The 128,442-nt window shown below is 52.9% G+C and overlaps 2 protein-coding genes and 2 long non-coding RNA genes across 7 annotated transcripts; 2 read left to right on the forward strand and 2 right to left on the reverse strand.

Moving 5' to 3' along the window:
• Positions 1–23,664: 23,664 nt before the first annotated feature.
• ARSI (arylsulfatase family member I) lies at positions 23,665–29,654 on the forward strand. Its single transcript, XM_029049989.2, has 2 exons — positions 23,665–24,411; positions 26,911–29,654. Exons 1-2 carry the CDS (start codon positions 24,086–24,088, stop codon positions 28,328–28,330), a joined length of 1,746 nt encoding a protein of 581 aa, XP_028905822.1. The 5' UTR covers positions 23,665–24,085; the 3' UTR covers positions 28,331–29,654.
• LOC114806356 lies at positions 29,407–42,478 on the reverse strand. Of its 2 annotated transcripts, none has more exons than XR_003754384.2 (2): positions 42,401–42,478; positions 29,407–29,969 (listed from the first exon to the last, which is right to left on the reverse strand). It is a non-coding gene; the product is annotated as an uncharacterized LOC114806356 (long non-coding RNA). The 2 variants fall into 2 exon arrangements; XR_003754385.1 differs by lacking the exon at positions 42,401–42,478 and adding an exon at positions 30,890–30,964.
• Positions 42,479–42,584: 106 nt separating this feature from the next.
• Positions 42,585–116,714, forward strand: CAMK2A (calcium/calmodulin dependent protein kinase II alpha). Of its 3 annotated transcripts, XM_029049990.2 has the most exons (19): positions 42,585–42,839; positions 55,972–56,066; positions 66,749–66,808; positions 73,925–73,979; positions 74,752–74,817; positions 75,270–75,342; positions 80,591–80,693; positions 81,855–81,938; positions 83,767–83,861; positions 84,653–84,775; positions 85,259–85,342; positions 86,931–86,973; positions 91,271–91,311; positions 96,006–96,038; positions 97,280–97,328; positions 104,087–104,162; positions 107,760–107,854; positions 110,212–110,440; positions 111,786–116,714. In XM_029049990.2, exons 1-19 carry the CDS (start codon positions 42,778–42,780, stop codon positions 111,787–111,789), a joined length of 1,470 nt encoding a protein of 489 aa, XP_028905823.1. In that variant the 5' UTR covers positions 42,585–42,777; the 3' UTR covers positions 111,790–116,714. The 3 variants fall into 3 exon arrangements, with proteins under 3 accessions (XP_028905823.1, XP_028905825.1, XP_028905824.1); XM_029049991.2 differs by lacking the exon at positions 96,006–96,038 and having other exon boundaries at positions 42,587–42,839; XM_029049992.2 differs by lacking the exons at positions 96,006–96,038; positions 111,786–116,714 and having other exon boundaries at positions 42,586–42,839; positions 110,212–110,444.
• LOC114806355 lies at positions 92,329–99,523 on the reverse strand. Its single transcript, XR_003754383.1, has 3 exons — positions 99,153–99,523; positions 98,505–98,635; positions 92,329–93,729 (listed from the first exon to the last, which is right to left on the reverse strand). It is a non-coding gene; the product is annotated as an uncharacterized LOC114806355 (long non-coding RNA).
• Positions 116,715–128,442: the final 11,728 nt, after the last annotated feature.

Genomic DNA, 128,442 nt, shown 5'->3' on the forward strand with positions numbered 1-128,442 from the left:
TTGGGACCCGTCATCTTTTCAATCTTCAGCCAGGTCAACTTCAAGACACACCGTCAAATGGCTTGAAAGGCCTTGGAGCCAGGACCCTGCTCTTCCCATGTAGCCGTTCTGGGCCTCAGTTTCCTCATCTGGGCCCTGGGAGTTACTCCCTCTGGCTCCCAGCAAGTGCTGCCAGAAAAGAGGTTGGGAGAGGACAGGGGAGGGTTGGATGGAAAGAGAGGCAGAAAGTGGGTCAGGCAGCTAAGAGACAGGGGTCAACAGAGAAATTTCTATTCCTTACAGTTAGGACCAGGAGGGCCTCAGAGGCAAACCCCAGATGGGACAGAGGGGTAGGAAATAAGCCCTCTGAGGAAAGAGATCGAGATCATTTCGAGTGAAAAGAAGGACAAAGAGGGATTTAGTGGCAGTCTTCAAAGATTTGAGAGGGTAGGTCCAGGAATGGCAGAACAGGAAGAAATGGGCTTATCCCACAGGGTGAGGGATTTAGATTAGACCAGAGGAAACATAAGGATGAGTCAAGTTATGCGGGAGACCACGTCTGGAGAGCTCTGCAAACAAGAGACACTCTACTTGGGATGGTTCCGGTTCCATCCGGCTCAGAGATGGGGGTGGGGGTGAATAAAATGAGCCGGAGCCAGGCCTGATAGAGTCACCTCGGCCACCGGTCCACTGGGTCCTCAGCTCTGCTGGTCTTCAGTGAGTCATCTCTCTCCTCTCGTGGCTGAGTTTGGTTGGGCGTTGGGGTGCAAGAGACCGGTCACCTTCTCCTCTGGAGAGTCTTCCAGGTCATCATCTCTCAGGGTTCCTCGGTAACAGAAAGCTGATCTTTAGCTGCAGGTTATCTCCCCACACTAGCCAGCTGCCAAGGCCGGCCCTGGGACCACCCAGGCAGACTTGTCGGTGGAGAGAAGAGGGAATTGTCTTAAAGCCGGGGACCCCAGGCCCAAGTGAGAGGGACTGCAGAGGAGAGGCAAGTGGTTGCTGCTGCAGGTTGCAAGGTCTGGAAAAGGCATATAAAGAATCCTAGGATCCCGAAAGATCTTCTGGTCCAGCCCCCTGCAGCCTACAAGGTGAACGTCCAAACATTCAAGTGCACGTCTGCTCGTTCTATTTTTAAAGTGGCAGGGGGACCCTATCACCTCCCTTGGGAGCTTAATTGGATGTTCAATCAGACTTTTGTTGAGGAAATTCTTTCTTGGGACTACCTGAACTCTCTCTTGCTGTTTTTATGTCCAATTTCTCTCATTCGGTCTTGTGGAATTTTTTTTTTATAGTATTTGTTACACTCTTACTAAGTGCGGGGATAGATACAAATTAATCAGGTTGGACACAAGTCCATGTCTCTCCTGGGACTCTTAGCCTTAATCCCCATTTTACAGATTAGGTACCTGAGGCACAGAGGAAATGAAATGACTTGCCCAAGTTCACACAGGAGACAAGTGGCGGAGCCAGAATTAGAACCCAGGTTCTTCTGATTCCCGGGTCCATACTCCATCTACTAGGAGGAGCCGGGATTAGAACCCAGGTCCTTCTGACTCCCAAACCCGAGCTCTGCCCACTAGGCCACGGCTGCTTGTCAAACGAAGAAAAATGGTCACCATCCTTCTCCTCGTAGAACCTCATTCTCTGCTATGAAGCACCTAATAACTGATCCCTCTACTTTCTCGAGTGCAGGCTCGATGACCCCCTTTGGAAGCGTGATGGTTTGAAGGTGGGGTTAATAATGCCCACTTAAAGATGAGGAAAGGGAGACCCAGAGAGGTTAAGAGACTTGCCCACGGTCATATAGCAGGTCAGTGGTGAAATGGGAACTAGAACCTAGATCCTCTGACTCCAAGGCCCAGTGATCTTTCCACTAATGAATGCAGAGCACTGTACTGAGGTCTTCCTGTCAGTGAAACAGTATCCTAGAGGCTTGGGGGCATGCAGTACCCGGAGAAGCACAGTCCCTTTCTCCAGGAACTTAGAATCTAATGGTTTCTCTGGACAGGGTCACCCAAGGACTGTCACCAACTCCCCACGTGACCTTGGAGAATTCAACCCCTTGGGCCTGCTTTGGTTTCCCCCTCCCCGGTGGTGGTTGGTGATGAGAGGAAATGTCTCCCAGAAGAGGATCAGCAGTATCTGGTATTCCCAAGCTCCAGGCAGACGAACCTTCTGGCTCCGGCCTGTTAAGCAGATGTGGTTCCTTTTTTCTGGGACCCTGCTCAGAAACGGGACCCTCAGCAGAAAATCTCAGAGGCTGGCTAGGCCCCCCGACTGCTGGAACAAGCAGCCCCTTTTGGTGCACGTGCCAGACAAGGGCCCCCGACAGCCAGCGGTGTTGTCCTTGCTGTAAATTGGGACTCAGGACCAGGGGTCCTGGGGCCGGTGGGGGGCACCCGGGCCATGGTGCGAGGGCTGGGAGGGCTGGGGAGGCAGCAGAGGGAGAGGGATCAGATGACAGACTGGCCGATCTCCATTAGGCCCTGCCCTGGGATACCTGCGTGAGAAAGGGCCCCTTGTGTCTCCGGCGGGGGGTGGGGCGTGGGGGACGGGGGCAGGGGTCCTCATTGCATGACTTGGCCCCTCCGGGAGCCGCAGAGACCTCGCTGGGCATCTGGTCTCCATCCGGATTCCACCCACGCCCTCCCCGCCTCAGGTCTCCTGCCAGGAATAACCTGCTATCCGCTGCCTCAGTCTGACCTGAACGGGAAGGGGGAAGCGGGGAGAGGCGAGGGGTTGGCAGAGGCGCAGGGTGCTGCTGAGCCAGCAGAATCATGTGGGCCCCCCCGCCCTGCACCCCCTGCTTTCTGCTGGCTGGCATGAGGCAAAGAGACTGCCAACAGGCGGCAGATGATTTGTGCCCAGCCCTGCCCGTGCCGGTTCCCATGTCTTCTCTGGCAGAAACTAGGGCTTTATCCAGGGTGGAGAGACAAGGGCTGGGGCAAAAAGCAAAGCGGAATCTGGCAGCCAGGGCCGTGGAAGCTGTCTCCGGTGGTGGTAACGTGAGCAGTTTGTTTAACCTCTGCTCTGCCCGGCCGGAGGACCTGCCAGCCCCTTGTAAGCGATACTTCAGAGCAGAGCTCTCCTAAGGCTGGGGAGGAGGAGAGATGAGGAGAGAAAGGCCATGAGGGCCAGACTAGTGCTGGAAAGCAAGTCTAGGGGGGAGGGTGGGGAGGTTGCATCCAGTTCAGGGGTCAGAGATTTATCCGGGAGTCAAAGAAATCTTCTGGGAGCAGGACTGAGCTGGACAGTAATGGCGAGTCAGATTCCTGACATCTGAATGCCAAATCTGTCCCCTGAAGGTGGGGTGCCCAGGGAGGGGCTGGGAAGGCACCACAGTGATCACATTCCACTAAGGTTCATACCAGTGTGTGGCCAAGGGGCAGAGACTATTTTTTTAATGGTATTTATTAAGAACTTATTAAGTGCCAGGCACTGCACTAAGAATTAGGGTGGATAAAAACAATGACAGCATTTATTACACACTCACTACATGTGAAGCACTTTTCTAAGCTCTGAGGTAGATATAAGGTGACCTGGTTGGACACAGTCCCCGTCCCACATGGGGGCAAGTAACTGAGGCATGGAAAAGTGAAGTGACCTGCCTAAGGTCTCACAACTGACAAGAGGTGGAACTGGGATTAGAACCCAGGTCCTCCGACCCCGGGCCCGTGGTCTTTCCACTAGGTCATGCTGCTTCTCTCGACTTCTTTCTCTTGGAAAAGAAGAGAAAAAGAGAAAAAGCTCCAATTTTCTCCTCTCCCACCTCACCTTCCAAAAAGCACGCCAGCCAGTGTCAGGGGAGTTAAGGGTTCCAGTGATGTGGTCACTTTCCCTGGGGGGAAGCGGCCAGGACCACCAACTCACTTCAGACGGACCACCAACGGCTCCAGCGGATTCCGTTGACCTTTGCTCGCCACCCGTCTTCAGCCTCTGCGGGAGGAAAACTCCACCTCCCGTAATGGATCCCGGAGCTGACGCATCCCCTCCACCCATCACCAAATTCTGCAAGGAGAGAAGTCGGCCCCACGGTGACTTCTTTTTCTTTCCTTCAAGAGAAGGCTGCTTCTCTTGCTTTCAAAGGAGGAGCCACGGGGATGGACAGAGGCAGGCTGTACTGGAGGCCCCAGCCCATATGGCCCCCAGGTTCGACCCCCCATCAATCGATCCATCAGTGTCACTTACTGAGCATGGACCGTGTGGGAGAGATCACCAGAAGCAAGTTCCACAGTCCTTGCCCTATAAGGATTTTCAATCGAACAGGAAAGGCAGGCCCAGTAGTGCCTTATAAATTGCTGGAGCCGCAGGAAGAAATATAAGAAGTAGCACGCAAATACATCAGGATCAATCAGCAGGATAAATCTCATGGATTTGGGGGGATCTGGGCACAAGAGAGGGGTCCACAGATGAGCCTCCTCAGAGGGAGATGCATCCCCGGGCTTATCAGAAAATGGGTGATGTGGAGGGATGTGGCAGGCTCTAGGGCACCTCTTTCCTTCCCTGGTCCTGTGGGTGGTCCAGTGAAAAGAGCCCAATGTTCTGGGAATCAGGAGACCTGGGTTCCAGTCCTGGGGCTGCCTGGAGCCGAAGAACGTGGGCAGAGATCACACAGCCCCCTCACAATGCGCTGCATCGCTGCCCTGCCCGCCTACTTGGTCGCAGGCCGAGCGCGAGTAGTACCGTGCGAGCCACTAGTTCTAGAATCAATTCTTGTGAACAGTTTCCTCATCTGTAAAATAAGGATGAGACACACACTGTCCCTCCCTCTTAGATTGTGAGCCCCACTAGGACAGGGACTGATTATTTTGGTTTTACTCCAGGACGTGGCACACAGAGGACACTATACAAATACTTTAAATGGGCAAGGGAGTGAAGGAGGGGAATTTAAGGCCTGGGTGAGCAGAGGCTTGTGGTCCTCACACCACTTGGCCTACCATGGATGTGCCCCACTTGCCAAGGGAGCTCAGAGATTTCAGTAACAAGATCAACAGTAGCCTGTGGTCCTAGGAGTTGGGATTTCATAAAAAGCCCAGAGACTTTTCTGACCAGATGAAAGTCTGCAGATTCTGCTCTAATTGTAGAGAACTTGAAGAAATGGCAACCCCCTTGGGATCCTGGACTGTGAGCTCATTGTGGGCAAGGACTATTTCTACCAACTCTATTGTATTGTACTCTCCCAAGCTCTTAGTATGGTGCTCTGCACACGGTAAGCACTCAATAAAAATGATTGATTCACTGATCGATTGACTGGATTATATTCTCTCCCTTTTCTTCCCTCTCCCCCTTCCCTCTTTGAAACCCTCAGCCCCGCTGAGGGCTGGGCCACAGACCTCTCCCTCTTCACCAGGTTTTCCCTCCCCTCCTATACTGGCTTTGTGGGGAGGGAGGGAGGAGAGGGAAAATGGAGAGAGGCAGTCAGGAATGCCAGCTTCCTACCGGACTCACACTAGCCTGGCAGTGGCCTGGGTATTTCTGCAGGGTCGTTGGTTCCTGTCCAACCAAAAATTTGTACTTGAGGATTACACTGGCAAATGCAGTGAGTGGTAAACATCACCTGCACACAGGAAGTTATGTGGGTAAAAAATAATAGTCAATCAATCAATCAATCCATCAATAATATTTAAGGAGAACTTACTCTGTTCAAAGCACATATCAAGTCCTTGGGGGAGTACAACAGAGTAAGTAGACACAATTCCTTTCTTTAAGGAATTCAAAAATCTAGCCAGGGAGGCAGACATGAAAACAAATTTGAGGAAGAGGTAGTAACAGAGTATAAAGATAAAGACCTAATTGATCCAAGAGGAGTTGGAATAAAGTCATGGACAAGAAATCAATAATGGGTTCTTGAACCATTAAGTCAGAAAAAAGGAGGACAACCCTCATATTATTTTCATTATTATTGTATTTGTCAAGCATTTACTTTGTATCAAGCGCTGGGGTAGATACAAGTTAATTGAGTTAGGCCCGGTCCTGATCCACATGGGGTTCACAGTCAAAGTAGGAGGGAGAACGGGTATCGAATCCTGATTTTAGAGGTGAGGAAACTGACGCCCAGAGAGGTGAAGTAACTTGCCCAAGGTCACACATAGGTAAGCATTGGAACTGGGAATAGAACTCGGCTCCACTGACTTCCCATGCCATATCCACTACACCACGCTGCTCGTAATACAGTTCCTCCTAGCATCCTGTCACCTCTGTTGGCGACAGAATCCCGAGCTGAATGCCACATTGATATGTTCCAGGAATGGCATTATGGGTCTATGTAAACCAGTCTCAGGAAATAGGATAAGCCGCGGTCTATTATCCATCCCATGGTTCATTCCAAATCCAGGTGAGGACATTGATAATTGTACTGTTCCCATCGTCCCCCTCTTCTCAGGTCCCAGTCCCATTACTTGGAGTTCAGGTTGGAATCAGATCAAGGGGCCGGGGTTGTGTGCCCAGGGTAAAGAGAGAGCAGAAGACGCCATGTGGAAAGCATCAAGTCCAGGAACTGGGAAGCTGAGCCAAAGCCACAGGCTACAGGCCAGCCTGCCATTTTTTTAAAATGGTATTTGTTAAGCACTTACTATGTAGCAGACCCTGTTCTAAGCCCTGGAGTATCCGATCTAATCATGTTGGACACAGCCCCAGTCCCACTTGGGGCTCACAGTCTTAATCCCCATTTTACAGATGAGGTAACTGAGGACCAGAGAAGTGAAGTGACTTTCCCAAGGTCACACAGCAGACAAGTGGGGGAACCAGGATTGGAACCCAGGTCATTCTGACTGCCAGGCCCATGCTCTATCCTCTAGGCCATGGCTTCTCAAGGGATTAAGTGATCAAGGGATTAAATAGAGAAGTGAAATCCGAGTCAGCAGTCATTAGAGGCGAAATAGAAAGAGAGAAGGCAAGGAAGAAGGGGCTCTTAGCTTCGGGTTTGTCCAAAAACCTGGAGAGAGGATGAGTCAAGGAGAGAAAAAAGAGGTAGGGGGAAGAAACAGAAATAGAGACACTTAGAAAGAAAAGGGGAAAACAGTCCCAAGATAGAAGAGCTGGAGCTGATGGAATGCAATCTGTGGAGCAGAGAGGAGGAGAAGAAAAAAGGAAACACAACTCAAGGCCCGAATATTTAGACATTGTTTCAGAAAAGCAATTTCCAGGGTAATTGAAATGCCTCATCGGTGACCAAACATGGAAGAAAAATTCCTTTGGTTGCTGAAAGGAAATAACTTTAATATTGTTATTTTGAAAATGAAATGGAAACACCCATGGACCTGGTTGGGGAAAGGGAATAGAGGGGTGGGATGGGGGAGGCTGAGCCTGGACAGTCCCTAAAGCACACTCCTTCACAAAGCTCAAGAAGAACAGGAGAGACGCTGAGTAGGGGTAGAGCCCAGGTTGGGGTTAGTCTATTCTAGGCCACCCCAACTAGACATCCAGCAAAGTCTGGTGTACTGATGGAACTCATCCATCTATCGATGGCATTTACTGAGCACTTACTGTATGCAGAGCACTGTACTGAGCGCTTGGGAGAGTCCAGTAAAATAGAGTTGGTAGACAGGATCCCTGCAGTGTGACTTGGTGGATACAGCACGGGCCTGGGAGTCAGAAGAACCTGGATTCTAATCCCAGCTCCGCCATATGTCTGCTGTGTGATCTTGGGCAAGTCACTTCTCTCTCTGTTCCTCAGGTACTTTATCTGTAAAATGGGGATAAGAGTGGCACAGGGCCTGTGTCCAACCTGATTAACTTGCATCTACCCCAGTGCTTAGAACAGTGCTTGGCACATAGTAAGCGCTTAACAAGTACTATTATTATTATTATTATTATTAAGGAGTTTACAATCTAGTGGGGCTATAAGTGAGGTGGATTTCTCAGAGCCTAGGGGATTTCTGTGCAATGACATTGCTAGAATGCAGTGAAAAAGATATGCAAAATAATGCCCAAATCGCACCTCTTCTTTTGGAATCAATGTCACAAGCACTTTAGTTATAAGACTTCAGACTCGGATTTTACCCCCTGACACCCCACTCTCTCCCACTGATACTCCAGCCAGTTCATCTGTTTAGCCCTGACCCACTGGCTAAAAAAAGCCTTTGTGATTCATTTGCCTATGCCTCTCCAGTGGACTGAAATCACTGCGTGTGATCACGACCAGATGTGTGGACAGAAAAGCACACAGCTTTGCAGAGCACACAATGACAGGCTACATACCAGCCGTAGGCAAAGCTGGCTCTACATCGCTACACCGGTGCCAAGGCTGGGGAGGGTTGAGATGGCAGGGAGATGGGACATCACAAGTGCTCTCGAACGATGCTTGTGCCGACTCTAGAGACCCAGCCGGTCTGGGGCCGGGCCCTGTCCTTGGAGGTTGGCAAAAAACCGCAGAGTCCCTCTAATAATAATAATAATAATGATAACTGTAGCATTAGTTAAGCGCTTACTGTGTGCCAAGTACCATACTAAGTACTGGGGTAGATACAAGCTAATCGGGTTGGATACACTCCCTGTCCCACATAGGGCTCACAGTCTTAATCCCCATTTTCCAGACGAGGGAACTGAAGCCCTGAGAGGGGAAGTGACTTGCCCAAGATCATACAGCAGAACCTGGATTAGAACCCAGGTCCTTCTGACTCCCAAGCCCGGGCTTTATCCACTAGGCCATGCTCTTTCTCTCTCTCTTTCACTCTCCTCCCCTCGCTAGCTTTCTCTTGCTCACTCTCTATCACTTGAATTGTCATAAATTCTTGGAAGAGACGCTAAAAAGTCATCTTATCCACCCACCTCTCTTTCTTTAAAATGGTATATATTAAACACTTACTAAATACCAAAGCACTGTGCTAAGCCCTGGGGACAATTGCATCCGGTCCCTGTCCCATATAGGGTTCACAATCTGAGTTTGGGAAAGGCAGGTATCTTAGGCCCATTTGACAGATGAGGAAACTGAATATAAACCGCTGGACAGCAAAATGTCTAGTTCTGTGATAATAATAATGTTGGTAATTGTTAAGCGCTTACTATGTGCAGAGCACTGTTCTGAGCGCTGGGGAAGATACAGGGGAATCAGGTTGTCCCACGTGAGGCTCACAGTCTTAATTCCCATTTTACAGATGAGGTAACTGAGGCACAGAGTAGTTAAGGGACTCACCCACAGTCACACAGCTGACAAGTAGCAGGGCCGGGATTCGAACCCGTGACCTCCGACTCCCAAGTCCGTGCTCGTTCCACTGAGCCACGCTGTGATCGGAAGGGGCAAGCCGGCTAAGAGTGTACAGCCGGGTAGGGAAGCAGTATGATCTAGCGGAAAAAGCAAGGGGCTTGGAAGTCAGAGGATCTGGGTTCTAATTTCGGCTCCTCCACTTGTTAGCCCTGTGATCTCGGTCAAGTCACTTCATTTCTTTGTGCCTCATTTCTCTCACCTATAAACTGGGGATTCAAGAGCTGCTCTCTCTCTCCTTCTTAGACTGTGAGCCCCATTTGGGTTCTGATTAACTTGTATCTACCCTAGCACTTAGTACAGTGCTTGGCACATAGTAAGCTCTTAACAGATAGATGAATGGCCATCCTACGAGGGGAGGGGAGGTTTACAAAGCAGACCTACCAGCTGCTGCAGTAGAGGGTCTCCTGGCCCTCCCTCCTTCCCGGACCCGGATGCCGGGGAGAGAGTCTTGTTTCCGTAGTCCCACACCGTTCTGGCTTGGTCCAGGGAGGGGGAAAGGTCAAGAGATGGAATTACTGCAGCGGGGGATAATTCTGCTTTTTAAAGTGGCTATTTTGGGGTCGTGAAACATTGGCTTCTCAGGGTTGCTGACACCTGCAGCGAACTGTTTGTGCTCACTTGCTTGTGCCCACCTCGTCCACCCCACCGCCTTTATCTTGGGGGACGATTCCGTTTAAATGGCATTTTAAAAAGTATTTTTTCCACTCCCTTGGCTTTAGGCCCTGGGTGTGTCTGCCACTGTCATCGCCCAATTACAGCTCTGTCTTCCCCACCCCCACCTTCCCCCCCACATCCCCTTTCTTTCTCCTCCCACTCCCTGCCTTTAAGAGTTTGCCCTTCACTCTCCCTTTCCTCTCGTTAGATTCTGCTCTTATTCCCAAAACCGATGCTGCTGTTTGATATTCTCCTAGTTGAAGCTGCAGGGAAATCTCCTGAGGCTGGAGAATTCTGTTTCTTCTCTCTTTCTTTGAACCATCTGCCTCACTGAAGAAGCAGTGATGTGGAAAATCGTTTGTAGGTAGAACATCGTTTTCTGGAAGCTTTGATGCTGCCTTTTCACTTTGGCGATTTCCTGGTTAAAGCTGGAATTCACTCCAGGAAGGTCTGACTCCTTCTGTCCAGAGAGCCGGGCAGATGCACATGATACTTATCGAACACTTGTTGTGTGCAGAGTACTGTGCTAAGCGCTCGGGAGAATGGACTATGATGGAATAGGTAGACTCATTCCCTGCCCACAACAAGCTCACCATCTAGAGGAATTATCTGTGGGGATGGCTAAAATGGAGTCATCAATAGAGCTCAGCCTCCAACTTCTGCCCCTCCTCTCTCCCTTTTTGTCTCCCAGAAAACGGAAGCTGCTCTGAAGTCCAGCAGGAAAATGCCCAAATTCCAGCTAATCCTGAATTTTAGGGAAAGGGGATGGGAAGATAGGGAGCCTGGGGACAACAAACCTCCCTAGGATCTCACCCATCCTATATCAGCACCCCACAAACAGCATGGCCCAGTGGAAAGATCCCAGGACCGGTAGCCGGGAGACCTGGGGTCTAAACCCAGCTCTGCCACTTGCCTGCTTTGGGACCTTGGGCAAGTGATTTAACTTCTCCGTGCCTCAATTTTGACATCTGTAAAGTGGGGAATTAAACGCCTGTTCTCCCTTCCCCTGAGAAGGAGAGTCCCACTAGGGACAAGAACGGTGTCTAATGCGATTGAATCGTATCTACCTCAATGCTCAGCACAGCGCTTGGCACCTAGTAAATGCTTACCGAGCACCACAATTACTATGGTTATGAAAACATTCCCAACCTCCAGAACTTGGAGAGTGCGCTCAGTGGCCTCCTCGATCTGTGCTGAAACAAGAGTGCCAGCCTTCTCATCTCGCGCTTGGGTTTCTCCAGACTCGCTTTGGCTCTTTCATCGAAAACACCCATTCGGGAAGGTGGAGGGGGGCGGAAATCTCCCACTGGCCAGAGAGGACGGAAGCCTTTAGACATCTAAGAGGCAACACCCTGAGCAGATGGGGGCGGCGAGCTGGACACCGCCCCTCCCCGTGTCCTTCCAGGTCAGAATTCCTCCTGCGGTGAAGAGAGGTGGGCAGCTTATTAAAAAAGTCCTTTCATGTTTTTCCCTTTGAGTTGGGCTCCTGGGTGGGGTAGGGGGCACAGGGACTAGGGCACTAGGAGGGAGAGGAGAGGGAGGGGAAGAAGAGGATTGGGCAAACAGATTGTGCAACCTCTTGCCCTTGCACAGTGCTTCCATTGTAGAGCCCCCGAGTTCTGCTCTCAATAATCCCGCTGTTAATAATGCCTCATTGAAGCCCCGGAGAAAGGCAGCATTGAACTGCATAGGGGCTGGGCCCCTGCAAAGGGTTAAAAACTAGGGAGCCTAATGTTCAGTGCTAAACACCCAGGTTTCTGGGAGACCCTATAAACCCATCCCAGGGAACCCACTGACGTTAGGAGATGGAAGTGTACTGGACAGCCCGGATATGTGGGAAGGGGGTGCTGGTCAGGTGAGAATGACCTCGTTGGTTCACCCACGGACTGCCCCAGCTGAAGGAACAAGTACCTGGCTTTCTAGGGATCCCTCTTTCCCCCGTCCCCCTCAGTGACTCGGCTCTGCCACGCGAGCTCAGGCCAGACACTTGTCGTCCCGGGGTCTCAATTTCCCTGTCTGGTAATTAGGAAAATAAGCATAGACTCAATGTAAAATGTGGGCAATTAATGAAGGCACAATCGATGAAAAAAACAAAAATAAAAATACCAAGGTTCTGGGTTGAATGGTCCACTTTTAAAACAATACTTATTTGTTCGGTGACTGGTTTCCTTTAAGCCTGCCTAGTTTCTTTCCAGTCCTGAGCCTGCTCATCTGGGCTAATTTTCATGGCTTATTGCCAGCCGGTTCCCTTAGCCCAGACTAACGGAATTTGTGTGGCAGAAAGGTCCCGTCCAACACCGGCGGGTGCCCCACTTCCACCCCCACCGCATCACTGGGATTCCCACCATCCCTTCCTTCGGCCGAGAGGCTGAGAAACAATGTCAGCACAGGGCGTACGCAACTTTCAGAACTTTGGGAAGGTTATAGGTGCCATTGGACGATTACAGTGGCCACGACTGTGACTGCTGAACTCTAAGCTGCGAGGATCCTCAAACTCTGTTCCTCTGGCCACAGGGCCCTACCTCTCTTGTATACCAATGGATGGTGTTTACTGAGCGCTTACTGTGTGCAGAGCACTGTACTAAACTCTTGGGAGAGATATTATAATAGAACTGGTAGCCCACCACGAGCTTCTAGTCTATATATCACCATCCTCGCCTCTCAGATTGTCTTTCTGCCTCCCGTCCCTTCTTCCCTCCCTCATTCTCAGATTGTGAGACCCTTGCCGGTCCGGGACCATGTCTAACAGCAGTGTGGCCTGTTGGAGAGATCATAGGCTTGGGAGTCAGAGGAGCAGCATTCTAATTCTGGCTTCGCCACTTGTCTGCTCTGTGACATTGAGCAACTCCATGCCTCAGTTCCCGCATCTGCAAAATCAAGATTCAGTAGGTGTTCTCCCACCTACTTAGACTGTGAGCCCCATATGAGACCTGATTTATCTTGTATCTACCCCAGCACCCAATTACAGTGCTCCGCACAAAGTAAGCCTTAACGAATACCCTACTGCTACTATTACTGCCAAGAATAGTAGTTAAACGTCAAAGATCGATCAATCGATCGCATTTATTGAGCGCTTGCCGTGTGCAGAGCACTGGGCCAAGCTCTTGGGAGAGTACAATTTAACAGAGTTGCTAAGTCAAGTCCTTGGCGGAAGCTCTAGGTGCTTCCCAGGCCAGGCTTGTCCTAGGGACAGCAGTCTGGTCTAGTGGATAGAGAGTGAAGAGTGAAGAGACTTGGGTTCTACTCCACTCTGCCACTTTTCTACAGTGTGACCTCGGACAAGTCACTTAACTTACCTGTTCCTCATTCATTCAATCGTATTTATTGAGCGCTTACTGTGTGCAAAGCGCCGTACTAAGTTCTTCCTGAGTTTCCTGAGTTTTCTCATCTGTAAAATGGGCCCCATTTGGGACAGAGACTACGTGCCCTCTGATTTCCCTGTAACTACTACAAGGATTGGTGCATAGTAGGTGCTTAAGAAATGCCCCTGAAATTATTATTCCCTGAGACAGGTGGGTGCCAGAGAAAGGCCCCAAGAAAAAGGGTGCTCTGGGGATCCAGTCTGCCCTGGATGAATAGCTCCTCGTCCCTCTTAACTCATCCCTCTTGCACTTTCTCAGATCTCTCCCCTAGTTCTGGGTCGGGAGTAGGCAGGGAGCGTGTCTGCTAACTCTGCTGTATTGTACTCTGCCAAGTGCTTAGTACGGTGTTGTGCACATAGTAAGCACTCAATAGATACCACCGATCGATCTTGGGATCTACGAACAGGTGTCAAAGACTCTAATGCTGCTTTTGTGACAGTTACACTTAGTGCGAAATTTGTCCTAAGGGAGGTGCCGGCCCACGGGATCAATCCCTTTCCCTGTTTCCGTCCTAACGAGCTGCCTCGGGGTCACCGGACTCCGGGAGCAGTGGGGTGGGAGGTGGGAATGGGGATGGGGAGGGGCAGGGGTCTAAAAATTTCTCCCCTTCCGGGCCCCTACTGCTGCCTCGGGCCAGGGCTTGCATTGTTCCTTCTCAGCTGGAGGAAAGCTGAGTTGTGTGAAGGGAGATAAGAATCCTTTGAAGAAACCCCGACAGGTAATCTTCCCTTTTACAGCTTCGAGGTTCCGGGCTGGCCCTGGGCCTGCCCTTCTCGCCGTTGGGGGGAGAGGAGTCTTGAAGGGCTACCGGATGGCAAGCGTAGGTACAGTCGTATTGGCCGGGTTAGGCCAGTCTCTCAGGAGCGTCTTTTCCCGGAGGGGGCTGGGCCCGCTAATTCTGAATCGTCTGGGGGCATTTGATATTCTCCCCACCCTCAACCCCCACAGAACTTATCCCGATAATAACTGTGGTATTTGTTAAGTGCTTACTGTGTGCCAGGCACTGTCCTAAGCGCTGGGGTGAACCCAGGCAAATCGGTTGGACACAGCCCCTGTCCCGCGTGGACCTCACAGTCTTCACCCCCATTTTACAGATGGGGTAACTGAAGCGCAAGGAAGTGAAGTGACTTGCCCAAGATCACACAGCAGACAAGTGGAAGAAATGGAATTAGAACCCGTGAGCTTCTGACCCCCAGGCCCGGGCTATACATATCTATAAGTTATATATCCCGACTCTGCCCCTTGTCAGCTGTGTGACTGTGGGCAAGTCACTTCACTTCTCTGTGCCTCAGTTCCCTCATCTGTAAAATGGGGGTGAAGACTGTGAGCCTCACGTGGGACCACCTCATTCCCCTGTATCTACCGCAGCGCTTAGAACAGTGCTCTGCACGTAGTAAGCGCTTAACAGATACCAACATTATTATTATTATTATATTTTAATAAATAGGATTCTATCAATTATTTATTGATATTAATGTCAGTTTCCCCCTCTAGACTGAAAGCTCACTGTGGGTAGGGAACACGTCTACCAACTCTGTTGTATTGTACTCTCCCAATGGCCTAGCGGATAGAGCCCCGGCCTGGGAGTTAGGACGGGGGTTCTAGTCCCAGTGCTGCCGCTCGTCTGCCGTGTGATCTTGGGCAAGTCACTTCATTTCTCTGTGCCTCAGTTCCCTCATCTGTAAAATGGGGATTAAGACTGCGAGCCCCATGTGGGACAGGGACAGTGTCCAAACTAATTATCTGCCTCCAGAGCTTAGAACAGTGCTTGATGCAGAGTAGACACTTAACAAGTGCCATAATTATTATTATGATTATTATCATTAGAAGTAGCAGTACAGTGCTCTGCACACAGTGAGCGCTCAATAAATACTGCTGAGGTTGGTGATGATAGGCCAAAGGAGAGATGGAGGGAGGAAGAGGGGTAGAGGGAGGGTGTGTCGTTAAGAGCCTTGTTGAGGCAGAGGAGCGAATTGAGCCTATCGGTCTAACTCCTCCTCCTCCACCTCTTCCCCCATTCTCTCTTCCTGCTCCTTCTCTTTCCTGCCCCACCCCTTGGAAAGGACACCAACATCCTGCCCTGCCCTTCCCCGGGTGCTTGCTCTAGTATGTCTAGTATGCCTTGAGAAGAAGCATGACCTAGTGGAAAGACCAAGGGCCTGGAAATAGGAGGACCTGGGTTCTAATCCCGGCTCTACCTCTGGTCTGCTGTGCGACCTTGGGTAAGTCACTTACCTTCTCTGGGCCTGTTACCTCATCTGTAAAATGGAGATTCAATCCCTGTTCTCCCTCCTACTTACAGTGTGAGCCCCACGTGGGACCTGATGATGTTGTATCTACCCCAGTTCTTAGTACAGTGCTTGGCACATAGTAAGCACCTAACAAATACAATGAAAATAATAATCATTATTATTATTATTATTTCTACAACCTTCCACAAGGCGGTCTTGCCGGACTGTTTGTCAGGTGAGTGGCTGAGTGCAGAGGGCAACTATTCCAGAGTTGGAATTATCACTGAGGCAGCTGGGCCTGTCACTCACAACAGACAAGTGATGGAGCTGGGATCTGTGGCATTGAGAAGCAGCATGGCCTAGTGGCAAGAGCACGGGGTTGGGAGTCAGAGGACGTGGGTCCTAATCCCAGCTCTGCCAGTTGTCTGCTGTGTGACCTTGGGCAAATCGCTTCACTTCTCTGTGCCTCCGTTACCTCATCTGTAAAACGGGGATTAAGACTGTGAGCCCCATGGGGGACAACCCGATTACCTTGTATCTACCCCAGTGCTTAGAACAGTGCTTGGCACATAGTAAGCGCTTAACAAATACCATAATTATTATTATTACCCTGGTCCATGACTCCCAAGCCTGAGCTGTTTTCCACACTGTTTCCCTGCATATAGTGCTAGACCCACAGCATTACGCATGTCACAAGCTTCATTTTGTGGAAGTCCAGCTGATTTCTTGTGATCAAAGAACTTGTCTCCAGGGGGCTCTGGAACCCCCAATTTTGCTCCAGAGGCAGTTACACTGCCCTCCTAGGACTGGATGTCATAGTTGTTTTGAAACATTATTGTTAATTAATTTTTATTTCAAAGGTTTCCTGAGGTGTTTCCCTAAACCAATTGGACTCAGGGGGAACATGAAAATGCACTTAAATTGAAAACTCCTCGAGTGCAGGATCTATATCTTTTACTCTAATTGTTTGTTCCCAAGTGCCTAGTACAGTGCTCGGTACGTAGTAGGCACTTAATAGGTACTAATGGATGAATGAACCTTTTCAGAATCTGCCCCTTCCTCTCCATCCAAAATGCCACACGCTGGTCCAGGCTTTTGTCATAACCCATCTCAGTAACTACATCAGACTCCTCGCTGATCTCCCTGTCTCCAGTCTCTCCTATCTCCAGTCCATACTTCACTCCGCTGCCCGGATCGTTTTTCTAAAACATTACTCTTTTCACCTTCCCTCAAAACCCTCCAATTCCTCTATTCCTCTGCTCAACAAGAGGAAACTACAGACCCCTGACTTTAAGACAATCAATCAGCTTCACCACCCCAACTCCCCCCATCTCTGCTTTCCTCCCCTCAAGCCAACCTACTAACCGAGCCTCATTTGTGTTTCCTTTCTGCCTGAACTCCCTCCCCCCTCACATCTGGTAGACCTTTGTTCTCCCCATCTTCAAAGCCCTTCTGAAATCACAGCACTTCCAGGAGTTCTTCCCTGATTGAGCTCTCATCTCCTCACTCTGTATCCCCCCCAAAATGACACTTCAACAGTTCGGCCGACTGAGGCCTAGAATATTCTGACTCTCACTGTAATTTACTTTTACTTATCGGCTTCTTGAGGGCATGGATCGTGACTATTAATTTATCGTACTCCCTCAAGGACTTCTCCTGTGCTCTGCAAACGATAGGTGTTCAATGAATACTATGTTCAATGAATACTATCGATTGATCCATCAGTGAATGAATTTTTTCATTCTCTGATAACCTGGGAAAACTTCACTAAATTTTTCTATGTTTTTATGGTATTTATTAAGAACTATGTGCCAGGCACTGTTCTAAGTGCTGAGGTAGTTACATTCATTCATTCAGTCAGTCAGTCAGTCGTATTTATTGAGTGCTTACTGGGCACAGAGCACTGTACTAATCGCTTGGGAAGTACAATTCAGCAACAAATAGAGACAATCCCTGACCACAAGGACTCACAGTCGAGAAGAGGGGGAGACAGACATCAAAACAAGTAAACAGGCATCAGTAGCATCGTTATAAATAAAAAGAATTATAGATATATACACATCATTAACAAAAATAAATAGAATTATAATTCTAAATATGTTCATTTATAAAAATAAATAGAATTATAATTATAAATATGTACATATATACACAAGTCCCGTGGGGCAGGGAGGGGGGGTAGAGCAAACTGAGTGAGTCAGGACAATCGGGAGGGGAGGGGGAGCAGGGGAAAAGGGAGGCTTAGTCTGGTAAGGTCTAAGTACAAGGTAATCATGTAGGACACAGTCCTTCTCATTCATTCATTCATTTAATCGTACTTATTGAGTGCTTACTGTGTGCAGAGCACTGAACTAAGTGGTTGGGAGAGTACAACAGTAAACAGACATATTCTCTGCCCATAACGAGTTTACAGCCTCAGGGCGCGGCGGGGAGGCAGACATCAATACAAATAAATATATTACAGATATATACGTGAACCTGTGGGTCTCACCCTCTTAATCCTCATTTTACAGATGCGGGAACTGAGGCACAGAGTAGTGAAGTGACTTGACCGAGGTCAAACGGCAGGTATGAATTCTCGCTATTTCTCTTTCCCTTACAGACCCAGGTTTCTCTTGCCTCTTAAAATCATCACCATCCAAACATTCTTGGGGGCAATAATTATCTTTGGATATGGTGGTTAATCAAAAAATAAACACATTCCCTACCCTCGTTGTGGATATTGTGGACTCTTGCGGACAGTGATATTCTCAACACAGAATAGCAAGAGGGAAGTAGTAATAGTGTTTCTTATAATGGTGTTATTTTTTGTTGGTATTTGTTAAGCGCTTCTTATGTACCAAGCACTGCTCTAAGCGCTGGGGTAGATACAAGGTAATCAGGTTGTCCCACGTGGGGCTCACAGTCTTCACTCCCATTTTACAGATGAGGGAACTGAGGCACAGAGAAATCGTGACTTGCCCGGGGTCACACAGCTGACAGGCGGCGGAGCCGGGATTAGAACCCATGACCTCTGACTCCCAAGTCCATACTCTTTCCACTAAGCCACACTGCTTCTCATGTTTATTTGAGTGTCCTTTGGGGGCAGTGCTCTTTCCTAAGCTCTTAGGCAAGTTAAACAGAAGCACAGGCCAGAGTATGCTCTGCTCACAAGGAGCTTATATTCTAAGAAGGAAGATAAACATAAAAATGCTAATAAATATGATCATTAGAATGAATGATTGAATAATTGACTATGCAATTGATGGCGTTTCCTAAGGATGGAGGGGTGGAAGGAAGGGAAGGGAATGGAAGGACCAGGTCGGGGGAAGGAGGAGGAGGAGCGGAGAGGAAGAGGAAGGGGGAGAAAGGGAGTAGAGAGGTAGGAGGGCAAGAGGGGAAAAGGAGAGGAGAGGTCGGGGGGACGGGGGAAGGAGTAGGTACAGGTCAGCAGAGCTCTGCCTGGAGGTAAATAAACTTGGCCAACTGTTGGATCCAAGACAACCGACCCCCAGACAGACTGATAATAATAGTGATGGTATTTGTTAAGTGCTTACTGTGTGCCAAGCACTGTAAACCCTACCGGCTAGGGGTTGGGCCAGCTGGCCATGGAACCAATGGAAGGGGGCTGGGGCTCCCGTTGTGGCCTTACAGCAGGCTGGAAGCTCCGGGGAACTCTTCCCCTCTCCCTTCCCTTTCCTTTCTCCATCTCTCTTCTTCTCCTTGAACCCCTTGCTATTCCTCTCCCCCTTCTCCCTTTCCTTTCATCTCCTCCTTCCCTTCCCCTCTCCCTTCCCTCCCCCTTACCATTCCTCTCTCTTTTCCCCTTTCCCACCTCATCCTCACCCTCTCCCCCCTCCTCTCTCTGCTCTCTGGGAGACAAGGAAGGTGAAGAGGAAGAGGGACCGAAGAAAGCCAGAGCGGCAGTCTTTTTTTTCCAAATATGCTTAGCGGATCACTCTAAAAAGAAAAATATTTCAATTTGCATTTCAATTACACGATCCCTTACCCCTTCATCCTTCTTCCTGCCCCACACTGAGGCTTCTCAGATTCTGCCCTCCCTCCACCCCAACACCCCAAGCCAAAATATCACCTGTAGTACCAGCGCTCAACCATATCTGCCTATGTAAAAATTATCATAATTACTGTAGAATTTGTCAAGTGTTTTTTATGTGGTGGGGTGGATATGAGATACTCTGATTGGACTCAGTTCCTGTTCCACCTGGGGTTCTCAGTAATGGGCAGGGAGAACAACTATTAAATCCCCGTTTTATAGATGAGGGAACAGAAGCACAGATAAGGGATTTGCCCAAGGTTTCACAGCAGACAAATGGCAGAGTCAGGATTAGAACCCAAGGCTGTTGTAATCTCTAGACCACATTGTTTCTCATAATAGTAATTAGAATGTTTATGTATTTATTTATTAAGTAGTATGTATTTATTATGTATTACTTATTATCAGTATTATGTACCAAGCACTGTGCTAAGTGCTGGGGTAGGTACAATACCCCTTCCCTGTCCCACATGAGACTCGTGATCTAATGGAGAGTGAGGACAGAGCAAGGACATAGCTACATATTTTACCGATGAGGGAACGGAGACACAGAAAAAGTGAGTAATTTGCCCAAGGTTACACAATAAGCCGGTGACAACATGAGGATTAGAACCCAGGTTGCCTGACTCATAATCTTGTGTTCATTCCACTAGGCCACACTGCTTCCCATGTTGGTTAAACAAACCCATACTGGAAAAGAGAAATCCTTGCCGGTGGAGCTTTCCTAGGGGTAGTTCAGCATCCAGCGGGCCGACTAATGCCTGTAGCCCTCAGCCTGCTTCCACTTGGAGGACCACAGTTCTCTTCTCTCCACGCAGATGGGACCCTCGCAACCAACACCCCTTCCCCCTTCTGTCCCTTTTCTTTCCCCACTTCCTTTTCTCCTCCCTTTTCCACTCTCCCTTTCATTTCCCACTTCCTCTCCTTTTTCCCTTTCCTTCCCCCACTTCCTCTCCCCGTTCCCTTTCTCTTCTCATCCCCTTTCTTGTACCTCTCCCCTTTCCCTTCTTCAGCAAATCAATCAATCGTATTTATTGAGCGTTTACTATGTACGAAGTACTCCTTTCCTTCTCTTCCCTTCTCCCTTCCCCTTCCTCTCTCCATCCCTCTTCTTCTCCTCGAACCCCTTGCTATTCCTTTCCCCCTTCTCCCTTTCCTTTCATCTCCTCCTTCCCTTTCCCTCTCCCTTCCCTCCCCCTTACCATTCCTCTCTCTTTTCCCCTTTTCCACCTCGTCCTCACCTCTCCCCCTTCCTGTCTTCCCCGCTGCCCGGGATCGGCTCGGAAACCTCAACCTCTAAGCGGACGGGGAATTCCAAGCTCCTGAGAGCCCCCTGGAGCCTATTCCCGAGCCCGGGGACCGGGGGGACGGGATCCGGGTGGCAGCTGGCTCCAGGCAGGGCCCCGCCGCAGAGAGACGGGAGATCTCAACTCCGACGCTCTCTTTACAGCATGGCTTAGTGGACAGAACACGGGCCTGGGAGTCAGGAGGTCATAAATTCTAATCCCGGTTCTGCCACTTGTCTGCTGTGTGACCTTGGGCAAGTCACTTCACTTCTCTGGGGCTCAGTTCCCTCATCTGAAAAATGGGGATGGAGACTGTGAGCCCCAAAGGGGACAGGGACTGTCCAACTCGATCTGCTTGTATCCACCCCAGCCTGGCACAGAGTAAAAGTGCTTAACCAATACCGTAATAATAATTATTATTACTATTGAGCCGTTGGCTATCTGGATGGACGTTCATTAACGGGCCTCTCTTCCCCAGGGACCTGGCATCACCTGGATGGGAGGGGGTTGACACGGACACCAGGGTGGTGACCGCCCAGGCAGAGGGGATCGAGGCAACTCTGTGAGGACAGGGAGAGCCAGGGAACGTCAGTCATTGTGTAGTCCCCAAGCCAAATGAGGATACCACCCTTTTCCCCCTCAAAGGCCAGGAGAGCAAATCTGGGGAAGGGCACGGTCGGACCCCTCTCCCAGACAGACTTGAGTTGGTCCCCACCTGCACGACAGAGCTGAAAACGGCTCAGCTGGCCCACCACCTCCTCGAAGAGCCAAGATCTCTCAATTTGTTCTATTTGCTCTCTTTCTCCTGATCCCCCACACCCCTTCCCCAAGCCCCTGGGAGTGTTCCAAACCTAGAAGGGTCCTTGCAGTATCCACACCCCTTACCCTCCAACAAAAACACAGTCATTTATGTATATAATCACACAGGCATATGCATACACACCACATACACGTACGGTCACGTGCACATACATACACCCACGTACACAGCCCACAGTCAGATTTGCACGCATATTCCTGGACCCATTCACGAGCACATACACACATGCAGGTTCCTAAGACCTTTTGGACCTCATAGACTACGGAAACCACTAGGCACACATGTGGGCAGAGGTGTCAAAAGCATGAAGGGGGCAAGATGGACCCTAGATTCAGGACCCCAGCTCTGCCCTGAGCCAGGACAGTGTTGTAGCTGCGAGCGAGGGCACTGTCAAAAGAAGTAATCATGGAAGCGGATCCTCCCTTTACCTTTGCAGAGCCTGGTTGGCTGGACCCTAAGAGGTTGTGATCGGCAGGGGGAAATTATATATGGTAAATTGTTTATATTAATGTCTTTCTCCCCCTCTAGACTTTAAGTTCATGGTGGGCAGGGAACGCGTCTACCAACTCTACTGTATTGTACTATCCCAAGTGCTTAGTAGCACTTGCGTATACAGGTACATATCTATAATTCTATTCATTTACATTAATGCCTATTTACTTGTTTTGATGTGTATATATCTATAATTCTATTTATTTACACTGATGCTGCTGATGCCCGTTTACTTGTTTTGATGTTTATCTCCCCGCTTCTAGACTGTGAGCCCGCCGTGGGAGGGATTGTCTCTATTGCTGAACTGTACTTTCCAAGCACTTAGTACAGTGTTCTGCACACAGTAAGTGCTCATTAAATGCCACGGGGCGGAGGGGGGGGACGCATGCAGACACATGCACCCAGACCCTTAAACACCCAGACTCCTGCCCCCACAAATACACACCCACCTACACAGGTACAAGCCCACGCGCTCCACACCACGGGGGCTCTAAAGTCTGGGTTCTGGGAGCCCCTCAGACAGGGGCCTCGAGGCCAGCTGGACCCTCACAGACCAGTCCCCGCACAAAACTCCGCAGGGATGCCGGCCAGGGGACAGGCCAGGGAAGCGGGGCCACCACCAGTCGAGAGCCTCCTCCTTCTCCTTTTCCTTCTCCTCACCTCTCTCCTCCTCTTCCTCCTCCTCCTTCTCTTTCCCTTCTCCTCTCCCTCCTTCTCCCCTTCTCTTCCTCCTTCTTCTCCTCCCCTTCTCTTCTTCCTCCTCTTCTTCCTCTCCTCCTCTTCCTCCTTCTCCTCCTCCCTTCTCTTTTCCTCCTCCCCCCTTCCTCCTCCTCCTTCTCCTCTCCCTCTTCCTTCTCCTCCTTTTCCTCCCCTCTTCCTTCTCCCCCTTCTCTTCGTCCTCCCCTCCTCATCCTCCTTCTCCTCTTCCCCTCCTCTTCCTCCTTCTCCCCTTTCTCCTCCCCTTCTCCTCTTCCTCCTCCTCCTCCTCCCCTCTCTTCTTCCTTCTCCTCTTTTCCTCCTCCCTACTTCCCTCTCCTCCCCCTTCCTCCTTCTCCTCCCTTTCCTCTTATCCCCTCCCCCTCTTCTTCCTCCTCCTCCTCCCCTTCTCTCCTTCCTTCTCCTTTTCCCCTGCTCTTTTCCTCCCCCCCTTCCTCCTCTTCCTCCTTCTCTTCCCTTTCCTCTTACCCTCCTCTCCCACCTCTCCTCCTTCCTCCTCCTCCACCAGCACCTGGCGGCTCAGGCCGGGGGCAGTCCGGACAGATGTTCCAACTTCACGCCGTTAAGTCTCGCCACGAGCTCTCTCCCTCCTCCTCCTCCTCCTCCTCCTCCGCCCCCTCCCCGCCCCCGCCCCGCTCCTCCCCTCCGCCCCCGGGGCCCTGCCCACATTAGGCCGCATTTGCGGGGCGTCGAAGCGGGGTCCGGATCGGAGGGACCGTCCGGGATCCGGAGCGGGGGAAGGGGCGGCGAGTGGACAGGCGAGAGACCCGGACGGGGGGGGGGGAAAGAGGAGCCGGAGAAAGCGGGCGGCGGGGGGCGACCGTGGGCGGCGGCCGGGGGGAGGGGCGCGAAGCGGGAAGGAGGGAAGGAGATGGGGAGCGGGACCTGTTGCAGGGGGGGAAAGCTTCGAAAGAGGTAAAGGGGAGGCTCTCCCCTCCTCCTTCCTTCCCCTCTTCTTTTCCCTCCTCTCCCCTTTCCCTCCCTTCCTCCTCCTCCTCCTCCTCTCCCTGGTCCTAACTTGGGACCTTGGCAGGGGAAAAATAAAATAATCCTAGAAAGAGGATCTCCTCTGTCCTTGCACTCCCCTCTCCTGGCTGCATCCTCTCGGCTCCCGCACTTTTTGGCAGAGCAGAAGAGGGTGGGCGGAGGGTACGAGGGACAGCGGCCTCGGGGTGGACTTGCCAGCCGAAGGACTGGCCGGCCCAAGTCTAGCCCCCACCCCCGAGCTCCCACCCCTCCACCGGACAATGCAGGGAGCGTAGCCTGGAAGGGAGAGTGCGTGCGGGGAGGTGTGACGGTCAGCATGGCCCTGCACGCCCTCACCGGCTTCTCCCTGGTCAGCCTCCTGACCTTCGGCTACCTCTCTTGGGACTGGGTCAAGCCCAGCCTGGTGGCAGAGAGCCCGATGGACGCGGCCGAAGAGAAGGCCTCCCCTCCGACGGCCTTCGCCGGGCCCCCCCACATCATTTTCATCCTGACCGATGACCAGGGCTACCACGACGTGGGCTACCATGGGTCGGACATCCAGACTCCCACCCTGGACCGGCTGGCGGCCGAGGGGGTGAAGCTGGAGAACTATTACATCCAGCCCATCTGCACCCCGTCCCGGAGCCAGTTGATCACGGGCAGGTAAGGGACCCCTCGCCCCGTCCCTCGGGTCCCTTGGCCCTTGGCCACTGGAAGGGGTGGGTGGGCTTTGGGGGCCAGTGGACCGGCTCTGGACTCCCCTGGTCGGTTTCCCAGCCGGGACGTCGGTTCCAGGCTTCGCTTCTCTCCCTAGCAGCGGCAGGGAGAAGTCGGCTGGTTCCAGAAAGAAGCAGGACGACCCTCCCTTTCCTCCCCACCCCTCCTTGACCTCGGGACGCAGCCCCCCAGCCTGGCAGACTCCCCAGATCCCAACCTCCAGCCGAACCTCCCTTCCAGGAGTCCAAACCGCCAGACTGTCCCGCTTGGGCAATCTCCTGTAGAGTTTGCACTAAGATGCCTATTGGTCTTTGCGGGAGAGATTGTACCACAACATATTTGATTCGCTACTCCTTCTACGGTGACGCGAGAGCTAGTTATTTCTACCGCAGTTTGGATTTTTAAAGCACTTTTACCAGCAACTCCTCTCGGGGACGGAAGAGAAAAAGGGCTCAGAGGGCAGCGGGGAGAGTTTAGGTTAGACCAATGGATGAACTACCCGGGCATGGTTTGTTGAGGAAAGTTGGGATCTCTCTTTCACGCACAAGCACACCCTCTCTCCTTGGAGATCTCTCTGTCTGAGGCAGTTTAGGAGAGCCTGGTGGTCCTCTACTCTTTTGGTCTCTCAATGGGAGCAGAGATTGTTCCCTTATTCCCAGGTGGGCGATCGGGAGGGCTCTGAAGGAATCGAGCCCTCCTCTCTCTTCCTTCCTGAGTGCACTTTGAAGGAGGGATCGAGTTAGATTGTTGCTGCTATGGCTGGGGAGGGTGAGGCAGAGGGGTGTTTGTGTATGACTCAAAGTCAGAGAGTGCAGGGAGGAGCCCAAGCGAGAGACAGAAGGTGGCTCATCCTGGCTCTGGATCCCAGTGTAGACCCAGAAATATCAAAGGTCTCCTCCAGCCTTCTCCAGTGTGCATCCATCCATCCATCCATCCATCCATCCATCCATCCATCCATCCATCCATCCATCCATCCATCCATCCATCCATCCATCCCACCCACAGGATCTGGGCTCAGCCCCCATCAGACCCCCTTCGCAGTCAGCTTCTTATAGAGCCCCCCAAATGGAGAAGCAGTATGGCTTAGCAGAGAGAGCACAGGCCTGGGAGTCAGAAGGATCTGGCTTCTAATCCCGCCTCCACCACGTGTCTGCTGGGTGACCTTGGGCAAGTCACTTAACTTCTATGTGCCTCAGTTATCTCAACTGTAAAATGGGGAAACTTGTTCTCCCTCCTGTTTAGACCGAGAGACCCATGCGGTACCGGGACGGTGTCCATCCTAATTAATTTGTATCAACCGCAACGCTTACAGCAGGGTTTGACGCCTAGTAAGCGCTTAGCAAATGCGATTTAAAAAAACGGCTGCCAGTTTAGGAGGAGGCAGAGAGCCAAAAGCAACAGGGGAAGGACCATCCCACGAGCCTGTGAGTGAAGGAAGACATTAGGGGTGTCGGTCTCCTGGAGGAGCCATCTGCTGCTGGGGTAAAGTGGGGAGGAGGCAGGTCAGCATCGCCTTCAATCGATCAATCAATCGTATTTACTGAGCGCTTACTTTGTGCAGCGCACTGTGCTAGGTGTTTGAGAGAGTACAGTATAACAGAGTTGCTGGACACGTTCCCTGCCCACAGTGAACCTCGGACAGCGTGGTCAGCGAGGCGGTGGGCTCCCCTAGGGGGTATGCTCACGGACGGTAGGGATGAGCCGGGCTAAAGGGGAGACGAGGCCCCGGTGCGCATCCCGGACTGTTACCCTCTTAGCCCTCTGAAGCCCTCCGTCCCAATGGCCATTTCCGCTTTCCTATTTGCCCTGTCTAAAGGCTGGAGAAAACAGATTCTTCCCGACCCCGCTTGCGGGGGCCTCGGAGCATGAAAAGGCTCCACCCTAGGGTTTGTGAGTGGTCCCAAGGGATCCAGGATGCTGCCACACAATTGAAGGGAGGGCAGGAAAGCCACTGGCAGGGAGGATCCCCTTCCCTCTAACACACCCCTACGCCCTCTGACCTCAAAACACTCCCATATGGGCCTCCCGGCCCCTCGCTTGCCCTGCTGAGTGGAGGAGTGGATAGGGCCCGGAAGACCCAATCACGCCCATTGGGACGAGCAAACTTCAGGCCCCGGTCCCCTCCAGAGTTGGAGTTGGCGATCGAGCTGGACCGGAACCACTGAGCTGCGTGGCCTAGTGGATAGGGCACGGCTCCGGGAATCAGAAGGTCGTGGCTTCTAAACCCGGCTCCGCCACTTGTCTGCCGTGTGACCTCGGGCAAGTCACGACACTCCTCTGTACCTCAGTTACCTCCTCTGTAAAATGGGGATTAAGATTGTGAGCCCGATGCGAAACAGGCACTGTGCCTGAACCGATTTGCTTGTATTCCCCCACTTGCCTGTATAGGCCCTGGCACATGGTAAGCGCTTAACGAATACCGCAATTATTATCATTCCCTGCCAGGTACCAGATCCACACAGGGCTCCAGCACTCCATCATCCGGCCCCGCCAGCCCAACTGCCTCCCTCTGGACCAGGTGACCCTGCCCCAGAAACTGCAGGAGGCGGGCTACTCCACCCACATGGTGGGCAAATGGCACCTGGGCTTCTACAAGAAGGAGTGCCTGCCCACCCGGCGGGGCTTCGACACCTTCCTGGGCTCGCTCACGGGCAACGTGGACTACTACACCTACGACAACTGCGACGGGCCCGGCGTCTGCGGCTACGACCTGCACGAGGGGGAGAACGTGGCCTGGGAGCAGAGCGGCAAGTACTCCACCCTGCTGTACGCCCAGCGGGCCGGCAAGATCCTGGCCAGCCACGACCCCCGCCGGCCCCTCTTCCTCTACGTGGCCTTCCAGGCGGTGCACACGCCCCTGCAGTCCCCCCGCGAGTACCTCTACCGCTACCGGGCCATGGGCAACGTGGCCCGGCGCAAGTACGCCGCCATGGTGACCTGCATGGACGAGGCCGTCCGCAACATCACCCGGGCCCTGAAGAAGTACGGTTACTATGACAACAGCGTGATCGTCTTCTCCACCGACAACGGCGGCCAGACCTTCTCCGGGGGCAGCAACTGGCCCCTCCGCGGCCGGAAGGGCACCTACTGGGAGGGCGGGGTGCGGGGCATAGGCTTCGTCCACAGCCCCCTGCTCAAGAGGAAGCGCAGGACCAGCCGGGCCCTGGTACACATCACGGACTGGTACCCGACCCTGGTCTCCCTGGCCGGGGGCAACGTGTCGGAAGCGGAGGGGCTGGACGGCTACGACGTGTGGCCGGCGATCAGCGAGGGGCGGGAGTCCCCGCGCACGGAGATCCTGCACAACATCGACCCGCTGTACAACCACGCCAAGCACGGCTCCCTGGAGGGCGGCTTCGGGATCTGGAACACGGCCGTGCAGGCCTCCATCCGGGTCGGCGAGTGGAAGCTGCTGACCGGGGACCCCGGCTACAGCGACTGGATCCCCCCGCAGACGCTGACCAACTTCCCGGGCAGCTGGTGGAACCTGGAGCGGCTGACGGACGGCGCGCGCCAGGCCGTGTGGCTCTTCAACATCAGCGCCGACCCCTACGAGCGCGAGGACCTGGCCGCCCGCCGGCCCGACGTGGTGCGTGCCCTTCTGGCCCGCCTGGCCTACTACAACCGGACCGCCATCCCCGTGCGCTACCCGGCCGAGAATCCCCGGGCCCACCCGGACTTCAATGGGGGTGCCTGGGGCCCCTGGGCCAGCGAGGAGGAGGAGGAGGAGGAGGAGGAGGGCGAGGGCGAGGGAGGGTGGAGGAGTCGGGGCCCGTCTCGGGGCCGGAAGAAGAAATGCAAGATCTGTAAACTGCGCTCCTTCTTCCGCAAACTCAACACCAGGCTGATGTCCAATCGGATCTGATGAGGAGAGAGGGAGGGAGGGACCTTGGTCCCACCCTCGCCGGTTCCCTCACGCCACCGGTATGGCCTCCCTGCTCCCCTCTGGCCCTGACCCACTGCCGGAGGACGCTGCTGCTGTGTCCTCCCCGGGGTCAGGCTGGAAGGGGACTGGGGCTTTCCCGGAACTACTGGGTGACTCCCCCATCTCTGCCCTTCCCCGCTCCCTGGGGGACTCCTGGGACCCAGAGCCCCTCATTTCCCTGCAGCCCGAGCAGCCCTCCGAGCGAGGGACTTTCAATTCTCCTCTCCCTTTGCCTGCTTTCCCAGTGGGCAGGGGTCCAGTTGGACCTGCCAGCTGGTGGGACTCCCTGCTCCTAGACTGGGGGTCCGGAGCCGGTCCCGAAGCGGAAGATCTGTGATGCCAGGGTGGCCTGCAGTGCCTCAGGAGACCGGTGACGGATACCCCTGCCCACCCAAACCCGAACCCCAGGGCTCCCCCATTCCCAGCTTCCGCCAGCCCTTCCGGGATTGAGGCCAACCTAGCCTCTGGTTCTGGGCCCCACGCCCCCTGGCTGGGCCTGCCTCTCCTGTTCAACAGGCTCGGAGAAGGGGTGATCCCGGAGGCAGGCCGCAGCCTCCTGGGACATCTCAGATGTCCTGGCTTCCCTAAGGAGAATCCCTGGCTTCCCGGAGAATCCTGGCTGCACCGAGCAGCCAGCAAAAGGCTGGGCCTCCAAGGAAGCGAATGGCAGCTTCCTGTCTGGAAATATGGATCAGGGCCTCGGAAGCCTCCAGCCCGGGGCTCGGAACTGCTCGAAATACCGGGTCGAATCATCCTGGGATGCCGTCGTCTGATCCAGAATAACTTGGGCCCTGAAAAGACACGGTCCAGACCCCTCCGGCCACCCTCTCTCCATCTCTCACCGCTGATACCTTCATGGTGTGGCTGGGCTTCCCTCCACTGAACTTCCCGGCCTCCTGTAGAGGAGGGCTGAGTGTGTACAGCTGCGTGTAAGAGGGGACTGGCCAACTGAATGCAAGCACCCAAGTTGCGCAAGTGTGCACAAATGTGTGAATACATACATAAAACGGTGCAAATATCTGTCAGGGTTTTTACAGGTGTCTGAGCATCTGTGCACAAATGTAAGGACCTCAGGGAGTCAGTGCCTTCCCCCATCGGTTTTAAAGTTCCTCACAGGTGCTTTCTTTTATATTCCCCAAGTGCCGGGCGCCGTGTTCAGCACACAGTTGGTGCTCAGTGAATACTGTTGATACTGATATATGTGTGAGGAGAAGTCTTCCAAGTGCAATGATGTGTACAAATATACCTTTCATACGTGAACATTTTTGCAAGTGCCCTAGTGTGCGTATATTCATATGGGTAAAGGGGTGGGTTGGAGGAAATATAAGTGAGTATGGATCCAGTGATTAGAGATGCTGCAGAGAGTGTGTGTGTGTGTGTGTGTGTGTGATCCAGGCTGGGAGCTTGTGTGTGTGTGTGTGTGTGTGTGTGTACATGGTGGACGGAGACACACCGAGTAGAGGGAAGGGGAACTGAATGTGAAAGTCTTTCTAACGTTCAGAACATTTCCACTTTGCACAACGCGTTCCACAGCTCTCCCTGCAGGTTCCACTCCGTGCGGGGCGTGTAGGCGAAGGCCCTGCGGAGAATTTTGAAAATAGTTATTTTTGTCTCTGGAAAGCGAGGCCCGTTAGGACTTGTCAGCTTGCGGATGAGCTATGCTGGGTTCTATTTTTTTTTTTTTTTTTGCTGTTGTTGTTGTCGTTGCAAAATAACATTCGTTTAAAATCTGTCACTGAAAGATGTGACAAGAGATGATCCCTCTGGGGCTGGGGGCTTTGGGGTGATGAGGAGACACGGACCCCGGGTGGGAAAGGGCCCGCCCCGTGCGCTTTGCTCCTGAGCTTCCTGCTGCTGCTCAGCGATGAATGACATTCCAATGGCCAGGGAAGGTTGGGTGGGGGGCAAGTCGCGGCAGGAGGGGGTGGGATGAGGGAGAGAGTGTTCTTGGAGCAGGGCATCCTCTAGCCCAGGGACCTGGGGCCTTGTCAGCCTGTTATCCAGTCTAGAATCATTGCTTGGAAGCCCTGTGGACTGTGAGCACAAGGTTGTGGAACTCCAGGAGGGTGGGGGCAGGGGAGCAAACCTGGTGTGACTCAGATACCTCTGGGGTTGAGGGCACGATAAGGGATTGGGACTGACTGAATCCAGGATCCCGAACAAGTCCAACACCAGCACCAAGGCTCCAGGAGAGGCCAAGCGTCACCCCAGCCCCAGATGGCCCTGAGGAAAGCTATGGCTCTGGGCGAGGACGGGCTCTGCCTGGAGAAACTCAGGAATGGTCTCTGAGCCACTGTCTCCCTCAGTCACTCAGCTCAGTCTCTGGCAGCTGCGGGGCTGGGTCTGAAGGCTCTGGGCAGGCCCGTGATGGGCCCGGGACGGAGGCAGCGGCTGCCCCTCCCGATCCAGAGTGCCTTGGCCTTACTTGCCCCTTCAGGGCCTGGTTTGAGTTTGACCCAGTGTGCTGCCCCAACTGACCCAAAAGAGACATCTACTCACTTTCTGCCACTCCACGTGACGGCCGGGAGGATGAGGCAGGGACATCTTGCCCCCGGCCCCTGCCGAGCCAGCCGGTGGACCTCTCCTTTACCTTCTCCAGGGCTCCTTCCTCTTCTGCCCATACTGCATCGGGCCTTGCCCAAGGCAAACAAACACCTGGGTGCCCTCTCCATCGCCTACCCCCTCTCTGGTCTGCCCCACGTGTTTCAGCCCCTGCCCCGGGGGGTGGCCTGGCCTGACTCCTGCTTGAGAGTGGGAGAGAGGTGACCGAGACCTGAGGTGGGTGACCGAGAACTGAGGTGAGGGAAGAAGGTTGCAGTTGGCAGGGTCTGGGTGGAGGGGTCCCCTCTCCTTTACTCACTAAGCAGGTCTCCCTAGAGACCAGATGTCTCACCGGGCCTCTCACCGGAGTGCCACAGCTCTGTTTGGTGACAAGAAATTCTCCCTCCCGACACTCTCTTTCTCACCAGCGCTCTGGCTTCTGGCTATTTCTACTCTTCCCCTTATTCTACCCCTGACACTCTCTTTCTCACCAGAATTCTGGCTTCTGGCTGTTCCTGCTTCCCCCTCTTCGACCCCTCGGGGACTGGAATGCAGAAGCAGAATGCAGAACCTTAACTTTAGCTCTAAAGAGAACCCTAACCCTAGACCTAGCCCTAGCCATACCTTAGCCATAACCCTAAATCTGAACCCAACCAAACCCTAACCCTTTCCTAAAACTCACCCTACCCCTACCCCTGATGCTAATATTAGCCCTTAATTTAGCCCTAATCTCCATTACAACCCTGACATTAGCCCCAACCCTCATACTCTAATGATAACCCTTACCCTGATATTAACACTAACCGAAAACTTAAACCCCAACCACAGTCCCAACACTAACCCTAACCCTAATCCACAGCCTAACTCTAACCCTAAAAAACAGGCTTGGGAGTTCGAAGACCTGGGTTCTAAACCCAGATCTGCCACATGATTGCCATGTGACCTTAGGCAAGTCACGGTAGCTTTTCTGGGCCTCAGTTTCCTTATCTGTAAAATGGAGATTAAATCCCCCTCCCTCCAATTTATACTGTGAGCCCCATATGGAACAGGGACCGTCTCCAGAGTGATTATCTTGCCTCTACCCCCGTGCTTAGTACAGTTCCTGGCAATTAGGAAGGGCCTAACAAGTGTCATTAAAATACCCCCAACCAAAAGAAAACCCGAACACTAACTCTAACCCTTACTTAGCCCTAAGGCTTACCCTAACCCTAACCAAAACGCTAGGCAGGAGGAGGTCACAGCGCAACAGATTTAGCGTTCCTTGCCCATAATGAGCTTACAGTCTAGGTGGGGAGCAGGGGAGGGACCCCCTTCTCTGTCTTCTTCAGGCTACCCAGGAGGTGGGGGTCTAGCCCCCACTTTCAGTATTAGAGCACTTTGGACCAAAGTGGGCCTTGGACCTTCTGACCCTGGTTGCCCAGCAGTCCACATCACCCTCTTCTGGTCCTTATTATGAACTGCATCACTTGGGGCTCTGGTCCTGCCCCTGAGAGCCTCCGTGAGTGGAATCCCACTCTCTTTTCAAAGGCCAGCGTCCTTCTGGACCTAGCAACCCTTCCTCACCCTCCCTCCTAAATCAAGCAATCACCCAATCAATCCACTCCTCCTCCCAACTTCCCCATCTCTGTCAACGAATCTGCCATCCTCCTGTACCACCCTTGGCTCCTCTCTGTCTCTTCGTTCTAGCGTGGAAAGAGCACGGGGCCTGGGAGTCGGAGGACCTGGGTTCTAATCCCGGCTCCGCCACTCATCTGCAGCGTGGCCTTGGACAGGTCGCTTAACTGCTCTGTTGCCTCAGTTTTCTCATCTGTAAAATGGGGGTTCAATCCCTATTCTGCCTTCTCCTTAGATTGGGAGCCCCATGTGGGACAGGGACCGTGTCCAACCTGTTAACCTGTAACTAACCCAGCACTCGGAACAACGCTTGTCACACAGTAAGTGCATTACGAATGCCACAAATATAATAATGATAGTAAGAATTATTATTGCTAAATTGTTCCAGTTCTTCAGGTACAACATTTCCTACATCCACCCAATTTCTCTTCACCCAGACTGGTACCAGGTTGGTCCAAACTCTGGTCATATCATTACTAGTCCGCTGTATCAGCCTACCCGTTGGTCTGCCTGCCTCCAGCCTCACACCGCTGCAGGGATCAACTTCTTGCAGGGTTGTTCAGCTCACATTTCCCCTCTTTTCAAAAACCTCCCCCTGGTCTTCCCATTTGCCTCCACCTCAAGTAAAAGTTCCCCGTGATTGGCTTCCAGACCGTCCACCAGCAGTCTGCGTTGTACTTAGCAGCCTTCTTCACTGGTGACTCCCCAGCTCCGTCTCTTCGTTCCTCCCAAGCCAAACTCCCAGCTCTTCCTCGTTCTCAGCTCTCCCACATCCATCCCCCTCACTCTCGACTTTAGAGTTCCCAGCGACCTACTCTTACTGACTTCAGCTCTCCCTACACTCAAATTCCTCATAAGATCCCACCTCCTCCAACAGACCTTGCTCAGTGAACTGAACTCTTAACATACTGAGTCAAATCGACCCATCAGTCACCCGCCCTATTTTTTACTTATTAATGTGGCTCGCACAGTTTTTTTACTCTCATTTCCTTATAATTACTGTTACATCTTTCTCCCCTCTAAGACTGTGGGCAGGGCAAGTATTTATGGTTTCTGTTTTACTTTCCCAAGGGTTTTGCACCCAGAGGGGACTTTACCACCTCTACTATTATGGTCTCTGAGGGGCAGCAGATGAGGGGAAAGGAGGGGTGTTTCAGGCAATAGAAGAACATAATAATAATAATAATAATGTTAAGCACATTTGTTATGTGCAGAGCACTGTTCTAAGCGCTGGGGTGGACACAGGGGAATCAGCTTGTCCCACGTGGGGCTCACAGTCTTTATCCCCAGTTTACAGATGAGGTAACTGAGGCACAGAGAAGTTAAGTGACTTGCCCACAGTCACACAGCCGACAAGTGGCAGAGCCGGGATTCGAGCTCATGACCTCTGACTCCAAAGCCCGTGCTCTTTCCACTGAGCCACGCTGCTTCACACATGACTCCCTGGCATGATTTAGGGGCCCGGCAGGAGTCATGGACCTTTTGGAAATAGCCAGAGTGGCTACATCAAGTGGTCTTTGGAAGGCCAGATGACTCGATTTAGATCAGCATATTTTGGACACATCATCAGGAGGACTAATTCTCTGAGCAAGACACTAACGTTAGGAAAAGTCCAGGGACATCGTACAAGAGGCAGACCGGCAGCTAGATGGAGAGAAACCATAACAACGAGACCGGGAGAACCGTTAGCAAGGTTATAGACTGGCAGAAGACAGGACGTTCTGGAGAAAATATATCGGTAGAGTCGCCGCGAATCAGAAACGACTCGAAGGCGCTCGATAATAATAATGAACGGCTACACAGGAGGATCAGCAGCTCGAAGTCCCCTGCAATGGGCTCCCTTCATCATATAGTGTCCGGCTCGGGGGAGTAGGACGGAGTTGTCAGTAGTCCATCGTGGATGCTCTGTTTCACCCCAATTCTAGGAGGAGTCTCTGAGAAAAACTCAGGCAACCACAGCAACTGAATGAGTTTCCCTGGTGCCTGGGGGATGGGTGTCCTTTTTATGGCATCTGTTAAGCTCTTACTATGTATGTATCAATCAATCAACTGTAGTTCCTGAACAGTGCAGAACACTGTGCCCGCATACAGAGCACATACCCCGCTTAGGAGAGTACAGTACAACAGAATTAGTAGTCACTCTCCCTGCCCATAAAGAGCTTACAGTCAAGCACCGCTCTAAGCTCTGGAGTAGACACCAGTTAATCAGGTCAGATACGACCCCTATCCCACAGGAGAGTGGCAGCCTAACCAGGAGGGAGAACGGGTATTTCAACACCGTTTACAGTTAAGGAAACCGAGGCACAGAGCAGTTAAGAGACTTCCGCAGAGTCATCTAGCCCACCCGTGACAGAGTCAGAATTAGTAGCCGGATCCTCTGAGGCCCAGGCTCTTTCCACGAGACCCCGCTGCTTGCCTGAATACCGTTGTCCTTGACCAAAGCTTCCCGTCGAGGCAGTCCGGGTCCAAGGTTCCCCTCTGGGTGGGAGAAAGCTTGCCACCAGATGGCAGAAGATCCTCGCTGGGCTTCTCCTTCACGGGTCCCCGGCCCCCTCTCATCTCCCCCTCCGCCCCCAGGAAGCAGAGGTTGGAGGAGACTGAGGCCCAGGCCCTCCTGACCAACCTAGCTCTGCGCGCTGCTTCCGGGCCTCAGTTGGACTGGCTATGCCAGAGCCACGTTTAGCCTGGAGTAGAGCCGGTACGGGGAAGCGTGGTCCCGTTGGCAAGGCTGTCTTCCCGCCCCTCAGTGCCCGAGTGGCTTCCTCCTCCTTCTCCTTCCCCCCACTCCCTGAAAAAAATCAACTTTGTTTTCCTAATCCCAGAATGCACCTCCCCACCGGCCAAGGAAGAGATGACGGGAATGGCAGCAGTGGGGAGAAGCACGAAGGGAACGGTCCCGGCAATCTGGGCTGATGGAACGGCAGATTTGACGCTACTGACCCTGGGCCTGGGGGCCGCCCCCGCTGTGGGCTAGACCTTGGGTTTGGAGGAGACAGGGCGTGGGGGCCGCATCTGGACAAAGCCCGGTCCCCACGCACTACCTCATGGCTCCGCCACGGGCTCACCCCTCTTGTGCTCACAGCTCTTCCCGCTCTCCCTCGGGGCGGGGAGAGCGGGGAGCCGGGGGAGCAGTGTTCCGACTGCACGGGGAGGGAGAAGAGGGGGAGGGAAGGGGACAGGGAGGGGAGCCGCAGGAGGAAAAAGAACGCCTTAGGCCCCGACCGGAGGGCCAGGCTCCTCTCTTCCACAGCAGTCTCTGCCCCATCCCACCCTGTTCCACCAAGCGTAACATCCTAGCCCCTTCCCACCTGAGAGGGCACGCCTGGGCTAGGGGAAGCAGCGTGACTCAGTGGGCTTCGGAGTCAGAGGTCGTGGGTTCGACTCCCGGCTCCGCCACTTGTCAGCTGGGTGACTGTGGGCCAGTCACTTGACTTCTCTGGGCCTCAGTTACTTCATCTGTAAAACGGGGATTAACTGCGAGCCTCACGGGGGACGACCCGATGACCCTGTATCTCCCCCAGCGCTTAGAACGGTGCTCTGCACGTAGTAAGCGCTTAACAAATACCAACATTATTATTCAGAGAATGGGGCAGGGTCGGGGTCAGGTGGTCGCCGAGGAGAGGTGGGCTGGGATACGGACATGAGTCCTTCCTGCCTTCCCCCTTGTTCTCCACGCGAAGGAGGGCAGCCTTTCAAAGCCGCTGCTGCCTCCTTCTTCCTCGACCCTGTCCCCGTTCCTCCTCCTCACGCTCCCTGTTCTGCCGATCCTACCCTGATCTCCCTCCACCGCTGCACTGTTGACTGTAATTAATTAATTAATTAAATCATCTTTCCTACAGTTCCTTCCGCGCAGCTATTATCTCCTCCATCGGCCACCCTTTTCCGCTGGGACTCAGTCTCGCACTAGGCCCACCAGCCCCTCCCCGCTTCCTGGACCGCTTCCCCCGACCCGGGCTGGAGGCCGCCCTATCCCTTGAAGGTCAGGGCCCGTCGGGAGCTGTCTCCGCTGCACGCGATTTTGTTATTGCTCACAGCCTGGAAAAGACTAATTCGGAGAAACCGTATGGCCTAGTGGTTAGACAACAAGCCCGGGAAGCAGAAGGACCCGGGTTCTAACTTCTCTGCTGTGTGACCTTAGGCAGATGACTTAACTTCTCTGTGTTTTAGTTACCTCATCAGGGAGCCACTCAGCCCCAAGTGGGACAAGGACTGTGTCCTACCTGATTAACTTATATCTACCCCAGCACTTAGTACAGTGGCTGGCACAGAGTAAGCACTTAACAAAACCATAAAAAAACCCCAAACAAGAACACACACCCAGAAGCCCGGTACATAGCGAGCAATTAACGAATGCCATAAAAAACCCCACGAAAGTATACCCGGAAGACTCCTGGGGCAAGAGCCTGGCCTATTCCTTTGGCACTGCCTGGCATGTGGACATATGAATGAGTTCGGTGGGAGTGAAAGTGGACCCACGATCTAAGGAGGTGGAGGGCGGTTTAGCAGATTTCCCCGACAATCTGGGAGATTTGCGCTCTTAAAGAAGCAGGCCGCTTAGAACACCCAACGTGTGTTCCAGCCACCTGCCGACGGCGGTCCACGTGTTTGTGCATGTGGCCCAGCCTGCCCCGGGGAGCCAGAAGTCCAGCAAGAACAATCTCCCTGATGCAATCATCCTTTCATTATATCGCCATTGTATAAACATCAGCCTCTCTCGGCAGCAGCCGACACATCCCCCCCAGCTCCGTTCCGCGGCTGACGGCAAGCGGCGCATTAGCCTTAATACGTCTCCGTGTGGGGCGGCAATTACTCGGAGAGGTGAGAGGGGCGAGTGGGAAAGTACCAGCCCCATCCACGCTATCCCCCAAAGCGAGGAAAATCGCTTCCTTTGAGCACTCGGCCTACCCGGTGGATGCCAAACGCCTCCCCGCTTCCTCCCCTCGCCGCTGGGGCCGGTGCCAGGGCCGGTGGTGCCGGGGCCGGGGCCGGGGCCAGGCTCGCCTCGCGTTCAGCCGGCCTGGGGCCTGGGAGCCCAGTGGGGGCCCGGGGTCGAGGGTCCTCTGGGTCAGAAGGGGCTGGGATTGGGATGGGTAGGTGGCGATTGAGGGTGAGTGTGAGGCTGATTTAGGAGACAGATGGGGTTGGGGAGAGTGGGGGGATGGTGGGAAGGAGGCAGGACTTAGCCAGCTGGAACTAATAGTCACCCAACCCCTCCACCATCATTCCTGTGCAGCCATTTCTGGGGTGGTGCCGGTCAGTAGAGGGAATGGAACAGAAGACAGAGAGCAGACAGAGTGATAGGAAGCTCTGGAGAAGAGGGAGGGGACTTAGCCCTTGGGGTTAAACCCAGCCTGAGGCGGGGAGGGACTATCAACCTCCTCCACAGCAGCTCAAACCCCATTCAATTAGAGCGACCTCCCTAAGGAAGCCAGAGAAAACAATCAGTGATATTTATTGAGCACTTACTATGTGCAGTACACTGTACTAAGCGTCTGGGAGAGACGCAGATGGGTTCGGGAAGGAAGGGGACAGATGTGGTGTGGTAAAGCTGAGCTGGGAAAATGAGCGTGATTTCCCATTAGTAATTAGACGCTTCTAATTCAGCGGAGTTAGAAGATACGCTCCCTGCCAATAAGGAGCTTAGTGTGGCCTGGAGAAAGAGCATGGGCCTGGGAATCAGAAGGACCTGGGTATTAATCCCGGCTTCCCCACTTGTCGGCTACGTGACCTCGGGCAAGTCACTTCACTTCTCTGTGTCTCCGTTACCTCAACTGTAAAATGGGGATTAAAAATTGTGAGCCCCACGCGGGACAGGGACTGTGTCCGACATAATTAGCCGTATCTACCCCAGTGCCTAGTACAGTGCCTGGAAGGTAAGAAGTGCTTAATAAATACCACGATTACTGTTATTATCCTTACTACATAGTGAGTGCTTAACAGGTACCGTTAAAAACAAATAAACAAAAAAAGCGAGTTCGCAGTCTAGAAGCAACCGGCAAGCCATGCTCGGCTTTGGATCCAGGCAGCCATCGCGGGAAATATTTAAGGTCCGGAGGAGAGGGGTTTAGATGAAATGAGCTCTGGAGGCATCTTCCTGTGGAACACTCAAGAATTCCCGGGAGGAATGTTAAGCTGGATGGGGAAAGAGAGAACTAAAGGACACGATCAGTCAGTCAGTCTGTCAATCGTCTTTATTTAATAATGTTGGTATTTGTTAAGCGCTTACTATGTGCCGAGCACTGTTCTAAGCGCTGGGGTAGACATAGGGGAATCAGGTTGTCCCACGTGGGGCTCACAGTCTTAATCCCCATTTTACGGATGAGGGAACTGAGGCACAGAGAAGTTAAGTGACTTGCCCACAGTCACACAGCCGACAAGTGGCAGAGCCGGGATTCGAACTCATGAGCCCTGACTCCAAAGCCCGTGCTCTTTCCACTGAGCCACGCTGCTTCTCCATTTAGTGTCTGCTATGTGCAGAGCACTGTACGAAACACTTGGGAGAGTGCGATACAACAATATAACGGATACGACCTCTGCCCGCAGTGAGTTTATAGGTCCTGTCCCTCTGCGGTCCAGATATTCAATGGGGCCTCTGGGGAAGGGCCAAGGGGTCAGAGTCCGCCGTCCCCACCGGAGCCCCGGGACCTCCACCCGAGGGGCGGTGGGGAACGACTGCCCAGTGGGGAACGACTCCCTTTCCTCAAGGATCGCAGGGACTGGGGCAGGGCACCGATGCTAAAGGGCCCCCCGGCGAAGCCCGGGCACACACGCTGCTCTCATTTGTGCTTCTGAATTGCAGCTAATCTGGCAGGTTGGTGGCAGAAGTGAAAGTGTATTGTGCTCGAACACAAAATGAAGTGGTTTTTCCGGAGGTGGTAATGGTGCAATTAATTGCAGAGCCATTACAACGCTCCCCGGCCCCCTCCGTTGCTCGTCGCTCTCTCTCTCTCTCTCCTCCTCCTCCTCCTCCCCTCCCTCTCCTTTCCCTTTTTCTTCTTTAAAGAAAAGCAGCTGAATTTTATAGTCCACTGCCATCCCCTACCCCTCCCCGTGGCTTCACCTCCTCTCTCCTTTGACTTTCCCCGGAGCAGCCTCCCTCCCTGCCTTCTTGCCACCCTGCCTCAGGTCCTGGGAAGAAGAGAGGCAGAGACCGAAGGGTGGATGACTCTCGATGCGTGGGCCCTCTCCTCTCTAAAGCCGGCCAGAAAGGTACCTGGCATAAAGTTCCCTGCTGGTCTAGTTTGGAATCCAGATTCCCGAGGCAGCGCTCCCAGAAAGGTCATCTTGGAAATGAGGAGGGCCGGGGGGGGGAGGAAGAGGAGGGAGTGAAATAAACAGAAGCCACGGGGACTTGAGAAACGCCAGGCGCAGGGAAGGGATCTAGACTGCAAGCTCATCCCCCTAGACTGTAAGCTCGTTGTGGGCAGGGAAAATGTATGCTTATTGTCGCGTTGTACTCTCCCAAGCACTTAGTACAGTGCTCTGCACACGGTAAGCGCTCAATAAATACGACCGAATGCGTGAATGAATCAGATGGCGAAGGTGGTATCTTCAAGTCCCGAAAGAAGTGCCTGGGAGTTAAGAGCAGGGCCTTCTTATCTGGGGCTCGCCGTGCCCGTTGCGGGCTTCATTTTGCCCAGGTATTCGGTGAGGAAATGACACTCATTTTCCCAGCTCGGCTTTACCACACCACATCTGTCCCCTTCCTTCCCGATTCCATCTGCGCTCTCCCCAGAAGCCACCTCCTCCAGGCTGATTGGCCCTGCTTCTTTTCCAGCCCCACCAGCTCCCTCAGCACTCCATCCCGGGAGAGCAGCAAGGCGTAGTTGATAGAACACTGGCCTGGGAGTCAGAAGGTCGTGGGTCCTAATCCTGGCTCTGCCACTTGTCTGCTGTGTGACTGTGGGCAAGTCACTTAACTTCTCTGTGCCTCAGTGACCTCATCTGTAAAATGGGGATTAACTGTGAGCCTCACGTGGGACAACCCGATGACCCTGTATCTCCCCCAGACCTTAGAACGGTGCTCTGCACATAGGAAGCGCTTAACAAATACCAACATTATTATTATTATTACTTCATTTCTCTGGGACTCGGTTATCTCATCTGTAAAATGGGGTTGGAGACGGTGAGCCTCACGTGGGACACAGACTGTTTCCAACCTGATTCGCTTGTATCCACTCCAGTGCTTTAATGTAGTGTCTGGCACTTAGTAAGCACTTGGAAAAATGGCATAATGAAATATGCCCTTACCATGTCCTTATTGTTTATTTATGCCCTTTATGCCTTTGTTGTTTGTTTACTGGTTATTCCTACATCCTACAAAAGGGTATAATTGGCATCTAGTGTCCCTCTCTCTTTGCTAGGGCGTAGTCATTATTTGATGCTTCTCGTTTCTCCCATTCGATTGGAAGCTACCCGTGGGCAGGAAGCACATCTTCAGGTTGTCGTCCCCCCCCCCCCCCCCCCCCCAAGCACTTAGAGCTCAGGCCATGCTGTTGCTGCTGCCGGGACTGATATCGAGAAAGGAAATTCTCGCCTCCAGATGATAATGACCTGCAACCCACCCAGGCCAGTGGCATCTTCAACAGAGTCCAACCAGAGTCTAGGATTAGAGATCACAGGGCTCCCACCCCACGGTGCTATAGTTTGATGCGGCAGCGGGCTGAGCAAGACTGGCGCCGGCGGGGTTGAGTTCTAATCCCGGTTCAGCTGCTCACTCGCTCTGTGACCTGGATAAGTCAGGAGCCTGCGCCTCCCTCTTCTCTCCGGAACAAGAGGGTGACAGATGGTGTCTCCGCTAGCAAATCCTAGATCCCAGAGGGGCAGGGGCAGCGGAAATCTGGAGCGAAAGTTTCTCGCCTGGATGCAGGAGGCAGCCGGGTGAATGAGCCAGGATAAAGGGGTGAGTGGGAAAACCAAGGGTGAGACTTCTGGGCTGCTCGGGGCCTGAAATCAGTCGATCATCAATCAGCGGTATTTTTTGAGCGCTTCCGTTACGTGCAGAGTACCGCAGTAAGCGCACAGAGGGTACAGTACGACAGAACGAGCAGACGCGGCTTGTCGGTCTGCGGGGTCAAATACCCCGGCCCCGGCCTCGATCCAGACAGACAGTCCCGCCCGTGTCCGTGGCTCCAGCCGTTTCCCCTTCTCCCTCCGCCCCGGTTGTTCGCACACCCCAGGCTTTCGCAGATCTGCGCTCGCCCCAGAAGTGGAAACCAGGGCAGGGACCCCACAGGGAACAGAGCTGAACGGTTCCTGTAGGCGAGGGGCTGGCGGATGGGGTGTGGAGTTGGAATCCGCCAGAGGATCAGGAAAGGGCCCAGCTTCGGAAGTTTCAAGATCGATCGCTCCTCCGTCACATTCCGACGGAGGGACGGGTTTTACTCTTTCCGGCCCCCTTCAGCTCACAGGCGTCGCCTCCTTGAAGGCCGAACGGCCCTCGAGGCGAACAGTACCTTCACAGAGTCGAAATCAAAAGAAAAGAAATGTGGGTCTGGTTGAATTAGACATCGTCTCCCTCTAAAATGGAACGATGCCGTCGCCGGGGCGACCGGGCGCTACCTGTCTTTCTGGAGGAAGAGCCGCGGTTGCCAGGGTAACGGCATCCTGTCTTTTTCAAGGACCGTCCCAGAATGGGGGAATTGTCATTGCCGTGGTAACTTCTATTGTCTCCCCCCCCCCCGACCGCCCCAACCCCCCTTTTTAATCCCCCAGTCCGCGCTAATAGCCGCAGATCGAGAGGAGGTGCGTGCGTGAGTGCGGCCGGCGGGGGAGGGGTGGGGAAGGGGCGGGTGTCATTTATTTCTTCTTTAGGACTCGAGTTCCCATCCTTCCCCTCCCCCCCTCCCCCGGCACCTCTCCTCGGGCAGAGTCCTCCTGCCTCCCCGCGGCCGGGGCTGCAGTGTCTCGAGCGGCAGAACCAGGGCGGCAGAGAGCGGGTTGCAGTGGAAGGCAGGTGTTTGGGAAGCGGTTGCCGGGGCAACGGAAACAGGGCGTTTCGGAGGTGGTTGCCATGGAGACCCGGATGCTGACGAAGGCTTGCGAGGCCGAGGAGACAGATTGCCCTCATCATTATCTCCCGGCTCGCCAATCAAAGCGATTCCCTTATTTACCTCTCCGAGGAGAAAGCCCGCCGGCTGCCCCGGAGGGACGGCAGAGCAGAGAGGGCCAGCCGTCACCCAGCCCGCTCCCGGCCGCTTGCCCCGTAGGGACGCCCCCCGCCGCTGCCCAGGATGGCCACGATCACCTGTACCCGCTTCACGGAGGAGTACCAGCTCTTCGAAGAACTGGGCAAGTGAGTGGACTCGGAGGGGGAGCCGGCCGGGGTCCGGAGGGAAAAGTGCCCGGGCACAGCTGGGCGGCCGGTTGGGGGCGAGGTACCCAGCCGGGAGGCGGAGGGAGCCTCGGGCTGAGGAGCCCAGGATGGGAAGCGGTGGAGGAGGAGGAGGAGGAGGAGGAGGAGATGAGGGCAGAAGCGGCCGAGAGAGAGAGAGGGACCGAGTTTCAGGCTGGGACTCTTTTCCCCCCCCCCCCCCCCCCGTCGCCCCCCTTCCCCATCCCACTCCCTCCGGCTCCCCGGGGCAGAGTTTCCAGCGAGGGGGGCTGGGGCGTCTCCTTGGTAGCGGGTAGGTACCCCCGGGCCGGGTTGGAAAGCCCCCCCCCCCCCCCCGAAGTCCAGCCACCGTGGTCTTGTCGGGGTCACCTCCGACTGGGGCTGTCCCGGCCTGGAGCCGGGGGCAGGGACGGGGCGGGACTGAGACAAGGGCATTTCTGGGGACGGGGCTGAGCCGGGGACAGGGCTGGACAAGCGCACAAGGAGCCCGCCCAGAGGACCGAACTGCCGAAGTTATGCCGGTCCTTGGGATTTCGCTGCTCTGGGAGGGAAGAGGGGGAGGACACGAGGCAGTCCTCGGTGGCATCTGCCCCGAGGGTCCGGACAATTCAAGGGACCCCCTCCCCCCCACCCCCACCAACCCCAAGCCCTCCGGAGGAAACCGCCCAGGTGGGTTGACCCTCGCCGGACTTGGGGAGGGTGGGTCGGCCGCAGAGGCGCTGGGGAGCGAGGACCGTTGGCCATCTCCCCGGCGAGGGTCCCGGAGAAAGGGAACCTCGCTTCGTACACGTTTGGGTGCTGATTCTGGGGCTAGGGGTCGACGGGCACCCGGGGGCCAGAAGCCCCTTCCAGCTGAGAGAACTGGAGGGCGGGGGGGGAGAGAGAGGGGAGAGCAAGTACGGACCTGGCGTGTCCAAATAAGTACGCGTGTCTTTGTATGTAACCTCTTCTGTGTGTGCGTGCGTGCTGGTTTTGGACCTGCATATGTGAGCGGCACCCGTGGGTGAACGAGTGGGCTTCATCTGTGTGTGTGAGCATGGGCTCCGTCAGGGCCGAGCGTACATATGTGTAAAGGAGGGCTCTGCCTGGCTATATGAGGAAGTGAAGGTCCGGTATGAAATGTAGGAGCGAGCCTCGTGCGGGCTTGGTGTGTGGGGGGGGGCAAGTGTGGGTAAGTGCAGGACGCGTGCAAAGGAGGGAAGGTGGAAAAGGTGGGGGGGGGGTGCACAGATAGCAGGATGGGCGTGCAAATGTATGAGAGGGGAGGCGTCTACATGCATGTGCTTGTGTGTGTGTGTGTGTGTGGCGGGTCCGGTTACGCCTGCAGATTCTGTGCCCGCTTGTGTTTCGCTGGGTGGGGGGGGTGGAGGAAGTCCCTCTCCGCATCCTGCTTGACTTTCATGCGTTCATTCATCCAATCGCATTCACTGAGAGCCACCTATGCTCAGAGCACTGTACTAAGCACTTGGAGAGTGCAATATGACAATAAACAGACACGTTCCCTGCCCGCGACGAGGGCAGCCCAGGAACGACGAGCCCGCTCTCGTCTCCGACTTGGACAGAGCTAGCCTCAAAGTCTTTCCTCAAAGTCTTCAGCTTGGAGGGAAGGGAAGGTGGTAGGAGGAAAGTAGATCCTTTACTGTCTATTAATAAACAGATGAAATAATACAGCTATTAATAAGCAAGTGCCTTTTGGGGTGCACTCCATATTTAATTTCCCTGAGTTTGATGGCTGCGTCATGGATAAATAGTGAAATGAAAACGGAGATGTGACTCAGTCACTCTAAGTGAAAGTAAAAGTGTTTGGCCCCAAGAGGAGATGGATATTATTTAATCCTGGGTGTCTGTGGGGGTGTTCCCGGAGGCTTCTAGAGGCTTCTTTTTTTCTGATCGCTGGCATCCGGGGGCGGGAGCCTGCCGCTGGCTCTTGGAGGTGTGGGAGCGACTGGGTGAAGGGGATGGCTGGGGAGCTGGGAATGCAGAGAGGACGGGTTTGGGGATGGGAAGAGCTGGACGGGGCTTCAGAGCAGGGTGTGAGCACAGGGAGGAGGCCAGAATGACCGGCGACAACTCAGGCTGGGGCAAGACTGGCAACGGATGGTCTGAGATGCTGGCCAGGACCCTGACTTCCCCGCTGGGTTTCTTCCCGAAGGGACACCCCAATCTCTTGGGTAAACAGGAGGGATTTCATAACCTTCTGCGCAGAACGCCAGAGGTTATTTTTCTGTTTGCTTTCAGCGGCATCCCCGACACCTCCCAAGAGACCGATTCCCTACGGCTAGCCAACCCTCACCCCGACTTTGTCCAAGCCCGCGTGAGGCAGAGGGTTTTAGGGGAAGGGTGGATGTGGCGGGGGGAGGGGGGGAGGGTGGTCGGAGGGTTAGCATGGAGGAGAGAACCTGGGTTTTCTTGGGAATTCCAGCAGACGTTTCAGAGAGGTGATTGGTTCCACGCTCCCAGGGAGGCCCAGTGAAGCCCAGCCTGCTTAGCTTGCCCAGCTCAGAAGGCATCGTTGGTATCTCTCTCTGTGATCCCCTTGCCTGGGTCTGAGCGAATCCCACCTACTGCCCTTCGACGCGGGAAGCAACAATCAAGGCCGGCCCTGGCGCCAATCCACTGGGGCTCCAGAGGATGAGGAAGTTCGGCCCCCGCCCCCGGCTGGGTTCGCGGGGGCTCCTGCCCTGGAAGGGGTGCTGCAGTACAGCCTCCGGGCACAGCTGACAGACGGAAGGTGACAGCCGCAATCGGCAAGAGCACCCACGCGGGGCTGGCCAAACCGTTGCGTTAGCCAGAAGCCACCTCTTGGTCCCTCAGAACGGCAGAGGGTGCTGCAGGGGCTGGAGGCGGGGAGGACCAAGCTGTCTGAGAGGACACCGCCCGTTAACCCCAATGGCTTAATCAGGAGATGCAGGTGGGGCAGCCCGGGGACAGAGAAATAGCCTGGTGGACTTGTCCAGGATTTCCGCACAGAATGGGGGAATGATCTGAGGGGGAAACTGAGGAAAGGCTGGTCACCCCCTCTCTTCCTGCCCGTCACTTGAACGCTAGTGATTCCCTAGGTGGCCAACGGTGGCACTCCAGAAAACCAGAGCCTTAGGCCCAGGCGAGGTCACATACACCGTGCCAGGGAGCAGCGTGATGCGATGATGTCACGTGGTGGCCATTTTGCGGAAGTCGGCTTGATCCGGCCCGAACCTAGAGCGTCTGTCCAGGTTGTCCTGAACACCCTCCCCACCACTTCCAATGCTCTAGAATACCAGGACCGCGTAGTCTGGCACAGGGCCTGAGACAAGGAACTTGAATGGCAGAGCGCGGCTCATTCCTCAAAGAAAATAATGGCATCGAACTGCCTGCGGTCCTATCAGACGTAGACACAGGACTGTCCAGCTCAAAACTGGACTGTCGAGGATAATAGGAGATGCTGCCAACCCAGTGATCCCCCTCAGCTCTCTTGCCACTGCCTCCATCTCTGGTTTCATAATTGAGCATGAGCTGTGGGCTGAGCATGATAGAAGCCTCTTGGAAACCTACAGCAGAAGTAAGAAGTTTCCGTCCTCATGGAACTTACGGTCTAATGGGCAAGAGGGTCCTGGGAAAGAGCCATTCCCCCGCCAATAGCCTCTAGATAAAGTCAGACTAGAGCAGTGCCAGCGGGAGGGGAGGGGAAAAACTAGAGCGAGGCCAGAGGCCAGGCCGTACCACCCACTCCCGGCCCAGTGGGTAGTGAGGCTTCCCCAGGGAAAGTGGATTCCTTGAGGGTGGAAGGAGGGAAGAACTAATCTTTCCCAATCTTGGGGCCTGCCTTTGGGCGGCTTCCCCTCCCCAGCCTGGAGCAGCACCCGCAGCCCGAGCTACTTTGGCCACCACTTCTCTCTTCCACTTCTCCTGCTCAAGTTCTTAGGGGACTGTCCATCCCGCACCGCCGGCCTGCAGACCTGCCGTCCTGCAGATGCTTCAAGGGCACGGCTAGGTTGGCTGGTGGAGCCGGGGAGGGGCTGGGGAGGAGCAGAGGGGAAAGAGGCGCAGTCAGGACAGGGTGGGGAAGGGGGTGGGGGCGGGGGCAGGGAAAGGACCGCAGTAGGAGGGCTGCTGGGAAGCTGGAAAATTAGAGTGAGATGGATGACAGGAACGCCTCCTTCTGGCTCCGAGATTCTCTGGGGCTCTCGAATCCACCCCCACGGCAGGTTAAGGGAGGGACGGAGGAAATTATCATGCAGTACTGTATAATCATCAGCGCTTCTCCAAAAGATCTTCAGAAGTGGATTTTATTTAAAAGAGAAAAAAAAATACAACCCACACTTTTCTCTCTAGAAACAAGAGATTCTTAAACCGACGGGGCGGAGGTGGGAAGGGGAGGGAGCATCTGCAGGGGCTGCCGTTGGCTGGGAAGGTGGGAAAGAGAAGCAGAAAACGTGGATTTCCTTATGGCGAGAGGCGGAGGGGAGGGGGTGTCTTTCCACTGTGAGGCTTGGTGCCAGCTCTCCTCCCCCAGCCTCAACATATTGGCATCCAGGATGCTCCTCCCCCGCCCGGGGACACTCAGTTTCTAACTTTCCAGCCCAGGTCAGTGGGTGGGAGGAGGATTGAGAGAAGAGCCTACCGATCTGGGAATTAGGAGACCTGGGTTGCGGGGACAGCCGAGTCTCCGACCTGCCGAGGGACCTTGAGCTCTCTCCGCCTCAATTTCCCCATCAAAATGGGAAGGATAAGCCCTGTGAAAATGGGACATTAGCACTTCAGAACCACATGCGGCACAACCTCGGGCAGAATTATCACCTTCCGGCTGCCAAGAGAAGATAGACAGATAGACTGAGCACAGGAGACCTGTCCAGTGTCTCTTGCCCGTTTGACTCTAAGCCAGTCTTCTTCCTGGGTTCCTTGTGGCTTGAGCTCCGGACCCTCGAGGAGAAAACTGACTTGGGTATGGGCAGGGTGGGAGGATAGGGGATGAGAGTCCTAGATGTGGGCTTCCGTTCCCGTTCCCAAATTATGGAGCCATGAAAGACCGGATCGCATTGATTCTCTTTTTGATGGGCTCTTGGGGAGGCTGCACAAATGGAGAGTCCCCAAAGATGCAATCAGTTAAGGCTGTGGGTATCTTGGCAGAGCCCAACAGCTGCCATTTTTACAGCTTGGGCTAATTCAACCTGACCCCGCAGGGGCTTAGACAGAACTAGGGTTTTTCTACTTCCTAAAAGGAAACAAATCCTGGTTTCCACTGGCCAAGAGCTAGGGTGGAAAGGAGAAGGGGCTGGGGCAAGGACGGAACTGCGGTCCTTTTGCCTGCTGACAGGAAACCAATCCACCGGTCAAGAGTATGGGCACTTTTTTCAACAATGGGCCTCGGGTTTGCAGAGCAGCAAAATGGATTAAGACTTTTTCTCCTCCTCCTCCTCCTCCTGTCCAGCCCAGGGGAACCTCAGTGACTTTTTTATGGTATTTGTTAAGTGCTTACTACGTTTCAGGTACTGTACTAAGCACTGGGGTAGATACGAGATAATTGGGTTGGACACGGTCCCCATCCCACGTGGGGCTCACAGTCTTCAGGAGCAACTTCTCCACTGGCTCTGGAGGTGGGCTTCCCGAGGGCTTGAATGGGTGAGTGGGGTTGGGAGTGTGTTGAATTGAGCTTACCTCTAGACCATTTGGCAGCCCAAGACTCTGGCCTGTCGTGGCCCCCACCCGATGCCCATGTGGTGGTGAGGAGCTGGGGAGGTTGAGGGCTGGTGGGAAAGGAAGAGGGAAATCGTTCCAAAGGGAAAAGACATGTTTCCTCTCAAGCTGTGCACATGTTCTGGTATGTGCATAAAGGCCCAGGACCCACTCAGCCTCCCACACACAGACTGAAACACACTGACACTCTGCAGATCCCCCGCAACACACACACACACACACACACACACACAATGGCACCACTGCCAACCCCCACTGCAATCTGGGACACCCTGGACCTCTCCCCCCGCTAGAAGCACACGCCTTTACCTCGCAGGGCATCTGGGAAGGGTATGCCCGGATGCACACACTCACACACGTGTGTACGCTCGGGACCTGTAAGCCCGTCAAACGGCAGGGACTGTCTCTATCTGTTGCCGACCTGTTCATCCCAAGCGCTTAGTACAGTGCTCTGCACATAGTAAGCGCTCGATAAATACTGTTGAATGAATGAATGACCACTGACGATCCGCACCAGAGGCAAACGGCCTTAACTCGGAGTCATCCCCACCCCTGACCCTCCTTGCTACAAGCAAGAAACACCACTCGCCAAACGCTACACGCACAGCCACAGAAACCCTCCCCTTGCACACCCGGTAAAGAGCCCCCCATCACCGTTGGTCCGTACAGCTCGTCCTGCGTAGAATTCAGCTGAGTGATATGGAATGCAACCCAGGTGGATGTTTAGGATCAGGGAGGAGAGATCCTGCATACAGTTGACTGTCTTTAAAACAGTGAGTGCAGTATTTGCCTCAGTAAATACATTTCGGGGGTAGCCAATGTCATTTCCTACGTGTGTGGTGTGCAGAGAAAAATGGTTTCATCACGCACACACACACACAACACAGACACAACACACCCCCCCCCAAGCCTTGACTCTCTGAATGTCATCTCTTTCCCTCGTTCTCATTCTCTGGTGAAAGATCTGTGTATTTTGGGCTTCCTGAGAGCTTTTATCGCTGGCTAAATGTCTTCCTTCCCCTGGGTCTCAGATTCCTCACCTGTCAGATGAGGTAAAGAATACCCTCCCAGATGGGGTTGAATTTGGATCTGGGCTCCGCCTGTTGGTCCAGAGGAAAGAGCATGGCTCTGGGATACCTAGGTTCTAGCCAGTCAGTCAATTGTATTTCTTGTGCGCTTACCGGGTACAGAGCACTGTAGTAAGCGCTTGGGAGAGTACACTATAACAATATAACAGACATATTCCCTGTCCACAAGAAGCTTTCAGCCTAGAGGAGGAGACAGACATTAATATAAATCAATACATTACAGATATTGTAATGTAAGTGCATTGGGGCTGGGAGGGGGCATGAATAAAGGGAACAAGTCAGGGTGACGCAGAGGGGAGTTGAAGAAGGGAAAATAGGCCTTAGACAAGGAAGGCCTCTTGGAGGAGATGGAGGACGGGGAGGAGGAGATAGTCCAGATTCTATCCTTTGCGGCTGTCAGTGGTGAAGGGGTCTGGCCCAAACCACAGAGGGTGTTGGGTGAGGGGGTCAGGACCAGCAGGAATTCCAAAAGATAACGGGCTAATGCAGATGGCACAGACCAGCGCGGCTTCACGGCAACTCCCGGCCCGGGCCGTGGCTCCCTGCCTTAGTATAGGCACTCTGCTTCGGCTGTGAGCCGGTCAAACACCTGAGAGTGCATTTTGTGATGTGTGCGCGGCACCTCGAGGGAAACGTAGGGCTAGAATGCCCATTTTCAATGGGCATTTGTCAGCATCTCTTAGCATCGTTTAGATCACTGATATGACATTTGGGGCTCACAGACATGGAGATAGAGAGCTATTTTCTCCCCCAAGGGACCCGTCCCCTTACCACAGAAATTCTGGACTCTGTGGCCATTGAGAAAAAGGATAAGCATTCATTAGGAAACAGGTTGAGATCTTATAATGACTTTTACCTTAGTAACCTATCCACTTTACCTCCTGCTTCTCCCTGAGCCCTTGCAATTTTTTTGCCCTTTTGCAAATTTTTTTTTTTAGTCTGTTCAAAGAAAACCAACGGCAGCCAAAATGTAGAATATGTTGAAGCTTCTGTTGGTTCAGTGTTCTTCCCAACAAAACAGAATATTCCGTCTTCCTGGCTTCTGCTTCAGCACCTCCTGTGTCCCCCTGCGCTTCTGTTGTTTTTGGCATTTGGGAGGCCTGGGGCTTCTGCAGTCACAGCCTACCTCATCCTAGGGGCTTCTCCCGCTGCTTCTGGAGCCCCAAGGCCGAGGCTGAAGTGGGGTCCTGGGGTGAGGGTGGGGCTAAGGTTATAACCTGAAAGATCAGCAAGAGGAGGCTTTGGAGACAAATCAAAGCCAAGTTTCAAATGTACAGTGCATTGCATGCCAGTGGGGACTCAGGAAATTCCATCCCCATTATTCGGGTGAAGGAAGATCCCGGACTCGTCCTCCACTTCTGGGGCGTGGATGGACCACGCTTGATCTGAAAGCTTCGCTGTCTTAGCCGAGTTGGGGGCAGGCCAGTGGGGAGAGTATGGAAATAGAGCAATGTGGCCCATGTTTCCAGGTGCTCGGGGAGGGGATGAGGGAGGCGAGGTCCGATGGGTGGTGGTCCGGTGAGTGGTGGCTAAGGTGTTCTATCCCTAGCCTGCGGAGGATGATGAGGAACATCATGTTCCTTTTTCCCAGTTGCCTGTCATCTCCCAGGCTCCAGGCTGCCCCTCTCCTCTGTGGCTCTCCGGCCACATCGTCTGTGCCATAGTCCCGTGGTGAGGGGCCTCCCACGCCGTCACTTCGATTAGTGTGACAGACCCTGGCCCTCTCCCTTCCTGCCCCGCCGCCCCCACCCCTCCCTTCCTGGTCTTAGTCCCTAGGGTGTGGACCCTCTCCGTCGCATCCCTTCTCCAAGCCCTTGCCTCCTCGTCTCCCAGGGAAACGTCAGTCATTCCCCTTCCATCTCAGAGTGATCACCACCGGGTGTTTTAGGGCAGGGGGAGATTGCACTGAATTGAGGGTTGGGGGGGTGAAAGTAGGGTGAACTTGGAGTGGGGGAGTTCCCTGCCCCAATAACTTGGTTGTAGAGGGGGCGGGAAGGAGACTAGACCCTGGGCAAGCATCCCAGACTGCCTGGGAGGTGAATTCAATAGAGCTTGTGTTGTCAGGCAGGGAGAACCACAGGGAGACCCTTGATGGGAGGAAGGATGGGTGGGAGAGATAGGTGGTGGAGCAGACTCCAAGATGCTCTGTGTGTGTGTGTGTGTGTGCACGCGTGCGCCCGCGCTGCCCTAATTTCATCATCGGGTTCTCTGCCCAATCAATAATAATAATAGTTGTGACATTTATTAAGCATTTTCTGTTTCAAGCACTGTGCTGAAATCAATCAGAAGCGTTTATTAGAGCGCTTGCTCTGTGCAGAGGAGAGTACTAAATGCTTGGAAAGTACAATAGACTTAGTAGACAGGATGCCCGCCCTCGAGGAGCTTACTCAAGCGGTGACAGAGAGCTGTGTCCAGGTTCCGAGTGTCAAGCCTGCCCACTGACTCCCTACCCATCCAGGAGCGTAGGGTGGGTCAAGCTGGTCTGAGCCGGGTCCCCTCATCCCAAACTGAAAACTGTGAGCCCCATGTGGAACAGGGTCCGGGTCTGATCCGATTCTCTCGTACCCACCCCAGTGCTTAGAACAGTGCTTGGCACAGAGTAAGCGGAGGCCAGTCTAGTTCTAGGTGATTATCCGCACGCACCGACTGGGTACAGATGCTGTCAGAGAAGTCCTCACTCACTCCAACCCCCTCCCTGATGGAGGGGAGAGAGGAAGCCAGCCCTGCCTTGATTCTACCCCTGGGCCTTTACTGTCCGAAGTCTCTCGTACCCCAGGCCGCTGGTGCTTGGCCACCTCAGCTGAAACCTCGTTGCAACTGGGCTTTCCAGTTCCTGCTGCCCCTCTGCCCTTCACCGAGGGTATGTATGGGGATGGGAGGGGACAGGCGTGTGCACACTACATACGTGCATGGGTTGGGAAGTGTTGGAGGGTCTCCAGGGGAGGTGCAGGACTTGAGCTGGGCAAGGTTAGGACAGCTGATAGATGTGTGTGTTGGGGGGGTTCCCGGTGACTTGCCTCTGCACAAGTGCAGATATTTGTCACATTTCACAGGCCATTAGCAGGGTCCCACCTTCTCGGCTTAATTACCTGCCATCTGTCTGGGCTCGGTCTTCTCTAGGGCAACTAGGGAAACCATCCCCATCCCCAGTGGATATGGAGGAAGGAGTGGAAACAGGGCATGGGGGACTTCGGGTCCAACAGAATCTGCAGGTGCCACACTGCAACAGGAACTTTCTCATTCTTTTTTCCTCACCTCCCTCTTCTCCTTTCATCCTCTCTCTTCCAGCCAGCCCCTCTGGCTCTCTATTCCCTGGCTCTCCACCCCCACCCCACATCCTCTACCTCTCCCTTTTCTCCTTCTCTCCCAAGCTCTTGATATAGTGCTCTGTACACTATAAACACTTAATCAATACCACTGATCGATTGATTGATTCTTTCCCCTTTTTGCCCAGTCCCCGCATGGATCGATTACCCCAAAACCAATGCAGCCTTCCCCGAAGTTTGCTTTCCCCCTTCTCTGAATCCCTCCCAGCCACATCATCTTCCAGTTTGACTCTTGGCAGTGAGACTGTCCCCGAAGGTGGCGCAGGCAGATACTTCCTCTCAGGAAAGGAAAACACCCACGCAAACTCAACCAGGCTGACCAGGCTAACTAGACGCTGACCTCCGACTTCCACAGTTACCCTCAGTTGTCCTCACCTCCCTAATAATTATAATAAGTGTGGTATTTGTTAAGCCTTTACTATGTGCCAAGCACTGTACTCAGTCCCGTGGTAGATATCCTATAGGTCAGACACAGTCCCTGTCCCACATGGAGGTCACAATCTAAAGGCAAGGGATGACAGGTATTGAACCCCCATTTTAAAGATGAGGAAGCAGAAGCACAGAGTTGTTAAGGGACTTCCCCGAGGCCACACGGCAGGCAAGTGGCAGAGCTGAGATTAGAACCCAAGTCTTCTGACTCCCAGTCCAATGCACTTTCCACTAGGCATGCTGTTTCCGGTGCTCCCTCCTCTGATTTCTAAACTCCCCCAGGTTTCATTCTGAGTCTTTGGCCCTTTCCTCCCTAGGACTTTTCTCTCTGGCCACCTTGTCAGCCGGGCCCAATCCCCACCCCCGCTCCTTCGCTTGATCCTGGGCTCCCGCGGGCCATCTGCTCCTCTGTCAGTGAGGAGGAGGGGGCTGAGTGTTCTGCTTTCCACGGCCTCCCTGCCGCAGACTCGGTTGCTCGGAGAAGAGGCAGTAAACATGCCTTTTTTTAAACAAAGAAGAAAAAAAGTGAGAACCTGAGAAGAAGGTTCCACGGGCTCCATTATTCTTGTATGAGAAGCATTGTATTTGCGCAGTTTTGTTTTTTACGCTCCGCCACGCAGCCCACCGCCTCCATCGGACAACTTTCTCAACTCCATCCACCCAGGCAAGCCATGACAGAGTCTGGGGAAGGAGCCAGGGCTCTCACTACCTTGAGGATTGGATTGCAAGCACCTGGAGAGCAGGGACCTTCTCAGTCCTGGGTGCCGTCTCCCTGCTTCCCTGTTAGACCTCAGCTCCTAGCCCAGGACCGGGCCTCCAGAAATACTCCCGAAAATATTCATTTTCAGGGGCGAGTACAGAGAGGGCAAGTCAGTCAGTCTGTCAATCATATTTACCGAGCTCTTACTGTGTGCGGAGCACTGTACCAGGTGGTTGGGAGAGTACAGTATAACAGTATAACAGACTCCTTCCCTGCCCACAGCGAGTTTACAGTCTAGAGGGGGAGAGAGACTTAAAGGGTGGGATCTAGACCTATTCCACTTGCTGGCAAAGCGCCTTGAGCTGGGATACTCTTGGGAATACTTGCCCTGGTGGAAACGACGATGTCTTGACCTCCATCTATAATGTGATTTCCTTTTTATTTTATTTTTATCTAACAGATAGGGAAGAAAATGTCAACAGTTTCCCCTTGTCTGCCTCCAGGGCCCTTTCCAGCTTTAACAATGTCCAAACCTCTCTGTTTTAGGTCCATGAGAATCATAAATGAGCTTAACCTGAGTCAAGCCCCGAAGTCCTGGTGGTAGCTAGTTAACTTCCAGGCGTCAACCGAATCGTGCATTCTGGGACTTGCTGTGGATTTCTGGAACTAGAGAGTCCACGAAGCTCCTAGGGATTTCTGCTTTGCTTTCACGAATGCCCAAGCTTCCCCGGAGACACTAGTTCCCTGAGGCTTGGAGGAGGTCTGAAGCAAGGGTCAAAATCACTGAATCCAGTCCTTGCCTCTGTATAATGTGGCAGCCAGAGTGAAAAAGTGTCCATCTCCTGAAGCTCTCCAGAGAGGGGGAATTCTACGGAGTCCCTTGAGAGCCCACATTGCAGCCACTATCTGAAAGTTCTTTGTCTAAACTAAATCCTTTCTGTTGCGGTTAGACCTATTTCCTCCTCCTCGTCCATTCCCATCGATGGAGAACGTACAGCGACCTTTGATACACTTACAGGCAGTTATACTAAAGTCTCCAGTCAACCCGCCAATAGCATTCATTAAGCGCCTTCTGAGTGCTGAGCACTGTACTGAATGCTTGGGGCTCTTCCTTTTCTCTAGGCTGAAATCATTCCAGTTCCTGCAACTTCTCCTCTCAAGTCTTATTTTCCCGTCCTTTAGTCATCTTCACTGGGAATTTTTCTGTGTCGCTTCTCAGTTCCCTCATACATTTTTCTCAGTAGTCTGCGAGTCCCATGTGGGATGGGGATGGGTCCGATCTGATTGTATTTTATCCACTCCTGCATTTAGTACAGTGCTTGATACTTAAGTACTTAAAAATACTACAGTTATTATTATTGTTATGGACGGACCTCTCAGTTGCTAAGAACAGGACCACCTTCTGATCTATTGCCTATCCACGGGCCTGGAAATCAGAAGGTCATGAGTCTAAGCCCCTCTGTCACTTGTCTGCTGTGTGACCTTGGATAAATCACTTCACTTTTCTGGTCCTCAGTTACCTCATCTGTAAAATGGGGATTGAGACCGTGAGTCCCACGTGAGACAGAGACTGTGTCCAACCTAATTTGTTTGTATCCACCCCAGTGCTTAGTACAGTGCCTGGCACATAGTAAGGGCTTAACAAATACCATGATTGTTATTATCGTTATACAGCCTTATGTCAGCTCATTCCCCCAGTAACACTTCCTTGATTCAGCTATTGCCTCTAGCATTTTTTCATGAGCCTTGGACTACTGAACCCCCTTGGACTACTAAACCCTTTCCCTTGCCTGGCCTTCCTAGACTCCCGGAGCTTCTTGAGCGGGTTTTGGCTCCTGGTCCTCTCACACCTCTCTGGGTTTTCTTCTCATTCTTAGGGGCGCCTTTTCCATCGTGCGCAGGTGCGTGAAGGTGCTGGCAGGGCAGGAATATGCTGCCAAGATCATCAACACCAAGAAGTTGTCTGCCAGAGGTGAGTGACCACCTTCCCACTCCACTTCATCCTGACTCCCTCTCTCTCCTTTCTCTTAGGATCTGCCCCTTCGTGGGCCTGCTGGGATTGGTCCAAGACAACGTCTGGGCAAGCAGAGGGGAGCTCAGGGGATGCTAAGGGAATGTATGGGGGTGGCTCTCCTTAGGCTTCCTGGATCCCTCTCTTCCTTCCTCTCAGAGTACCTCTGCAGGGGTTTGGGGAAAGAGGAGGGCTCCCCGCTAACCACAGCCTGCCACTGCCCGGGCCTCAGAGTTGCCCCCGAGCTGTGGGCAGGGTGGAAAAGGAAATGGAGTGTGGGAAGACCCGACAGAATCTCTTACGGTCACCGGGGCAACGGAGCTGCCGCTGCTCTCGGGAGCGCAGGGATGACCACCGAGGTCGGCATCAGCCGCCAGGCACAGACGCCATAGACTCTAGTGGCCGTAGCTCTGGCCCGAGACCTGGGAGTCACGGACCTTCTTCGTGGATGTGCCCCGAGGTTTTCAGACAGCCCGGGGCAGGCCGCGTCTCTGCCAGCCTCTGTGTACGCTCCTGTGCCGCTAGGGCCTGGCAGGGCCATGAGCTGGGCTGGAGGCCCCTTAGTGCGCTTATATAAAGTGCTGAGAGTCCGTCACACAATGTGTGGTTTCACACTAGCATTCAATAACCATGTTATGGTTTGAAAGAGCACGGGCCTGCGAGTCTGAAGGTCGTGGCTTCTAATGCCGCCTCCTCCATTTGCTTGCTGTGTGGCCTTGGGAAAGTCACTTCACCTCTCTGTGCCTCCGTTACTTCATCTTTAAAATGGGGGTTAAGATCGTGAGCACTATGCGGGACAGCGGCTGTTTCCAACCCTATTTGCTTGTATCCACTCCAGCGCTTAGTACGGTGCCTGGCACATAGTAAGCACCAGACAAACACCGTAATTATTATTATTATTATTCGGAGTGGACACATGCTGCATCCCAGAGAGGCTGGGCTTCGATTCTCATGGGCCAAGACAGTATTCGTGCTGGGCAGAATGGAAGGGTGGGCCAGGGTGGATCCGTCGATGGGTGGATGTGGACCTTGGCTGTATTCACCCACCTGGCCTCGGCCCATGTCTCTTGGTGCCCGAAAGACCCGAACGGCTCCGGTCTCCACAAGCAGGCTGCTGCAGCCCCGGGAAAGCCACCCACGCCTGCTCTGGCCATCCCTAGGCCAGTTCCTCTGCTGGCAGGGGAAGTGTTAACCTCTCCCACCCCCACTGCCCCGATTACGTCCATCCTGAAGGTCGAGCTCCCTGTCCGCGGCATGCCCGCCGCAGACAGACGAGGGTCCGCTTCCCCGTCCCTGAGGGAGTGACTGTCTCCACAGAGCGGTGGCTCTGCCCCTGGCCGTGCCCTCGGCTGTCTTTAGAGCCCCAGCCTGCCTTCCGGCCCGGTTGCTCAGTCGGACTCAAAGCTGTCAGGAGAGATACAGGTCCCAACCGGCTGCTGCTCGGGGGCTGTGTCTTCCCTGGGCAGGTGTGAAGCTCGGGCAAAGAATTTTCCTGTCAAAGTCCCATCTTGGTTCTAAATCTGCATGGAGTACTGCTGATAACAGCGGGGTTTTTCTGGATAGCTGCAGCTCAGTGGAGTCAGGATGCGGACATTGGCTCTTAGGCCTGACTGGACTGTGTCAGACCTCTCTATCCCCCGCTGCCGTGACCTCTCCCTTCCTTCCTCTGATGGTGTGCTGGAGGTAGCACTCTGGGCAACCCCCAGAGAATGGGTGGGCTGGTAACGAGGCAGCTTGAGAGGGTGGTCTGGAGCTTCTAGCACTCTGGCTAACACAGCTGCCAACTGAGCCAGTGAGGAGGTCAGTCCGTGTAGCATCCTTAACCCAATGCTCTGGCCTGCCCGGCCTGGATGGTGACGAAATATTGACATTCTGTTAGCTTCCTAACGAGAGTGATGTTTTTAGCCCACTGAAGTCCAGACACCATCGGTGACCTGGGTTCAACCCACGTCAACTGGCCCCACGCCAATGTGGACTGGGCTCACACTCTCCCCCCCACCTTTCCACGCCAGCTCGACCGCTTGTTTCCCCTGTGGTTTCCCTGAGTTCAACTCTCAGTTGTGGTTTGGCACTGGGCTCTCTGTCTTCATCAGGCTTCCTGATCTACAGATGTGGCTTTTTCTTGCCTCTGGACCCATTGCAGTATATGAGGGCATTCTATATTGAATCAACGCTTGCTAGGGTACGTCCTCCCCCGATCTCTGGTGGGGAGGAAAAGGGATAGACTTGGAGCCTTTAGATACCGGTGTTAAATGCTCACCACCAAGGTGGAAACACAGGTATTTGCTCCCTCGACTGGCTTGGGACAGCCTTGCATATAAGAGTAAATATTTACCAGCCAAGTCTCTCCACCTGAAGGATTAAATCCAAAATCACATCCATGTGCTCTATCACTATTTGTGTGGATGAAACTGTACTGGTCCTGAGCACCTGGGCATGAAAGGACATGTTCCCTCTAAAATCTCTAACGGAGCCAGATGGGACTCCTAGGGGTGGGAAAGGACCAGGTAGACTGAAACTTATTTTAAACAGCACCATGTGGGTGGTTCACAGATGCTGTCATCTGAGGATTTTGCTTCGTAGGAATGGAGGGGCCGGAAGCCCAGAGAGAAGTGAAATTAAGATCATGCTGGCTGGCTGGTTCCATCCATCTGAATGACAGTGGAACTGGGGTTCTGTCAACCCTTCTTTTCTCTTTAGGCATCCCAGACCTGCACCCTGCATGACAGCAGAAGCTTGCCCATCCCAGTTCCAAGACACGAATAGCAGCGTGGCTCAGTGGAAAGAGCACGGGCTTTGGAGTCAGGGCTCATGAGTTCGAATCCCGGCTCTGCCACTTGTCGGCTGTGTGACTGTGGGCAAGTCACTTAACTTCTCTGTGCCTCAGTTCCCTCATCTGTAAAATGGGGATTAAGACTGTGAGCCCCACGCGGGACAACCTGATTCCCCTAGGTCTACCCCAGCGCTTAGAACAGTGCTCGGCACATAGTAAGCGCTTAACAAATACCAACATTATTATTATTATTATTATATTAACTGTAGTATTCGTTAAGTGCTTACTCTGTGGCAAACACTGTGCTAACATATGATTCAACACAGAATCTGACTTCCAGGCCTGTGTTCTTTCCACAGGAGCGTGTGCTTTCTGGGCAAATCACTTCATTTTTTTACGCCTCAGTTTTGTCATCTGTAGAATGAGGACTCAATGTCTGTTCTTCCACCCCCTTAGATTGAGAGACCCTTGTGGGACAGGCACTGTGTCTGACTGACAGTATTGCCTAGTGGAAAGAACCTGAACCTGGGAGTCAGAGGATGTGGATTCTAATCCTGACTCTGCCACGAGTCTGCTATTTGACGTTAGACAAGTCACTTCACTTCTCTGTGCCTCAGTCCCCTCATCTGTACAATGGGGATCAAGACCGTGAGTCCCATGTGGGACAGGGACTGTGTCCAACCTGATTACCTTGTATCTATCCCAGTGCTTAGAATGGTGCTTGGCACATAGTAAGCACTTAACAACAACAACAACAACAACAATAATAATAATAAAAATGAGCTAGGCTACAGCATCAACATTGTCCTATGGACACGGGTTGAAAATGGTCTTGAACTAAAATTTAGAGTGCAAGCATCCCTGTGCAAACAACCCCCCAGCATCATCATCAACACCTTCACCATTAGAAGATCAGTTCCTCCAGTAGACCATAAGCTCCTTGAGGGCAGGGTACATGCCTCTTGCTTCTGTTGTAAGAGAATGTGTTCCCTTATACTGGGGAGGCAGGGTGGTATAATGGAAGGGTGCCAGTCTGGACCTGGGTTTGACTCTGAGCTCTGCCACCAGCCAGGTGAGTGATCTTGGACAAAATCACTCGACCTTGTTGAAAGTCAGTTTCCTCATCTGCAAAATGGGGGATAATATTACCTGCCTTTCCTATCTACCTCACGGGATTGTTGTGAGGGCAAAAATGGGATAATTAACACAAGAGCGCTTTGGGAATAAAAGCACTCTGCAAAAGCCAAGGCATCATTGTAGTTTTCCAACAGTGCGCCAATCCAATTGGAGCCCAATACCTACTATTAGTATTACTCTGATTCAGAGACTGAGCCAGAATCTCAATGCCTAAGAGGAACAGCTTGGCCTGGTGAATAGAGCACAGGCTTGGTAGTCAGAAGGACTTGGGTTCCCGTCCCGGCCCCGCCACTTGTCGTCTATGTGACTTTGAGCAAGTCACTTCTGTGTATCTTAGTTACCTTATCTGTAAAATGGGGATTAAGACTGTAAGCCCCACGTGGGACATGGAGTGTGTCCAAACTGATTAGCTTGTATCTACCCCGGTATTCAGTATAGTGCCTGGCACACAGTAAAACTCTTAACAGACACCTTAAAAAAAAGTCTGTCTCCATGCCTGGACTGAAGCTTACCGCCATCTGTGGCAGGAGACTCCATCTTCAAACTTGCCGGGTAGTCTTAAACTGTCAGTCTGTCGTCTCTGGGCCACAGTGCCCAATCTATGGCTCTGAGATCCCCAGGTGAGTAAGTCTTCACTAATGTGAAGGGTTGGAGCTTGCCGGGATCTCCGGCCCAAGAGGCTTGACGTGAGCCCTCCACTCAGGTGTTTCAGACCCAGCGGCTTCAGCTGCCGGGCCGCCTTTCTTAGCCTGAGGGTCTCTTCTCTCCTCCCTGAGGCAGAGCAGAGCCCCAAAGTGGTCTCTGATTCCACTCTCCTGGCATCTGTTCTGGCTTCCATGGCCTTGACTCTGTCAAAGGCCTCTAACAAGTGGCAGGCAAGTCTGAGGATACTCCTGCCCTCTTGGCAGTCTTCCCCAGGTGGGGCTGACCTGGGGGTGCTGAGATGGTAGGAAGAGGAGAGGAGATCAGGGATGGGGTTTCCCTGATCAACTGTTACATCCAGCTGCTCTTATTTAGGAATTTTAACCTCTTACAAATGACATTTTTGGGTAGCCTGCCAGGGGACCCTCAGGGCTTCAACCATCAGCCATTCTCTAGACTTGTAAGCTCACTGTGGGCAGCATATGTGTCTACCAACTCTGTTGCATTGTACCCTCCCAAAGATAATAATAATAATAATAGCTGTGGTTCCAGGCATTGCACTAAGTGCTGGGGTGGATACAAGCAGATGAGGTTGGATACAGTCCCTATCCCTTATAAGGTTTACAGTCTCAATCCCAGATGAGGTAACTGAGGCCCAGAGAGGTGAAGTGACTGTAAAGGGGGTATTAAATCCTCCTCCCTCCAATTTAGACTGGGAGCTCTATGTGAGACAGAGACTGTGTCCAACCTGATAAACAGTGCTCGACACATAGTAAATGCTTAACAGATATCATTAAAAAAATAAGAGCGGAGGAGACTCTCCCTCTCTCTCCCTTAGGATGGACCCATCACTAGATCACCTTCAACTTCTCCTCTAGCTGGGTGAAAGGGAATGGATTCTACTTTTACCAGATTCTTTGATTTGCCAGGGGCTTTCGAAGCTGAATATTTGGCAGCAAACAAAAAAAGATTCTCCACGCTGAGTTTTAAACAGTTCTCAAGCATTATCCATCTCTCATCATACACGCACAAACGTACAAACACCCCAACACACAAACACAGCCAGAAACTGAGAGCAGCCCAGGTGTTGGCACGGTTGCATACCAGTTTCGGGCCAATCAATCGGTCAGTCAATCGTATTTTTTGAGCACTTACTGTGTGCAAGAACACTGTACTAAGCGCTTGGGAGAGGACAGTCGCATCTGCAGGCACCCATCTGTGGGAGCGGACGTCTCAGAGAAGGGTCATAGGTGATAATAATAATAATGTTGGCATTTGTTAAGTGCTTACTATGTGCAGAGCACTGTTCTAAGCTCTGGGGTAATCAAGTTGTCCCACGTGAGGCTCACAGTTAATCCCCATTTTACAGATGGGGTAACTGAGGCACAGAGAAGTGAAGTGACTTGCCCACAGTCACACAGCTGCCAAGTGGCAGAGCCGGCATTCGAACCCATGACCTCTGACTCCCAAGCCCGGGCTCTTTCCACTGAGCCATGCTGCTTCTTGTTAAGCACTTACTATGTGCCAAGCACTGTTCTGAGAGTTCAGGTGGATACGAGGTAATCAGCTCCCACCTGGGGCTCACAGTCTAAGTAGGAACCGGTAACGGATCCCCATTTTGCAGATGAGGCCACTGAGGCGCAGAGAAGTGACTTGCCCGAGGTCACACAACAGGAAAGCGGTGGAGCCGGAATTAGAACCCAGAGCCTCTGATTCCCAGGTTCCTGCTCTTTCCACACGGCCAGAGTGCTTCCCCCCTCTCTCAATCAGAAGACCTCTAAGACCGTAGGTGCATTATGAGCAGGGAACATTTATGCTGATTCTGTTGGATTGTACTCTCCCAAGCACTTAGTACAGTGCTCTGCACATAATAAGCACTCGATAAATAAATAATCGATAAATAAATAAATGCCACCCCCCTTCCGGGCCCCGACCCCGTCATGGAGTGAGTCAACACTAGAACAACCTCATCTAGAAAAGCGTGGTGAACATCTTGCTGGGTTGGAGGAGCTAATTCCCAGGGCCCGGTTAATGGCTGGAGGCAACACGGGAAGCGAGTGACCTCACAGAGCCTCTCCGCTCCCCTCCTCTCCTCTCCCTCTCTGGGCCTTCCCTGAGGCAGGCTCCCTGACTAAGATACTTACTGTCTCCTGTCCTCTTTAGAGTCCCTTCCCTCTCCTTTGGCAGTTCCGCCTTCCCCCCAGCCAAGCATTAAAGAAAACGACTCCAAATAGAGACTTTTTCCTTGCACATTGCACTGAAATGCCACCCAGATGGAGGGAGGCAGGAGGAAGGAAGACAGGGAGGGAGGGGGCGGGGGAGGGAGGAAGGGGCAGTGGTGATTTCTCTGGGTTCCGTTAATCATATGCCGACGAGCCCCAAGCACGCGACATCGTCGCAACAACACATTTGCTCCCAAAGTGAGTCATTTAAATAGCACCAACATTCCGAAAGGGTTTGTATTTGCCAACAAGCGGCCATGGCGAGGGGGCTGCTACGTGTCGCGTGTGGGGTTTGTGGCTGAACTCACAGAAAAGGGGCCCGAAGAGGACGGACATGCATGAGCCCATGCCAGCAGCTGGCTCACTGGAGCAGCACATGGTTCTGTCGCTAGTTTCTGCACTGGGGGCGGATCAGGACGGGCTTCCTCCTTGGGAAAAATCAGCAGGCTGGGCAGAGGTCTAACAGGGCTGGTCGCTTTTTCCCTGGGGCTGGGGTTCAGAGACTCACCCAGAGCGGGCACCTCTCTAGGGGAAGCGGGCAGGGGGGCTCTCGGTGCGGCGGGCAGAGAGACCTGGGCTCAGAACCCCAGGTCGTTCGGCCAGGATTTGCCGCAGAGAAGAAGGAAAGGAAAGGAAAGGAAAGGAGGAGCTTGTCAATTCCTGGGTGGGTGACCGGAGCCGGCGTGTCCACACACCGGCAGGTGTGTGTTCCTGAGGCGATGACTTCCTCCTCCGCTGCGGCTCAGGCGGGGGCAGGAGGGAAGCTGTGGGGTGTTGCATCATGGATCAGTTTCTGCGATAAGGCCTTTCCCCTCCAGCTCCTTGTGGATCTCCAGAGGGCTCTCAGCCTCCCTCCCTTTCTCTCTCCCCACTTTTTGCCACCCACGAACAAGCTCGTGGCCCCTCAGTACATCAGTGCTCACAGTGATGTGGGTTCTGGAGCCCCTCGGGGCAGTCCTGCTAGGATACACTGGACCAAATTTATATTTATATTAATGTCTATCTCCTCCACTAGACTGCAAGCTTGTTGTGAGCAGAGAGCGTGTCTGTTTACTGTTATATTCTACTCTCCTAAGAGCTGAGTGCCCACAGTAAGCGATCAATAAATACCACTGACTGATGGATTGAAGCTAAGCTGGCCAGATTCCTCATTTTTGGGGGGTGAGGATAGAGTGGGAGGCCATAAAGGAGGGAGCGGAGAGAAGTGGGGCAAGGAGAGGAGGAAGAAAGAGGAAGAAAAGGGAGAAGAAGGAGAGAAGAAAGGGCAAAGGAGAGAGTACTTAGTTTCTCTGTTGCTGTCGTTCACTGATGTCAACCCCAGGATGGGTCGGGCAGCGGAGAGGCCCAGGATGGGGCTGAGGTCACCAACACTCCTGCTGCCACCAGGGAGGAAGTGGCAATAATTGTCCCTCGTAGGACCGGCTGACAAGTCACACCAACCAAGGCCGAGTCCACTGAAAGGGAAAATCCGAGGTGGCCGACCAGACTACAGGTCCTTAGAATCCAGGGAAAAGGAAGGGTAGGGGCAGGAGGCAAAGAGAGACGACGCAGGCCTCAAAAGACAGCCTTGCACGGGACATCCCTCTCCCTCAAGGTCTTTCCCCACAGGACCTCTCTGTGTCCCGAGCCTTGGGAGCTCAGCGGGTTGCTGTGGAAGCTCTTCCTCTCTCTAGGAAGTTGCCTTGTCAGGAAGTTACTGAAGGCAGTGCGGAGGGGATGCCCAGAGGAGACGTCCCCTCCCTCTGAGCAGCACCTCCTCCCCTCAGATGGAGAGTTTATTCGCAGGAAACATAATTAGCTGTAATTGCTTTACTGGTGAAAAAGCAACATCTCAATATCGATCCACGTTCAACCAGAAACCAGAGGGCAGCCAGCTGGCAGGGCTACTCCCTGGGTGGCTGCAGGAAATGGATGGTTTGGAGGGGAAGGGGAAAGGGAAGGGGCAGGGGTCCCTCCTGGGAAAAGGAGAAGCAGCATGACCCAGTGGATAGAGCACAGGCACGGGAGTCAGAAGGACCTGAGTTTAAATCCCGGCTCCACTACTTGTCTGCCATCTGCCCTTGGGCAAGTTGCTTAACTTCTCTGTGTCTCAGTTACCTTATCTGTAAAATGGGCATTTAGTCTGGGAGCCCCATGAGGAATGGGGACTATTTCCAACTTGATTAGCTTGTACCTACACCAGAACTTAGTAAAACGCTTGACACACAGTAGGCACTTAACAAATACCAAAAACAAAACAATAACAAAAAAAAAAGGAGAGGGAGAAGAGACAGAGCTGCGTCTCCCAAACCCCTTCCCCACTTTCATTTTCTCTGTTCCCCAGGGCTAGGAGTCAGTCCCCAGAGGACTGCTAGGAGAAAATGAGTTTTCCCTGTCTGAATAAGCCACGGCTGACATATGCCACAGTCAGACAGGGCCTCTGTGTCAACAGGGTATTGGAGGAGTGGCTATCCTGGAAAACTAATGGCCTAGCAGAAAAAACACCAGGCTGGGAGCCAAAAGACTCAGGTTCTAGCCCCGGCTCGGCCACTTGGATCCATCAATGAGAAGCAGCATGGCGTCGTGGAGAGAGTATGAGCCTGGGAGTCAGAAGGTCATGGGTTCTAATCCCGGATCCACCACTTGTCTGCTGCCTGACCATTGGCAGGTCACTTCACTTCTCTTGCCTCAGTTCCCTTATCTTTAAAATGGGGATACAGACCGAGAGTCCCATGTGGGACAACGGGCAGTGTCCAGCTCAGTTTGCTTGTATTCACCCCAGTGCTTAGTACAGTGCTTGGCACATGGTAAGTGCTTAACAAACAACATAATAATTATTATTAAACATATTTATTAAGCATTTACTGTGTGAAGAGCACTGTACTCAGCACTTGGGAGAGTACAATAAAACAGAATTGGTAGGCATGTTCCCTGGCCACAGGGAGTTTATAGTCTAGAGGAGGAGACAGACATTAAAATAAATGATGGATATATACGTAAGTGCTGTGCGGCCGAGGGAGGGGAGAATAAAGCGTTCAGATTGACGTGCAAGGGTGACACAGAAGGGAAAGAAAGTAGGGGAAATGAGGGTTAGTCATGCAAAGCCTCTTGGAGGAGATGTGATATTGAGCTCCTGGGGATTGGGTCTTGCTTTGCCACTTGCCTCCTCTGTGACTTTGGGCAACTCACTTAACTTCTCTGGGCCTCAGGTTATTCATCTGTAAAGTTGGAATTAAATTCCTGTTCTCTCTCCCCTTTCGACTGTGACCCCCATTTGGGACAGAGCCCCTCTGATCCGAGTGTATTATATTGACCCCAGTGCTTGGCACATAATAAGTACTTAAGAATCACAATTATTATTACTGCAGCTCAGGCCAAGCTGTTCTGTCCCCATCCCATTTCCCAGTTAAAGGAATGAGATCTCTGTTTATTTTACCATCCCGAGGTTTCTTCTAAGAAGCAGTGTGGTCTAGTGGAAAGAACATGGGTCTGGGAGCCAGAGGAGATGAATTCTAATCCCGGCTCCTCCACTTGCCTGCTGTGTGAACTCAGGCAAGTCACTTAACTTCTTTGTGCCTCAGTTTCCTCGACTGCAAAATGGGGATTCAATGCCTGTTCTCCCTTCTACTTGACCTTGAACCCCATGTGAGACAGTATACCCCAATGCTTAGAACAGTACCTGACACATAGCACTTAACAAACACGATTTTTAAAAAGGGGCCCCAAATTCTGATCCCCAGGGCCTCAACTGGCTCCTGCTACTGCCATGTCTCTGTCCCCAAGTCACCGGGTGCTGCCTTCTTTGGACTGGGTAGGTGGGAATGAGCAGGAGTCATCAACCTGCAGGATGGCTCACCTTTCCACTCTGACTGTGACCTTGTGTGTTTCAGATCATCAGAAGCTGGAGCGAGAGGCTCGGATCTGCCGTCTTCTGAAGCATCCCAACATAGGTAGGGAACTCGCCTTCCATCTGGGGAGCTGGAGAGCCCGGACGTGGGAGGGAGCGAGGCAGGGATGGGGGTGGCCATAACTCCTCTTGTGGACTGGGGGCTTGAGAGTGAGGCGGGGGGGACAAGAAGATGAGTCTTACCCCTTGCAGGTTGCTTGGGAGAGAGGAGAGCAGGCTCGGGGATAGTGCAGCGGCCAGAGGATGCTTGGAGAGGCCCCTTGGTGATCGCTGTCCCCGTTGACATTCATCGTCATCCTTCATTTTCCCCTATGGTTTTCCATTACGGACCGCTTAACCGGGAATTCATTCAAATCCTTCTTGAACCCGCCGATATTTTCTTCCTGCCCAGACTTCCACAGGAATGAATTCCGTATGCTCGTCCGCTGCTATGAGAAGAAATGGCTCAGTCAGTCAGTCGTATTTATTGAGTGCCGACTGTGCCCTGTGCACTGTATTAAGCAGTTGGGAGAGTAGACTATAACAAAATAACAGACACATTCCCTATCCACAACGAGCTTACAGTCTAGAGGTCTACAGTCTCCTTGTGTTTGTTTTGAACCTACCACTTCGATGGGTGCCCGCACCCCTATTGTGGAGGGCACGGAGGAAGAACCGTTCTAATTCCTTGTCATGATTTAGTGAACTTCGATATGACCTCTATAAGCCTGCATCTTTTCAGAACGAGGGGGCCTTATCTCTTCAGCCCTTCCTCGAATGAGAGCTTCTCCACCGGCCCCTTATCGCCTCAGTTCCGTTCTGTTACATCTCCAGATCTTTTCTGTCCTCCCTTAGATGAAGTGACCAGAACTACCCACAATATTCCAGGAGCTTTCACGGAGGGGCAAGTCGAGACCTTCATTTGGTTTTCATTTTGCTTCCATCTTCCCGTCCTGGGATTCCCCGATCCAGGCCGAGGGGGTGGCATGTTGGAAAAGGTCTTTGGTTTCCTCAGGGGTCAGAGGGGAGTGGAAAAGGGGAAATGTCTCCCCAAGGGGCTCCACACCTCATAAGGACCAGCTGTGGGGAGAGGGAGAGGTAAGAGAGGGCGACGGGAAGAGGAGGGGGAAGAGAACTTTTCCACCCATCCCCCGTCCGCTGGTAGCCTCCTTCGGAAAAGCTGTTTCAGGAAAACTCCTGAAGCTTCAAGAGAGATAAAAATAGTCTAGAAGGGAAGAAGAAAACACACACATACACACACGCACATACACACACACACACACACATATGTCAAACCCACTGACAGCAGTGCTGATTTAATCTGTAATCTCACTCTTGTCTTCCCAAGCTGGGAGACCTCTAATCAAGGAGAAGGACCCAGGCAAGGAGAGCAACCCTGGGGAAAATGGGGGAGACCAGCATCCTCTCAGATAGTGATCCAAAGTGGCAAACTGGTAGGGGATCATTCCCCTGGAGGAAAGGCAAGAAAATGTATTATTATTATTATTATATTTAACAATCATAATAATAATACTTATGGTATCTGTTAAGCACTTACAATGTTCTAAGCACTAGGGTGGCTGTGGGATAATCAGGTTGGCCACAATCCCTGTGCCAAATGAGGCTTCAGTCTCAATGGGAGGGAGAACAGGTGTTCCGTTCCCATTTTACAGATGTGGAAACTGAGGCCGAGAGAAGTTGAGTCACTTCCTCAGGTCACACAAAACTCCAGCGGTGGAACCGGGATTAGAATGTAGGTCTCCGGACACCCGGGCCGGTGCTCTTTCCATTTGGTCACACTGCTTCCCAAACTGCTTCAAGATTTGTATCCCCCAAATGCCCTTGGCTCCTTTTGTTCTTGTCCTCAGCAGGGTCAGAGACCTGCCCCTGTCTGTCATGGGGCATCCCTAGACCCTAGAATACCAGACACCCCTGCACAGCCCCTCTCTCGCATGACACCAGACAGGGGACAGGTCAGCTGAAAGTCAGACTGTCCAGTATAAAATGGGATGAATGCCCCCTCCTCCCACCCCAGGCAGCCTGCCTTCTATCCTGGGACATGCAGCTTTCTTTGACTGATGAGGAGGGCAGGGAGTCCCCTTGACCAGGGGGCTGGCTATTCAGCAGGGGTGGAAGTCCTGTCCTGGGGCACTTCTGGGAAGGCTGAGGCTGCCTCCATAAGTAAAGGAGGGGCCTGCCCTGCAGTCCATACTCCGGCCCCTACCAGGCTTTGCCTTTTGTGCCTTGGTCTCTGCCAGCACCCCACGCCTTCCCCCCCACCCCGGGATTTCCTCCGCCCCCGGATTCATCAGGTTTCCAGCTCATGGAGAGCTCTGTCAGGTTTAATCCCGGTCATTAAAGCCACCGGCCCCACAGCAACGGGCCTGTTCTGGAATGCTGGAGGCTCCCACTGCCCTGGACCAAACTGTTGCCGTGACAACCGAGGCCTTGCTTTTTCTTCCCCCCTTTTCGCCTCCACCCGCTTCCTCCTCTTCCTCTTTTCAGACTAGCTTGAACTGTGTCCCTACCTCAGAGTCGAATGAGGAAAAAAACACCAAAAAACCTTTCCTTCTCTCCTTCGGCCAGGATGGAGAGGAACAGTAGAACGGTGCAGCGAGCATGTGGGGATGGGAATGGAGAGAGAAGGATGGGCGGAGGGAGACGGAAAGGGCACAGAGCAGCTGGTGGGGCAGCCGAGCGCCTCGCAGACCGCAGGCTGAGATGTACTGCACTCACTCACGCGTCTCTCACAGAACGGGGAGCTTCTCCTTACAAAGGAGGATTCCCTCCTTGGATAGCCTCCCTCCCAGGCCACCCAAGTCCCTACTGGCCCGGCCCTCTCCCAGCTGCCACATCTGGCAGTTCCCCCTAGATGGAGCACACCCGTGGGAAAAATCTTCCTTCCCTCCCCTTCCCTATCCCCCTTTGTCTCTTGGATCCCGACTCCATCCCTCCTCTCCTTTGACTCTCCCCATTCTCTCATCCCGGGCCCCCAGCCTCCCACCCGCCCCATCCCTCTTCCCTGGTTCCTATAAGGAACATCCTGACTCAGTGGGCAGGCATTTGAAGCGGAAGGAGGAGGGATGTGCGAACTAAGGAGCCGAGAAGGGTTAACCGCCTGCAATGTTCAACTGAGACAACTCTGGCTTCTATTTTTACCCAGAATGCACTGCCCCCTCTCCTCTCCACCCCCCTTTCCCTCCCCGTCCCCCCCCCCCCCCACTGTTCCCTGCTGCTTGGAAACTGGGGAGCGCAGTTTCCCTGAATGCAGCACAAACAGGCTAATTACCCATTGATGATCTGGAAGCAGCCGAGATGCCACAGACTGGAATTAAAGAGGACAAGAAAGAATCGAGGCTGTCAGGAGTGCAAGGAAGAGAGACCTGGATGCGACAGGTCCCTCGCAGGGCAGGGAGGAGGGGTACGGGTCCCCTGGGGTTTCGGGAAGCCTGGCCCAGAATGGGCAGGTTGCAGAGACTCCAACCAGAAGTGCTCGTGTCCTTCATTAGATCCACTTGGAGTGGCGGAGCCGGGATTAAAATCCAGGTCTCCTGCCTCCCAGACCCATGCTCTTTAATAATAATAATAATAATGATAATTTTAGTACTTGTTAAGCACTTATTATGTGCCAAGCACTGTTCTAAACTCTGGCGTAGGTACAAGTTGATCAGCTGGACACGTTCCCTGCCCATTGAGCAGAGTCCGGTGCTCAGGATTCTGAATTCTTGTCCCAGCTTCAACACTGCCTTAGAGCTAAATACCATCCTTGCCCCTGTGCCCTTGCCGGCTGTATACCCAGAACCCCCTGGGGCCAAAGAGTCTTAGGTTAGATACAAAATCCACCGGGGCGTGGACCATATCCAAACACTAGATAGAGCTTAATAAAAATTGTTGACTTGAGGGGCAAAAGGATTAGGAGGTGGGGAAATAGAGAGTGGAACGGGAGGCTGTAGGAAAGCAGCAGTGCCAGTGGGAAATGTTAACAGCCTCTAATGACCCCACTTGCTTCGTCCCATGGGGTAGAATTTCTTCAGAGTGGAGGTTAGATTCAGGGTGGGCTGGATAAGAAGCAAGTCTGGGGTGGATGAAGAGGTCGAGAGGGTCTGCTCTCTTGCTGGAGAGGCAGATAGAGAAAGCACTCCTTCCCCCTTTACTGGGAGGCCAGAGCCCCGAGAAGAATGCTACAGTGAATCCTTCCTCTTCTCTGGGTTTCTTGGCTGGACTGGGAACACCATTTTAACTTGCCAAACCAGGTCAGGACTAAGTGATGGGAGGGCAGGCCGAGGGCTGGAAGAGAGTTTGCTGAGCTGGGGAGGGCTGGAGAGAGGGACAGACAATGGAATGGGTCTGGAGTGAGGAATGGACAATGGAATGCAGGGGAGTGGGAGAACGGGGCAGGCCGAGCCCTCCCCCGCCGCAGCACCTAGGTAATTTGCTCCTGCCACTCACTTCACTGAGCTGGCATCGTGGAGACCCCATGTGGCTGTGCTTTCCAAAGGAGTCACGGGGATTGGAGAGATTCGAGGCAGCTGGAGTCCCCCAGGAGAGGGCAAGGCAAAGCAGCCAGACTCTCCTTTAGAGGAGGCTAGCCCAGCATCTGAAAGGAAAATGTTCTTGGCTAAGGTTTAAATGAGATAACTGAACCGCTAGTCATCTACACACACTCACAACACCCTCTCATTCTCCCTCTCTCTCTCTCTCTCTCGTTAGCTCCCTTTATCTCTCTCTCTCTCTCACTCACAGTGGGATTGCCCATGAATAGATCTGCAGATGCCAAAGAGAGGGAGTGAGAGAATGATCCCAGGCACTCTCCCAACTTCTTCTCCTCCTCCCTCCCCTGACACCACCATACTGGGAACGGAGTTGAGGGAACCTGAAACCAGGTGCTTTCAAGCCGAGGTGCGAGAACCTGAGTGGTTGACGTTGGATGAGGAAGGCCCAAAGTCATTCCCACATGAGGGAGAGTCTCTGGCGGGAAGGGAGCCGGGCCAGCAATTGGGAGAGTCATTGGCCATCAGGAGTGGGCTTCGGAAGGAGGCCCTGATCTTTGAGGTTTGGTCGAGGAGCTGCATGATTTAGACCAGTGGTCGCTGAACTCTTCTGACCCAAGAATACTAGCTTTTAAATCTTATAGAACACCTCAGAGGGCACACGCTCTTCTGAATTCTGGGAATAATGTCATACTGGGTTAGGCCATTCAGTGGTTCATCCAGTTCAATGCTGTCTTTGACAGGGGGCCCACAGGATACTGGGATGAATGGAATGATGGCTATCCTCTTTGACATCCAGCCACATGTATCTCCTGATTTCCTTCACTTTTCTCTCCCTCCCTCTCATCTACGAGTTTATCTCACCTCTTCATTCTCCTCTGCAGCAATTAATCTTTATCCCCCTTCCTTTCCATCAACGTTTGGCCTAGAGAACGTGCACATAACCTCACCCCCATCCCCGCCCCACAAAGGCTCCCTAGGAGTCCCATGGCCCAGTCATTAGCCTAATACGGAAAGCAACATGGTGTAGTGGATAGAGCACAGGCCGGGGAGTCGGAAGGTCATGAGTTCTAATCCCAGCTCCGCCATTTGTCTGCTGTGTGACCTTAGGTAAACCCAATTCACTTCTCTGTGACTCAGTTACCTCAACTGTAAAATGAGGATTGAGACTGTGAGCCCCACATGGAGTAGGGACTTTATCCAACTCAATTTGCTCACATCCACCCCGGTGCTTAGTACAGTGTCTGACACATATTAAGTTAACAAATACCGTTATTATTATTATTGTTAATGTGAAAGTCCTAGGCACAGAGACATAGAAGGACACAACTTGCAGTACGAGAAGCCCCTTTCAGGCCTCAGTTTTCCCAACACACTGACCGAAACCTCAGGGGCTAAGGGGAAGAAAAACTTCAGGACACAAACACAACTGGACATCCCCAAGAAAATGAACACTTACCAGTCTCCTCACTGGCCCGGCCTCCATCTCCATCTGAGGCAGCGTGACCGAGTGGAAAGAGCATGGGTCTGGGAATCAGAGGATGTGGGTTCTAATCCTGGCTCTCCCACTTGTCTGCTGTGTAACCTTGGGCAAGTCACTTTACTTCTATGAGCCTCAACTGTAAAATGGAGCTTGACCGTGAGCCCCATGTGGGATGGGGACTTGGTCCAACCAGGCTAACTTGTATCTGCCCCAGCCCTGAAAACAGTGCTTAAACTATAGAAGCATTTAACAAATATAATAATAATAACAATAAATAATCTATTTGGCTCAAAGATTAGCAGGGCTCTGAGTCTCCAGCTGCTTCAGTTGCTCTAATGCCTTTTTGCTCTGCTCTGGCCTGAGGAGGTTGGGGTAAGGGACTTCCATCTCTGTGGTAATGGGAGTCAAGGAACAGTGGAGTCAATGGGAGCAGAGAGAGCCCCAGGGAGGCTCCCTCCCCATAAAGTTTCCTCAGTTGTCATCCTCTGCCAGGGATAACAGACCCTGAGCTGCAGTGGATCAGCTGGGGGGACCAGATGTGGAGGGGTGCAGCTGGAACTTTCTTTACCCGGAACTGGGAACATGAATACTAATCACCAGTTCTTTCTGTTTGATTTCCTCTGCCACTGGCAGGCGGGAGTTGGGGAAGCTCCTGGAGGGGAGAAAGGAGCCGGATGGGCTATAGCTGCTGCCATAGCTCCAGGCTGTGGTAACCCAGGGGGGAAGAGGGATGGCTTGGAAGGCAGTAGAGCTGGGGAGACCTTGCCAAGACACGGAATCCCAACTCCCACAACCCTGTTCCACAATCCCCGCACTGCTTTGGGATCCGAGGGAAAGGCAGAGGATGAACTTGTACTAAGCAGAGACTGCGGGCGGTGAAGCCAAATGTGTAAAGCCCATCCCTTAGTATCATGCTCTTCCCTCAAGGGAGCTCAAGAAATACTAACCCTGAGGAATGTGCCCTCGGATTAGAATGGCTTGAAACAGGGACTGCATCTTCTTTTTATTCTGTAACTCCATCTCAGCCCCAGCACTTGGTGCAGGGCCCTGCACGCAGTGTGTTCGCAGAACATGCATTTAGATGATCATGAGGAGAAGGAAAAGGAGGAGGCGAGGGTGGAGCGGGGGGAGGAGAAGGAGGAGGAGGAGAGTGAGGAAGAAGGCAGAATTTGGGTGTGATTTTTCAATCCTTTGATCCTTCCTGCAGTCAGACTCCATGACAGCATATCAGAGGAGGGGCACCACTACCTGATATTTGACCTGTGAGTACACCCAGAATCCTTGTTTCTGGTTTTTCATGAATCTAGCAGGCCATGGGGTTGCCCAGGGCAATGATGGGAGGTTGCCCTAATCCTGGTCAGGCAAGGTCCCTGGGAAGAAGGTTTCCAGGAGCAGAATGAAGACATCAGGATGTTCGCTCCATTTCCAGTTACAGCTCTTACATTCTATGCAAATCAGCCCTTCAGGCTTCTTGGAACAACAATTAGCATTTTTAATGTGGATTCCCCTGAGGTTTAGAAGCTGCTGCTACTGCTGTTCCTCATCCTATCTTTGCAGCCCCTGTCCTAATCCTTTGGAGAGAGAGAGAGAGGATTCCCGCAACCCAGAAACTCCTCTCTAGATTGCCCCCTTCTAGACCTGATCTGGCTTCTATGTCTCTCCCCCTAGAAATGAGAGCTTAGGCTGAAATTGGGATGGAAGGGAGAGAACCTGGGAAGCCAACTGCAGGATGGGATGCAAGGAAGGCTCTCATCCAGAGAATGAATCGGGATGAATTAGGAAGACCCAAACATTGGGCGGGGTGGGGGTGGAGTTGCTGCTTTTCCATGATGCTTAGCACTTGTCTTCATCCCAGATTCTACTGCAGCATAACCTTTTTTTTCTCTGGCCCTCTGGGTTCCAATTCCGATACTTTTGCGTACATGAAGAAGCCTGTTTCAATCCCTGGGACTTTTCTGGCAAGTTGGGTCCCTGGTAGATTTGCAGAAGCCAAGCTGCCAGGCGTGGGTAACTCTGAGTCCATTCCCTCCCCAGGGTCACAGGTGGGGAGCTGTTTGAGGACATCGTGGCCAGAGAATACTACAGCGAAGCAGATGCCAGGTGAGTGAGGGAAGACTCAGGTCAAGCTTGCAGGCCCTGGGTGGCCATGCCCAGCCTCAGCTTCAGAAAGCTGAATTCCTCTGCTATCTCCCAGTGGCTTATCTCCTGCCCTCTCAGCTCTTCCTTCCCCACTCCCACCCCACCCCCAGACCCAGGCACTCTACCAAGAGTCCTGTCCTCCGCCAGCGGCCTGCTCAACTGGCAGTGGGAGAAGCAGAACCCGGCCAGACACCCGATCAGAGAAGGCCAAATATCAGCTTGCTCCGACGTGGTTGTCCGAATCAGCTGTCGTCCTCTGCCAGGCTGCAGGCCGGGCGCTCGGCCTCCTCCGAGCGCTGTGATATCCTCAATGGCTTCTGTGGGGCTGGGCCACGGGGCGGGGGGGAGGGGAGTCTGAACAAGCCTTGGCTGTCTTCCCAGGGTCCTCATGTTGTTGTCTCGTCTCTCCCCAGTCACTGCATTCAGCAAATCCTGGAGGCTGTCCTACATTGCCACCAAATGGGTGTGGTGCACAGAGACTTGAAGGTAAGAGCCAGGGCGGGGGCACCTGGGAGGGTCCTGGGAGAACCTGGGTCAGGTCAGTAGGCTCAGGGGCACACATGCTCCCTCTGGGCCCCAGGCAGTCTGGGATGAGAAACCCAGAGCTCTCTGTGCTGTAGCCAGGTTAAGACGGTTATAGTGAAGTGTCAGCTTTGGCCGAGGACAATGTAGGAAACTCAACTAACCAGTCCCTGAGGATGCGATGTATCTCTTGACCCAGTGCACCCAGAGGGGACTAATAATGATCACTGCGGTCTTCGATAAGCACTTACTGTGTGCCAAGATACAAACAGATCAGACGCAGTCCCTGTCCCACCCTGGATGTGAGTCCAGTTCGAGGGGGAGGGAGAACTGGTTTTTAATTCCTGTTCTACAGATGAGGAAGCTGAGGCAGAGACTGTTTAGGTGAGCTGCTCAAGGTCATGCAGCAGGAAAGTGGGGGAACCGGAATGAGAATTCAGGTCTCCTGATTCCCAGACCTGGAGTCTTTGCACTCGACCTCACTGCTTCTCTAGGCTGACCTAGTGCATCTTGTCTGCCTGGACCTGCCTCCCGGACTCAGAATCTGGGTGAGAAGCCCTGGTCTCCAACCTCCCTAGGACCAACAGGTCGTGCACTAGCCCCCCTCCCCTTTAAGAGTGTCTCATTTCACCCCAAGTTCAGCCTCAGGGTCTTGACAGAGACAGGATAAATCTGCTCGGTCCACAGATCCTGGCCCTCCCGACTGGCCCTTTAGTTTCATCTCCTGAAGCCTTTGCAATTCCCTCACCAGAGCAGGACCCAGATTTAGGCCACGCCGGATAATTAGCGACACATTCATCAAATCAGGGCAGAGCACGCCGAGAGCGCAGAGCTTGGGAACACTGTCCAGGGAAAAAAAATGAGCCTCTAATGAGCCCAAACGGCTGGGCTATATTTGGTCGGGACCGGTCTATATCGGGCAGCTGGGGGTCAGGCACCCATACAACAGAAGTCCTGGATGGGAGGAATGGGCCATCCTGGGGGAGTCAGTTATCCGTCTCGAGCTCGGGGCCCTTCTCCTGGGGCGAAGAGAGGAAGAGGTTCCAGAGGGATTCGGAAACCTCGGTCGCTCGTGCGACCTCGTTGGACTCAGAAGGGAGAGCTGCCGTTCCGCCTGGGGGTGACCTACTTTCTCTGAAGCTTCAGTCGTGGTCTCTCCCCTCACGTTAACTCTTCAGCTGACTGAGTCGGTGTCAAATCGAACAAGGCCCTCAGAGGAGGGGGCGGTCTTGGTTCTGAACCCTCCTGCGGAGTTGAACAGAGAATCAATCGATCATTTTCATTCAATAGTATTTATTGATGGCTTACTATGTGCAGAGCACTGGACTAAGCGTTTGGAATGAACAAGTCGGCAACAGATAGAGACGGTCCCTGCCGTCTGACGGGCTTACGGTCTAATCGGGGGAGACGGGCAGACAAGAACGATGGCAATAGGGTCAAGGGGAAGAACATCTCGTAAAAACCGATGGCAACTAAATAGAATCGAGGCGATGTACATCTCATTAACAAAATAAATAGGGTGATGAAAATATATACAGTTGAGCAGACGAGTACGGTGCCGAGGGGATAGAAAGGGAGAGGGGGAGGAGCAGAGGGAGATGGGGGGAAAAGAGGGTTAAGTTGCGGAGAGGTGAAGGGGGGGCGGTAGAGGGAGTAGAGGGAGAAGGGGAGCTCAGTCTGGGAAGGCCTCTTGGAGGAGGTGAGTTTTAAGTAGGGTTTTGAAGAGGGGAAGAGAGTCAGTTTGGCGGAGGTGAGGAGGGAGGGCGTTCCGGGACCGCGGGAGGACGCGGCCCGGGGGTCGACGGCGGGACGGGCGAGACCGAGGGACGGCGAGGAGGCGGGCGGCGGAGGAGCGGAGCGTGCGGGGTGGGCGGTAGAAAGAGAGAAGGGAGGAGAGGTAGGAAGGGGCAAGGTGATGTAGATCCTCGAAGCCTAGAGTGAGGAGATTTTGTTTGGAGCGGAGGTTGATAGGCTACCACTGGATCATTTGTACTTATTGATTGCTTACTGTGTGAAGAGAACTGTACTAAGCACTTGGGAGAATACAGTACAACAGTTGATACACACACTCCCTGCCCACAATGAGCTTACCGAACAGGGGTCTGTCCCTGGTTGGTGTTTGGCCTCTAGAGCAGAAGTCGGATCACCCTCTTTCCCTCCACCTTCTGAGGAGCGGGCCCCGAAAACTCCTTCAGAAACATGGTTGGAAAGGGGGAGGTGGGGCTGAGAGGAATCCACACGAGAGATGGGAATCCAGGCCGAAGGAAGCCTTCTCCATGGAGAGATGTCTCCGGAACTAGGGAAGGACAAGAGCCGGGAGAATCAAGAGAGAGGAGCAACTGCTTCAGAGGAATGAGAGCATAAGGGCTGGAAAATGAGAGTAAGGAATTGAGCGTGAAGCAGAGAACCAATCAATCGTCAATCAGGGGTATCTATTGAGTTCTTACCATGTGCAGAGCAGTGTACTAAGCAGTTGAGGGGTACAATATAACTGCGTCGGTAGACACATTCCTTCACAGAAAGCTCACAGTCTAGAAGCAGGAGGCTCACTATTATAGAGTGTATCGCTTGGAGAAGCAGCCTGGTCTAGCGGATAGAGCACAGGCCTGGGACTCAACAGGACCTGGGTTCTAATCCCTGCTCCACCACTTGTTTGCTGTGTGACCTTGGGAAAGTCTTTTCACTTCTCTGTGCCTCAGTTACCGTATCTGTAAAATGAAGATTGACTGTGAGCTCCATGTGAGACGTGGTCTGTGTCCAACCTGATGAGCTTGTATCTACCCTAGCGCTTAGTACAGTGCCCGGCACTTAGTACGTGCTTAACAAATACCGTAAAAAGTCCAGAGACATCAGCAGTATCAGCAACAGTGAAAATTCCTTCGGAAAGTTATTTTGGAGATTGGTTGGGGTGAGGTGATCTTGCTGAACGATTCCTTTAAATATTTTGCTCCCTGGAAAGGAAGGGAAGCCTATTACCAGTTCAGCGTTAGGTGACATGTTGCAGAAGGGGCCAGGTCCTGAACTGAGCCTTCCCTATGTCACTTACTGTGTGCAGAGCACTGTACTAAGCGCTTGGGAGAGTACAATACAACAGAGTTGGTAGACATGTTCCCACAAAGAGCATACAGTCTAGAGGGACTCCAGGGACTCATCCTTGTCAGTCAATCAGGAATATTTACCGAGTACCTGCTGGGCTCAGAGCACTGAGCTAGGGCTTGGGAGAGTCTTCAGGTTAGACTCTTTTGTTCCTGGGACTTTCTCTTCCAGCCGCCCTAGCACTGAAATCGTGGAAATTTGTTTTCACACCTCCCTGGCCCACAAACCCAAGTAGGACAGAACAAGCCCCCACACTTCTGGCAGGCAGGGGGTGGAGCCCGAAATCGATCCCGCTCACTGGTTCCCAACAGCTCCTTCTTCCATCTGTGTCCCCAATCTCTCAATCCCTTCCGGCCCCTGGCTCTCCTCCAGGGCTGCTCCACCCAGGCCCAAGCCCGGGGTGGAATAGCATTTCTAAGACCTGAAATGGAAATTAAACAAGACATGTCCAGGAACCCAAGAGACCGTCACCCTTGTCTTTCTGGCCTTTTGCCTTGAGTTGACTGCGCTGGCAGAAAGCTCCCTGCTGGTCATCCGAAGCCCAAAGCCAGCCAAATCCGGCTCCCTGCTGCTGTTCCCCTTTCTCCTCAACCCCCGGGGCGGTGACTCCTCAGGGTGGAATAATTGAGGGATGCCACTGAGTGGACTCTACCTAGGGGAGCCACTCAAGAGCCTCATTCGGAAAGATCCATCTGAGGGGAAAGCTAACAACCAGCCTCTGGTCGGTAATCTGAGAAAGTCCACGTAATGGGAAGGGGCAAGGGGCTGGAAGTCAGGAAACTCAAGTTCTAGTTCTCACCCTGTCACTGACCTGCTGCGAGACCCTGGGCAAGCCACTTCACTCCTCTGAGTCTCTGTTTCCTCATCTGTAAAATGGGGATAAAATGCTTCCTCTCCCTTGTGAATTCTGCTTGGGGTAGAGTGAGTCTGATCTCCTCACTTAGGAGCTACACGTGTCTGCTAACTTGTATTCTTCCAAGCTCTATAGGATGGAGCTCTGCACACAGTAAGCGCTCAATAAATACCACTGATTGATCTATCCCAGCTCATGGCACTTAGTAAATAGCATAATCACTAGTATTATTATTTCCATTTCCTGTACTATTGGGGAAGGCAGAACTGAAAATTTCCCAGTCATTCGATTAAAGTTGTTTGGATAGAGGGACATAATGGGTATTAATAATAATAATGCTGTTGGTATTTGTTAAGCACTTACTATGTGCAGAGCACTGTTCTAAGCACTGAGGTAGATACAGGGTAATCAGGTTGTCCCAAGTGAGGCTCACAGTCTTAATCCCCATTTTCCAGAAGAGGTAACTGAGGCACAGAGAAGTTAAGTGACTTGCCCACAGTCACACAGCTGCCAAGTGGCAGAGCCGGGATTCGAACCCATGACCTCTGACTCCCAAGCCCGTGCTCTTTCCACTGAGCCACGCTGCTTCTCTAGCCAAAGGAGTGCTGCCAGGACCTTGTGCCACGCACAGAATGGGCACTCGGTTAATGGCGTCGATGAGGGATTGGCCAAGTCTGGATGTCAGGAGTCTTGCGTTCTATTCTCACTTAGGAGCACTGACCGGCACCACCAATATCCTGTGCCCTCCTCTGCAGAGCCAGGTCAAGGGAGATACAATAAGGATGGTATTTGTTAAGGGCTAACTATGTGTCAAAGTACTGTTCTAAGCACTGGGGTAGATCTAAGCTAGTCAGGTTCGACTCAATCCCTGTCCCACACGGGGCTCTCAGTCTGAATCCCCATTTCCAGATGAGGTAACTGAGGCAAAGAGAAGTTGAGACTTGCCCACGATCACACAACAGACAAGTGGCGGAACCAAGACTAGAACCCAGGTCCTTCTGACCCCCAGGCCCGTGCTCTAATAAGGGTGCTGGCAGTGAACCTGACCTCCCCCGCGACCTGTAGGGTCTCCCTGACCATATTCCACTTGCCGGTCTTTCCTTTAGAGGCCCACCAGTGACCAGAGTGGGTGCTCCTCCCTCCTCTCTCGTTCTGCCTCTTTCTGCATTGGACTCTCCTTCCTTTTACTTTTCCAACTGTCCCTGTGCCATTTTGTCTCACTCGTTCCCATCTTCACCTTCCCTTCTTTCTCCTTCACGTAAGCCGGAGAACCTCCTGCTAGCTTCCAAGCTCAAGGGAGCAGCAGTGAAGCTGGCTGACTTTGGCCTGGCGATCGAAGTGGAAGGGGAGCAGCAGGCCTGGTTTGGTGAGTCGGGGGCTGGACGGGGGAAGAAGTGGTAGGGGGCTAGCAGTAAAGATGGGAAGACAGCCTGGACCAAGGGCCTAAAGGTCTTCAGCACCGAGCCGGAACCTCAGGAGAGAAGAGAGAGGGGACGGGGCTCAGGGCTTCGGTGACTGCCTTGGCCAATCTATTTTGGAACAGAGGCCACGTTCAGAGCTTTTTCAAGGACCCTTGCCTGCCCAAAGTCAGCAAGGGAGGTTTGTGGGAATTGAAGAGTGGCAATAGACCACGATCTGCCTGGCTCACCTTAGTGGCGTGACCTTAGTAGCCAGGGGCCTGCCAGCTGAGTTGCCAGGCCAGCTCCTCCTGAGCCTCTGGATGTGCCAGACAAGCTTCTTGTGGGTCATCGAGGGCACCAGGCTGAACCTGACTGCCAGGGAAGCAGTGTGGATTAGGGAAGCAGCATTGCCTAGTGGCAAGAGCACGGACTTGGGAGTCAGAGGACATGGGTTCTAACCCCAGCTCTGCCACTTGTCTGCTGGGTGACCTTGGGCAAGTCGCTTAACTTCTCTATGCCTCGGTTACCTCATCTGTAAAATGGGGATTAAGACTTTGAGCCCTGTGTAGGACAATCTGATTACCCTGTATCTACCCCAGCACTTAGAACAGTGTTGGCACATAGTAAGTGCTTAACCAATACCATAATTATTAATAAGTGTTATTAGAGGAAAGAGCCCAGACCTGGAAGTCAGGCCTTCTGCACCCACGAATCTTCCCTCATCCCTGTTCTAGATTTCCAATCTGGGATTATCCTTCCATTCCAGGAGAAGACAGATCCAAAGGGGAAGAAGATGGGTGGGATTTGAACCCAGGCTCCGGGTGGCCTCTTGGTTTGGTGCAAACTGCCTCTCTGCCCTGCGTGACTCACTTGGCCCCATCATACCCCATCAGCCGCTAACGGGTCAGGGCTTCCTGTCTCGGCGGTGTTGTTAATGAACCGGTACCGGAGCTTGAAGACTCTATAATTTAATAATGTGCATGTTAGTCCTGAGGAAATAAACTGCAACTGGGCAATTACCTGTTCGCCTGTCGTTCCCACTGGCTGTCCATCTTGAACACACTGCGGGTGAAGGATCAGGTCCTAACTGGCTCTGTCTGTCTGTCTGTCTTTCTGGGGGCCAACAGGTTTTGCAGGGACTCCAGGGTACCTCTCTCCAGAAGTGCTCAGGAAAGACCCCTACGGGAAGCCTGTGGATCTGTGGGCTTGTGGTGAGTCCGAACTCTGGTTCGGGAACTGGGCAGAAAGTGGTCAAGCCGAAGAAGAGCATTCTGGGGGAGTGGCCCAAGTAGCCAAGAGCCTGCCATCTGAGTTGCCAGGCCAGCTCCTCCTGGGCCCTTAGATGTGCCAGGCAAGCTTCTTATGGGTCACTGAGGGCACCGGGTTGAACTCGCCTCCATGCCTTGGATCGTGCCATGGGAATTGTGAGCCGTCACTGGGCAGAGATTGTCTCTATCTGTTGCCGAATTGTACATTCCAAGCGCTTAGTACGGTGCTCTGCACATAGTAAGCGCTCAATAAATACTATTGAATGAATGAATGAATGAATGAATCAGGGTGGATTAGTGGAAAGAGCACAGGCCTGGGAATCAGGGAACCTTAGTTCTAATCTCGGTTCTGCTCCTTCCCCGCTATGTGGCTTGGGGAACCTACTTCTCTGTGTCTCAGTTTCCTCACCTATCAAATGGGGCTAAAATTCCTGTTCTTCCCTTCCCTTAGACCATGAGCCCCTGTGGGACAGGGACTATGTCTGATCTGGCTTCTGTTTGATCTATCCCGGCCCTCAGTTCAGTGCTCGGCAGATAGTAATCGCTTAACAAATGTCAACGGTTGTCCTGGCCTTTCACACATCGTGTTTGCAGAGCGAGTAGTGCTTGGGGCAGTTTGGTTCCCTGGGACTTTAGCCCCACCCAGAGGGCTTAGCTGGTGTTGCTCTGAGTGCCCCTTTGGGGATCGTGACTGTGCCCACGTGTCCCTGGGCCACTGGAGGCACGCAGGCCCTGAAGGCATCTCACAGCTCTGGCTCCAATGCCCCCAGCTGCCCATTTGGACAGGGGACGATTAGAGCCATCGGAGGGTGGGCCTGCTCTGACTCCAACGATGCCTGGCTCCCTTCCTTCCCCGGGTGAACCCCCTGCCCACTCCTGTCTTAGCCCACAGCTGGGATGGGACCCCGGCTCAGGGCTCTGGGAGAGGCGGTGGACGAGGGAGAGCAAAAGAAGGTGGAGACAGCTAAGGATTCTAGGTGCCCCAGCAGTGGGAGGAAGGGCAGCTTTTTCCACCCCAGAGTCGGGGAGATTGAACTATGCTTGGTCTCTCTTTGGCAGAGAAGTCTCTTGCCAACCCCCAGTATCTCTGGTTTAACCCTTCCTCCGAGTAGCTCAGAGACAGACCACAGTGATTGCCCAGGATTAGGGATGCTCTGCTGAGAGTTGGCCCACGTGGGAGCAAATCCCATCCCCGAGAGGCTTCTCGGCTTCCCGAGTGTCCATTAGGCGAGGGCCCAGGGAACTGGCAGTTTGACCCCTCCATGCCCTCCATGTTTAGGGGGACACAGCCAGGGGAGGCTTCCATTGCTCAGAGGTTCTCAGAAGTGAGTCCCTCTTCCTCCCAATCCTGGCTTGGTTGGGGGCTGGGGGGGGTTGATGGGAAATGGGATCTTAGGTCAGCCAATAAGTACTAATCCCAGGTAACAGAGGGAAAGGAAATATTTTCTGTCCTGAGTCTAGTTGGCTAAGACAAAAATATGTAAGTGTTCCCGTCTGGTATTCCCTTCCTCCTTTTCTGTCCCTTTCTCCCCTTTACTCTCCTCCGCTGCCCTCCCCTTCCCTCTCTTTTCCTCTCCTCTTCTTTCCTCCTACCCCGTCCCCCTCTCCTCCTCCCTCCCCTCTCCTCCTCTCCTTTTCCTTCCCCTCTCTCTCTCCTCCCCTTACCTCTTTCCCTCCCTTCTCCCTTCCTCTTCCTCCTCCCGCTTCAGGCTGAGAGAAGGATTTTGGATCCACATCTGGGGCTGATGGTCCCTTGGTTTCCTTTCCCCAGGTGTGATCCTGTACATCCTATTGGTTGGGTATCCCCCATTCTGGGATGAAGACCAACACCGACTGTACCAGCAGATCAAAGCTGGGGCCTATGATGTGAGTGGTTCCCTCCCCCATTTCCTCTCCTCCTCTCCCGTCTTTCGCTCCCTCCTCCCCATTACTGGCCCTAGATGGAGTCTCTCCCAGGTTTCTCTCAGCCAGAGCGACCAAAAATACCTCAGTTGGCTCCCTGAGAGGGGCCTGGACTAAAGGCCTCCCCTACCTCCCTCCATCCCTCAGACTCACATTCTCCTCGGGCCTTCTGGGACTGGGACCGGGGCCAGGGAAGGTAGAGCCAAACATGCGGTTCCTGATGTAGAAAACCAGAAACCAGGTGCAAGGTCCTGCCCATTGTCGGTGCCCAGGAAATAGTCATCCGTTACGATGGAGAGCCCGAGGCAAACGCAGATGGACCACCGAGGTCCCAAGTATCCTAGGAACTCCCGATGGGGGATGCTTGGTGAGGGAAGCTTGATAGGCGATTCCGCCCACCCGGCACAGCTCCTGAGATAGATCACAGTCAGCAGTCTCTCCCCACTGAAGGGTTCAGCCAGCCTAGGAGTGGCGAGTCAATTTCTGGGAACATGAGCACCATCATCTCTGTGGACTTCCATAGTGCACCTGTTTTCTGCAGAGAATCCCTCCCTGTCCTCAGACTCACTTCTTCCATTCAGGAAGGGGCTTCTCACACCAGCTGTGTGTCCTCTTCCATCTCTGGTGGGCCACAAGCTCAAACAAGGAGCCAGGCTGCGGGGCTCCCTCGTCCTTCTCCAGAGGAGCAAGAGCCCTGCTGATTGCAGCGGCTGCCGGGGGCCCCCTGAGCGGGTCTGACTCCTCTCCCCTTACAGTTCCCATCCCCCGAGTGGGATACGGTCACCCCTGAAGCAAAGGACCTCATCAACAAGATGCTGACCATCAACCCCTCCAAGCGCATTGCGGCCGCCGAAGCCCTGAAACACCCCTGGATATCGGTGAGTAAGGAGCGATCTGTCAGGGACCCTGGGATTTCAGGAACTGCAGTAAAGGAGGCATTAGGCCCCGGGGCTCACTGTGCCCAGCGCAGACCCCACTGTGGCTCTGACTCTGCCCACTGGGATTCTCCGGGGTCCAAGAACAGAGTCTGCAAGGAGGACCATCTGGGGACCAGCCCCACCTAGGCCATCCTAATGAATTCTTCGGCAAGATCCTATCAGGGTCTAGTTGAGTTTTCAGAGCATCCTTCCAGTAGTTTTCTTAGTTTCTTCGACTTGCTCAGGGGCTCCTGCTCCTACCTGTTTGACCATGAGCCAGCAACCCACCTCAGAAAGAGAAAGCCAAGTCCAGAAGATTTTCAGGATGGCTCTCGAATTCAATCAGAAACCAACTCCTCAAAGATTCTCCAGTGGCTAAGAGCCCCACCGGGGCTCCTGACTCACCCTCTTGCTGATCATCTTCTTCTCCCTCCTCTGTTTCAGCATCGCTCCACTGTGGCTTCCTGCATGCACAGGCAAGAGACGGTGGACTGCCTGAAGAAATTCAATGCTCGGAGGAAACTGAAGGTACCGGTCACCCGCCACCCACACTGACTACCCCGGCCCCTTGGTTTGGACTGGATTTCTGCTCTTGAGCAGAGTGGGAAATCCTGAGTCAGGGAGCTGGCTTAACTGGGCCCTGATGGGAACACAAGGTGCTCACAAGGTGTTTAGCCTTGCCGAAGGAAAGGACAGGGAGAATAATGCTCAGTCTCAACAAGGTAGTGAGTAACCAACCCCTTCTCCCCTCATACCATACCAGGAACTCTGGAATCTGCAGGGCAACAGCTCCATGTCCCAGAACAGAGTGGGCACAGGACCCCAAACCCTTTAAGTGGCACTCACTTCATCTCAGTTATGAGAAACAACATGGCCTAGTGGAAAGAACACGGGCCTGGGAGTCAGAGGACCTGGGTTCTAATCCCAACTCTTTGATTCTAATCCTGCCTCTGCCAGTTGCTTTCTCTGTGACTTTGGGAAAGTCACTTCACTTCTCGGTGCCTTCATTTCCTCAACTGTAAAATGGAGATTAAAACCCGTTCTCCTTCCTTAGACTGTAAACCCCATGTGGGCCAGAAACTGTGTCCAACCTAATTAACACATACCTACCCCAGCGCTTAGAGCGGTGTTTGACACACAGCAACAAATGCCATAGGAAAAGAGTATCTGAGCAGCAGTATGGCCCCTGCCCCATAGCTTCCCCCGCCCCCTCCTGCACCACCACCCCAACACCCCAATTCCTAGAGCAAACGACGGAGCTGCTGGTTCTCCCAGAATCGGCTTCAGACCTGCCATCTAGGCACATTAGTGTCCCAGGATTCCCAGAGTAGAAGAATCATGGAGCATCTGTATTCACCTATGGCTCAGAAGTCCTATTACCCTCTACCTCCTGTTTCAGGGAGCCGTTCCTCTCCTGTGGGTTGAGGCAGCGAGACAGGTTCTATTTAAAGGAAAGTTGGCTCAGGGGACCCAGGAAGCCCCGAGAGAGGGGGCCGCAGGATGTCCAGGGAGAGGGGGATGCAGGAAGTCCAGGAAGAGGGGACTGCCTCCCAGTTAATTCCTGCTTTATTTCAGGAGGGCTGGGGCCAAGGGGCTGGCTCAGGGAAGACCTCTCAAGGGAAGAGAACTCCAAAAGGACTGAGTTCTGGGCTTCTGGAGGGGAGACTGTCTTGGACTAGACTCTGGATTGTGGTTCAGAGTGCTCTGGGAGGGATGGTGGGGGTGGGTGTAGGGGGCAGGGGCCTGACCTGAACACTTCGTTGGAATGCTTGGAGCCCTGACCAGCTGGTAGGATCCTTCCTGGAGTCCAGTCACGACTGGCCCTGTCCGGCACGGAGATACCTGTTAACTGTCCACTCACCCCATCCCATCCCTGAAGCCGTGCTGCAAGCGAAACACCCCCTTCCCTCTCCACCCAGACCCACATCCATTTTCTCCAGGGCTCCACCGGGCCGAGGGGCAGGTAGATGGGTAGAAGGGCAAAACCGATTTCAGAACAGAGTGATCTCTCTTCCCTTCTCTCTCTGTTCCCCTATCCCTCCCCTCCTCTCCCTTTTCTTTCTTCCATCTCTCCCTCTCCCCTCTTTTTTGCCTCTCTGCCTTTTATCTGTTTCAGGGGGCTATCCTCACCACCATGCTGGCCACCCGAAACTTCTCTGGTAGGTGGTGTTGGGTCCTGCACTCCTGGGGCCTGTGGCACTTCGCTCGCTTAGCCGGTGGCTTATCCAGGCTTAGATGTATATACGTATACTATACATATATACACACATGGATCTCTCTGATAGGGCCTGGGGTCAGGTAAGAAAGGAATTGGGGATGGAACTACCCATTCTTCCTTGCCCAAGAAACCATGCTACGTGTTTCTGGTCTCCACCCTGTTCCCAGGAGCACCTGGCTTATGCCCAGAGGCAGCTTGACATCAGGGGAGGCTCCGGGCCCAACAGCTGAGGGGTGGGTGGAGGGGGAAGGGGAACATCGGGCCCGCACAGAGCAGAGGGCTGAAAAAATCTCATTGGCTCGACAGCTATTTGGGCCAGAACAAACAGTCCCACTGTCAAGGGGTGCGATGGAATCTGCCCCACACTGTGGAGGAGGGGGGAGCCCCATCCTGAGCTATGTTATATTTCAATCACTTATACCCCAATACCTTAGGTCAGCAGGACTTGGTGGTAGGAGGGCAGGACCAGACCTGGAGGGTTGTTGGCCAGCATCTCATTTACGTTCTGGGGAGGCTGAGAAGGATGTTGCCCTCAGCCCAGTTATCCAAGGCTGGCCTGTGAGGGTGAAAGAAGGAGAGAGGAGCGAAAAAAGTGGGAAACCATTTAAAATTGCTGACCCATTTGCAGTACCCGGGTAAATGATAATCTAGGAAAAGATGTTTGTTGTTTCAGCTAACTCCTCTCCCCATAGAAGTAGCAGCTGGGGCTGTCAAAGGAACCTTGGGCCTGTTCCCCAAGGCACGTGGGTAGGGCCTCACCTCGGAAGTTGATGAAACTACCCATTTTTAAGTCCTACATTTAGGTCAGTTATCTTAAAAGGAAGCCTTCAGGCAAGTCTCTGGGGAACCAAGAGCTGAGAAGAAGCACTGCTGACTGTGGTGGGAGGTATGGGGGAGGTGAGTTTGAGGGAAGACTAGAGGTAGCGGGTTTGGGATGCATGAGTTATGCAGAAACTCCAGTTGGCTGGCCAGGGGATTCAATGTGAGGGAAGACCCTGGAGGAGAGTCGGAGATTCCCCCCTTAGCTGGAGGGATGGGTAGGGGTACAGGGGAGTGTGAGCTACTTGGGAGAGCTCACTCCCAGAGAACTTCAGCGAAGGAACCCTCTATCTTTCAGCCGGGCTCCAGCCGGGCTGTTGGCTGGGGACATTCTACAGGATGTAGAACGTAGCCCTCTTTCCACCCTCTTCTCTCCTCCCGTATCTCCACGGTGAAGGGCCCTGCAGTCAGTGCTGCAGGACGGATTCAACTCCGGGGATTCTGGTCTGCATCTCAAGTCTGAGAACCTGGGGCAACAACTCCTCCCTTCTCTCCCTCCCTTCTTCCCGCACTCCCTTGCAGACAGCTGCATTCTGGCTGCCGGGGAGCTAGGGAAGGGGCCGGAACTTCCGCCCTCCAAAGGAAACTTGTTTGCCAGTACATCCGGCCAGGCTTCACTGGCCCCGATAGCTTCATTATTGCAGCAGGTTCCATCTCCTGTATGCAAACCTCTGCGTTGGGCACTGGGGGTGAGCATCAGCAAAACCTCCCATCCCATCTGGGGTCCATCCTTTATGCCATTTGCCAATCCTGGGGATGGCCTGATTGCCTTGTCATCATCCTCCTCTTCGCTCTCCTCCTCCTTATCCTGCCTCCTCCTCACCTCATTCCTTCCTTCCTGCTCACCTTCCTTCTCATCCTCCTCCTCACCCTCAGACTCCTTCTCAACTTCCTCCTCACCCACTTCCTCCTCATCATCCTACTCGCTCTCCTTCTGCCTCTTCCTCCTCACCTCCTCCCTGCCCTCCTCCTCATCCTCCTCCTCACCTTTCTCCTCTTCCTTATCCTCCTCATTATCCTCCTCGCCCTCCTTCCTCGTCGCCCTCCCTCTCATCATCCTCTTCCTCCTTCCCGTCCTCCTCCTCCTCCCCAACCCCACCACCCCAGGAATGCCTAACTAGCCCCTAGGCCTTGGGACTGGCAGCCTGAAGCCTTGATGCCTAGCACTGACAACAGTTTACTTAACCGTACAGGTTGAGGTCAAAGCCTGGGCACTGGAGCTCAGCCTAGCAGCTGCCTCTTGCTCACCCCTCAGCCCTCTCTCCAAGTCCCCTAGTCCCCGAGTGGGTGGCCCCTGAGGTGATAGGCTCCAAGCAGGGCACAGAATGCCAACTGCTCTGTTTGTTGAAAATGTCTCTGGCCGAGATTTATGCCAGTGTCCATCTACCGCTGCGGCTGAATTAAGACTATGAAGCACAGGCAAACTTACAGACACCGTGCTTCTGTTGCCGGGCCATCGTGGAATGAACCGGCTGAGCTTTGAAAGGATACTTTGAAGGAGATGTTCGGAACCTAGCAGACTTACTACTTTCCTTAGCCTCCCATTTTTCTGCCTAAATAGCTGCTTAGGCACCGTATAGCTCCTCGTAGGACAAAAGGAGCTAGGGAGCAGTGCAAAGGAGAATAGGGAAGGATCAGAGTTTTGATCTGAGGTTTGGATTGGAGATATGTGGAGAGAAGTACTGGGGGATCACTAGATTGTAAACTCTTAAAGGGCAATCCATCAGTGGTATTTATTGGGCATTTACTACGTGCAGAGTGCCGTGCTAAACCCTTGAGACGCAGTGTGGCCTAGTGGAGAGATCACGGGCCTGGGAGTCAGAAGGACCTGTGTTCTAATCCTGGCTTTGCCAACTGTTTGCTGTGTGACCTTGGACAAGTCACTTAACATCTCTGTGCCTCAGTTTCCTCAATTGTAAAATGGATTACCTGTTCTCCCTCCTAATTAGCTGTGAGCTCCATGTGGGACAGGGACTGTTTCTGTTCTAATTAACCTGTACCTACCCCAGTAAACGCTTAGCAGATCCCATAAACAAAAGCACTTGGGCGAGTACAGTACAATGGAGTCGATAGGCACGTTCCTTGCCCCCACCGAGTTTACAAACATCTTGGTCCCAGACTCCTAGTTCAGTGCTTGGCATGCATGAATGAAAGAATGACTTGGGGGTGAGATTGCTAAGAGAGGGAGATTCAGAGGGCACCCTCAGCTGGGAGAAGCAAAATTTGCTAGGAGGAGTGTTAAGGTCTAAGAGGTGTTTGTAGCTGGGGCAAGATGGGGCAATCCGTCCCCACTGGGAGATGCCATCCAGGTTAGCTTGTGACCTTCGGGGCAGCTTGAGGTCGATAAGATTATAATCGTGATCGATCGACTATCTAGGGCCAAACCTGTGCAATATCCTTTCTTCCTGCTCTCCTCCCCTAAGCCTTCACAGGACACCAGGAGAGAGATTCAAGGCAGAGTGCCAGGCTGGGCTGGGAGCTCCCTGGCATGCTCTGGCTGAGGCCCAGATCCGGAGTCCCTGCCGGGCTGTGTCCAGCGGGCCACGGCGGCCTGAGGATCAGCAAGGCAGAGGCCTCAGCAGGCCGGAGAGGATCCAAGCAGCTGCTTATTTGCTTTGTGGCCCAATTACCGGGACATGACAGATTCCTGCCCCTGCTTGCCTTAGGCGGGTTTTCTGTGGCCCGGGAGGGTCCAGGAATGGGCACCGTGTTCTCCTTGGCGTCCCTTCTCCGAGATCGAGGGGCCGAAGCCGCCCTCCTGCCAGAGGAGAGCGGCCTGGGACAGTGGCAGCGACGGTGGCGGCGCGGGGGGGTGGGAGCCGGAAGGGGGCATCTGCTCCTCGTCATCGCCAAAACAGGGGCTGCAGCTGTCTGGGGGGGAGGATCGCTTGACACATGACCACAGCAGCATGGGGCTAAAATTAGAGAGAGAGAGAGACAGGGCGTGAGCTCCCGCCGCCCGCCGGCCCACTGGCCCACCCTTCCGTCCGTCTGTTCGCCCGAGCCCTCGACCCTCTGGATCGTCCCCCCCGGCTCCTCCAGGGCGAATGGGATCCTCGGGGAGCCCTCCGGAGCTGGACCGAGAGCCTTCCTGCCCTGAGCTCGGCCCCTGGCTCTCTCCGGCAGCGTAGACTGTCCCTGGCCCACAGGGAGTCACCCCACCTAGAAGGAGCCGGGCACCCTCATGCCTTCCGGGGAGGGAAGGCGGAGTACTGTGGAGCCGCCCAGCCAGAGGTCCTGGGACCCAGCTCAAGAGGCAGCAGAGGCGGCAGAGGGCTCACCGGAGGAGTCCTGACCGGGTTCCGCCCTCTGTTGGCCTCCCCTCCCCTCCCGCCCCTCTCAGATGCTGCTGGTCCTCACGCTGTGGGCCCTGGTGCCCTGCCTGGTGCTGCTAACCCTCTACTTTGTCTCCTTCACAGGAGGGAAGAGCGGGGGCAATAAGAAGAATGATGGCGTGAAGGTATGACCCCCTCCCCACCCCCTGCTCCCTTCCCCATTCCACCCTCCCCACCCCCCGACCCCCGACCAGATGGCCGGTTTCCAGGGTTCCCAACCTCCGGGGCTTCTAGGGGGCTTTGGCTCCGGTACTCCCCTGAGAGTCTTGATCCACTCTCTGCCCAGCCCTCAGCCATAGGCTACGTCTGGTTGGAGGAGAAGATCTGGCTACTCCTGTCTGAGGGAGAAGGCTCAAAGATATAGCCGTCAGCTCCCCGTGACAGACCTTTGTCCGTGGGCCGGGAAGAATGGAGAGGTCGCTGTGGTTGCCCCCCACCCCAGCTTGCTCTCTCTCCCCTTACTGCCCAACTTCTGGGGTAGGGAAGGAAGGAGACACCAGGAGGAAGGGAGGGTGACGAGGGAAGAGGTGAAGGGAGGAGAAGGATTGGGGTGGTTCGGCCGGCGGAGCAGGGAAGGGACTAGCTAGAAAGAAAGGAATAGCAGCCTGAGCTGCCTGGGGACCGGCGGGCGTTTTATAGACTCCTTCTTGGAGGTAGGAGGGGCCTGACGGAGCCCTGAGGCTTCCTTTATTAGACTCCCATCTGCCCTTGGCAGGGAGGAATAAGACCCCTGTCCCCTGTTCCAATCCTTCTGGGAGAGGATGGTCCTGAAATATGGGGTCAACAGGTATGGATCCAGGCCCATCATCCTCATGGCAGATCTTGGGATCAGGCCCAGTCCCTTCTTCCAGCAGCCGCCAAAACCGAGATCTTGCGAGAAGCCACCCAACCTCAGTTGTCGCAGGCTCCCAGGCCCCCACCTTTCCTCTAAGGAGCCCTGGGAAGTGGGTCACTGAGGGGGAATCACCTTCCTCTGTGGAAGAATAGCTGCAGGGATTCACTCTGCCCACCTGCTGGAGACCAGCTGTCTTTATACCAGCCCAGCCAGGGCAGGCCCACGCTGGGCCATCTGATGACAAATTCCTCCTCCTCCCCACCCCACCCACCCCTCCCGTCCGCTCCCCAACCTACCCTACCTTTCCGTAGACTGTCCCCTTCTCTTCTCTCCCCTTCCTTTTCTCTGTGGTGATGGTGCTTAAGATGATTCTGTTGGAATCAGAATCCTCCCTTGGTGCCCTTCTTCTCTCTCTCTCTCTCTCTCTCTTTTCCTCTCTCTCACTCTCTGTGCTGCTGCTGGCTATCGTTGCCTTCGGAAACTCGCATCTCCAGGCCGAAGTCATTGTGCGGCCGCGTTCTGAGATGGGGATCGCAGGCCCCGACTTGTGCTTCCTGTCGGGTTGTTGTGATATTGCAGGGTGGCGCTCAGATGTTGTCCCCACCCCACCCCCTGTAGTAGTGGAGGCTGCTTGCTTTGGATGGGCAGTGGCCACTGAGTTGGTGACAGTGGACCGCGTCTTGGCAGGGCCAAGTCAGGGGTGGTTGTTATGAAGGTCCCAAAAGTCCAAATGCCAGAAGGTCTCTGAACTGGAGTTTGGGAGCGGGCGGGATAAGGTTGGATGGCTCCCTTGCTTGGTATTGGGAGGTGGGCGGGGGTGGTTGGATGAGTCGGAGTAGGAAGGGAAGATACAATTCTAGACCTCGAGACCAGAATGACCAAGCATGGCCTTGCCCGGGGCCCTGAAGGAGCTGATGTGTGAATCTCGCTGCCAAGGAGCTGCTGGGGCCACTGGGGCATGAAGGCATTATTCGGAGAGAGCCTGGATGACCGGAGTCAGGATGGAGGTCAGACATCCACCTCCAGGGAGAAAGCCAGCTGGGCGGTCCGCTCTAGGTGGACTCGCTTTGGGAAAGGGCGTAGGGAGAAGCTGTCCACTGATTACGTTGGCTGGGTAGGTTGGTAATTACCCAGATGGCCACAGCCCTGGGCTTGTGAGAAAGGGCAAGGCCAGAGAGAGTCTCGGGTCCGATGGCCACCATCACTTTGGGAGGAGGCAGAGGGTTGCAAACCCGGGGGTGGTATAACCCCTCAGGGATCTTGATCCGGGAGGAGACAGCTGGCATCCACGAGAGCTGGGGCTCTGGGAAGAGACTGGCCCAGGCAGCTCTCTCCACCCGACCCCAGAGCCCGGCTCTGGCCACCACAGTGGGGAGGGTGAGACAGGAGGCAGCGCATCTCACTGCGTGGGGTTGGAGCCGGCCGGGGGTCCTGGGGCCTTCACACTGTAACCCCTCGTGGGCACCAGTGTGGGCACTGACCCCGGAGTAAAGACCTCTCCCTCTTGGTGAACCTCAGAAGAGACTTCCGGGGTTCATCTTCTCCTCTCCACAGAGGGGGAGAGTTGGAGTCAGGCAATGCGGTGGGAAGTGGGCTGATCTATCCACGTATTTTCCTCCCATGGGATTCTTTCAGTAGCTAATGGCCTCCTGTACTCCACAGTGGTCTCCTTCTCCTTCCCCTTGCAGTCTCGGGGCTGGGCTTCCACCTGGGGAAGGGGTTAATGGTTCATTAGTGAGATGTCCCCATTACAGGGCTTACCTTGGTGGCTTCAGCAGGACAGAAGTCTGATCTGCCTTTGCAAAGCAAGAGGGACCCAATTTTCTTCGCGGCTGGAACCGTGGGTGGGTGGGGAGATCTGGTGTCTACAGCAAGGCTGTTGAGGTCATTCAGGAATTGAAACTCCCATCTTCAGGAGCCTGCTGGAGGTGAGCCAACAGGGAGAAACAGCCTCATCCTCTTCCAATCAGGTCCCTTTCTCTCCTCTCTCCCTCCCACTCCCTTAAGCCTTCTGCAGCTATAATTTCCCAGGATCCTTTTCTCACCAGCTGGGTTTGGTAGGGCCCAAGTTTCCTTCCCATATCCCTCCCTTCCCCATCCCTCTTTTCTCCCCTTCCTCCCACTTCTCTCCATCCCTCTGTCAGCAGACTGTGGGGACACTGAGGCCTCACTCTCCACTGGATCCAAGCCTCTCCCTGCCCCGTGTGTGGTGTCGCATCCTGTTACATTGTAAACAAGTGCACTCACTGCCCCGTGTCCCCATCCTGTTACTGTGCGTCCTAAATTGAATGCAGTCACTCTGTGTCGCATCATGTTCCGTCTGAAACCCCTGCCCTTGTGCCCTGAGGGCCACCCTGAGCTAGCGAGACTTTCAACCCTCCGCTCATTGGATTACATCTCAAGGCTGGGCAGCTGCCAGCATCCTGCCTCCCAGCCCCACCAGACTGGCTCAGGCGGCGCTCTTGGCTAGCCTGGACACCGGCCGCTGGCCCGTCGGGCTGCGGGGTGCCCAGGAAGGAGGAGGGCCCGGGAGGGCCCTCGCCATGGAGAGACAGAGACCATGCCGGTGGAGGTCTGGTAGGGGTGAGAGCGGAGAGGCCGCTGCCCTCGCTTCAGATGGAAACCGAACCCCGGCAACGATGAGCCAAGGGCCCGGGGGTTCCGGAAGGGGCTTTGGTCCAACCTGGGGCCAACCCTGCTGCTGGAGAACACCTGGGTTCTTCTGGCAAAGGGTTCACCTTGCTGCGATGACATCCTTCCCTGAGTCATCGGCGAGCCTGGCATTTCTGCATTCTGCATTGCAGCGCCCCGGTGTATCTGGCATCTGTGTTTTAGAGAATTCCCAAACCGTCTCTCCTCCCAAAGGCCAAGGGGCCAAGCCCATTCAGTTGACTCCTACAGACTGCTGAGGGAGAAGACCAGACAGGTGGTCCTGAATGCTGCTTCCCACGGTGTTCAACCTGAACGCTCTGTGGGTGGGGGAGGGCAAGGGGCCAAAATCCCAGAGAAGCAGTGAGGATAAATGAAGCAGTGAGGATAAATGAAGTTACATGACCTTGGATAAGTCATTTCCTCACTCCAGGCACCCGTTTCCCCATCTTAAAATGGAAACGATCCTCCCCGCTACTCCCCGCTTCATGGGGACGTTGCAAAGATCAATCCAGCGGTGGTATTTATTGAGCTACCGGATTCGAGTGCTTAGCACGGTGCTCTGCATACAATCAGTACTCAATAAATACCATTGATTGAGGAGCGCTTCCTGTGTGCACAGCACTGTACTAAGCTCCTGGGAGAATACGATAGCGTTAGTAGACACCATCCCTGCCTTAGACAATCCAGTTAGATGCAAGACCAACGCGACAAGTAGCAGACCAGCAGTCTGACCATGGTAATATGGGCCCTGAGCCCCTTCTGCAGAGGTCTCCTCCCGGATCACTCCCGGGGAAGACGGAGAAGACTGGTACCCGAGCCAGCTCGCTCTAGTCCTCTGGGGCACCGTCCAGACTCGCTCTAGGGTATCCAGATCCCGAGAGCTGAGCCCTCAACTCCTTCACCATCCCCAGGCCTGGTTGGGGTCGGGAAAATCAGTGCTCAGCCGTGAGCGCTCCGGTTCCCACCGGAAACGACGGGAGCGTCCGAGGTTTCCCGGTGGATGCCTCATCTCCGAGTCCTCTTCCTCCCCTCCCCAGAGCTTGGCAGAGTGGGCAACTCTGGCCCAGGAGAGGCTTATGCTGGGGTTGGAGGGTAGACCGGAGAAGCGCCCGCAGGGTTGTGATAGGCCCCTGATGGGCACATGGCGTTGTGCTGTACAGCAGGAGCCTGCTCAGTGCTCTCTGCCCAAGTCTCTGTGAGTGCCAGGCTTCCACCCTGTCCCAGGCCAGCCCAGGATGTCTCTGGAGCTTCTGCTTCCTACTCTCAGTCCTGCTCTCTACCGTTTTCACTCTGTGTCTCTTCCTGTCCCATCTCTTCTCCTTGTTTTTCCAGAAAAGAAAGTCCAGTTCCAGCGTTCAGTTAATGGTGAGTGTCCTCCGTCTTCCTAAACGTCGGTAATTCGGGGCACATTTGCTTGCCCTACACCTGGTAGTTACGCTGGGGACTTGGGCGGGGAGCGGGGCCTTGGGTGTGTGTGATACCCGTGTGTTGTGTGTGTGTGTGTGTGTGTGTGTGAGTGTGCTGGTGTTAACACCTCCAAACCAGTGGCCCCGGGCTGATACAATCCATCATCAGCAAGGGCTGATGCCAGCTCCACCTTCCCAGTAACGAATTCAGACCCAGCTCAGCAGCCCCAGTGGCTACCTGAGGAGTTCCTACCCCACAGCCCCCTGCCCAGCTGGAGGTCTCCAGATGGCCCGAGTTGGCGCTCCCTGAGGCTCAGCTTGCCCAGTTCCCTCGGAACCGTGCAGGTGTGGTAGGGAGCCAGGGGTGGTGCCCAGGCCAGTCAAGCTGGGGGGCCGGGGACTGTGGGTTAGGAACCCCTGAGCCTCTGGCGGAGCCACACCTGGAATGAAGAGGCCCACGCCACTCACCTGAGGGCCTTGGGCGCACAGTGGGTTTCTCCTCCAAGGCCGGCCTGGTTTCCAGTGTCTCGGTGGTGCCAGCCGGACGGGCCACTGGAATGTGTGGGGCTCGGAAGCCCTCTGCGTCTGATTGTGCCATCTCTTTTCTGACTCTGCAGCAGTCCAATGTGGTCTCTTTCACCCCTGCACAACCCCACTCACACCCTCATCTTAGTTCCCTCTCCCACGCTCACTCTTTCTGTTAATTTGTCCATTTCTTTCCTATTGTACAGTCAACATGGTGTGTCTCTCTCCTCCTTGCCACAGACCCTTCTCTCCTTCCTCTGGCTAGAGTCCCAGGGCCTCCCACCTTGGGCCCACCACACCTCCCAGCAGAGGGTAGGGTTTTCCATATGTCCATTCCTACAAGGCACTTCCGTAGCCAGCTCTTCCTCCTCCTCCTGCTCTCCTCCCCTCCTCTTGCTTCCTTTTCCTCCTCCTCCCGCTCCTTTTCCCCCCTCCTCTTCTTGCTCCTCTTTCTTCTCTTCACTGCTCCTAGGGTTGAAAGTCAGGAAAGGTATACAGAAATGGCAGTCCATCTCTGAGCTCCGGTAGGATGCTGGCAGCTGGGCTGCCCTCACCCAGAATGCCTCGGGTGCCGAGGGGCGAAAGCCACAGCGTGAGCAGCCATCCGGTCATGACCCTAGGCCTCCCGCACTTCTCTGGGCCTCACTTTTCCCATCTCCTCTGTTCTTTGTCCAGGAATCCTCTGAGAGTACGAACACCACCATCGAGGATGAAGACACCAAAGGTAGGAGGTCTCCTCGGCCCCCAGCGTCCCTGGCTGGAGGGGGATGATCAACATCCGCTGTCTCAGACGAGAGCCCAAGTTCCCACCACGCTCTCGGTGGGGTCCGTAGGCATCGTCTTTGCTGACCGTTGGAATGAAGCAGGGCCCTGAACTTGGCTGCAAACCCACTGGATTCAGCTGCTGGGGATCGACTTCCGCTCCCCTTTGAACACGCTGGTCCTCTTGAAATGCCCTTCAAAGCCCAGTTTGATCATGAGAGAGAGCGACTGGTTCTACCGTAGCAAAACCGATAGATGCCCCTCTGTGCCTGACATAGTGTACACGAGGTGTTTTGGTGGCAAGAAGTCTGAAGAACGGGGACTGATTATGAATCAAGCAAACCTCCATGGAGAGATAGAACACCTTTCCTGGAGCATGGATTTCCCTCTCTCTCCTAGGAAAGAGGCACATGGAAAGTCATATGGCCATTGGTGACAAGTCACTTCAACCAGTCAATCAGCAGTATACTGAACTTCCCTAGTGTGCAGAGCACTGTATTAAGTATTTGGCAGGGTACAACAGTAGTAGAAGACACGATCCCTGCCCACAATATTTAGAAACGGACGTAGTCCAGGACTCAAGGAGCTTCCAAACTGGCTCCAAAATCCCATCCTGAACTGGACTGATGCTAGCAAGGCGTTTCATAGCCTAGTAACCTGCCTGGTATGAAATTTTACAGCCTAGTCCAGCGCATCTCTCCCTCTTCAGCACGGCTGAGATCTTGGAAGCCTGCTGCCTTGACTTGGCCTCCCTGCCCAGTCCCTTCCGGACCTGCCCGACACAGTCCAAGCTAAATCCTGGGACTACGGTGACCAGGCCCCCTGGGGTTCTTATTGGGCCCAGGAAAGAGGCCTGGATCTCACCTCTCACTGTTGGCAGGGGCAGAGTGGATGTTAAGACCCACACGGTTGTCTCTGACCATCTTGCTTAGGTTTGTGTCGGTGAGCCCTAGCCGACACCAGTTTCCCAGCCCTAAATGTGCTGGGGGAAACCCAGGTTTGTCTGAGCTTGGTTCAAGCCCTGTGGGATTCTGCCATGGCCTGCCCCACTCAGGTCGGTGGCTGTGGGAGTCGTGGATTGACTATAGTCATGCATGGCTCTCCCACACCTCAATTAACATGCCCCTTTGTGCCTCACCTGAGATGAGCTGAGGAGTCTGGGTTCTTACGTGCTCTCTTCAGCCGGGATGGTCGGTGACTGCTGCCCAGGCTCTGGGGAAGACTATGAGGGGTGATGGGAAGGGAGGGAGGAGGGGTCCTGACCTCCACCTAGAAAGAAGGGAGAAAGGAGCTGAAGGCCCCGCATCCCGGAGGGACTGCAGACCTCAAGGGAATTTATCTACAGACTCCTCAGAGATGCCAAACCCTCGTGGAAACCCCCCTCCCAGATCCTTCAGATGTGGCACCAGGCCAGGTGGAATGGAAGCCCCTTGGCAGAAGGCAGGGAAGACATACTCCCTCCCCTCCCAGGGCTCGGATCCATCCCAGGGGAGGCAGCAGCCTCCAGTTCTCAGGAGGGCAGTGGTACCCTTTGCTTAGAGAAAAAAGGGGAGTGGGGGGGAGAGGGGGAGGAAATTGGGGTGCCAGAGCCAGCTGGATGGAAAGAGAGAGAGGGACAAGCAGCTTCACATGCAGCTAAAAGGGTCTCCACCAACAGCTGAGAGGAAGACAGCCAAATTTCAAGTTATAAAAAGCAGCAGTGTGAAATGGGGCTCTTTAAAATGCTGAAAGAAAACCCAGTCCTCCCCCACCCAGCTCTCTCCAGTCCACCTGAGCAGAGGCTTACCTAATGGAGAAACCCAGATTGTGTCATCTCTGGTTCTTCCATCCGTTCCCCGGCCTCCTCAGGCAAACTCCTCTCCTGCCTCAGTTTCTCCAATTGGAACAGTAGGAACGGTGTTGCTCGGAGTCTCAGTGCCCTGCAGAGGAGGAGGAGGAGGAGCAGAGACCTAGATGAACAGTCTTTTCCCCATGAAACCTAGAGGAAGAGCAAGCTCTTTGCCTCCTCTCCTCTCTTTCTCTCCTCCCTCACTGCCTCCAAGCTTCTGAGGTGCAGGCTGAGGCTATCTTTCCGGGGTTGATTTGTGAAGACTCCACTCTAAGTGAGAGGAGCAGCACATGAGGTGGACTCTGACTCATAGTTAAAGTTAATTGACAATGTCATCCTCCTGGGGACGGTTTCCCCAGAGCAAAGGACTGATTAATATTTAAAAGGCCCCTGACCCAATGTATAGACCAGGTTCCAAGCAGTAGATTAGCTTCTTTTTTTACCCCTTCCCCTTCCTGCCCGTTTCCTCACATTCCTCCCTCCCCTCTATTCAATATCAAGGAAATTCGAAATCTCCTCTGGGACTTGGAGCCAAAGACTGGATAACTAGAGCCCAGGTGTCAGTGGGGAGACAGCTGATCTCAATCCTGCTTCATTCAGTGACGCCAGGCAGATGGCTTATTTCTCTGAGCCTCAGTTTCCCCAACTGTAAGCAAGGAAAGCTCAGGAGGAGTGGTGGAAGAGCAGGGAACTACGAGTTCCGGGACCCCAATGTGGCTGCACTGGGCATCCCTGCCCAACCAGACCTGTTGGCGAGGGCTCTCTCACCCTGAAGTCTTGGGCCGGGGGCCGGGGCTGATGGATTTCCTATAGGGCTCCCAAAGGCAGAGAGAGTCATTTGTTAAACTCCTCAGCCTACTGAGCCCCATTTCACCTCGACTAAAGAATCTTCCTCCTTGGGGCCAAGAAGAGATTTAAAATTTTCATTATCTTTAAGAGGTAGCAGGGAGGCAGAGGGGAGGAAGGGGACAAGGGAAAAAGGAGGGATAAAAACAAATGACAGAACCAGTCAGCAGCTGAGAGCCAGTCTGTGCTTCTGTCCTGAAGGACTTTTAATCTCAGCATTCTGGATCTCGGGTCCTCAGGAGAATGGTGTTAAGTTGATGGTGCAGAACCCTGCTCCTTCCCCTGCAGGCTTTGTCTAATATTCCATCATTTTCTCAGGGTAAAAGGCAAAGATTAGTGTCATTCTTGAGCACAGAGGAATTCCCAGTAGGTGCAGAACTGGGCAGAGCAAAACAAGTCTGAACCCAGCTCAGACCTAGTCTCCCGAGAGAATGGTAATAGAGGTGCTCCCTTTGGGGCATCTGGTCAATCAGGAGGGTTCAGTCAGTCAACTGCATTTATTGAGTGCTTACTGTGTGGCGAACCCTGTGCTAAGCACGTGGGAGAGTACCATACCAAGTTAAGCATTAGATAATGTTAGCTTCTGGGCTGAGACATGCTCTCTGCCCAAACCTACATCCTCTCCCAAAAGTGTGGCCTCTTCCCTTGTCCTCTAATAATAATAATAATATTGTAGGTATCTGTTAAGCACTTACTATGTGCAGAGCACTGTTCTAAGCGCTGGGGAAGATACAGGGTAATCAGGTTGTCCCACTTGAGGCTCACAGTTAATCCCCGTTTTACAGATGAGGTAACTGAGGCACAGAGAAGTTAAGTGACTTGCCCACAGTCACACAGCTGGCAAGTGGCAGAGCTGGGATTCGAACTCATGACCTCTGACTCCCAAGCCCAGGCTCTTTGCACTGAGCCATGCTGTTTCTGAGCTCCAAGAATGAGAAAGGGGATGGAGGAAACTGGAGATCTCACCTTGTATATTCAGAAGTTTTTGCTTCATGAGATTGAAATTGGTACAGCCTAGCTGTAGAGTCCCAAACTAGGACCAAAATCAGCCATATGTGTTTAGTGAGATCCAAGAAAAATATGACATTAGATACTCGTCATGATCCAGTTGGGAGGTCTTTGAGGGCCCCAGCAACCACAGCTAACCAAATCCTAATAATATAATGACTGAAGTGCAGTCACAAATTGGAAAGGATAGCAACAAGAAATCCCTAAATTGAAGTTTACAGGGCAGTAATCGAAGTCACCGAGGTTCAAACCCACAAGGGCCAGATTGGTGATCTGATAACTAGAAACCTAGAATATGTGTATTGGCCATGAAACTGCCTGAAGATTTTGCTTAGGGAAGTGGCAAAGAAAAGGGTTTAGTCTCAAATAGCCACTACATAAACTGGCCCTAGCTCGCTTTTATTCCACATATAGCTCAAGCAAAGAGAAACACTTCATCTCATTGAATTTCTGAGGGTATATTCTCTCCTCCAGGAGCCGATTAGAAGAATTCAGCCCAGGAAACCAAACTGCCTGTGTTCTCTTAGCTTCTGCCTCTGGAGAACCCGGCCCCTCTCTTGGCAGAGCGAGGCCAAAGAACCAGCCTCCCTCCAAAATGCCTCAGTAGCTTTTGGGGGAATGATGTCTGGTCCTTCCTGCCACGCTTCTTTTCCAGGCCTGCCACCTTACCGCCTAGCTTCCCCAGCAGCACAGAGAGTCAGAGGGTCAGGGACTAACACCTTCTTTGCAGTTCCCTCTAGCTCTAGCAAGGCCTTGGGGGGACATCTCTGGCTCTAATAATTAATAATAATTGTGGTATTTGTTCAGTGCTTACTATGTGCCAGGCGCCGTAGTAAGCACAGGGGTGGATACAAGCAAATCAGGTTGAACACAGTCCCTGTCTCACACGGTTCTCTCAGTCTTAATCCCCATTTTACAGATGGGGGAACAGAGGCCCAGAGAAGTGAAGTGACTTCCCCAAAGCCACACAGCAGACAAATGGCAGAACTGGGATTAGAACCCATTACCTTCTGACTCCCAGGCCCCTGCACTAACCACCGTGCCATGGCTTCAGCATGGCTCTGTCTCCCAGGCCATGTTCTTTCAAGGACATGCTGAGGTTTCATAGGTTCAAATCCTGTATCCCTCAGAGATCAGTGACCTGAGCTGGTGGCTGCTACTTCCTGGGTGCAGGTCGGCCCCAGGTTGGGATGGTCGGGTGAGGAGCAGCCCTGGGGCTCCCTTGGTCTGCGGTGAAATGGCCGCACGTCTGGGAGGAGGGTACACTCCAGTTGCCCTCGTTAGGCCCAACGCCGAGTCCTCACCCAGATTCTCAGTCTCCCTTTCAGCGTGTGGCCCCTGTTTAGAACTGCTGAAGATAGGATATTTAATCGAGGTGGCCCTGGTCATTTGAACTCCCCAGGGCTATCCTCTCTCCTTTCACAGGGTTGGGCTTTCCAAGTAACCCATGGAGCCAAGCTTTCTTTTTCCTGAGACTAGCGTGGGTCCTTACTATCTCTGCCCCTGCAAATTAGGGAAGAGGCAGGTACAGTGAGATGTTGCTTCATTGCTACACTCTGCCCAGCTGTGACTAAAATACTACTAGTCTCCTGAGAATTCTGCCAGCCTGGAAAATTGGCCTGTAAAAAGATCTAGGCACCCACCAAATCACTTCTAGCCTTCAGACCCCAAAACTTCCCCGCAGTGATCAGGGCCTCAAAGATGGCATAACCAGTGGCAGTGGGTCATCCTGCCCCTGAAGGACGCAGGTCCTAGGGCTCCACCAGGTCTATTACCTACTTTCTATTCAAGTTCTCATTTGCTCCCCAGGCTTTCTCTTCGGTCCAAACTAATTCCTGGAATTCCTAATTCCAGCAACTCTCCTGCAAGGTGTATTGACTCCTTGCACAAACACACAGTGAGCAGGGGAGTCATGAGGGACAACAAGGACCTAAAAGCATCGACCCCCGACAGTTGCTGAGACCAGGAACAATCTCAATTGGGATTTTCCTGAAGGCCACATCCAGAAGAATGGACGAGGGCTATCAATGTGACTTTAATAATAATAATAATAATAATAATAATAATACTTGTAAAGTGCTTACTACGTGCCAAACACGGTTCTGAACTCTAGGGTAGATACAAGTTCATCAGGTTGCACAGAGTCCCTATCCTACATGGGGTTAACACTCTTAATTCCCATTTTACAGATGAGGTAACTGAGGCTCGGAGAGGTTAAGTGACTTATCCCAAGGTCACACTGCAGACGGGCAGCAGAGCCAGGATTAGAGCCCAGGTCCTTCCGACTCCCAGGCCCATGCTACGTCCACTAAGCCACGGCTTTGAAATCTGCCTGTCTGTTGAACCCAATTCCTGCTGTTTACGTAGATCGTGCTGTCTATTTCCAGGCCAATAAGAATTTTTCCCCAGAAGGCTGGCATGCCTGAATTTTCTCTCCGCTCCTTCTCACCCACCCAGTCTCATTGACCCAGATCCCTTATTCTGACAGTGAATGGCGGAGAGGGAGAGACACATAACAGCAGCATCAATGGATTCATTTCCTGAGCACATACTGTAAAGTGCAGGGCGCCCTCAGTGGGAAGGGCAGAAGAGAGGGCCTCGGGGAGAAGTCAGCTAGGCTACGAGGGACCCTAAGCTACAGTTGGGGATCCAGAGTGATCCAGGCCGAGGAACCCTGAGATTTCTGCTCTGCTCACCTGTCCAGAAGCCCCATTCTTGTCCTGATTCCAATCAGTGGTATTTTTTGAGCACTTGCTGTGTGCAGAGCACTCTACTAAGCCTCGGGGAGTACAGTGTAACAGAGTTGGTAGACACGCTCCCTTCTCACAAGGATCGTACAGTCTAGAGGGACTGGATTTTGCCCCAACGCCGCGCCCACCCGAAAGTCCGCTTCATGCTGACACCGCCGGGCGACTGAGACGGAGTCCCCGGCTCCACGGTCGCCTGGGTCGGGTCCTGGCACCTGATCCTGGGCGGGGAGATCTCATCTCCTTTTGTGTTTGTTTGTGTTCGTGTGTGTTTCTCCCCTTGCCCTTCAGTGAGAAAACAGGAAATTATTAAGGTGACCGAACAGCTGATTGAAGCAATAAGCAACGGTGATTTTGAGTCCTACACGTGAGTGTTCTGGGGTTGCCTTGCTGGTGGTGACAATTCTCAACCTGGGTCCCAGCGCTGGGTCTTTCTTAGCAAGCCCTCCTGATGACTGGCGGAGCTTTTTCATTTGCATGATCATTGGCACAGATTTAAATAAGTCATGAATCTCCCTGAACACCCCTTGACAGTATACGTTCAAAGGTATTTGCTCTCTTGAAATCTGATCTAGATTTTTTTCTTTCTCCACAGTTAGCCTCATTTTCTCCATGGTGCAGGAAGCTCCCGATGCTCCTGAACCCCTGGTTGAGAATGCCTGGAGGGGTGGCGGAGGGAGGGGGGAGGGAGGGAGAGAAAGAGAGGGAGTCCGGGAGAGGACATTCTGCTCCAAGCTACCCAGGCTGACCCTAGGACCCCCATTTTGGTTGGTCTCCTTGACTGTGAATCCAGCCTGGGAAAGATTCCCTCGAGACTCCACAGCTGATACAGGCAGTCCTCACTGAGCTAAGCCAAAGAGGGGAGAGTAGCCCCTCAAAATGCCCACAATAGAAAGTACAAAGTGGCAAAACAGCTTGGATCCAGGCTTGGTGGCCAGGGGATAACTCCAGTCCCCGTCTAGGTGATAGAGGAGTGAGCCTTCTCCTCCCAGCCCCAACCTCCATAATAATAATAATAATAATAATTGTGGTATTTGTTAAGCACTTACTATGTGCCAGGCTCTGTACTAAGTGCTGGGGTGGATATAAGCAAATTGGGTTGGACACAGTCCCCGGCCCACGTGGGGCTCACAGTCTCAATCCCCATTTTACAAATGAGATAACTGAGGCACAGAGAAGTGAAATGACTTACCCAAAGCCACACAGCGGACAAGTGGCAGAGTCAGGATTAGAACCCGTAACCTTCTGACTCCCAGGCCCGTGTTCTATCCACTGCACTGTTCTCCATCCCCAGACACAAGGGCTTTGACAGATCGGAGCTTCTACCCTTATGGACTGCAGGAGCCTTGGGAGCAGAAGGAGTTTGGAGGGAAGGCAAGCTGTGTCTGAGAGCTGAAAAAAAGAAAATAGCCATAGGAATTAACTCACAGATAACTGAGACCTGCCTGTACCTTCTTCAGAGAGAAAATTCGGATTATCGGTTGGTGATGTGACCTCAAGGGACTGAGTCGGTCAGTCAATTAGTAGCAGAAATAATAATAATCAGTCGACCATATTTATCGAGCACTTACCGTGTGCAGGACACTGTACTAAGCATTTGGGAGTACAACACAACAATATAACAGACTCATTTTGTGCCCACAATGAGCTTACAAATAATACTAATAACAAACATGCCAAGCACTTTACTAAGATGTGGGGTAGATTCATGATAATCCAATAGGACATAGTCCCCGTCCCACTTGGGGCTCACACTCTAAGGGACTGCCGTATTTACTGAGTACCTACTAAGGGCAGAATACCGTACTAAGCGTCTGGAAGAATACAAAGGAATTAGCAGACATGGTCCCAGCCCTCAAGGAGCTTACAAACTGGTGGGGGAGACAGACACAAAAATAAATAACAGGTAGGAGGAAATAATAGAGTGAGAACATATAGACAAAAGTGTTACCCATCCTCACACCTCTCCTTGCTCCTCTCTCACTACAATCCCAGCTTGTAAGCTACACTCCTCTCAAACCCACCTACTCACTGTACTTCTTGCCTCTCTTTCTGCTGATCTCATATTCACACCTTCCATTCTGTCGGGAAATTCCACCCCATTCACAACCAGCAGACCAGTAGCCTCCCCAACTTCAAGACCCTTCTGAAATCACATCTCCCCCAGGAGGTCTTCCCTGATTAATCTGTCACCACCCCAATTTATAGTCCCCCACTAATGCCACTCCCTTTCTCTATCCCCCCCCACCCCCACCCCCAACCACAGTACCTTTGAACATCATTTTATACTGTATTGATTTCTCCTGCCTGCATCTTATTTCCATGTCCTTCTCCTCAGCTAGTTTGTCCCCGGCTAGGTTGTAAACTCTGCCAGGGCAGTGTTCGAGTCTGCCGATTCTATTGTATTCTTCTGAGTGTTCGGTACAGTGTTCTGCACAGAGTAAGTGATCAATAGACTACTGATTGGTCACCTTTGGGGCATTGTGAGTACTTAAGTGCTTAGGTGGTGCTAAAGTGACAGCAGAGGGAACTTGGGGAGGTTCAAAATCAATTAGGAAATCTAGCAGAGGAGATGTGGTCTCAGAAGGGCTTTAAAGATGGGGGAGAGCAGTGGTCTGCCAGATGTAAAAGGGGAGGGAATTCCAGGCAGGAGAAAGTGGGTCCCAACCATGTGGTGTGGCTGACTGGGCCTTGGGAGTCCAAACAGTCTTGCTGCAATTTTGGTCTGGGGCTGGAACAGATGGGAAAAGATGGATTTGGACTAGGCATGGTGTGGTGTTTATGAGGGTGATTTCCCTAGGATTGTTTCTGGCTACTGCCCCAGGCTGTTGGGCAGCAGAGGTTTGGAAAGCCAGTGGGGTAGAACTGGATCCGCTCAGGTGCTTAGTCCTGGGTTATTGAGGCCCTTATGTCTGACTCGGTCTGACATGCCTGACATGGTCAACATGCCTACTGGCCTACTGATCTGCTGATGACATACGTGTCTACTGATCATGGACAGGCACTTACCGTGGGCTGTGGGATGAAGCGAAGGCAGAGGACTGGGGAATTAGAGATGGGGGATGTCACCCGGGCCAATGAGGTCGTCATCAGGGCTTGGTGTAGGCCACTGTGGGGTTGTGCCAGGCTCTGCAAGTGGCACCTGTGGAGATAAGGGGCAGCCCACCACGGTGGGACCTAGGTGGGGAGGGGATGTAGGCATCTTCCCAGTGCAGAGAAGGTAGGAGGAGTCACTAAGGAAGGCTACTGTGTCAATGGGGAAAGTGTGGAGTAGAGAAGTGAGAGCCTTGGGCCTAGCCAGGCGCAGGAGGTTGGGGGTTTCCTGTTCCCCCTTGGGCAGCGTAAATTATTTCTGATATTAGAAATGTGTGGCCAGGAATCCAAAGAGGAAGTTCAATGACTGGCTGTGGCTTCCAGGTGTCTGGGTGAAGTCGTTGCTGTGACCCTGGTTATGGCCGAAGCACTGGGGCAGCAAAGGGGTCGGGAGTCATTGTCTCCACTTGTCCATTCGTTGTCCTTTGAGGGCCGGGTGAAGTCAGGTTCCATTTGAGTGGGCGCTTGTGCCCTTCTGCCTCGTTGCGGCTTCTGGTTGCCTCCTTCCGAGTCAGAAATCGGTCCGGTTCTGACACTTAACTCCGCCCAGCTCCTAGGTTCATTCAGGGACCCCTGCCATTCAGTCAGTCAGTTTATCGTATTTACTGAGTGCTTACTGTGGGCAGAGCACTGTACGAAGCATTTGGGAGAGTACAGTCAGAACTCTGGGCTCGGTTCCCAGCTCATCGCGGGCCTCGGGGCAGCCGGGCCCAGTCCCGCTGGTCGAGGATTGGAGCGAGGAGGTTGACGCTCTCAGTGATGTGGGTTCACGTCACGTGTCCGGGCCCCGAGACCCCGATGGTCCCGGAGTCGCTCTTCCGGCCAGCCGAGCTGGCTAACCCCGGGTCCTCTCCGCTCCTCCTTCCCCCAGGAAGATGTGCGATCCCGGTATGACGGCCTTTGAACCCGAGGCTCTAGGGAACCTGGTTGAGGGCCTGGATTTCCATCGATTCTACTTTGAAAACCGTGAGCAATCCATTCCCTCCGGGGTGCCTGTTGTCTCCTCCTCTCGTTGCTTGTCCTGCCCGCTGCTGTGTCTCAGCGTCCCGGGAGTGGCAGTGGGACGGGGCCCGGGGCTCAGGACCCCCGAGAAGCCTGAAGGAGTCCAGTGCGAAGAGTGGGTCGGTACCATCTCAGATCCGTCTCCTAACCCCAACCGAGCGGGCAACCCTCTCCCCCGGCCCATTAAGTAGCTGGAGTGGCTGGAGGCGGGGAATGGCCAGCTCATAAAAGGGAAGCGGGCCAAAAGGTTCCTTGGCTTGGGACTGGTTTGGGCCAGTGGGTATAATTGGAATCAGGTGGCCATTAGGGGCGACCAGCCAATGCCCAGCTCAGTAGTGCCCTGATTATTGCCGTCACAACCGCTCCCATGACTTAGGCCCCGCTCGTCTGGTCAGAACTAGCCCAGAGCCAGGGGCTGAAGTTTTGGGGTGGTGGCCCAGGGACCAGGGAGGGGCATGGAAGGGAGGAGGTGGGAGGTGGGAGGTGGGAGTCTGACATTGCTGTTAAATGATCTCCGTGTTGATGTTCTCCTCGTATGGCCGCTCTCTGTTCTCTGTGTCTGTCGGTTGAACGCTACCCTCCAGCGGGAGGCGTCTACTGGGGGATGGAGGCTGTAGATCGGGGTTGATGTGAGGTTCCATCTGATGTTTGTCCACACCCCACGTGGCGGGTGGGACCCCAAGCCTCACTGTGCTCCTGGGGCCTCCTCCCACCTGTCAGGTTGATGGGGCACCCTGCCTATGCATCCCTGAGCATCTGTTGGGGTGAAGGCCTCCCTTTCCCCAGATCTCTGGGTCCTACCCAGTGTCTGAATGATTCAGAACCCCAAAGCAGGACCACCCTCATGCTATCCATCAATTCTCAGTCCTGTTTATTGGCTACTATATGTGCGCCAGGCACTGTACTGTGCCCTTAAGAGAGTATTTTAGAGTTAGGGACATGATCCCTGCCCTCAAGGAGCTACAATCTAACACCAATGTTTCCACTTCTATTATATTACTTGTCTGCAGTCTCATGCGTTATTATTATTAGTTATACGTTACTAATTATTATTAATAATAATGACATTTTTTAAGCAATTCTATGAGTCAAGCAGCATGGCCTAGTGGGAAGAGCACAGGCCTGGGAGTCAGAGGACCTGGGTTCTAATCCCGGTTTTGCCAAATGTTTGCTTTATGACCTTTGGGTAAGTCGCTTAACTTCCCTGTGCCTCAGTTTCGCGATCTGTAAAATGGGAAATAAATCCTCCCCCCTTCAAGTTAGACTGTGAGTCCCATGTCGAGCAGAGACTGTGTCCAACTTGATAAACTTGTATCTACCTCAGCACTTAGAAAGTGCTTGACCCCATAGTAAGTGCTTAACAAACACCATAAAAGAAAAAAAAAAGCACAGTCCTAGGTGTTGAATAGATACAAGATAATCAGGTTGGACACAATCCCTGTCCCACATGGGGTTCACAATCCAAAGGAGGGGAAGAACACATTACAGGTGAGGAAACTGAAGCAAGAGAAGTTGAGTGACCCGCTCAACGTCACACTGAAGGCAAATAGAGAAACTGGGATGTGAACTTAGGTCCCCTGATTCCCAGGTCCATGCTCTTGCCACTAGGCCATGCTGCTTCTCTGGGTTTTTTTCGGACATATAATATTTCTCTTATAGCCAAGTTACCTTTTTCTAATTCAGCATTGCCCCTAGATGATGCCCAGAAACTACAATTCTCTGGTAGGGTTTTTTTTCACCTGGGACAGACCCACTCCAAGCACCTGATCTCTCTGAGCCTACAATCAAAAATAACGATGGTATTTATGAAACCCTTACTGGGCTCCAGACCCCTGTGTTCAGCACTGAGGTCGATACAAGACGATCGGATCAGACACGGCCCTTGTCCCACCCGGGGCTTACAATCTAAATGGTAGAGAGAGCACAGGGTATCTTCTCCCCATTTTATAAATGAGACAACTGAGACTCAGAAAGGTTAGGCATCTTGCCCAGGCTCTGACCGAGCTCAAGGGTTGGCGTTCCTCTGAAGAAACCTCCCCTCCTGGGTCTACAAACCTCACAGCTCCTCATTTCTGTTCTCATAATTCTGGGTTCCATTTCCCAAGACTGTCTCGATCCTGGGAAATACGAGCCCCGTTCCTCAGACACCTCACCCGGGGACACCCAGGGGCTGCGGCCTTACACGACAGCTCGGCTTTCCGAGCAGGCCGGCAAAGGGAGCGGGTCCCTGCCATTGCGGGAAAGAGCGAGGAGCTGGTTAAGTTGGGGCAGCGCCTTGTAGTTGATTCCATCTGCTTCTCTCCTTCTTTCCCCGCCACCAGTGTGGTCCAGGAACAGCAAACCAGTCCATACTACCATCCTGAACCCGCACATCCACTTGATGGGCGACGAGTCGGCCTGTATCGCCTACATCCGCATCACGCAGTACGTGGATGCGGGTGGCGTGCCCCGTACCGCGCAATCTGAGGAGACCCGCATCTGGCACCGCCGGGATGGCAAGTGGCAGATCGTCCATTTCCACAGATCTGGAGCGCCCTCCGTCCTGCCGCAGTAAGCCTTCTCCTCCCTGGGCCCCCACCCCCTCTGGCTAGCCATGACCCTCTACTGCCCCAGTGCCTCTCCACCAAAGCTTTGGGTCCTAATCAATCAGGGGTATCTATGGAGCAACTACTGCGTACAGAGCACTGGACTAAGTATTTGGCCGCATGGTCTAGTGGATAGTACATGGGCCTGGGAGTCAGAAGGACCTGGGTTCTAATCCCGGCTCTTTCATTTGTCTGCTGCGTGATCCTGGGCAAGTCACTTAATATCTCTGGGCCTCAGTTACCTCATCTGTAAAATGGCGATTAAGACCGTGAGCAGTGCCTACCACATAGTAAGTGCTTAACAAATACCATAATAATATTATGAATAACTACGGTTGATTGCTTGATTGATGGAGCAGCCCACAGTGATCTAATACCTCACCCTCGCCTCCCTGTGTTGGTCCTGTCAGCCTCACTTTTAAAAGCACTTGTTCATCCCCTCGTTCTAACATCCACTTGTTCTAAACGCTGGGGTAGGTACGAGGTAATCAAGTTGTCCCACGTGGGGCTCACAATCTTATTCCCCATTTTACAGATGAGGTGACTGAGGCACGAGAAGTGAAGCAGCTTGCCCAAGGTCACACAGCAGACAAGTTGCTGAGTCGGGATTAGAATCCACGTCCTCTGGCTCCCAAGCCCATGCTTTTTCCACTAAGCCATGCTGCTTCTCGTTTACTGTGTTTCTCACCGGGAGTAGTAGCGAGTCAGATAATAATGACGATGGCATCTGTTAAGCAATTACTAAGTGCAAAGCACTGTTCTAAACGCTGATAATAATGTTGTTTGTTAAGCGCTTACTATGTGCCAAGCACTGTTCTTAGCACTGGGGTAGGTACAAGGTAGTCAGGTTGTCCCACATGGGCCTCACATTCTTCATCCCCATTTGACAGATGAGGGAATGAGGCCCAGAAAAGATAAGTGACTTGCCCAAAGTCACACAGCTGATAAGTGGCAGATCTGAGATTTGAACCCATGACCTTTGACTCCCAAGCCCGTGCTCTTTCCACAAAGCCACGAGTCAAACCAGAAGAGGTCTCTGGTTTGACAGTGTACTCTTTAACTCTGCTGCTGGGAGCACACTTAGCGATGACTACCTGCTTTACAGTCCCTGGGCTGGACACTGGGCAAATCCAGCAAGCACCAGGCCAGGATTAATTCACTTGCCCTGGAGCGAGTATGAGCAACAGAGAGGTGTAGGGAGAGACAAGCCCTGGAGCAATTTAGAAGAGAACCCAGGACGGAGATAAAATCTGTAGCAAGTGACCCTGAGACCTCCCGCCTCCCCCTCCTCCCCACCTTGTGTCTTGCAGCTGAAGCGATCTGTCTGTGATTGGCCGGGTTTGTCACTGCCTTGCTGCATTGTGAAGACCCCATCCTCTTCACCAGTGGAACGTGGCTGCCGGTTCTACCACTTGGATCTTGCTGGAATTCCCACCGTCACCTCCATCACAGCTGCCACCTGCCGCCTCTCCCCCAAGCCAGGAAAACTTGACCCTCCCCATCAAACCACCGCACACCCAGAGAGTAAACGACAACAGCCCTTTCTTTGTCATTTTTTTTTCCCTCTCTCCCTTTAGCTTTGCAATCGGCTTTGGATTGTGTTGACTAGTTGGGCCCACGGGTCACTCCTGCTGCTTCCCACTCAAGACTGTCAGCCCAAACTCCAAAAGAAGAGAACGCTGGGAAGAGAATGTCTTTAGTTAACCATCCCCTCCCGAACACACACACATACACACACTCTCGCACGCACAGAGTCCCAAAGGCTATCCAGATGATATCACCTAGGTTCCAGACTAGTACTGCTTTGTTTGAAGACGCCATCTCTATCCTCTCACTGGAGATGGAGCAAGAGCGAGGAAATGGAGCCCATTGGAGCCCCAAGACTATCTCACGTTGGATCCAAGGATGACATCGAGACTAGGTGACACCCAGCCCTCCTCCACTCTCCCAACCACTCCCTTCTCCAACTGGGAGAAGGACATCTGGTCACTGATGGAGTATCTGTTCCCTTCATCTCTTTCCTCTAAGTTCCCAAGGACAGAGCCAATGGGCAGGGAAATCTGCCTGTCCACCCAAGCCGGGCCCACCTCTCTCTCTCTCTAGGGCTGTTACACCCAGACTGCATTTTTCCTGACCCTAAAAGAGCAGTTCATCTTTCTTTCTTCTAGAACCTGCTCTGGACCATCCTGTGTGCCCTATCCTCTCTTTCCTGGTGGCCTCAATTTCTTTCCCATTGTCCGTCAGGGCTTGGTTGATTTTTGTCTTCAGGAAACTAACAGAATGCTGGTGCTAAAGAGGGGTCCTTCTTTTTTCTTTTTTTTTCAATTGAGCTGTTTGCTTCAGAAGTTATCCACTGAACCATCTTTCCAGCAAAGATTGAGAATTCAAGCTATAGTAACCCTCGAGAGGAAATCTGATTGTGTTTTGAAAAAGAGAAAAGCGACATTTAGGTATCTCTTCTACTTTGACCGCATGCCTTTTTATAGCCAAACTTCCGTGTATTTCGTCAATTGATTCCGCGTATTTGCTGAAATGGATCTTTATGTAATAACTAGAAATCTCAAATGATTGCGGGGAGGGGAGGGTGACAGGGAGGGGAGTTGTTTTTTCAGTTGATTCTTTTTCTTAACCTCTGGAGCTGAGTTGGTAGACTCTCTGTGGAGGAGGTGAACTCCGAGCCCAGGGGTAAACAAGAACTCGGACTTTCCCAGCTCCACTCTGGGTTACCTCGTGGGTGCCATTTTGGACCAGTCAAAGAGGGTTGGAACGTCAGATGTCAATATTGACTCAGAAAAAAACAGACCGGAGGGATTTTCTGAACGGAGAGGGGGCTGTGTGCCCCTCCACGCAGGGCTCGGCAGTCATCAGATGGACAGTGAGAGGAACCAACCAAACTTCCTCATTCCCACAGGCTTGTCCAAGCCCTTGACCTTTGTCATGAGGCAACATGGGGGATGAATGGGGGTGTGGCCCTTCTCTAGCTCCACTTCATGATGGGGGAAGGGATAGGGCAGAGAGCACCAAGCCTTGCCATTAGCCCTTTCCCTTTGGGTTGAGCAGTTGGAGATATAGTGTTGAATATTTCTGTTCTTTATCTTTCCTTTGGTAACCCCCGAGTTTCTCTCTCTCTCTTTTCTGCCAATTCCCATTTCCCCATCTCTCTCTTTCTCTGTCTCCCCTTCTCTCTCTATCTCTTTTTTCCTCTTTCTTTTCCACCTGGGGTTGACTCTTTGACGTGAGGTGCTTTTGGGCTGCTGCTGTCTGCATTTGTCCCTTGCATGCCTTTCCACTTTATATGCAGTAAGTATATCTGAAAAAAAAAACAACAAAAAACGACGACAACAAAACCATCTGATGCGTTTTGGACAAAAACAAAAAAAGAGGTTGTATTCTCAGTGTCAGCCTTTGAATTGTGTTGCTGCCTTTTCTGTGGTTCTCAAAGTGCTTCACTGACTCTGTGCTGCTATGTTTTGCCGACGGGAGAAGAATTCCCAAGGGCCTTGGGAGGGAGTCCCGGCCAATGGGAGACATTGGGCAGGTTCCAGGGACATCTCCAGGCTCATCCGTGGGAGTTCAAGGATGGAGAGAGCAGAGGAAGGATAAGGGATTTCTCTGATGGGGAAAACCTTTCAAGTAACTCGGAGTCAATAAGAGAAATTCGGAAAGGCTGGGTGCTTTCCAATTCTCCTCTTCCCCCGACTTTCCTCTGCATGGGCCCTCCTCCCTCATGCCCTCCCTCATTATGCTCCTGTCTTGGGGCTGTGTGTGGAAGACAGCACTGGTCTGAGCTGGAAAGTAGAGGAAGAGGCCTCAGCCTTGAGTTGCAAACACAGTCATTGTGAGGAATGATGATAGCAATGGAGGCTACTGGTTTGATGGGGTCCCTGTATCTGGTGGCTAAAGGCCTCCTCATCCCTCCAGCTTTGGGGAAGTGCCCTTGGTCTGATTCAGACTCAGTGCCCACCCAACTGCCCCACGAGGGCCTTGGGACCCAGATCGCTTAAGCGGCTCTGGTGGTTGTGAGTATCTCTTAGTGGGCAGTGTCTTCCGTGGCATCCAGGCAAATCCTGCCCCCCGGGTAGGGTCCTCTGGATAGCTTCCTGTGCAGCTCCCCTCTGGCTCCCCTGATTGGACTCCAAGCTGTGCACCCTGAGAGAGGCCGAGACCTGGTTTCTCTTGTCTTCCATTGATGTCCCCTCTTCCTGCTGCCTCCCCATTCCTTTCCTCCCTCCCTGCTCACCTTTCGACCACCTTGTATCACATCCGTTTTCCATATCTGTGCACTTGGCCTCCGAAAACAGCTGGCCCTACCGCTGCAGGTCTTCCTTAAGCATTACCAAACCTGGCACCCTGCAGCACCCATTAGGGGTGCCTTCCGACGCTTCCCCTCACCACTCCCCTTCACCATTCCATCCCCCTTGGAGGTGTTCCTGAGCTGCCCCCACTCCCTGAATTCCCTATGCACCACCCCTGCACAGCCCCTGCCTTTTCATTACCTTTGGTTCCTTCCCAAAGGTCCCAAAGCCGACCTTGAGTTCTGCTTCTGCCCCAGTCCCCTGCAGAAGACTTCAAGCAGCTAACTAGGGTGGGTCAGTCCCAGGGGTTACAGACCTTAATCTCTACCCTATGGTAGGATGGGGAAGATGGGGAAGGACCCCCTTCCTCGTGTCCTCCCTTGTTCCTGCAGGGGCAGCAGCATCATTTGGTCTGCTAGTGGGGCAGGGGCCCCCAGGTTATCTCTGGGGGAGATAAATGAGCTGGCAGGCTCCCATCATCTCCTCCTCCTCAGGCTCCACCATCTAAGTTGCACACTAGCTAGCCACAGATGGACAGAAGCAGCAAGATCTCACAGCTCTGACCTCTTGCCTGCAAATCCCTAGCTGGAGGAACCTCACCTGTTCCCCTCTCTCACCTTCCCTTCCATGCCCCTTTGGGATAGACTACTCGAAAGCACCTAATATCACCCATGGATAGGCCGTGGTCTTTAAATGGCAGCGCCGGGGGCGAGGTCAGGGGGACTCAGTGGGAACAGTTGCTGCCCAGGAGTGGAAAGTGGATTGTCTTTGTATCCCTGCCCTGTGGCCAAGAAGTCCTGAAGAGGTGAGGGCTTTAGGAAGCTGGCGTGGGGGTTGGGGGTGCAGTGTGGCCTCCAAAGTCTAATCTCTGCGCCTTGGCTTGGGTCGCCCATAGCAGGTCAGCTCCTCTGTCGGATACGGGTCATCTTTCTGCCAGATACTGGGAGCCCGAAGCAAGAACTTGAACTCCAGGTTAGGGGCTCTTCCTGTTCTTCCCTAGCTCTGGACTTGCTCCCTCCACATCTTCCCATCATCCTTCCTCCTTTCTCCCCTCCCCACCGGGCTCCCGTGGTCTGGTGCTTCCCAGATCGGGTCCCTTGTTATAGCAAAAAAGGGTGCAGGGGTGCCCAGGCAGCTCTAGGGAAGCACTGGGCTCCCTTCCCTAGTCTGCCGGGGCAGGGGGCCAAGCTGCCCGGCTGCCAGCGGGCCAGCCCGACTCTCGCCAAACTCCTGGCTGTGGTGGGCAAGACAGCTCCAAGTCTGTCGTGTGGATTGGGGTACAAGCCTAGACCCCTCCCCTGTGCCCACAGAGAGCAGTCGGGGCCAGACGAGCATGCATACCCCGCCCTGATGCCCATCTACCCCATCCCAGTGAGCTTCCTTCTAACCTCAGCACTCATGCTCTGATTCCCTCCTCCTCCCTTTTTCCTCCTCCCCTGCCCCGAGAGAGGCCAGCCTCCCCCTTCCCGAGGATGGTGGGCTGGGAGGGTCTTGGGGTCACTGGGGGTCCTTTTTCTAGCTGCTACCCACCAGAGGGCTTCTGCAATGACTCTGGGACAGCAGGAACTGGGACGTGGAGAAACCCAAAACCCTCAGAAGACACAGCCGCTCTCTGTGGGGCCTCTTGATTTCACATGGCTGCAAAAAACCCGACCTGGGTAGTGTAAAAGGAGTGGGTGGCCCCAAGCCCCCCGTCTCTCTCCTGTTTGGAGCTGGCGGCGGTCCGCAACGGGGCCCCAGGGAATCTCTTTTGTGCAGGGAGTGAACAAGCCCTGTTTCCCCAGCGGCCCCGTGTGAACCTGTGGCCTGGCTGCCTGCCAACTGGACGATCTCTGCTCGGATTTTCTGCTATCGGGGTGGCGGGGGGGAGTGGGGAGGGATGGGTTGTCAGTTTTATTCTTGGTGTTTCCAGTGCAATAAATAGCTACAAACTTCTGTGCATGACAAGTCCTGATTTTCTCTAAATGTCTCGGGCAGTCCCACCTCTTGGCCCCCAATCCATGGCTGTGATTGGTTGGGGTTGGGAAAGGGAGGGGGAGGTAGAAGGGAATGGGCAGGGGGAAGGAGCAAAGGGTGAAGGGGGAGGAGGAAATGGGAGAAGGGAGAGGGGGTAGGTCAAAAACTTTGGGGTGTGGGGAACTGCACTGTACTTTTCAATCAATCAGTGGTATTTATTCAGAACCTACTGTGCAGAGCACTGTATTAAGCACTTAGGAGAATGCAGTACAACAGAGTTGGTTGAAATGATCCCCACTTATAGGTCAGCAATATAGTAATCACTTCTTTTTCTGGTCCCAAGAATCTAAACTATGAAGACAAGGGGATTTTTAGGGGAGAAGAACCCCCTCGACCCTGCCAGCCCCAGACCCATTTTTGGCTTGTCATTTCCTTGCAAGGAGCTAGATCTACTTTCAGAGCAGCCCCTGAGGACTTAGTTTCCTATTGACGTGATCAGTTCCCTTGCAAAGCTTGAAACTCCATATTTGGAGAAGACACTACTGATGATGAAGTTCACCTCCGTGCGTCTGTGTGGCTGAAAAGGCCAATATGGGAACCACAGTCCTGGCCACATGGTGCAAACTATAAGGCTGGCCTTTGTTGTGCTGTCATGCTTGAAGTTTGTAGCGCCTGGCACTGGTTTCACTTTTGCCTCCGTGCTCAAAAAGAGCCACTCCTTTACTTGATGGCATTGTATTATGTGGATTGTTCCTCAGCAACTGACTCCCGCTTTTCAGACTTTGTTTCACCAAAATCTTAAAACCTTTCCTCTGCCCTCCTTGCTTTCGCTTTCCCCTTTTCCGATCTCCATAGGCATCTGTTTGGGTCTCCTGCTGTGGCTCGTTTCCTCACATGTCCGATCCACGTAGCTTTATATAGTTGAGCAGAGCTTAGATCCTGGGAGGCTGACTACATCCCAGAACTTCACTGTTCGTGATCTTGCCTTTGCTACGTGATCCTGAGCCTGGCTGGATAGGGTGTCTCTTTGGAAATCAGGCCTTATAGAAGTAGAGAATGTTGGACATTTGCAAAGCTATGGCTGCTGGGGCCTATTTTGGCCAGAGGTGCGGGGTACGGGAGTGGGCTGGTTGGGGGAGGACGGGACTCCTCATACTCCATTGCCCGGGACTCTGTATTGGCTGAAAAATCTTTAGTGGGCTTCCTGGTGGAACACAGTGCAAGGGGTCTCCCAACCCCATTCTTCTGACAACAGGAGGTGGAGAAGAACCTGGGCTCAGAGACCACTGCGATTTACCCGATGCGAGTCAACATGAACGTGCTTCCGAGATCTTTGCACCTTCTGGTTGAGTCCTGCCCCGGCTAGACCTGGGCTGCAGATCTCATGGGGCCCAAGCCCGGGAGACTGAAACAGCTGGCATGGGCAATGGGCATGGGAGTCAAGGATGGGGTAAGGTCGGGTGGGGTTGAGCCCCTGGCACCTCTTCATCCTTCCCCCCCTCTCACTTTGGAAACTTCAATCCATGGCCCAGTGGCTGGGGTGGTGCCGTGTTGCACGATTGTCCCTGGAATGCTGGGACTACAACTCCCAGTAAGTCCTGGGTTAGCAAAGTAGATCACAGCTGCTAATCTTCTAAAGATCACACCTACTTGAAGTAGTCTCCCTTGCTGACACTGGGATGAGATCGAGGCCAAAAAAATTCATTCAGTGCAGAGCACGGTACAAAGTGCTTGGGAGAGTACATTACAACAATAAACAGTCACATTCCCTTCCCGAAAAGAGCTTGCAGTCTAGAGTTGGGGAGACAGATATAAATGCAAATAAATAAAATGACAGATAGGTACATAAGTGCCTTGGGGCTGGGAGGGGGTAAGAGCAAAGGGTACAAGTCAGGGGGATCACCCCCACCTTCCAAATTTAATAATGTTGGTATTTGCTAAGCGCTTACTCTGTGCAGAGCACTGTTCTAAGCCATGGGGTAGATACAGGGTCATCAGGTTGTCCCACGTGAGGCTCACAGTTAATCCCCATTTTACAGATGAGGGAACTGAGGCACAGAGAAGTTAAGTGACTTGCCCACAGTCACACAGCTGCCAAGTGGCAGAGCCGGGATTCAAACCCATGACCTCTGACTCCGAAGCCCAAGCTCTTTCCACTGAGCCACGCTGCTTCACAATTCTCCCTCCCATTTCCTCCAGCTTCTCCATAGTATAAAGCTCAGTATTTCCTGAATTTGGCCTAGTTGGGTCAGATTGGACCTGAAATTCCATCCTGCCCTGAAGGGGTTGGTCATGGTAATTTCCAGGTGGCCCCAACAGATGGCAGCACAAGACAAGCAGGACCCTGGGTGTTGAGGACTGACGGGGGGCGGGGGGGGGGGGGGGGTTAATCACCCACGGCCACTTCAGAGCAACAAGGAGTGAGGGGCAGAAAGGAAAAAGAAATAGAGATGGGGAAACAACAGCAGAAAAGACAAAGAACCTGTATATAAAGAGGAGATAAACTATGTGACACCAAAAATGAGGGTAACAGGGGGAAACTCAGTGAGCTGACAACAGGACAGTTTCCTCTGGGAATCCTGCTTACCTTAGGTTCATCTCTGCTTCCCTCCAGACCATCCTTCCTTCATTCCTTTCTCTCTTTCCCTGAAAAAGATGCTTCTCTTCCGTCCAACTCCCCAGCTCCCCTCCCACAAACCCCACCCCTCTGCCCAGCTTGAAAAGACAAACCCACTTTAGTGGATTTTATTTTGCTTCAGGTGCTTTTTATCAATCAGATGATAATATTTAATTGAGTGCTTACTGGGTACAGAGCACTGTATTTAGCGCTCGGGAGAGTACAACATAACAGAAGTAGTAGACGAGTTCCCTGCCCACAGTGAGCCTACAGTTTAGAGCGGGAGACAGGCATTAATGTGAATAAATGAACTACAGATAAACTACAGTTACATAAGTGCTGTGGGGCTGAGGGAAAGGTGATTAAAGAATACAAATCCGGTGCAAGTGTTACCTATATGCTGTAGAAGGGAGTTGATGTTGATTGCAAAACTGGGGCTGTCAGGAAACCTGGATCTGAATTCCAACTCTGCCCCTTCCCTGCTGGATGACCTTAGTCAAGTCTCTTCACTTCTTTATGCCTCAGTTTCCTCATCTATAAAACAGGGAACCTGTCGTCCCTCCCCTTTAGACTGTGAGCTCCATGTGGGACAAGGACTACGTCTGACCTAATTGTATTATTTCTACCCCTGAGCTAAGTAGAGTGATTGGCACATAGTTATCACTAACCCATTCCATTATTATTAAGAGTAGTAATAGCAGTAATATTTATTTCTGACACAGAGCCTCATCTCAGTGGCATAGAGGAGGGAAGTTTGGAGAAGGGGAACTGGGGACTATGAGCAAGAACCTGTTAGAGGCTTGGTCCAGAACAAAGGCAAAGAGAGGAGAAAATTCATTCTTCCTTAGTAGTAGTGCCCCATCTCCCCTCCTCCTCCTCCACAGGACTCCTTCCTGCTCCAGTCTCTCTCAGTAGCACCTCCATTTGGAGCACCAGAACCCACACAGGAATTTGGACCTAAAATGTCCACGTGACTTCTTCACCCTCACCTCTCCTCTCCTCCACTCCCACCTGGACACCAGTGGCCTGAGCAAGATGACCCACTGTTACCGTGAAGAGCCCGGGAAGGCTGCAGGACATGGGAGGAGCAGCAGAGCCCCCAGACCCCCTGGAAGCGGTTATCATTCAGGTGGACTACCAGCCAACTGGGAGCAAGGCAAGGGAGCGCCGTCACTTGGCCAAAACCCTCATGTGTATGGGCAGAAGTCTGCATCTTCCAACCTGATCCCCCAAACTGACCCATTTTAATCTTTTCTGAGTCACTTTTGATTTGCTTGAAAAAGTAATTTGGGGTGGGTCTGCTGTTAGCCCTCTCGCCAGCCGACCAGCTCAACAGCTAACCAGGGTTGAGGGAATCATCTTTACAAGAACCCTGGCTTTGACCTAGAGAGGCTGAACAGGCTGAAGCTTAAATGAAAAATACCAGGTGTAAAGGCCCCAGTGCCAGATTGGCTCTAAACAGGGGTCAGGGCAGCTGAAAAACAGACCATCTCATCGCAAACCAGATGAATGGCCACTGGAGTGAGAATAATAGTAGTAACTGTAGCATTTGTTAAAGTGCTTACTATATACCAGGCACTGTACTAAGCACTGGGGTGCATACAAGCAAATCGGGCTGGACACAGTACATCGAGGGTCTCATAGTGGTGTCAGAGGGACATAAGCACACGAATGTGGCATGAGGGGTGCGCGAGGGAATTGTTGAGCCTGGGGCCTCCACTGTGCAGTCAGTGAAATGGGTGTGAATGTAAAGCAGGGGGAAAAAGATAAGATGTGGCCATCAGCCCTGCCACAGTCTCTCCCCGTTGGATTCTTCGGCCCCTCCCGGTTAAAGAAAGTGGAAGTTGTCAGGGTGTGGTTTAGCCTGGGACCCTTGCCCTTCATAAACGCTTTACTGTTCTTTCCTGGCTGACCTGGAAGTGTTTGCTTAAGCCAGAGCAGGGCATGCCCAACCCATTCCCATGGGAATAGCCTTACTTCCAAAGCCTTAGTGGGTTTTCCCCCTCTTGACAACTTTCCTACCAATGAATGAATCAATCAACCAATCGGTTGTATTTATCGAACTCTTTCTGGGTACACAGCACTGTACTAAGCTTGGGAGAGTACAATATGACAATATAACAGAAGTTCACATCTCCCCCACTTCATTTTTCTCACCCACCCCAAGAGGCTTGGGGAGTCCCTCCTCCCTTCTCTCGGCACTTCTAGGCGATGAGGCATGCTGGGAATCTTGCTTGCCTCAGGCCGCAGAAACATGGCCGGATCGGCCTCAGGAGGGGCCGGGGAAGCCCTGGGAAAGCTCCCAGGCCATCAGTGAGAGAAAGCTCCCTCACTTCCAAGAGGGGAAGGTGAAAGGTCAGCTGTTCCGTGAGCTTCCCAACAGGCATTCCGACTTCCCTGTTCCTCACCGCCCTGGCTCCATTCCTGCTCCAGACCCCTCACTGGCTGAGCAAGATCAATCCTGGCCAACAAGGACGCTTCACCTCAGTCACCAATCCGAGTGTTCTCTTCTCTGGTCCCCGCACGCCCTCTCATCCAATTGTTCCTTTTTCCGTCCTATTTGTCCAATCCGCTCTGTTATTCAGTGACCCTATGCCCAATCCTTGAGGGCAGGGTGCCGAAGCCTCCATTTTAGGTAAACAGTGTCAAGGTGAGAGCAAGTCATGGAGACCATAAACCTTTATTGCCCCCCTGCCCTTCTCCCTCCAGCAAACTAAACTTTCCATAAGCCCGGGAACTTTATGAGCTGGCAGAGTATAATGATTAACCCAATGGAGAGGCAGCCATGAAGCTTCCCTTGAGTCTCGGAGGTGGGGGAGGCAAGCCAAAGCTCGATCGGGAGGGAGCTAGAGGGGAAATACAGAAAGGCCGTGAGACCTCTTTTATTATGATTATGTATTATTTATAGTATTTGTTAAGCGCTTACTCTGCGTCAAGGACTGCTCTAAGTGCTGGGTTGGAAACAAGTTAATCAATCGTTCGTATTTACTGAGTGTTTACTGTTTGCAGAGCACTGTACTAAGCGCTTGGGAAAGTACAATATAACAATATAACAGACACGTTCCCTGCCCACGATGAGCTTAGCCAGGCTAGACACAGTTCCTATCATAGTAGTAGGAATAGACGCAGGAGAAATAATAGAAGCAGAAATAGTAATAATACCTGTACTTCCTCTCCTTACCCCTTCTACTCTTGATTCTGCCGAACAGTTTAGATCAATTCCTGAGAGATCAACTCTCCCTCCTTCTTTCCCTCTTTCTGTGGAAAATTGTGTCCTCATCCCCCCCAACTAATCCCTAATTCCCTTGTGTGAGGAATGTCCCACCTCCAAAGTTTCACGCCCTTGGGAAGTAGCATGGCCTAATGGAAAAAGCACGGGCCGGTAGTCAGAGGACCTGGGTTCTAATCCTGAATTGTAATTCACTTGCCTGCTGGGAGACCTCAGGCAAGTCAATTGATAACTCTGGCTCAGTTTCATCATCTGTAAAATGGGGATTTAATGCTTGTCTTCCCCCCTGCTTAGACGACGAGCTCCAGGTGAGCAGGGACTGTGTTAAACATTATTAACTTGTATCTACCCCTGTGCTTAGTACAGTGTACGCGCATAGTAAGCTCTGAACAAATACCACCATAGTAATAGTTATTACACCTTCTTAGCTGTCCCCAGTGTCCCCAACCCCTACATCCAGAACACCCTGGTTTCTTCCTCCCACAGAATAGAGCTGCCAGTTGGCTTCTTCGAAGCCAGCCCTCCGTAGAAAAAAGAGGCTCCTTGGATTTGTCTCAATTTGTCGCAGCTTCAGTGATTACTGCAGAGGGAGCTAGTGCAGCTCCTTAGAATTCCCCCATCATCGGTATTTATTGAGCGTTTACAATGTGCCTCCAGGAGGACTTTCCTGGTTCAGCCCTCTTTCCCCAACTCCCTCTCCTTTCTACGTCAGCTATGCATATGGATCCGTACCCTCAGCCCTATAGTACTTATGGACATATCTGTAATTTATTTATTTTTATTGTCTGTCTCCCTCTCTAGCCTGTACATTCGTTGTGTGAAGGGAACGTGAATACCAACTCTTTTGTACTGTTCATTCTCAAGTACTTCATATTGTTCTGCACATGGTACAGCATTCAGTAAATACCACTGAATGATCGCAGAGAGCACCGTATCAATCAGTGGTATTTATTCAATTCATTCAATTGTATTTATTGAGCACTTATTGTGTGCAAAGCACTGTATTAAACACTTGGGAGAGTACAGTATAACAACAAACAGACACATTCCTACCCACAATGAGCTCACAGTGCTTACTTTGTGCAGAGCACTGTTCTAAACACTTGGAAGAGTGCAAAACAAAAGAGTTGGTAGACACGTTTCCTGCCGCCTGGAGCTCACAATCTAGAGGGAGAGATGGATATTAATATAAATAAATAAATTATGGATATCTCAAGAACCAATCTTATCCGAACTTCGGGTCTGAGACCAGAGGGGTGAGGCCTGAGGGTCGTGGAGTCCTCATTGACCCCCAGACTTCACCCCAAGGCAGCCTTCATCATTCCCCTCACACAGCCTTAATAATAATAACAACAACAATTATAATAACTGTGGTATTTGTTAAGTGCTTACTATACGCCAGACACTGTATTAAGTGCTGGGTGGATACAAACAAATCAGGCTGGACACAGTCTCTGGCCCAGGTGGGGTTCACAGCTTTGGAAATCTGACTGTCGCACTCCTCTCAGACCCTGCCCCGTTGAGAAGCAGCAAGACCTAGTGGATAGAACAAGGACCTGGGAATGAGAGGAAGCACAGTTCTAATCCCACCTCCTCGATTTGTCTGCTGTGTGACCTTGGGCAAGCCATTTCACTTCTCTATGCCTCAGTTTCCTCACCTAGAAAATGGAGATTAAGACTGTAATCTCCATGTGGGACAAGGACTATGTTCAACCTGATTAGCTTGTATCTGCCCTAGTGCTTAATATAGTGCCTGGCCAATACATGGTAGGCACCTAACAAAAAACATTAAAAAATGGAAATGAAACCTAGCGATGAGTCTCAACTAGGGCCCAGTTCTGGTGGTGAAGCCCTGTTGCTGCCATGGCCTGAATTTCTCATCTGAAGTCAGCTTGCTACTGCACCCAAAAGGAGGGATCCAGGTAGCGTCTACCAACTCCTTGTGCGATTCTAGTGCTTGTCTTCTAGAGGACTGAAGAATGGAACTCAATTCCTGTTCTCTCTCCTACTTAGACTGTGAGCCCCATGTGGGACGAAGACTGTGTTCGACCTGATTGTCTTGTCTTTACCCTAGTGCTCAGTACACTGGTTGGTACATAGTTTCCCAGGGTCAAGACTTGTTAATAATAATGATGGAATTTATTAATTGCTTTCTGTGGGCTTGGGTCGAGACAGTAATAGGGTTGGACATAGAGCCCATCCAACACAGGTGGGTTCACAATCTAATGGGAAGGAAGAACAGGCAATGTTTCTGTTTCCCCCATTTGACAAATGAGGAAACTGAGGCACAGAGAAGTTAAGAGATTTGTCCGGGGTCTCACAGCAGGCGAGTGGCAGAGCCGGAAGTAAAACCCAGGTCTCCCACCTCCCAGGCCCATGTTCTTTCCACTCGGCCACACTGCCTCTCAAGTTCCCTCACTGGGCCCAAGCCTTCAACTGAGGGAATCTTTTCACCCAGACCATTAGCGTCCTATTTTCACAAGGTGCCAAAGTCCCAGAGAGGTCAAGTGATTTGCCCGAGCCATTACGGCAAGTCACTGGCAGGGACAAGCATCCCAGACAGGGGCTGGATCCCTTAGATGCCTCCACCAGGAGTTTAGACAAATCACGGGCACACTGGGTCTCCCACCTGCAATTCCTGGGATGAAGGGAGAGCCTTGGAGAGGGCAGAGTGAGGTTAGGGAATGGAGGGGCTGGATCAGGAGTGATTCTCTGATAAGGGGATCTGTCCGAGCAGGCAGGAAGTCACACGGCTGGTTAGATATTCTGGGGTTGGGTGACGAGGTGGGAGGTGGAGAATGAAGACGGAAGGATGCTGTTCTTTACCCTTGTCCCTTGGGGGTTGTGAGAGGGGAAGTCTGAGAAGTCTGCATAGAGTGGAGCTGTTCCAAGAGCTAGGGCCCAGGGGAGGACGAGCAGGGACCACAAGAGCCGAACTTTCCGTGATGCAGTCACACAGATTGGGCTGTAGTCTTTGGCTGATGTAGAAATTCAAACCGCAGACTTAGAGTCTCTGGCCGGTATCGGCACAAAAGGCCACTTGGGATTCCAAGAAGAGTAAGTTTTCTTTTTAACACTTTATCTGGGCTCATCTTCTCTGGCTGCTAGTTAGCAATGACTAGTTCAGCTTAGAAAAAATGTAGAAGCTCTCTCCCCGCCACCGCCCATCTTCTTTCCCTCTCCTGCCTGCTGGGTTTTCAATCCCTCTCAGAAGGAAATGAATGGGAAGAGTGTTGGGTATGTGTAATGATTAATAGATCTGAGGGCACCAATATGTATTGGCAACTTGGGTAGGGTCCCTGGGACCTTGGCACTGACTCTTATTGTGGCAGAACACTGGTGGTTTCCATTCTTCCTCCTCAAGAACCCCCACCTTTTTTTTGGTATTCATTAAGTACTTACTGTGTGTCTGGCATTGTAGTAAGCTCCAGAGTAGACCTGAGGTTGTAAGGTTGGTCACAGTCCATGTCCCACATGGACTCAATCTTATAGATTTTACTGAACAGATAAATGAAGCACAGAGAAGTGAAGCAACTTGCCCAAGGTCACTCAGCAGACATGTGGCGGAGCAGGGACTGGAATCCAAGTCCTTCTGACTCCCAGGTCCATGCCTTATCCACTAGAGCACATTATTTTGGATTCTTGTCTCCCCAACCTCACCCGGGTCTAGATTAAAATTCTGCAAGCTTGCAGGCCCTCATGGCTATTGTTTCTCTGAGGAACTGGTCTTTTGGCCCAGTCCCTCCTGGCATGGTTTTGTCCAGAATGTCTTCAAGCTTCAAGGCGCCAGCAGAGATTTCCTGTTGCTGAGCACACACGAACTGAATGGAAATAGATGAGTTTCCCCAGCCAAAGCTGCCACGAAGCCAAGGTTGTGGGATGAGGTGCTCTAGGAACAGGCAGCCAAAGGTAGTTAACCTTCAGGGGGAAGAGCATGAATCGGCAAGGAGGCCGGGTGGGTTATCTTGGCAGAGAGGAAATGCAAAGAGCAAGAACTGGGTCTAGGGCAGAAATGGCAAGGCAGCCATGGGGTCTAAAAGCTGGCTACTGAGAGAAGAAGCTGAGGGAAAAGGATGAGGAAAGGGGAGAGAAAGAAGAATGGAAGGAAAGAGGGAGAGAGGGTGGAGGAAGTAGAAGGAGGGAAAGAGGAAGATGAAGAAGAAACTAAGCTGCTTATGGCAGGGATTAGGTCTACAGACCATTGCAAGTGGTTAGTATAGTGCTCGGCACACAGTAAGCACTCAGAGACCATTGATTCATTAATAGAAGTTAAGAGGAAAGATAATAGTAATTGTTTGTTGAGTGCTTACTATCTGCTAAGCACTGGTGTAGATACAATAATTTAATCAGACCTGACCCAGTCCCTGTCCCACATGGGGCTAACAGTCTTAGTAGGAAGAACAGGTATTTCATGGCCATTTTAAGATGCGGAAACTGGGACTCAAAGAAGTGAAGTGACTTATTCAAAGTGAACCAGCAGGCAAGTGGCCCAGCTGGGATTAGAACCCCAGTCTCCTGACTCCCAGTCCTGTGCTCTGTCCATTAGACCTGGCCGTTTCTCCATAGGAATCAACTTTTCAATTTGGGGGCTTGAAAAAATGAACAGGGTTTTCAGGAGGGGAAACAAGCGAGATAAGGTAGGATAATGGCCTTCCACGGCATAACTGGAGAGAAAGGCCTGATTTGGGGCTCTTGGGTTTGTTCAGAAAGATGTAGGTCTCTCCAGCTCTGCTCAAAAGCCCTGCTGCCTTGTCGGGGGGCCTCGCTGGCTGGGAATATTCGGGTTTTCCTCAAGGGAAGAGACCCAATCTCTTTGCTACGATAACGGGGTGAGGCAATAGGGAATCTGCCTCTATAGGGGAATCTCTCTCTGCGAGAGAGGAGCAGTGTTGCCTAGTGGAAAGAGCACAGGCCCAGGAGTCAGAGAACCTGGGTTTTAAACCCAGCCACATGCCGGCCGTGTGACCTTGGGCAAGTCCCTTCTCTTCCCTACGCCGCGGTTCCCTCATCTGTAAAATGGGGTTTCAGCACCTGTTTTCCCTCCTAGTTAGAATGGGAGCCCTGCGGGGGATCGGGACTGTGCCTGTCCTGACTATCTTGTATCTTCCCCAGTGCTTAGAACAGTACTTGACCCATAGTAATTGCATAACAAATATTATCATTATTATTATTATTATTATTGTTTGCTTCTCTGGGGGTCCCAGTGAAAGGAGCATAAACCTCACTTTGGGGGGTAAGAGGCCTGGAAGAAGGTGGCAAAAGTAACAGGATAGGCCAAGACAGTCTTTCTCTTCTAAACGTTGCCTTTCCCCGGCTCACTGAAAGAGAAGCACAGTCTTGAGAAGCTGGTCACAATAGCGTGATTCCACCTACTCTCCCCACACCGGGTCCCCCTCAGCCGTAATCCCCACCCACCAATGCGTTGGAAGATAGTCGAGTCTCAGCAGAACTGTCCATTAAGCCGGTCTCCCTGAGTGAGTGAGTGGAGAGGAGCACTCTTGTCCCGGTACTAGTCGGCCCCCTTTCCCTCCGGGCACTTGCTTCCTGCCCTCTGCGCTTGGAAACCTTGGATTCTCAACCCCAAGCCTGGGCTGATTCTTCTTTGTCCTGCTGTTCGTCCCAATCTGCAGGGTCTGCCTTGTATATTCTGGGAGGGAGAACACGGGAGGGTCTGCGTGTGCAAGGGGATAGGCTTGTATGTCCTCGTGGCGCTGGACCCAAACACCCAAGGTCTCCGGAATACACGAGAGGTTGGTTGAACCCTGCAACTGAGCATGCATCCATGTGTGAGTTTTGGGTGGGGGTGTATGTGTGTGTATGTGCAAGATGAGAGTGCAAAGCCCTGTGAGGTGACAGCAGGTTGGGAAGGA

This window comes from Ornithorhynchus anatinus, chromosome X1 (assembly GCF_004115215.2).
Source record: "Ornithorhynchus anatinus isolate Pmale09 chromosome X1, mOrnAna1.pri.v4, whole genome shotgun sequence".
NCBI lineage: Eukaryota > Metazoa > Chordata > Mammalia > Monotremata > Ornithorhynchidae > Ornithorhynchus > Ornithorhynchus anatinus.

Excerpts from the sequence above, each read along its gene's own strand:
- ARSI (XM_029049989.2), top strand. The coding sequence starts at position 24,086 with ATGGCCCTGCACGCCCTCACCGGCTTCTCCCTGGTCAGCCTCCTGACC. Across the intron at positions 24,412-26,910 it reads AGCCAGTTGATCACGGGCAG|GTACCAGATCCACACAGGGC; the intron begins GTAAGGGACCCC and ends ATTCCCTGCCAG.
- CAMK2A (XM_029049990.2), top strand. The coding sequence starts at position 42,778 with ATGGCCACGATCACCTGTACCCGCTTCACGGAGGAGTACCAGCTCTTC. Across the intron at positions 80,694-81,854 it reads GGAGCAGCAGGCCTGGTTTG|GTTTTGCAGGGACTCCAGGG; the intron begins GTGAGTCGGGGG and ends GGGGGCCAACAG. Across the intron at positions 84,776-85,258 it reads TGAAACACCCCTGGATATCG|CATCGCTCCACTGTGGCTTC; the intron begins GTGAGTAAGGAG and ends CCTCTGTTTCAG.